The sequence below is a fragment of the Xiphophorus couchianus genome, chromosome 3 (assembly GCF_001444195.1).
Source record: "Xiphophorus couchianus chromosome 3, X_couchianus-1.0, whole genome shotgun sequence".
NCBI lineage: Eukaryota > Metazoa > Chordata > Actinopteri > Cyprinodontiformes > Poeciliidae > Xiphophorus > Xiphophorus couchianus.
The window spans coordinates 3,643,072-3,768,536 of NC_040230.1; the positions used below are offsets into that span (position 1 = coordinate 3,643,072).

The window sequence follows — 125,465 nt, forward strand, 5'->3', positions numbered from 1 at the left end:
TGTATGAAATGTTTTATGACACAAACAGACAGTATGACAGCTGAAATTACATGTTCTATCTAATATTTATGATTATGAGTTTTGCTTTCTATCTCTTGTGGTATATTGTGAGTTCAATTCCTTAGTTAGATAATCCTGTCTCCGTAGATCTCATTTTTTACTAAATGTGTCACTTGTCTTTCAGTTAACAACATGAACTAATGCAGCTAAAGTACATTCAGGACCAGCACACTGCAGGGATGTGTTCTCACCCCACTTCTCTTCTCCCTGGTCACAATGACTGCCCCCCTTGTGGACTGTTTTGTAAAACTCTTAAAGTTTACTGGTAGAATATTTTGTTCAGTATTTGCAACAATAAACTTAAACTTGCATGAGTGGGGGGGATACTAATACCCTACAATAAGACAAAATGGTGGCAGCATCATGCTGTGTGGATGTTTTCCTTCATCTGGCTCTTTAAAGTTGCTCAGAGGCAACTGGAAGGTGAGTGGAGCTAAAACAAGAAGAATCTGGAAAAAATGTCGTTTGTGGCTGTAGAATGTTTGAGACTGCGATGCATTTTAACTTTCCACCATGAAATAAACCCTGCAGCCTAACCCATAAAGAAAAGCTTCAACATAAAGCATATTCACATGTTGAAATGGCCCACAAACACAACCAAATGAAAATTTGTGAACATTGATGTTCACATTTTCTTCCTATCCAATCTAACTGGTAACAAACACACCCCAAAAGATTTGCTGCTGTAATTTCAGCAAAAGGTAGTTTCACATTGACTCAGGAAAGGAAATAAACATTTCAGTTTTATTCTCTTTATTTGTTTGTCTATCAAACAAAATCCCATTAGGATGTGAATTTCATGATTCTGTTGTGACAAAACATGATAAACCGTCTATATGTCATGGTATATAACGAATCTTTTAAGATTAAAAAGACCTGCTGTTAATCACTGGAGATCATTTTAGAAGATGGATTTAAAAGTCTTGGTGATGATCTTTGAAAGAAAGAGTGTGTGGACACAGTTGAATATCTAAAAGACTCTGATTCTGCACAGAGACTCTGTCATATGTCCGTCTGTTCTTTAAGAACAAAGATACCAAGGTTACGAGTTCCCCGGAGTCTACACTGAGAAGTTTCTGAAGCGGTGTTAAATGTAGTAATGAGACGACCGCAGCTGACTAGATGCGAAACTGTAAAACTAATTGGAGCACAAGTTGTGAGCATCACGAAGCTGTTTCACTTTTTTTTCCCTTTGATTGAGATTTTTCTATCCGTCATGTGGAAATGTGGTCATTTATTTTTCTCACTTCGTTATAAAACCTGGAGCAATCTGTTCCAGAAACAAAGCCAACGAACACAATCAGCTGCTGCATGTTGCTTCGCAGCTGTTCCTGTCCTCCTGTTTCTGTTTTGATGTTTGACCTCCTCACCGTGTCTGAGCTCCTTCAGATACAAACTGCCACATCTCAAAACAATGAGATGTGCCACATCTCAAGACATATCTCAGTGAGCAGTAGCCAAAGCCTGTTGGGTTCGAACCTCCGCGCTCAGGCTCCTCCTGGGCCTCCCTGACTACATGACTCTTCCGTCCTGATTTGCACACTTTAGCCCTAATTAAGGGTCGCAGGCAGAGGAGGTGCGGGGGTGTTTGTTGGATCTGTTGCCATGGACACTGAGCGTTGCTAAGCAGCCAGTGGGATGCTGAGGAAGTGGAGCAATGGGTCACTGTGGAGAGAGTGATGTTCACCCACACACAAAAGAGAAGGGAAACAATCTGCAAGAAAGGACAAATCAGAAGGGATGAGATAAGCTCCACGAACGCTGTCTTAAAACTGAACGAGTGCCTGCTGTGAATTTGAATAATCTCAAAGCAGCACCTCAATAAATTCAATAAAGGCTGAGCTGGAAGGGATACTTTAGAGGCGTGCATGAAATAGTTGCACCCAGCTGCTAACCAAAATGAAGCTGTCATTAATGTTGTAATTGAGATGAACCCCTCAACTCAAACTGGAGCCAATGAAAAATCCAGAAATGCTGAGAAAGCTTTATGTCTATACTGCCTAGACTGTTCATAGAAATAAATCCCTGTCCTCAGATGAACCCTCCTCACAGAAGGTTTCTGTACAAATCTCATATTTTTAGAGAAAAAAATAATTTATCCTTTGCTTAGGGTGTCATGGTGGCACGGTTGATGGGACTGCATAGCTTCACAGAATTACAGTCCTATGTGTGAATTCTTGCAAAGTTTTTATTTTTTCTATGTGGCATTTGCATGTTCTTCCTGTACATCTGTGTGTTATTTCTGGGTACTGTTGCTTTCTCCCATTGTCCAAATTGGTCTGGCAATATGTCGCCAGACCAATTTGACACAAGGTTTTCCAGAGGAACATTGCAAAAAAGCATCACACTTTCAATGCAAATCAGCCTTCTTCCCTCAGTGGGTCCTGAGGGAAGAAGGCTATTGTGCCCATCATTGGTGCTTTCAGGAGTGGACAGAGATCAGCGACTTGGTCAGCAGTCCTCATTGGGTTGCATTGTGTATTTTGACATCTTTTTAGTAGATGATATTTTTTCAGTTGTCTAAAACTGAAGGTTGGCTGTTCTTGCAGTCCCTGATAAGGTCATTTGGAAAATACTTAATGCAGAAAGAAAAGGCGATAATTTGGTAAGTAAGAAACTTCTGAAGATGCTGGATTTTCTTGAGAGGCATCAGACTAAATAGGGCTCAGTGTAAATGAATGCCACAATTTTCAGATTTTTAGTTGTAAATCAACATTAAACACTAAGTTTTCCTCAAGCTCACACTTCTGCAATATGCTGTGTTGGTTTGTCACAAAATCTTCATAAAACACATTGAGGTTTGTAACTATGTAATGTGTAACATAGGAAAAATAAAAAAAAGCTATTAATATTTATGCAAAGCACTGTAAAGATAAGAAATATTAAAATATGTCAAACGTTATGATCTGAAAAAGACCCACTGCAAATAAAAACTTGATCATCTGGCAAACGAGACAAAAGGGAGAGAATAAGGAGGAAAATAAACAAAGAAGGTAGAAGATTAGGTGCAGACAAATGGGAGGAAGACCAGAACAGGAAACAGAAAGAATGTGAGAGGTGAAACTAGTTAAAGATAAAGAGAGGAATGACAGAGCGGGGAAAGAAGATAAGAGCTAAAAACAGACAGAAGGGATGTGAAGGTGGAGCTTCAGACTGAGAGCAGGTTACGCAAATAAGACAGGCGCCTCTGTTGTTGTTTTTACATCTACGCTAAGTTTATTCTTCTGCATTTGCAAAATCTTTCTAAACTAAACAGTCTTTGGTTTTCTGTGACAGCAGCGGAGATGATACTGTGAATAAACAACAGTGCCAGTTCAGGGGTCTGCAGAGTTAGACATCAGCTCAGTGGAGATTAAAATGTTCCCAAACAGAAATTCTTTAACTGAATCCCTTCAAACTAATCAAAAATTACTTTATGACACCGTTATCAGAACAAATGCCTTAGCTAATTAATTGGGATCAAATACAGTCAAAGTTTTGTTTTTTTATTTTCTTCAAGCAAGTTTCTTTTTGTGCCACTAATATGTTGACCTTATTTTAAGACTGTAAACTCATTTTATTGTTCTTCTCACTTTGCATAAAAAGTTCAAACAAATAGCAATAAAATAGTAAGGAAAGCATTAGCTGTGGTTCACAACCTCAGTGCAAAAATAGAACGAACATTTAGAACTGAAGTTCATTAATAGAGGCAGTTAGTTAAGCCACAATGTTAAATGAGTTCTCATTAGCTAAAATAACAGCATGATGCACTCTGCAGTCTGAACACTCAGTCAGTATGCTTTCAGAGACCGGTTTGCTCTGTGTTTTAATGTGAAGAAGCTAACACCAAACCCAGATGAAGCAATCCACCTTTTCTGGTTGAGAATCATGCTCCAGGTCCTGACCTCACGAAGCCAACAGATTCACATTCACAACTGTTCTTGCAACACTGACTATCACTCACTGTGGCCTAACTGACCTGCTAGTTTACTATTTACTTTCATCTGCATTATAATTTTGCTGTGATGTGATATTTGGAACTGTGGGCCCAATATGCAGCAGCTCTCAGAAGTATTCATATTAGTAACTGATGTAATATGAATGAGTCTTTTTTTTCACTTTTAAACCATTAACAGTGAGTTGCTTGTATGTTGAATAATCAGGATGATGCACTATAAAGTCGCTGAGTTTCTGGCTTTCCACATTTACTGCAAGATGTATGGTAATTTATGGCACAATTTAAACTTCTTACACATCTTACAGCATGTTGAAATACTAGATAGATATGATCTACCTGGGCAGTTTTCATATTTTTTCATCCAAGAAGAGCTGGAAAAGTATTCACGCCCCGTAATCTAATTCACATTTTGCAATGTTAAAACCATAGACAACAACATACTTAGTTGGAATTTTATATGATAGACCAACAAAAAGGGACAATTGTAAGGTAGGAAGAAAATGATACACAATTTTCAGATTTCAGAGTTTATGCAGTTTCACAAATGCACGTATTGAGCCCCCTTTATTCTGAAACCCCAAAATACCTTACAATGCGATGTAACCAATCATCACCCTAATTGACACAACGCCGGTTCAGCCCCCATGCGGAAGTAGAGCGAACTTCTGACAAACAAAAAATGCTATAATGACAGAGGTAGTGGACCACAAAGTCTGTAAACTGCCATAAAATGCAACAGAAGAAGAAGAAGAGGTAGTGGAAATCAATGCGTTGCCTGAGACATTTTTGCCTTATCAGCAAAGACGAAAGGCAAGAAAATTGTCCAACGAGTCGTACATCAGATCTGTGAGGCTATTTTTATTATTTGCAGGAAGTAACGGAGAAATCAACTAAAGCCCACGTCTTTCGCAGCCAGAGGAAGAATGAGGGGCACAATGTCTCATTGAATGTGAGGATGAAAGCTGTCTGACGCATTTTGCAAACTAGGTGAGAAATTATTTAAATAATACCGTCTTGTGAAAAATTGTCTTCAAGAAAATGCTTAGCATAAAAAGATGCTTAAATGTAAATACCACAATTACTACATCATATGTGTTCATGCTGCCATAGACCTACCTTTGCAATTATCATAACTACCTTCACTTATTGATCTTTGATTTGACTGTCAATAGGTGTCTTTATGACAAAAAACAAAAACAACAACAAAAAAGGAATGCTTACTAGCTGTTTCCTTTGTGGTAGTTGCCAATGATCACAATTTCATTGAACTGGACATGAGGTTGGCTGCAGGCCTTGATCACTTTTTTGCGTTACTCCAGACTGTTTGGGTTTTGGAAATATAATAAATTGCATATCGCCCTCTGAGGAGCAGCTGTCTGAATTGCATGTTCCCCATTGGCAACGCTGGACCATGATTTCCTATTATTTTCCTCCAATTCTTTATGACCACATTGTGGTAGAGATGATGAATCCAGTAATGTTGACGGAGGTTCAGGTCCTCCAGATAGGGGACGTGAACTTCTGGACAAATAGTGACCACTGATTGGTTGGTTGCTGACAAAACCCCTAAAATGACTGACAGCTGCAAAAGATGGTTCTACAAATACAAATCCATACTTTTCAGATTTTATTTCTAACAACGTGATTGATGACTGTAAGTTGTTTTTATGAAGCATCTTGAACTGTGTTGCCGCTGAAATGTGGTATACAAATAAACTTGACTACTTTCTGTCCATCTGCCACAGAAATGAGTTTAAACAGCATGAATACTTTTTGAGAGTACTCTATTTTTCATTTTTATGCTGTTTGACAGTTTTTCTTCTTTCGTATAAATTTATTGTTTTATTGATGTGAATGCAGACCTGTATATAAAAATAAGCATTAGCGATACAACTTTCATATCTGAGCAGTATATTAATGTATACTTTTCTTTAATGGATACAACAGAAACTCTATTACATGAAAAGTCTGAAAGCTAAATGTTGTACTTCCTATATAAACTGCTGTGCATCAGTTTTATATATAGACCCTGACCAAAGGAGAGTATGGAGAGGTATCAGTGTGAACATTATGACAGGTTATACTGAAGCAGTGTGCTCTTTATTAATCCCCCAACATCCAATCTTTCTGAAAGGCCAAATTAATCAACCCTCTGGGTCTAGCTCTGACTTTAACACTTCATCGTATCAAAACGCATAGCACATAATAAAAAATAATATTTTCTCAGCAATCCAATTAAGTAGGCTTGTTTCTGCGTAATCAGCTTGGAGATTTAATTAAGACCTGAAGTAACAATATATATCATTAACTGCTGTTCACTGAGCCATAGGAGGCTTTAGTTTCAACAGGGGGCAGCAAACTGTTATTGATTGTAGTGAGTGAAACCTCTGCGGTGTGTACTATTTTGAGGGTAAAGGTGAATCAACTTATCCCCTTACAATAATAAAGGTAGACTATATAATTTCCTTTTAATTAATTGCAATTAGGATTTCCTTATGTTTGCTCCCGTGAGTTTGTGTTACCGCTGCATTCTCCATCTTCCCTCCAGTTTGTGATGTGTCTGAGATTGTTTGCTGTCATTTTTCCCGTGGCATTTCCCTGACCCCTGGCTGAGCGGCTGACCCCTTGACAACCCAGCTGTAGGAGAGAAGAACAGCAGGGCGCCCATCTGACTGCTGCAATTCTCTACAGAAAAACCCAACGGTATAAGCTTCTTATGTAAAGCAGAAAACACGGTGTAATCTCTCGCCGTCACTCCCCCCTGTGTCTGAGCTTTTGTCACCATTATTACTAGTACTACCAGTTAATTCACTACTTTGGTTTGGCTGCTGCTTGATCAGCAAATCAGATAAGACAGACCACGTTGTGTTCGCAGACACAATAATCAGATTAAAAGTAGAGTTGATTCTCAAACTGAGGAAACATATCAGTTCTCTTCTCAGTTTTTATAGTAGACAGAGTTACTGAGATGATAACAAATGAGAGGGCTGATTTCCACAGACCCTCTGAACAGAAAAAGCTTCACATTGCAGACTGTGAATGGAGTTAGCTGTCTGCTCCCTGCTGTGTCCTACTGTTATCTCATGTTTTAATTCTGGAGAACATTCTTTTTTGAACCTTCTCTTTTAGTCTTCTGTAACAAACTCCTGCATAAGTATTCACACCCCATGAGTTTTATTTTTAATGTCACGTTAAAATCACTTACTAGAATTTATTTAAATGAGATTTTATGTGATGAGCCTATGCAATGTAGTGTATAATTGTGAAGTGGAAGGAAAGTGATTGATGGTTTCAAATAAAAATCTGAAAACTGTAGTGCACAAATGTATTGTGCCCCCACCACCTTCTTTAGGAACAACTTTTATTGTAGTTACAACCGTGGGCCTTTTGGGGTATTTCTATGTATTTGTGCACATTGAGAAAGTGAAAGCCAAGAATTCTTGCATAATTAAAAGTTACATTAGTTAGAAAGCATATTGGAATGGCAATTTTCAAGGCTTGCCACAGATTCTCTGGACTTTGACTGAGCTATTTAAACTCATGAATATGCTTTCACCTAAACCATTTCATTGTATCATGACTGTATGTTTAGGGTCATTGTCCTCTTGGAAGGTGAAGGTGGTTTTCTTAAAGTATTGATGGTTATCAATACAACATGCAGAAGTCCTGTTTTGGTCTAATTTGTTAGTATTCTTCCACTTGCTTGCTGTGTTCCCTGCCTGAGTGAGTCAAGACAAACTCATATGGCTTTCTTTCAGCAATAGCTGTTTGTTTGCTATTCTTCCAAAAAGGTCAGATTTGTGGAGCATCAATAGTTTTCCTTTTGACACAATCTTCAATCTGAGTGGTAGATTGAAGACTGAACTTTCAGATGATGGATTGAACAGCTCTGTGACGGGTTCAAAGCTTGACATATTGTGTTACAACCTAACCTTGATTAAGCTTCTCCAAAGTCTGCATGTGGTGTTCCCTGGTCTTTGCGATGCTATTTTTCACCAATGCTCTTTAAGAAACATCTAAAGCCATCATTGTCCCCACTTAACTTAAAACAGATCACAGTAAGCAATAAAAATCAGATGTGGGCCCAACTGAGACAACTTTTTTCCTCCTTGTGATTATGGCATTGCCAGAAATAATGGCGCTCTGGGCTGTGAGCAATGTTGTCCATTAAAAACCATGACTGGGACTTGATGCAAATGCAGGCCACACAGTTCAGATTTCTATGAGATTTTGACAACTATGTATTGTTTAAAATCTCAATGAAACATATTGTTTTTTTATTTGTAGAAAAGGTTTGAGAAAGCAGCTGTGCATCTATTGGCTCACCATGAGCAAGCAGATCACAAATGTTATATGCAATATTTTGGTGCATTTTATAGTTTTTCCACACAGTGTATTTAGAGGGCATTCTTGTACAAACTGTACATGTCTTTAGTAGGACTGATAAAAAATTGGACATGCTCTGTGCTTTTACAATATTGCCCCAGAGCCACTTGAGTTGAATTTGACTTCCTTTTTAGATTTGACCTCGGATCAGTTTTTGTACAAATCTCCAAAACAGCTGCGACTGGCACACCACTGCACTATAGAAACATGCTTTTATGGCAAGAACAATTGTTATGTTGGAAGAACATTTCAGATTAATTTAGCTCTGTGAAAGAAGTTTTCAAAGTTTACACAAAATACAGTCAAACTAAGTAAATTAAAATAGTATTAAAATATAATTAATATTTTTTTTCTCCATTAATATTAAATTGTAAAAGATTAAGTAAAACTTATACTGTCTTCCTTTTTTTTTAATTAATTTTATTTTCAGAGGATTATTTTTTATTTTCATAAATAAAGAAAAAATATTTAATTGCTCTTTGAAGTGTAGGAGAGAATCAATCTTTTTTTAATTTCTTATAATTTTCCTATTAATATTTTACTATATATTTACATTTTTTTATTTCTTTGATTATTTTTGGACTTTAGTCTTACATGTATTCTTGTTAACATCTGTGCTTTTCATTGTTTATTATAGTTAAAATGTACAATATTATTAGCTAGATTTTATCTTTGAATATTATTTTAATCCTCTGATGCATAAGTGGGTCCTTTTTGACCCGGTGATTTCATCTTTTTGCAATATCTTTGTAATCAAAAGTTTTCACCACTTCATATTCCAGGTATTCCTCAAAAAATATGTTACTCATATCATGCAATTCAAGTTTTTAATTTGCCTTTTATACATTTTAAGAACTATCATGTTTTATATCACTACCCCTTTCTTCCGTGACTGGGACAAAACTGATCCGCATTCATTTCTATGAATTTGATGGGAATCTTTGTTTCTTACCAACTGACTGTCAGGGACACATTTTTTGTGAACCATACACACAGAGCCCTAAGTGTTACCCCTGAATAATAATATTTTACACAGCAAGAACTCTTACATATAAGTATTATCTTTATGTTTTACCTCACAAATGTGCATGTGCGTGTGTCAATCATGAGTACTGTGACAGTGCTATTGTCACAAATCAACATATTAGCCTTCTTCAAAGTTAGCTAACACTAGCTATCTTGGTTAGCCACGTTTCAAGAAACGTACTCTTTTGCACAAACCTTCATGCCCACCCACCCCCACACGCGCACCCCCCCACACACACACATAAAGGATGTTGACATTGTCCATTATTGACATTTCATCATTGCTGTTGTAAAATTGCTGTTGTTATTTTGTTTCAAAAATGTTCTACAAATTGTTCTGAAAATGCTTAAAAAAGTCCATCCATCCATCTTCTTCCGCTTATCCGGGGTCGGGTCGCGGGGGTAGCAGCTTCAGAAGGGAGGCCCAGACTTCCCTCTACCCGGCCACTTCTTCCAGCTCTTAAAAAAGTGAAAAATTAACATATTTCAAACATGAAATAATTCTTGTGTGAAATAAAACACAGTAGAAAATATTATACAAAACATTATTTTGAATCAAAATGACAAAAGTTGCAAAAAAACACATTGATTGTAACCCGGGTCAAAAAAGACCCACTCACGGAAGACTGGATAGTCAGTCACTCATGCATCAGTAGTTTAAAAACATTGTTTTCCACAGAGTATTTATTTTATTTTTTTTATTTTTAATCATGTTAGTACCTTTACATTTTCAATATAAGTGTTTTTTAATATATGTTTATTGTGTTCATGAATAAAAAAACAAAACTTCTTAAATGCTGTTTAGCTCTGTGAGGAACTTAAGGTTTATTTTAAGATTACTTTTAAAGCTAGTTTTTAATTTTTTCCCCTTATTCCTACATTTATCTTCCCTATTTAAAAAAAAAAAATAAAACACTGAGTGATTTATTTTGATGCTTTAACTGCTTAAGTATCTGCACTGTTTTTCACATTTTCATTTTTAAAGCTGATCTATATCAAGCCTTATTACTTTAACTCTCAAAGCCAAAACATTACTGCGCTGACGTATCGTGGCGCAGCCAAATAACGCACATCCCGTTTAAAGTAGATACACTAAACCGGTTAAAAGGAGATATCAGCTGAGGTTTTCTGAAAACTCTGGGTCTCCAGTAACAGCCACTTTTGTCCAGGTGTTGCTACTCTCACGATGTCACACGCGCCTGTCACAATGACGTCCCTCTTACTCCTCACTGTAAACACGGTGTTCTTCCGCCGCGAGCAGCGAAAAATAGGACAGCGGACTCTCGCCCGTTCTCACTTCGGATAACAGTGGCCACTTTGGCAATTAGACGTTAACATTGTATCACTTATTTACAGCATGTGGGATATAAAAGTAACAATGGCAAAGGCACATAATAATGGCAGAAATTTTCGAAACAAAATCCAGTGTTAGTGATTTTTATCACTCAGTCTGCTTTATTTGGCAAACATACCAGTAAAGCGACCTATATACAGTGGGCAAATATGTAGGTACACTGCAGCCCACAGTGGTTTGTATAAATCAAGTGGGCTTTATTGATTCTGGCTTCCTGTGAATTTCTGAAGAAGTAGTGAAAGTGAAGTCCTTGCTCTCAAAACATGACAAGCGGATGGATATAAACTGCGAACACATGATGTCGCAGCAGCTCTTCCTACTTCTCGGCTCACCTTCCACTGACTCCACGCTCATAACGCGATTGGTCGAAGCGGCTCAGCCAGCTGGCGCTCATTGGCTGCGCCTCCCTGTCAGTCATGCGAGCAATGCCACTCAGGACAGATTAGGCACCATTTGCCATAACTAAATAGTTACATTGTACATCAAGTAGGAAGAAATATTTTGATTGGTGGCCACCGCAGTCGGCGGAGAGTTACTGTTCGTCTTCATTAAAAATCATCTCCAGGCTTTGAATGCAGCAAAGTGTGAGCTCCGAACATCCAGTCTCATCAAACAGATGTGGATACGCTGCTAGGGTAAGTCTCAACAGCTTGTGTCTGCATTTCACATTTGCCTCTTCCTGTGCTTTGCTCGGGCAGTTCTGACAACTGCGTACCCAGGCGCTGAGCTGGTTCTGGTGTTGTTTCTGTGGAGCTATTTGCATGTTTGTCCCGGAGTTTGTAAACCATCCAGAACTGAGGTTGTAGATCCTCTTTACGCCTCAAACCTCAGTGTTGCTTTGAGTAACCGCCAGATTTCTCCCCACTGCTTCCCCCGGACCTTTCACTTCTGCAGACCGCTCGTAAAGCGCTGTGTCTCCGGCTACAGCCGGTGGGGTTGCGCGCTGTGCGTGACAGCAATAACACTCCATTAAGAGCTGTCAGAAACGATTTACGACGAGTGTCAGCCTGGTTCTGATGCGATTCCTCTTCATTTCTACAAATGGATTTCATCTTGGAGAAAAGCACATTCAGGCTACCTTATTGGGAACTTTTTTTTTTTTTTTTTTTATCGCGCCATGAATTCCGTTTACGCGTTAAATGACAGGTTTACTCTGTGGAGAAAGTGAGCAGACAAAACGCGAAGAAAACATTTTTTTTTTTACCTTGAGGGGGGAGGTAGTAACTGTTGAAATTGTGTTTATTTACTGTCAAAACCCACAATAAATGCCCTTTGTCATGTTTTAAACTGCTGAACTATTTTGTGTCTCTTTCATGAGCCCATTTCCGATAATTGTGCTCTCTTTGCTGTGCGTAATTGCTTCTCTCCCGGGAGAGTGCCATCAAACTTCCAATTTCCTTCTTACACCCGGAAACCATTTTACTTGTGGAATTTGCTTGTATTGATGGCATCAATAAAGCCAAACCCTCTCACCACCTAAGCCCAACGCCTCCCTCCACCCACAGCAAGTCAGCATGAGTTTTTTTTCCGCTGTGAGAAAAGCACATCCTGTCCGTTTTTCCTTCCTCCAGCATCTCGGAGAGACAGGTGACTGGGATTAGAGGCAGAGAGACAATGAGGAAAATGCCTCCAGAGTCTTGCATGTCAGCAGGCAGGCAGGACGGAGGGACAGTTATCTATTACATCACTATCTGGTGCAGCACAAGGATGAGATGAGTTTTTCATCTACACCTGCGGGTGAAGTTCAGGTTGCTAAAACGTGTTTTATGCATAATAGAAAACAACAAATGGCTCCAGAATTAAAAAGCTGCTCACAAGATAATACCCAATTTCTGATGAGCTCAATTTTTGTCTTTTTTGTCTGACCTACATTTCAGATTGGTATTTCCAAATGGTGAAATCTGTTTGACCAGAAGAGTTTTTGATTATTTTGCTGTGGTTAAAGCTTTTGGCATTGAAACATATAAAGTATGGGTTCATGTTTGCTGTGAGTTCCTTAAATAAACAATAAAACATTTCCTGTTTGATGTCCTAGACTTGTTCTACAAACCTGACACACATCGTAGGAGTTCAAAAATCATACTGGTCTTGAATATATCACACTGTGCAAGCTCAATGTGATAAAGTCCTTCTAGGAACTCATGTTACACTGTATAATGGAAGTTGCATGAATGGATGACTCGATGCTGAAACAGAATCATGTCAGACAGATCCAACAGATAAGTTTTTAATATACTTTAAGTTTTGGTCCTTCATGTACTTATTATTAGAATTGGCGGTTGAGAAGATATAGTGAGCAATGAGCAAAAGGAGGCAGCTGTGGAATTGCTCATGGCTGAGCAAAATTGACTAAATTCAGAGCAGATAGTGCAGGATTTTCCCAGGAAATGTCTGACGTTGCTTGTTGTAAGAGCTCAACCACAGATTTAGGGTCTTTTCACATCTGATTCTCTGGTGACTTGGTTAGAATTGGGTCCAAAATTGTTGCATTCTCAGTTGGTGCAGTGCACTTTCTCACTGCACTGTTTCAAACAAATCAAACCCTTTAGTTAAACCTGCACCCTGCTTCGGCTGTGGTGGCACTACACCAGTAAACACTGGAGGGAACAACATAAAAACCTCTGAAGAAGACGCTGCACTCAACTTCCTCTTCACAAATGTAAACAAAAAGTGCTTGGTTTGGCTGCATTTACTCAGAATATCCTGAGCTTTAGTTTGTTTCCTGCTTTTGGAGCAGTTTCCGGATCAGATGCATTCACATGCATTCAAACCATTCCAGAATTCACTTCAACCAAACCGAGACTTAGGCTGTTAGGTGGAGCAATTTGCTTTTTTGGTCTGCATTAGAGTTTGATTGCGAATTCACACCTCGCCAAAACAAACCAATCTAACAAACTCAAGCTTGATTGTAGCAGACTAAATAGGACTGGTGTGAATGCACCATTACACTGCCAGGAAAAACCTGCAGTCATTGAAACAAATTCATAATTTCCTATTCCTATGCTTGACGATAGGCCCACATTTCTTTTGCAACAACATATTTACTCTAAAACAACCAATAATTTCTTAGCATGAACTTTTCTTTAGATGAGGTATTTGAGATCAGATAATTGTGTGGAATGACTGATCAGTTATGTTGTATAATCTGTAATGTGGACATGCAAACGTTGCACTGTTATTTTAAAAGTGGTACACTCCAAGAACGACCAATCAGAAAGCACTCTTGTGGATAATAGGTGTTTAGCTTTGAGTTCAGGCATTTTCCTTATTTGGAGTAAGATTTATATGGGAAGAATGATATTGAAAAAATGAAGGAAGGCTTGAGGGAAAGTTGGCAACTTTGAATAAAGTCTTTAAAAATATATATACCATGATGTCATGTGCCAACTTGCATATTGGTTACATCATGCATAGTACTTGTAACCTGGAATTTGGCAGCTTATGTACATCTGTTTATTTCTCACGTCTTATTTGCACACACAAACAGTGCCTTAATTTGGCCAAATATTCCATAAAGCTCCTTTCTTTTACATAGTTTCCTGCTTCAGTTGAACTAAAGCAAAAATAAATTAGAATTTCTGGTATAAATATGGTCACTATGACTTAAAATTAAAACTGGTGATCTTCTAAGATAAAACTTTTACTATTTTTAAACATGTCAGCTGACCAAATCATAAATTGAGCCGTACAATAAAGAAGTATGTGCTGTATTTTTGTCTGTGCTGACCTGTGCGATGACCTGAGATACAAACCCACAACCCATACCTGATACAACTTTTCAAAATGTATAGGTTTTGATGGTTGGGATACAGGGAAGCGAATCAGTAAGTTTACATTCAATAACAGGTTGCTACAGATTTGGCTGCAGGAAGAAGTTCTGCACAAAGAAGTCGAAGTTTTCCCTAAAACTCTCTGAATTTACAACAATTTTTACTGCTGGAGAGAGCGTGAAGTTCAAGTTTGTCATGTAAAAAAAACCCCAGCATTGTTTAATTTTAAAGTTCTCCACAAAAAACACAGGTGAAGTGACAGCTAGTCCAAATACTAAAGAGAGAGATGAGAGATGGGTCATAACTTTCTCACGTTAAATCACTGCACTCCAGAAAGGCAAATAAGGTAAACCTGTTTAATATTTACACAAGAATTACAGATTCAGACTTTCATATGAAGATAAACCCGTTCTATCCAAACAGTTTGAAGCAAAGAGAAGGCTTCAGTCCGGGGAGTAACAGATCAGAGCTTCTGAAGTGAGATCTTCAAGACGGTGTCAGAACTTAATCCATATATCTGAACTTGCTGATGTCAAATCATCTGTCCTCTCTCGTGTTTTCCTTTCATTTTGGGTTCAAATTAAAACAAACTGAAACCTGCTGGGCCCTTTGACCCATTTTTGAAGCTGTCAGCATTTTAACACTCATCCTCATAAACATCCAAACAACCACCATGAGTGTAGCACCTAGTTCCACACAATAGTTGCACAAGAAAATCCTCAATACCTTCTACAGTAATTGTATCAGTAAAGGCATAAAATGACAAATAATTAACTAAGAAAGTCTGGAGTAGTAGGATTATCACACCCACCCATGGACCCCTTTTGTCAGACGTATGAGGACAATCTTGATTATGTCTGATAAACCAGAGTTCTCTCCGCTGTTTCTGACAAGATGCCAAAGCTAATGGGAGTGCTGACCCCCTGCTGCTCTTTTTTCTCCTCTTTTCTTTCCATGTGAAACTGGGCAAAGAGTCCTCTGATGCTCATTTATACTGACCCACTTCTCAAGTTTTAGAAATCCTACACGACCGTCATGTTCTTCTTCGGATTAAACCGGGGATATCTTGTGCGTCTTGGAGAAATGGACGGAAAGCTGGTGGTGCACTTAGGTGTGCAGTCTGATACCTCTTTTTACATCGTGTTCCTGCAGTAGTGAGGATCTAAATCTGTTTAGGGCTCTTCCCCTTAAAGCATTTACTGACACAGTGCCACCAAAAACATATTGAACTAAATATTGTAGCTGGACTTGTTCAGTGAAAGAGGACTTAAGCTCAAGATAATTTATAGGCTCAGCTTGAGTAATGGACTTTTGTGTCTCTGAGAAGCGTGACTGAAGGAAAGCTGTACTCTGCTTTTTATTGATGGAGTAAAACTCCATAGAGGGCAACTCATAAGGAGACTATTTTCTCTTGAAAATAATCTTGAAATTAAATTCTGAAAATCAAGGTTTTATGGAGAAATCAAGCTGGGTTTGTAGCTGCCAGGTGACTTCAGTCAAAACACTAATTTAAATAAGTGTAATCACTCCCTTCCGGCGCTGCTTCCTGTTGAATTTCAAAGACAGGCAGTCAGCCGTTGCGCTCTGAATGCATTAGAAATGGTCAGGGTCTGTCATGGGCAAGTCCAAGTGAGAGAGCGTATCTGAACACACACCTGTGTGGTCCCCAGCAATCTCGGTGTAATGCAGTTGGAATCAGGTGTTTGAGACTGCAGATAAAGATAGATTATTGTTCTGCCGATTAATTCTTATTTAATAACTGTCATTTCCTGCAAAATCTCAGGATATTCTGATCGTCAGTTTGCTTTCTTGTTCTTTACTGGAGAGCAAAAGCCCATTTTTTGTTTATTTATTTTTTTACTTCAAATCTTTAATGTATTTTAATTTATAACAGCAAAATGGAGCTGCTTAGACATTTCGGGTCATTCACCCCAACCCTGTTTGATCTGCTTTAATCAAGCTGTATTTTGTTTGACTAGGAGGTCTGGTTCATTTGGTGAGGTATGAATGTGCAATCATACTCTGCTGAGCACCAAAAAGTGAACTATGGTCTGCCTAATAGCAAGGTTTTAGATTGGTGTGAACTATGGTGCGGTTTGAATGCATATGTGAATGCAAGCGCTCTGGAGACCACTTCAAAAGAAGGTAGTGGACTATAGTGCAGGGTATTCTGGGTAAATACAACCAAAACAAACACAAAGTCTGGCGCTATATGGAGAAATGTCTTTTTCCAAAGAGAAATCCTACAACCGGTAAAATCTGACACCACCCGATTTTTATTTACACTTTGTGACACAGTAAGTTGCACTCAGTATCTTCTTCAGAGGTTTTCATGATGTTTCATTCAAATGTTACAATTTCACTTCAAAACTTCACCGGTTAGTGTTTCCGCCAAATGTTTGGTTACAAGGAAACTACAACCTAAAATCTACACCATTCCCGACTGTACAATCTTTTTTAGCTTTTGCACTTTAAGCTGAATTGAGTCGATTATTGCCTTCTCACAGCAGAGTTCCCTCAGAGCTGGCAGATGTAATCCTCATCAGAAACTCTGGTCCATAATTTCCCAGGAGGGTCTGAAAAATGACCCAATAGCTCAAAGGGGAAAGGTCATTTAAATCTCAAAAGTAGAGTTGGAATGAGCATAGTTGTTGCTTAAAACATATCAAATCCCACCACTTTGTAATGTCGTCAGTGTTCAGACAGTCCTCCATTAATCAGAGCTGAACTCATGAGCAAATAAAGCTTCATAAATTTGGTCCTTGGCACATATTCCAGAGCTCTCCGTTAGTCATAAAGACTGTTAAGCTCATATAATGTGGAGCTCTGAGTACTAATTGAGGTCTCATATATACTAATTAATGTGTTTGTTGGTCATTCTGGATGTTGAAGGGGTTTTATAATTGCTGCGGTCTGTGCATGTAAAACGTTTTATGTTTCTGTACCCCCAAATAAAAACAAGACGAAAATTAAAAGGGAAGATGAAGAGTGTCTGCTCTGAATAGAGGTGAGTTCTTAATGTAGTAACCATGTTGCAAAGGGTGAGTCACCTGCCACCTCATTGATTTACCTGTTTACCTTTTCAGCTCAACCTTAGCCATGTCCAATACCACAGCATCAGTGTCGGAGATGTGTTTCTCTGCGCGTTCCCTTGCAGCTGAACCGTGCACTCATCCCACAACAGCGCAGAAACCTTTCTTGTATGTCGGGTTAGACAAGCATGCCCCCTTGTCTGCTGTCAAACTGAAAGTCTCGCACCACAAGCCACGCTTAAATGAATGGAAAGGAGAAGCAGCAGAAAGGAGCAATTACTACCTGCTCTGCTTGTGTTGCTTTCATGGCCTCTTTTTGTGTGCTGATTCCAGGGCAGATTTTGTCCGTGGCTGTACCCACGCTGAGCGAGGAGAACAGGAAGAACTCAGCAACACAGCAGGCCTCTACCTTCTGCTATTATGGCTATGATTCAATCATTGCAGGGTAACGCTTTACCCTGACACAGTGAAACAGGGAAGAAATGTCCTCACTCCCTCTCTGCTAATGGAACTCAAAGCTAAAGGTGTTTCTGTACAAAAAGGGGGACATCAGTTTTTTAATGCGAGAAGTAGCTGCAGAAAGCCTCACCTCACAGTCCTCACTCCCCCTGCTGTGATTTCCAAATGGCCTCGCTTCTGTGTTCGTAGCCAGACCAGCATGCTGTGTGCCGGGAGCCACACCTGGCAAGACTTTCACCTCTACTGGTGAAAAGTTCACTGTTTTACATTCCTGGATTTGACTTTTTCTTTACTTTCATTGGCCCAAATTAGAAGCAAACAAAGCAAAGCTTGTTGACTAAAGACACATGACTCACTGTTTGCTGTCATCAGTGGTCAAAACTCCAAAACGCAGTCAGACATAACGTGGGTAGGAGTAGTACCAGCAGTAGTAGCTTAACTGGAAAATGTTCCTGCTAGAGTAAAAAGAAAAAAAATACAGAATTTCTGGTAAGTGACTCTTTTTAACTGGTGTTTAAACGAGTGACCAGATTTGACAAATGTCAGTTTTATTGGCCCTGATCAGTGACCAACTTCTTGGAAATTATCCCACCAGTAAACATTGTAAATTCACACCATACCACTGCAATTCAAAACGTTGTTTGTCCTGGGGCATTGTGTGGTGCAGTGGGTGGAGCCGTCACCCCGTATGCAGAGGCTAGAGTCCTGATCGTGGTTGTCCATGGTTTGATTCCCAACCTCTGTACCTTTGCTGCATGTCTTTCACCGTTCCCTCTACTTCCTCCTGTCTACCTAGTGTCAGAAAAATGGAAAAAGGGCATTAGCATCTAACAAAAACAGATAATGGGGGAAAAAAAAGAAGTTTTTTATCCGAAAGGGAAATTAAATATTATGACTCGTATCTTCAATATGTTGATGTGGATGGTGATTCTGTGGGCAGGAAGGATATCTGGTAGCAGCACTGCTAATCCACCTCATTTGATTTTGCTGCTACCATTTAAATCACTGGGAAAAATTGGGCAGAGAGACTTTGGAGTTGGGTTAATGATCCTTGACCATTATGATCAATGGTAGAGATGGACTGAACTTCCTCCTTGTCTCGTTGGTCCTGCTATGCATCCATGAAGCCTCCTTTTCAACTTGTCTGAGATTTGAGGCCATCGTTCACATATGACTTGATATTTTGAGATGTTAATCAGCTTCTCTTTGTTCTAAAATAACTTTGTTGCCATGGTTACACATAATAACAACCCCTCCCCCCAAAATACTCAAGTCTTGTGGTGTGTTTTTAAATTTTTTAATCCTGTTCTGAGAAATGCACCAAAGCGATGGAGAAAAACTGTAAAATAGACAGTTTTTGGAGACAGTCTCAGCTTTTCACAGATTTTAGCCTTTTGCTGTTCCCTAATTCTCTAACTCCATGTACTTTTAGCAACGTAAGCTAGTTATTACATACCTCTATTATATTCATTCAGACTGAGCCATCTCACAAATAGAGTGTAAAGCACTACATGTGCTTTTGGTTTAATGAACAGTCTTATTGGATGTTAAACCTCTGTGTTTCTAAGTCAAAATTACTACTTAGGTGGGCGTTCAATCTCATTTTCCAAATTAGAAATCAGAACTTCCTACTTCAATGTAAAAACCGTCTTTATTTTTTTCTTTTGTTAACATATTGTCTCTTCAGGCCAGAGCATCTGTCAGAGTTTCTCTTTAGTTTGAGCGTGAACCTATCTCACATCAACCTTTAATGTACCTTCACTACAACTATGCTGAAAATGGATCCAAACATGCATTTGGACAGACCTTTTACCCATTTTCTTTTTCTTGGCTTCCACATCATCACAGGCAACACTGCCAGATGTTTTCATCCACCTGTTGAAGCAAATCCTGGGCATCTTCCTGATTAATAGCCTTTTATTGACCTTTTTAATGCTGTCTGGGAAAACAGTAAATTATTGATAATGGAAACAGTTATCAGTCATACCCAGCTGTGATAGCCAGCTGTAAATGTGGCTTATTTTTTGTGCTCACTTAGCTGGGTCAACAGGATTTGGCAGTGCAACTTTGTTGGTTAGTAACTTGAAGACAGAAATAGTGTTTAGAGAACTTACGGCTATAAAGCACAAAAACAAAACCTATTCTCTTATCCAGAACTGATTCCCGTAATTCAAGAAGCTCCTAATTCAGCACTCATAAGGTGCTGATCAACAGGTTAAACATCAATTAGGCTAATGAGCAAGTGATGAGAAGAGAAGAAGATATGGAGGGGGATCCTCCGTTCAAAACTTGAGGAGGTGATGTACACCCACTTTTAGGAAGACAGGGGCTTGTTTGTGTTTTTGTGAAGTGGTAGCTTGAGTGTTTTTTTTTCTACTATGAAGAGGGATGTTGATTATGTTTGTGCAGGATGAAGACTGCCTCCAACAGCTTGATGGTGGGTTTTTTCTTGGTTTATCTGTGTTTGTGTTAGACATCCTGTGGTTTGGATGAACTCATCAGCTGCTGCTTTGCAGTCAGGAGGACAGTTTGCCAATTTGTAAAAAAAAAAAAAAATATATATATATATATATATATATAATAATAAAGCTGACCTATAGTAAAAGTTGATGTGTGTTTTTATTCCTTTCAACTGTAGAAATTGTTTACATTGGTGTCAACTTAATTTTTTATCTGGACAATGTAATTTATGACCAGATAGTCACTGCACAACACAACAAAGTTCCACATATGCAAAAAGAATCCAAAATAAAGAATAGTAGAAGGAATAAAGATGAACTCGAAACCAGATGTTTTTTCTGTAATCAGTCTAACACTTGCATCCCAGTATGAAATGTACAGTAGTTGAAAATACAAAACATTGTAAAAAGATTGTTTTTAAGTATCATGTATGTTTGTTGTCAGCAGCTTGGCAACCAACATCAGGATCTGTGAAAGTGACCACACAGAACATCATGAGAACTTTACTGTATCCTTCAGCATCCATGTTTACCTGGAAACGAGACGGTGTTTCCCGTTGCTGGTCAACACTGTCCATTATTGAAGTTAGCCTGGTCATTTGCTTAATCTCTTGAATTAGAGCTTCTGTGACAAATGCAAATCAAGACCCGAATGTCATCCAAATCAAATGACGTCTTATGTCTGGATTGGTAGTACATGAATATAGTGGCATTATTGTGAAACACAGAAAGTATTATTACACTACCAAGTTACCTTTTCATAATTTGCTATTTTTTTTATCATTTTGAGTGGTGCAGTAAGTAATTAAAGTTTCCTAACTTTAAAATTTGATCAAATCGGAAAAACAGGACAATTGTAAGTGCAAATATTTTTAGTTTATTGTATAATTTCTCCATCAATGCTTCTTTGTTTCCTTAATTTTGCCACCAAATCATTCGTTTGGACCTGACTTTAATATTTCTGCTTTTCTTTTGTGTAAAATATGCTCGGCTTTTAATAAATATTCTATGCATCTAATTCTGATAGGATTTTGAACTAAATTGGTTTGAGAAAATATTTTTGGGCATTTGAAGAAATTCTGCAGTAACTAGTATTTGAAGTATTCAACAGGTATTTATTTCACCATAACTATCACTATCAGTTATCAAAAACACAAACATAGATATGCAAATCTGTCCCTTTTGTGACATGTTGATATAAAGGTAGATTTTCTTATGTTTGAAATGTCTGTGCATCTATCGTTGTGCTTTTCTGCAAATACAAATTGAGAAGAGAACCTTAGCTGCTTTATGGATGCTTTATGGCTATGGAGCTAATATTCAATATTAACATGAGACCTGGATATATTTATCAAATCTAAAAGTTCTAAATTAAGAAAAACAATTTTTCCTTCTTTATTCATGTGTGTAGGTCATATAACATGCATGATGCCTCACACAGAACAACCTTGGTATGTACTGTAGTTCCATCTCATTTTAACCATCGGGCAGACTTGGCCTGTTTACCTTTCTCTCATTGTACCGGGCTCCAAAAATGACAATAGTTCACCAGAAAGCAGAATTTTTAGTTTAATTAAATGGAAAATCCAGACTGCAGCAGCTTTTCTTTCCACCCACTCTGCTTGTCTGACAGGTGATCTGTTGATGTGCAGAGTCAGTCACATCGAGGGCTCAGAAATAAAACTGGTCACAAAATTAAGAAGAAATGCCACAAATTACTTCTTAGAATGTCATTTGAAAATATCTTCCTCTTAGCCAAAAGCCTTCAGGGGAACTGATTAAAACATTGTGTTGCTTTATTTGCATAAAATGCTTTCTTCTATATAAAAGAATGTGTTTAAGAGTAATGTCTGTCTCCGGAGAGAGTCACTAAGTTTGTTTCTTTAAATAAACCGTAATCATTAGAAAGGGAGCCATCAAAAATCTTCTGTTATGCCTTTGTTAATGTGGCAGAAATTACCATCTGACAAATTTAAACCTTATGAGAGCCTTTCTGGGTATTGATGGTGCAATAAATCCCAACTTGTCTTCTTTCTTCTCTTAATTTGATTGACTTCTAAGATTTTGGTGGAGGGTCAATAATAGGTGAAACATCAGCAAGTGTTAATTCAGAAATTATAAATATTAAACAAACATATGATTCAGTAATTACACATAACTATTAGAGCTTTTAGGCTGATTCAGTGACTCAGAATAATTTTTTTACAGAAAATGGTAAAAACACCATTAGCAATTAGCAGTTATTGCAAATTGCAATAACTAAACATACTCAAAATAAAGATAGGTTTTGACAAGAAGCTCTTTATTCTGAGAATATTCTGTAACAGACGTCAAGTTTGTTAAAGTGTATACTTGTGTCCAAAATGGCACCAAGGTTTCCCGCGTTCTCTGTGGCCCGGTTGAGTCTAGAGGAGTTCTGATCTCTATTGCATTTCTTCAACCAAAAACAATCATTCCTGTCTTACCTGTGTTAAGCAGGAAAAAAATAAAATAGAATATACTTTATTGTTCCCCAAAGAAAATTTGCTTATTTGAAATTAAATATAAAAAAAAAAATCTAACTTAATTACTCATTAATATAGAATGTAGTCGGCTGTAGTAAAGTAGTAACACAGAAATAAAGCTGTGTGTTGAAATCTGACCTAGGGGGATCATATATACTGTATATGTAAAATTAAAGTGGCCCGAGAACAGAGCCTTGAGAAACCTCACAATTAATTTTTGTTCATCTAGATTCATGATTACCACATAAAGTAGCCCGAGTTAGTCAAATAGGACCCACAATTATGCTATGACATGCATTAGGCTATGACTATGCTCTGAAAAAACATGTTATTCATTGGAAGTGAATACAAAATAACCTGGTAGCTGGTATAAAAATATCAATTTAGTACCAAAAGACTTGTGATTGTCATTTTCTTTTTGCACACTAAAATATCAGGCTTAAAACGACTGCAAATGTTCATATAATGTATTGAGTTGTTAATGGGAATAATAGCGTTACCCATAATGCAGCAGAGTCATCAGAAATATAAAGATTTCAAGAACCTCCTTAAATAAGACAGACAGTAAAACCTGTGACCAATCAACTGTGAAGACAGTATATGTAGAACAAGCTACTTTACGTAAATGTGAATTTCGTTTGAAACAAGCAGGCCGTGCTTTTAATGCTAAATAACCAGTATTCTGCCGGCAGCTATATGCCCTTTTCTCATTTGCAAAGCTGTGCTGAAACATTCAGATTCAGTCGGTTCATTGGTCAGACGCATCTCTTCTAACACCTTCCAGACATGGGTCAGTTGCGTGGGCAACACCATAAGCTCTGTGTCGATCTGCTGAAGAACCTTAAACCAGGCTTTGAATGGAATGTTGTCCATACGTAATTAACCTCAAAGTTTTATTTCATTAAGTGGCTCACAAATGGCCAAAAAATAAAACTATGAAAACAAGGAACTTTACGAATGCACTTGTACATTCGGTGCCAACTTTCGGTACAAGATCTGCTTTGATGATCTGCTGCTGTAGACACGCATGCAGTTTGTACCAACTGCAGAATGCAAATCTCAAGAGCTAAGAGGAAAATTTTATGGAAAGATTGACATTTGTTTTAAAACATGATTTATGAATCAGGTGCCTTGTTAGGATTTAAAAGACTCATATTTCATATCTCAGTTTAATTTCAAGTTGTGCTTTTAGATTGTAGACTTTTTTTATTGGATGTTTCTAATGAAATGTGATTTGAAACCTTGGAAGGTTATGTTGAAAAGAAAATGCTTGTTTTGTTGTGGCTGCCTGGTCGAGTGGCAATTGTTGGTCTCCGTTTACACCACAAAAGCAGCTCACAGCCGGCAAGTTCAAGCAGAACGTTTGATCCCAAATTCTTGTTTGCCAAAATTTGCTCCTTCTGCTGACTGTCAGTCCAGCTTCAATTTGAATCCATCCCTCTGTGGTTTACCACAGACTTTCCATTCACGTGGCACATAAACAGACAGCTGCAGAAAAGTCCTCCTTTGTGTTCTTTAATGATGGATTCTGGGCAGGGTGGCCTGAACTTTAAAGAGACTGTGCTGTACTTTGAAAGGTCACAGGACTCTGTGGCAGGCCGTTGTGAATGCTCACCTTCCCATCTGAACAAAAAATTACAGATTTCAGTGATGACTTAAATGTGGAATAAATAGCAGCTGCTAAAAATTGAGCTAAACCCAGGTTTTTCCTCTTTGTCTGTGTCTAGCATACTCCAAAAATGTGTTACATTAAATCAGAACTAAATAAAGTCAAACAAATCAGAGTGGTAAATCCCTCTGTTGATTTGTTTTATCCTAAAAATATCTTATTCAACACTAAATATATCCAGTTGCCTAAGAAGAATTTAGTGGAAAGACCAGCTTTGGAGCTGAGATGGAAATCTGACCCCATTTTCTCTGCAATATCGGAAGAGATGAGCAAATAAAACACAGATGGCATGTAAAATGTATTTTGATGATAGATTCTAAAATCTTCTTGAATCTGCAGTTCCTGATACATTCATCTCAGAGTTTTTATGGTGTTGTTTCCCTGATGGATCTTACTTTGTTTGTGTCATTGGAACTCTTTTACTGCTACACTCTATCCAGATTAAATCGTTTAGAATAATCTTTACCAACCAAAGATCACCTTACGAAAAGCCAACTAAATGGACATTGCAGTGGAGTGGGATCAAAGACCTTTGCTTCTAGATCAAGACCCATTGCATCCATCTAGGTAAAATGCAACTTACACCCAAAACATTTTGGAGGACTAATCTTTCTCAATTTATGATTTTTTTTCTACATTTTTACCAGGGATGCCAATGAATGATCATTGTAGTATCATCTGCTTCTGCTGGCTTGATATAACTGTGTGACAATAACATCTTGTATTATTGTTTTCCTGATGAGCAATACATAGAAACACTACTTTTCAGCTTAGCCACTGATTGCAGAATCTAATGGTTAAGACCTTCCACACCGCTGTATCTTCTTGAGGTTTATTAGAAATGCATAACCTGGCCTACTTTCGTTATGTGTAATAGCAATGGACACTGCATCACATGTATGTGAAACATTTCATAACCACAAATTCTGTATTTTGTAACCCAGCTGGACTACAAGGTTACTGACATCACTGGAAATCCAGTAAGAGCTGCAGATACCAGGAGGATTACTGAGAATCTGAATTGACAGCATTATATTCAGCTTAGATTAAGGTTCCAGTTTTCAATGACTAAAACTCCAGTCTACACTCTCCACTCTGTAGGTTTCATAGGAGGTCTGGCTTGTGGTGTTGCCATAGGGCTCTGAAAACACTGCCCTGTGATGGCAAAAAAGAGGGAAGTGAGAAGAATATAGCAGTTAGGAGTTGGGTCAAGAAGTGTTGCTCACCTACAACACACCAAAAAAAAAAAAAAAATCTTCAAGAGGAAGTTTTATATAAGTTTCCTTGCCTTAAAATTTGGGAGTACTCTACCTCTAACACATTATTGTTATTCATAAAACACCACCTCAATAAGTGGAAAGTCTTTTGCTGACTTACAGTATACCTGTACTTTAACTTTCACTATGTCTCACTTATGCCATGTCACAGCAAATACCGGATTGTTAAATTCTTGTTATTATCTAGAAAGAGAGGATAGAAAAGAAGAGAACTTACGCACACTCTCACTGCTGGCTTTGATGTCTGTGGTTATAATGACTTGATTTATTATACATTGTAACTCTTTATTTCTTCTTGCATGCTGAAAGACATCAAGAAGCATGCATAAGTAATGAACGTCACTGCTGGAACCTTTTCCCTTGTTGGAATTCCAACACATTTCAGCAGCAGCGGCACCACATTCCTTCAGATGTCGTCGTCCTTGACGCAGCTCAGTAATTACTGACTTACTTTTTTGGCTTCCATGCTTGCCTAGTTTCTCCCATTGTAATGCCTCCTCAGCTACATCGCTGTGGGGCCAAAATTTATGATGATCATTGCTGATAAATGACGTGGGATTGACTCGGTGACCACAGTGATTTTTGAAAACAAAAGTCTTGTAAAATAGCCATGTGGTGTAGATTAGATATGGACAGAAACTGTGATTTATCTCAGCATTTTGTGTTTATTTTTTGCCAATCACATTGTAGGGTATATTTGTGCACATTTTGAGGGGGTGTGTGTGATCAAAATTGGGTGATTTTCAGTTGTCACTTTTGTGGTCAGAACATGTCATAGCCACCGTGCTTACAGGGTTATGATGGCGTGAGAGCAGGGGCTTCTGGACAGTGTTTTGGCACAGCTGACATAGCAAGCAGCAGAGCCAGGAGCTGAAACGCTATACCCGAGCCTCTTGCATCTCACTAACTTCTTCTCCTGTCTTTTCTACACTCCAACTCTTCCTTGCTTTTCTCTAATCTGAAATCCCTACATTCGTCCTTATCGTGCCCATCTCTACTCATCATTCTGGCCTTCCCCCATAAAATTCCTCCTACACCTTTTATCAACTTTTAGTAAGTCTCAGAGGTTACAGCCTCATTTGAATATTTTAATGCACATGAACCTCTTCCTACTGGGGCGTGGCATCATTTTACAGTTGCACAGCTGTGGCGTTGTTATGGGACCATCTGCTGCAGGGCTCATTAAGATAGCCACAAGCTAATGTGAAGAAAGACTATTTGGAAATGAAGGGACAGGCCCATAAGAGGGAGGCTGCTTATTCATCCTCGTTCCTCTTCTGTTGTACAATAGCAATTACTCAGAGTTGGGAAAGCTTCCAGGGAGAAAAGAAGAAGCAGTGGTAGGAGGAGGTGGAAGAATCTCAATCCTTTTCAACCTCTTGGAAGTTGCACAATGTCTTATGCTTTTGTATTGAGGTGTTATGCAGCTCTGACTCCATGTATGTGTGTTTGGAAATTAATAGAACAACTCGCACTCCATCTGTTCTTGCATTAGAGTATTATTCAGGCACAGAATTTTAGCATTCATATTTTCCTACTATTGATTAGCTTTTCTTTTTTCCAATAATTTGAAAGAACATTTTCTGTAATTGGTTCTCATGCTGTTTCTTATCTTTCATTCATGTTGGCGTATCAAAAAGTTGATGTGGGTCTAAGCATGAGGAAATGGTGTTAGTTCTGTGAACACTCATATTACAGAAAACTAGGCCAAAAATTATTCATACCCCTAGCTGATTTAAGTTTAATCTTTGAATTTGACCAAATTGTGTATATAACATAACATTTTGGAGTGATTCAGTCAAAGTCTCAACTTGAATGTAATTGAGAGCATTGGGAGGGTGGTAAAGATTAGTGTGATGGCAGAGAGGCTCTCCAACCTCAAAGACTTGTAATTCATCACCGATGATTCATCATCAGAATACTAGATATGGTTTGGTTTTTTTTCTAAAATGGCACCCATTTGCCTTAGTTTGCTTCTGCAGATGTCTCTCTTTCCAATTAGAGACAAACTTCTTCATTAGAAAATACATTTAAAGTGAAATCTGCTAGTGGTATGACTAATTTTGGGCATAATTGTGTAATGTGTGTGTTTTGGGATCAGGAGTATACATATACAGTGTGAAGACTTAGAAGTTACTTTTTTATGTTTTGCAAGTCATGAACATTGACCATCTTGGGCTGATGGTTCAGTGCCTGGCAGTCAATTGTTGCCACCATGTGGTCAAGTAATTAGAGACTTTATTCATCAGAAGCTAAGGGCAGACATTGTCTCATATTGGTGACTCAAACCAGTTGACATGCCGTGGTTAGTAAATCTTCATTAGTGCTGGTTAAGTGTCTGCATAATGTAGAATTAGATGATAGCAATGGTGCATAAGTGCAGAATAAATTATGTTTACGTGTCGGATTTTCAGGCTAGAGCTGTACAATATTGGAAAACCCTATAATGGCAAAAATATTGATAAGATTTTCAATGGCAAAATGGGTTTCACTAAATGCCGATTTTCTTTTTTCCTTTTCTTTCTGTCTTTGCTATCATCACCTTCAGAATTTCAAGCAACGTAATTTGTGTACAGTGTGATAATCTGCTGCTGGGAGACTCTGTCCTACTGGCTAAGTAAGTTTATAACACTTGGAACATATTAGCCAACAACTGTTGTAGTCTAGTCCTTTGTGACATGAAGCTTTAAGTGTAGCTATTAAATGTTTCAACATGTCCAGAAATTTTGACAGTCTGGCTTAGCTGGAGATCCAGTTACATATGCCAGAGTTTCATATGTGTAGAAAGGTGATGGTTTGCAGAATTTAGATCCTTATCTTCTTAGGTCATAGAAACACATTTCACAAAGGCAATAGTGTAAGAGGTCTGTTAATGTTCCAATGATGATCCCTCTATTTTCTTACACATTCCTTTAAAATGCAGACCAAAACCTCCTGCTCTGATTGATCAGTTCTCAGAGTAAGTATGTCCACTTTGGAAACAAAAAATTAAATACTAACCTTGTTGGAAATGTAACAAATTTGTTCCCGCAGCAGTATGCAAATGCGTACGACATGTTTTTCTCTGTAGAGACTGATGGTGGCAGGATGCAGCGTTGTATTTTTAGGTGCCATGACTTCAGGCTCACTGTGCTGTTAACGTGTCTGACTAGTTGGATGGAGTTTCACAGCCACTGATGCCCATGCCTGATAGTGACTGAGTCTATCACTCTGGGCGACTGGTTGTGACAACACAATGATGGACAAGAAAGAAGGTGGAAAGAATTGTGAGTTACTCTTATTAATATTTAACGACATTGCAGCTGCAGAGTTTCCAAATAATAAGTTCAACATCAAGTTTGTCTTTGGTGATTTAAGTCAGAAAAAAACACTCCAGAAGCCAACCAGATTATAGATCCGAGATCTGAAATCCTCTCCAAGCTAAATATCTTTAGTTTAGCAAATGGCTAAGATTCAGATTTATCTGCCAGTCGGTGGAGTCGGTGATGTTTGAAAGGCTTTCAGAATCACTTGACAGGTGTTTTCATAGTTCCGGTTGATTTCTATCTGTGGTTTAGTTGAAGAAAACAAATGACACATTACCAGGCTTGTTTCAGTTACTTGCTTTGCTCTAGGAAGAAGTAGGACAAGATGATTGACTACTAAAAGCTTGGCTGTAACTGGACTTAAATTTTAGAGTGTTTACTTTGTCTGTGATAAAAACCCTTTAGTCTAAGAAACTTTAAAGGCCTATTTCTTTTCTTTTGGAATTATGAAAAGGTCTTCAGACGGACTAAATTTGAGCTCAGAGAGCATTTAGATGCCCTCATGCCTCTTTAAAGTGCATCTGAAAAGCATTTCTCTGCTCTGATGTAGAAACTCGGCTCACGGCATCAGCAAGAAGTGTTTCTTTAGCGAGCAAAAACACAGCAGAGCTTTCAGTCGATAGCGAGTGCACTTATTTTCTGGCGGGCCGTGTCAGTGCATGCATTAGATAACGTTTTATTTGATGGTGTTCAATGGCTGACTCGTCCTCACCTCTCGCCCAGGCCTCTCCTGCTCTTCAGCCCACATGCGCTCCCATGTAAAAACCGAACCGTACAGACATCCACCCACTGACTCTCTCAGAAGCACACACTCCCCGCTCTCTGCATCCTTCCTCTGGAGAATTCTGGCAGTTGTTTATGTTATTGAACTGGTTATCACATTACAGCTGGAACATCACCAGGCTTGGAGAGAAAGACTCCTGCCGCTTTCTCAAGAAAGGAAGAGAAAGCAGCAAAAGTGCAAAGGAGAGGCAAGAGCAGAGGGAAGATAAGACAAGCATATGCTGAAATGTTACAGCTCTACATTCAGATCATCAGACCACGCTTCTAACTTTTCTTTTGGGAAACAAATATTTACTTCTTAGACACGGCGTACAGATATTTTTTAATCAACACTATATTTATTTTAAAAATCTGCATTTACAACAGTGTATGGGTTTCCATTGAAAAGTACTATCCTTATAGCAATGACAGCACCAGTGAGTGGTGACAATGTTGACTTTAACAACATTAAACTTCTAAAGAAGATCTGGAGGATGGCTGAAGCAGTACTAGGCTTCCCCAAAACAATTATAGCTCATACTTTTACAAGTTATTGAGCTAAAAAAAATTCTATTTCAGGACAAAGAGTGGAAAAAAATAAATGGACCTTTGACTCATTGAAAAATGTTTGTGTGTGAGGACCTATAGTTTAAAGTGACATTGACATTTTTATGAGAACAGTGTTAAATTAGACTAACATGCCCCTCTGTCACATCTCCTGGAGTTACAAGCACTTTCTTCAACCATCTGCAGCAGTGTTGCAGTTGGTAGAAATTGCAGCTGTTCCTGGTAGAATCCAGACAAACACAGCCCCCATGAAAGTAATACAAGCAAAAAAAAAAAAGAAATAAAAATGACGTGGGGATGAATTATTCCTGCGACGTTAAGTAGCAGAATAACAGTACCTTTTGCTTCAATCAAAAAAGAGGAAATAGGAGAAAAAAATGGTTTGGTGGTTTTAAACTCCTCACTAGAAGTTCAGAAAACTTCTTGCTGTTTTGCACACCCAGCAAGAAAACATAATCCTGAGATGATTTTTCCCCTCCTTTTCACCCCATGGTTTTGTCAAAAGAAGTGCTGCGCTTTCAAATCCCCTCTCTTCTTCTCAGCTCTGCTCCCTTTTTACAAACAGATACTGCTCGTCCTAAATATCCTGAGTTTCACCACAATTCACTTTGCACAGAACTTCGTCTGACAAAAGCATTTGGAGAATGTTCATGAGGGCTACTGGTATCTCCAAATTCCTGAATAAGACTTCTGTGATACTCTGCTTGCATCAAAGCAGGAATCTAATAACGCCTGAGATTAGCTGCTCGTGTCTCAGTGGAAGGAAAAAAGTTTCCTCTCCAAACAATGAGACTGTAAGGGTGAAAAGAAGTCGATTCAGAGGTGGGTTGACTCAACTGTGACCTTTAGGATTAGAAGATCTGGATCTGGTCAAGCTGTGATTATGATTCCACACAGTGGTGATTGAATTGAAAACCTGCGTATTGTAGGTTAAAATGATTATGGATTAAAAAGACGGCATGGTTTCCTGCTCAATGCCTCCACCAGCTCCACTGAAATTAAACAAAGGAGCTTAGTGCTTTTAGCTGGTAGTTCTGGTCCATAGTAGCATCTGTTATATTCGGACCCAGCATACACAAGCTCCGACCACTCAGAACACATGCAAGAGGATCATGAAGCCATGTTCTAATGCACTGAGGGGGAAGACAAGAGTGTATGTGCGAGTAGGTGGGTGACTCAGTATAAAGGAAGGCTTTTCACAGAGGACAATTCCTCTGGAGTCACAACAGGTGTGTGTGTGAATTGCAGAGAGGTATTATGAGCTGGGCTGGAGGGCTTATGAAGGGTCCCCTCTGCCCCACCTGTAGCCTGTCAGCTGCTGTAAGCCCGTTAAAACGTCAGCTGTTTCTGAGGAGAAGTATCTGTGCATGTCTGTTAGTCAAAGTCGGGGAGTTTGCAGAAATTAGGCGGGGAGGGCTGGCTCAGCGTGGCCCTCGCCGCCCAGTTGCACATCAAACGCCTTGTTGCCTCTGGGGGATTTGAGCTCCTCTTGCCTGAGCGGAGCTTTGTCACAGCCTGGTTTTGCTTTGCCTCTTTCCTGCTCATCGTAGCCCAAGTCAACAACTTGGTCATGAGAAGCAGGAAACTAAGAGGTATAAAAATAAGAACGGAGATAAGGGATGCTGTTACCTTCCACACATTACAGCCTTTCTCACCAGACTTCCTAGAAAGCCTTTTGGCTTGAATTAAACTGTAAACTTTTCATTTTAAACGATTTCCATAATCTAGCTTTTATCCTCCATACAGGATGCTTGGTCACAGTATGTTGCACAGTTTATTATCATAGGTTTAGTTGTCCCTTGAAACAAAACTGACCTGTTAATGCACCACAAAAAACAACAAACACAAAAAACAAAACAAAAATCCAACACAAAAACAACAGTGACTTTGTTTTGAGCTTAGAAGGAATGCAGCATGTTTTAAGACACAAAATCCAGCGACATGCAAAGTTATTGTTTATTGCACGTTACTGTGCAAAATCATTTCACCTTAGAGTTTGATTAATGTTTAATTTGTTTAATGTAGTCTCAAATCTTTCCCATTTTGGGTCTTTCTCTCATTATCTGCTGCCTCCCATCAAACTTACTGTAAACAGTAACACATGCTATTGCTGTAACTGCCTTCACTTTCCATCCCAATATTTGGGATGGAAAGTGGACCTCCTTTCAGTTCAGTTTCAGGTTCAGTATTCATGGATTCATCTATTAGCCGATTTTTCTATGGAACGTAACTAAATTATTCACTGAAAATTTGACTTGACATACTGTTGCCTGGCATTTGAACAAGAGCCAATCCAGGAGCACTGTTCATTTTCTTGTTGCTGACTGACTGTACCCCCAAGAGTGGAAATAATATAAAATGAGGAATGTTGATGTTTGCTCCTGTGGTACTGCCAAGACAGTTTCCACTGTGCATTTAATACATATCAAGGTATTTTGTGTTTGAGCTGATAAAATAGGCAGGTATAAAGTTTTTAGAAAGAGTTTTCTTTTCAATACATTGATGGACAGACCGTCAATGTACTATTCAGTAAATTAGAAAATTAGAAAGTCAATTTATTTCAGGAACTTTGACTAAGTGAAACACATAGATTAACTACACACAGATAGATGTTTGATTCTGTTAATTATGATGATTTCTGAAAACATGACATTTAAAATTAGAATATTACATCAGAGCAAAAAAACAAAATACAGAAATATAGCCTTATATATATATATATATATATATATATATATATATATATAGCTGCTTAGTTTGTCAATTTTCAAAAGGTTTTTTTAATCTGGCAAATGAGCCTCATCAGAATACATATTCTAATTTATTGAAAATGACTGTGTGTTTGTCAGGAGCCTATGTCTTTATTCATTCCAAGTCATATCATTGCATCATTATTATCATATTGCATTGCTTCCTAATATCGTCTCTTAGTATGCAGTCTTGTGAATTAAAGAAAATGTCAAATCAGAGATTTTACCTCAGGGATTCTTTTAATAACCGAGTCAGGTGACTCATGTCAAAATAAGAAAACCATTCCCAATAAAGCGATATTGAGTCCATGAAATAAGTTTTTCTAAACTGATTAAAACAAACCTGTTCACTCAGCTGGTGGTTAGATATTAATTTATGCATTAATTTACACTGATTGCTCTACTATAATGAAATTCCCAAATCAGCATTACTAGCAACCAATAAGATTCATCACTAGAGGTTTGAGGAAGGCAGCTCTGAGAACAGAGTTAATAATAAAGATGTCTTGTTGAATAGACTGGTCATTTAAGAGACAATGTTCCTCCTCCAGATCTTTCCATCTTAACAGCTCTTTGAAACTGACATTGATGTAAACTTGATTTCACACGTCGGCTCTTATTTTCCCTAGTGTAAGCTCATCTTTCTACACCCCAGACGGTCAGGTTGGCGTGGGAGTCACAGGTGTTGAGTGATTTACAGCTTTAATTTAGTTGATAGATTAAAATATGGCAAAGAAACTATCGCAGAGCTTTAATTAGCAGAACACAGCAAGCTTCTGTTTTACTTAAACTCGCTTGGCAGGAAGAGAGAAGGGCTTACAACTACATTAACACATCTGAAAAGTATACAGTGTACAAGAATGTATATATTGTGTTTGTAGAAACTGGGTTTTTGTCTGACATTGGAAGTTGTTTATTGATCTTACTGTTATTAGATGTTTGTGATAAATGAAAGAAGGGACAGATGGAATTCAGTGTTTGCAGGCCACGGCTGCAGCCTTTGTGGCGGCGTCTGATTGAAGGAGACAGTTGAAGGGAACAGGTTGCTGCGTCTGTTATGGCTCGTCTTGCTGCTCTTGACCTTTAGCCTTTAGCTGTGACAGCTCCAGGGATTGGAAGATGCCAAACCTCCACTGACTCGGAGTGAGGACTTATTTCATGCAGTTAGAAACAAGTTTTATATTGACCTTTCTAAAGACTTTGACTTTGTCAAATATTACAATTGAAACTTGCCTCTACTTGATTTTTTCAAATGGTTTAACAATTTATGAAAGGAAATATTTTCTGTTACATGTGGAGCCAGAGCTTGTGCATTTAATGAACAAGGGATTTATTGTCATCTTCCATCTATCAAAAATACACAATAACGCAAAACTGTTCCTCTCTTGTGTGGAGGATGTTGGTAATTGGCGTCCTTTTCACATATTAGGAGATCAAACAGTATTTGGGAGGGAAGCCCACCTGTCATGTCCAACCAGCAGGGGCTGTCTGTCTAAAAAGTGAATATAACTCCTTTATCAGCATTGCTAGTGTGCCAACCTGGATTCAGAGACACTTCCAGTCAAAAACAGATTCTCGGGAGTCTTTAATTGTACTTGAATCAACAAATTATCAATCCTCTTGTTCAATTTGCAAAATTTAGCAGAAAAAAAGAAGTGATCTCGTTTTCAACAGATCTTTTTTTTAGCTGGATCTTGCTAGTAGCTTTACTGCTGAACCTCCATCTCCAAACACTACATTCTGTGCATCCTCTCTCAGTTAACTCAGAAAACTTGCTGCAGCCTTAGCAGCCAATCATATAGCTTCTCCCCTCCACCCTAATCTATCTATTACCTTATGTCATTAAAGGTCATTGAAAACATTGCATTGTGGTGGATGAAACCAAATCTAAATTTATGAGAGACCATTGTAAAAATACAAGTAATTATTCTCAAATCATGTTCACAATACACACCCACTGGCCAAGTTATGAGACCCACATCTTCAAATGCTTAATAACACAAATAGTGAATCAGTTAATCACATGGCAGAAACTCAATGCATTTACCTTTTACTAGATGTGGTAAAGATCACTTGCTTGGTTCTAAATGAGCTTCAGAAGAGGGTAAAAGTAGGGATTTCATTGATTTCTAATGTGAATATTTCAGTATTAAAGGGATTTGATGTGGGATTTTTCCATTGCACCTTCTCTGAGTTCTCCAGAAAATGACAAAATACCCATTGGACAGAGGAGAATGGTCAGATTGTTTGAGATGTAAAAAAGGAAACAGCAACTCTAACAAAAACTCATAGGATGCAGAATTACACCGCTCATCACACAACATGTCAAATCTTTGAGAAGATGAGCATTAGATGATAACACTGGGTGTCACTCAAAAAAAGCAAACTGAGGCTACAATTGAAAAATGGTGTGGGGTACATTTTCTTGGCACGGTTCAAGTCCATTAGTAACTGAGCATCATTTAACAACACAGCCTACCTGAGTGTTATTGCTGGCCATGTCCATCTGTTTATTCATTGTCCTTCCATCAGGATAATGCACCATGTCACAAAGCTCAAATTATACCAAGCTGTTTTCTAGAGCATGATGATGATTTTACTGTACTCCAGTGTCCTCCATAGTCACCAGATATTATTTTAATTGAGCACCATTTGAGATGGGGCTGAATGGAAGATTAGCATCACACATTTCCAGCTAAAAATCTGCAGTAACTGCATGAATGCCAACTTTTTGAAATAAACCAAAATGTCTGTGAAATGTTTCCAACAACTTGTTGAACCTATACACACTAAAACCTTGTTTTTTTGTGTGCAGTGTTTTTAGAAACAAAAGAAGAATTGATTTGAGAAAATGGTTTACAGCTAATGATTTGCTATGACCAACTCACAGCTGTATATTTAGACTACAATGCGAACATTCTGGGAGTTAAGTTCAAGACCATGTTTGTTATCAACTAAATCTCAAAACTGTGGCTGCAGCAAACAAAAGGACCCCGTCTTCACTAATGGGCCCCGAGGACATGATGATGAATGGAAACTCAAAGCGTGACCCAAACGGCCGGGTGGAACCAACTATGGTCTTGTCAAGTTTGTTCCTTCCATACAACAGATCTTTTAAAGATGTTGACCTTTTTAAAAGCTGCCAGTGACTTAGGCCATCTATTATCTTTTCTTCATGGCTTTTAGTGAAGTCAAAGATTTCACAATTAGGAAACAATGTTGGAAAAATGTAATCTCATTGCCTTTCCTTCATGTTTTTGTCTCAAATTTATTACAATAAAAAAATCACATCTTTTTAAAAGATATTTAACGGTTATGATGCTGTGTATTCACTGTCTGCCACAGTGCTGTTCAGTTAAATAAACTGGATAAAAATGGGCTGCCAATCTGTTGATTTGCTAAGACTTTTTGAACACTAAGTAAATCAATGAAATGTTTTTTTAAGCTGCTGTTGGATAACTAAGCACCCCTGCCATGTTAGAAGTGTATTTTTTCTTTGAAATATTCATCTATTTAGCTTTGTTATGCTGTGAGATTTGTCAAGAGGGTGACTAAAACGTGGAGAATTCCTCAACAATGTAGGTCACACACAAGAGGAACACTCTCTGTGGTGCCACACCAGAGAAAAGCTTTGTCATTTTTTTTAATTTACCCCATCCTCTGGAGGGAAATAGATTTGCATAATCAGGGTATTCACTGTCAGACTTTTGAAAGCATATCATGTTTATTCTCTAACCTATTAGTCATTAAGCACAAAGACAAACTACCAAATAAGCTTGTCTTTAACAAGCACTCTTGAGTTTGCTTGGCATGGCTCATCACTTAGGTGGAACACCTTCGATGTGAAACTGTTGGAAAAATATAATCTCATTGCCTTTTTTCCACAACTGTTGTCGAGGATTTACACCAACACGAATGGATGTTTATCATCGCAAGAGCTGAAGCTTATGCACTCTTCTGATTCCTTTCAACATAAATACACTTGCCTGTGGGCAAAGGAGCAGCTTCTCCTCACTGCTCTGTAGAAGAAAAGATATTCCTTGCTCAGTGTTTGTGCCTCCCCCACCTCTCCTCTGAGCCGGATCCCCACCACACGTAGCCAGCACCACACAGTCTTGGCGAATGCTTTTGTTTCTGCCAAGATGAGCGGAGGTAGCCTCATAGATCCCCATTTCAGGCTTTGGGCCAAGACCGTGTGTTGAACACGGTGGGCCCCCGGCAGTCGTGCACGGTGATGACAAATGTGGATGGCAAGCAGGGGGGAAAACCTTGAGAACGGGCAGAGAGATAAGGCCATGTGAGAGCTCTTGTTTATTGTGGGAGCAATTTTGTCTTGAGAGTTCTGACATTCTGATTGATGAGTTTTGACGAAATGTATATTTTTTCCCATTTGTTGGCAGGTTTTAAACACCCGCATCTTTCGCGTGCATTTCATCATATTAGTTTCTGCTTCCAGATGATGTTTGTCTCTGGAATTTTCATCCCCTACATTTGGGTTGGCAATTACGTGCCTGCGTCCCTACGTTCATTTGCTGTGTTGAGTGGAAACTCTGAGGCACAACTGTTTAGCAGACTCCTGGCCTTCCATTTCCCACACCCTTCAGGCCCCCTTGGAGACTTCAAGGTCAGGAAAGGGCTCGGACTGAGATTCATTGCTTGGGAAGTTCCTTCTCTGTCGCAAGTGGTTGCAGAGAGCCACTCTCTCCTTTTACAGTCCTGCTTGTAGTCATCTGCCGGTATCGATTCGAGTTCCAATCCGTCATGGGGACTCTTGATTTCCGCAGCTTTGGACTGTTCATCAGATGACAAATGCCTCCAGTGGATTAAGTAAGTGGAGTAGTTTTGAAATTCGGATGTTGAAAGTTCTGGCTGAGCAGCACAAGACCTCACCAGCATGTTGAACTGCCCGACAGCTGAGCATGCAAGCCTTGTGTGTGTGTGTGTGTGTGGTTGTTTGTGTGTAAATTTTAGGGGGTCAGGTTAAAGCGAAGGGGTGGCTGGCCTTTAAAGGTCCAGTGGAACAAAAGTTATGTAGGCAGCTGCCATCCTGCTGCCAGCAGCTCATGATCCAAATGGAAGATGTACTCTCACACATGTGTGTAAGGGATAGATTGGCGTGCAGACGAGGATCTGACACACTGAGCTGGATGCCTGTAGTTGCTCCCGTCACTCTCAGGCCACACACATGCTCATGTGTACACAGAAAGTTCCTGTTTCTATCCAGTCATCTTCCAAAAACACAAAGAAATGGAAAAAAAATTGTAACATTTTTTTTTGCTCTAGAACTTAAAAATGCATAAACTCTTTAAGCAAGTTACTGTGTCATAGCTCTACTAATTTGAAACTTCTGAAATGAAATATGACTTAAGTGTCTTAATGATATTTAATATATTTTGACCAATTGTTAAATGCAGAACTAATAAATACAAGTTTCTAAGTAAATTGGCTTAATAATGTTTTAAGAGTTTATCAACTGGTTCCCTGTTTGCCTTCATGGACACTGATGAATTGGTGGCAGTTGCTGAAGGCATATTAGGACAGAGGGCGGCCTGGGAGGGGTTTACCGGTGAGACGGGAGGAGATTAATGTGCTGTGTGACTGTGATGGATGGTGGCCAAGAAGAGGGGGGCTAACAAGAAGCAGGAACGGCAGAGGATGGGGTTTTGCTGGTGGCGTGGGGTGTCCGGTAAGAGGAGTAATTTGGGCCGTCCAGAGTGAGGCGTTTCACCAGCAGTTGTCACCTCAGCAGTTGGTGGGAGAGTAGCACATGTGCTGCTCTGACTTGGACCGTTTTTTTATTTATCTTTTTCTATTTGGGACGGTGTTTCTGTGATCTTTGATTTTTAATATTTTATATTTGGACCATTAGAAAAAAAACTATCCTCTATCCTGGAACTGGACAACCCGTATTTCTGTTTTGTCCCAGCTGGTCCATTCTTTGTCGGTAAGACAGACTCTTATGTGGGTTTCACCTCATTGTTTTGAACTGAGATAAACCGGGCCTCACCTAAATCCATGTAAACAAAACTGTTCTCTAAAATAAAAGTTTACAGTCCATGGCAGGGATGATACACTCTCTGCTCCTTTTCAGTTGTTTTGAAGTTCTTAGAGACTCTTAGAAATATGTTAAGTTCTGCCTTTGCTTATCAGTCCCTCGGGGGTGTCAGTGGTGTGGTGGGCTGCTGGCGCCCTTGAGGACTTTATGAGGCAGATAGTATGGAGTTTGAGGTGACTAACTGTGTGGCCTGTTGAACATCGTCAGCCACCGAGCTGACACCGACCCTGGCCTCAAATCCACTGAGGAGCAGAGATCACAAGCTCTTGTTGTGATTTATCGGTGAATGCTTGAGTTTCTGTGTGGCTTGTAATGTCTCGCATGTTCCTTTTTTGATCAATATTGTTATGTACCAGCAATGTCTTTGGTACTTGTTTAGCTTTGACTGTTCTTTGAATGTTTTCACATATAAGAGAGCTGAAATAGACATATGTGTTTTCTGTGGTTGAATGCTAATGCCACTTGAATAGATGAAGCTGTTTATACTTTGACACTATCAAAGAAATATGTCTTCAGAACTCTGTTGGTTGTTATTGATCTTTGCATGCCAGGTTAACAATTTATTAAACTGTACGGGGCTGTTAAATATTTCCATTAAATGTTTCACTTTATTAGACAAATTTAAATATTAGACAAAGATGACCTGACTAAATACAAAATGACATTTTAAAAATATTATTCACTGTACAAGGATCAATAGGCTAAACCAACCTGACCTACATAAAGGATTAGTCACACCCTACACCTAATAACCGGTTGTGCCACCCTTGGTGGCAACAGTCATTAAGCATTTAGAATAACTGGCAAGGAGTTTTTCCTTTAGCTGTGGAAGGAGCACATGAGCACATTTGAGTCTTTTCAAGCATGAGCTGCCTGTTTAAGATCATGATAGCATCTCAGTTTGATTTAAGGCAAATTTGAAACCTTAGTTTATGTTTTTCCTGGAGCCATTTAGAGATTGGACTTGTTGGTGTTTTCCAATCATGGTGCCAAATAGTCCAAGTGAGCTAGTGCTTAAGGTCACAAATGTTCTTCTCCAGGTTTGACAACTAGAAATGCTGAGGTGGTTTTACACTCTGTGTGACAGGCCACACCTTCCAAATATTCTACTTGGAAGGTAGATCACATTATTTTTGGGAATGTGAGGGAAGCCTTTGGGTTCTTATGGATCACTAGTAGCTTTGACCTTCACTGCAGCAAGTGAGACATGCAGTTTCTTAGATGTTCTGGATTCTTTTGTGACCTGCAGGATGGGTCATCAATGTGCTCTTGGATCAATCTTGGTGGACTTGGCACCACTCACTGTGCCAAGTCACTGTGGATCCATGGAGTTTTGAAGACACAGACATGGCTTTATGGGGCTCTCCACACTGTTTTTCTTCCAAATTCTATTCAGATCAGGCTAGGATGTGTTCCTTTTGTAGGTCTTTTGCCATACTTTCTGTTTTAGTAATCACTGTTGGGAAAGGTTGGTGAAATTGAACTCAACTTTTCAATCTTGTTAATCTTTAATAAAATATTTAACATGAATGAGTGGAGGTGTGGGCAGGGATAATTAACAAATAAAATCACACCTTGCAATTGTAATGTTTTACTTATTTTTCTTTATTAACGTTAGTTTGAAGATCTGAAGTATTTCAGTGTGAAAAAGAAGCAAAAGCTGAAGAAATCACAGGATTGTGTTCTCCATTTATCTTTTGAAAGGTGAAATTTGAATTAATGCTGGCATAATATAAGGGAATAGCTTTTCTTTTATATTATGTGTTCTTGAGCTGCCTTATTTCCTGTGTGTTTTTTAAACTACTCTGTGTGGACAGACTTGTGGGTCTCCAAGCAGCTGCTAGACAGTTGTTTTGAAGTGTGTCTTGACAACAAAGCCACCCTGGATGGTTCTCTTGTGGCCAGATTAAAGGATTCCTCTTTGCTGAAAGATGTCATACCTGAAAATTCAAAAAGCACATATCATGATTAAGATCTTTTTTTGTTTCCGTCTTTAAAACCCCCAAAAAACAGAAAATGTTCTCATCAGAGAACGTTAGTATGTCAGAAGATGTTTGTGTATGCACCAGAGCGGCTCCCAACATACTTGCACAGTCTGCATTTCACAACTAATGACGGATAAAGTTCAGGAAACATTTGTGATAAACATGACAAATATGCAGGTACTGCTGTTCTGGCCAAAACGTCAACATTCCTCCTCCCACTCACCTGCATACATGAAAATAAACCCGATAGTACTCTAGATAAAAAGCTATTTTTAAAGACGTCATTGGGTAGTCCTCATCTTGCCTGTCTGGCTTTTGTAGAAGGCGTCCAACATGAGAGCACGTTCAGCCGGTAATGGCATACCTTTGTGCGGGTGTTCCCTTTTTCATAAAGTGTCACCATTGATGTCATTGATCTTTTGTATTGACTGCATTTCTGTTCGTCACTAGACTGTTTTTGTGCTGCTTGAGATTCATAGGTAATGGAAAAAGTTGTAGTTGAGAAAAACTGAGAAGGTGTTTGTCCTTAAGAGACAGATCACAGGGAGCAACAATGACCCAAATATTAAGTTTCACATATGACTTCCATTATATTTTCATGTCAGAAGCATTTTTTGATTTATAGTTCAAAGTAAATATAATTTTTTTTTTACCTTTGATTTATTATGCATTTAGTTAGGATTCTCAGACACATGCATGTATGATGTGCATCCAGAACATATGGCTATGAAGCATTAGTTAGGAAATGTTTGTGTCGTTAAAATATGATTTGGGCTGTTGAAAAAAGGAAGTTAAAATACAAACTGTAGGTGTAAAGTAATATTTCTATTGCTTGAAAGTTCTTTGCAAATTTAAGAAAATGGATTTAAACCGCACTTGTCCCAGACATTTGGTCTTGGAACTTTGACACAGTCCATCAAAATGTGAGAACTTCATCCTAAATAATATTTTAAAAATTAACCCTAATTCTCAGTTTGGACATCTTTATATGATTCTGCTGGCGCGTAAGACCACAACTGACCAATTGATGAATTCCCCAAGTGCAATCAACTACAGGTGCAATTCAAACATTTCATTTCGGAGGTACTTCAGGCATTTGTATTGTTTTTAGAATTTTGTATTGCCAGTACTTAAATATATTTTGGCTTTCGATGAGGTCATTTTAAGCAATAAATCTACATACTTTACCTCTGTTTACTCCAAATTACAGCATGTTTGCTTGTACTGCTCTTTGTTATCCCCCTCTATTGTTCCACTTTCTCCTCAAATCAGCTCATGTTTCAGGGAAAGGTGTGTGGTTGAGTATGTTTTGTTGTGTTCACCTTTACCTGTGTTGACTATGCGGTTTGACCTGTCAGGTTACACCACGACTGGAGAAGTGACAAAGTCTCTGAGGCCAAAAAATAAAAACATAAATAATCACAGGTAACGACTGAGGAAGTATGATCTGGCCTGTGAACCAATGTCTTCTGCATGTTTTTTTCAGTCTCTGGACAAAATAAACCTTTGTGTGCACTAAAATGCATGAGGTATTATCAGGTGTTTCTGTTGCATAATTGCCAGAGGCTGTGAAAACAAACAACAGATCGGTGACAGTAAGCGCACCCTGTGTTTTCAGTGTGTGAGGGTAGGTTTGTAGGTTTTTCTTGCCTTTACTTGCAGATGTTTGTGTATGTGCTGGGGGTTGGGAGCACTGAAGTATTGATATTGGGCCCAGCAGCGCGGGTGTAATTCACCAGCCGAGAGGCACAGATCTCCTTACTGCCCCTCCCATCCCATCCCATCTCAACCCTTCACCCAAACCACCATCACCGCCACCTCTGAAGTGCTGCCCTTGCAGTGCACCAGCCCACCTCTCCAAAGTCCTACCCATGATTGGTTAGAAGGAAGAGAGGGAATGAGAGATCATATTCCACTGCCAGGATTGGCAGCATAAATGTACGAGCATAATCACAATCCTTAGCCAGGCCTCAGATGTCAGGCCAGCAGCTTCTCTCCCTCCGTGGTTTTTCCACAATGCCGTGCCTTCGCTCCACCTGCTGGAGCTCCTACCACCGACTCAACCATAGAGTTTTGTTGTTATTGCAAACATGCCTACTTGGTGACCTGAAGCTCAAGTGTGGTGTGAACTGTGTCCAACGGCCGTCCGGGAACATGAGGCAACAGGCTGTAAATATCATACAGCTGGCGCTGGCAGAACACCCTCAAGGTTGGGCCACAAACTGAGCCTCACTGGGTCAAATGAGGGTTTTCAGCATGCTTGCAACATAGTATAGTATATGCACTTTAAGCTCAACCTCATGGACTGTGACTCAGTCAGCATCAAATCCATTAACGTGTCTTTTTGTTTCTTCATCTTTTGAAAAGATAATTACTCAATATGCTTTTGCAGGATTTTAAAGAAAAAGGATCTATTCATCATAACTAGTAAAACCATAACCTTGTATTCCTGCTCATTTCATTTCATGTGAAGTCGCTGGGAGCTTGTGGTTGCATTATTTGTCTTATGTTTTCTCCATCCTGTCAGACCTGTTTGATTGAAAACTGAGTTATGAATTATTATTGGTGAAGTATTGATTCTCCCAACCCCAGACTAGGCTGAGGTAGAGATCAGTCATTTTCACTCTCTGCTGCAGAGGTCATGGCTTCAGCTGCTTCATCCAGACGATATGCCCTCTTCTTGAAATATGAATCCCTGAACTAGTTGCATATTGCTTCTGTAATATTTTTTCCAGCAAGGCCTGACATTTGATATGGACATTTAGCTTACATAATTTCTTCATATCTAATTCTGTGCAATGCAATCAATTATTCCAAAGTTCATTAATTGGACACTTTTCTACGCTTGGCTTAAATGCTATATGAAGTGTATTGCACTTTAGATTGATGTTGTTTCTCTTACAGAAACAGTTGGCCTTTAGGAAAATACACTACATTAAATTTTGCAAGTTGATTGAACATTATCTTGGAAATAACTGGTACTATTCAATAAATGCATTGATTGGAAACATTTTATTACTTTGACTTGAAATTAGGCTTCAAAATATTCTCTAGACATGTCCACTTCAATAAACGGTTTCAAATGACACAATAAGCAGCTTTGTGAAGAAGGGGTTTTTAACTAATTTCAGACATATGGCAGGTGTGTCTCAGTTTACATTCTGTGTGATGTCTAGATGAGAGGTTTTAAGACACTAAAGTTGTTGCATTTTGTAAGTGAAACTTAAGCAATTTGATTTTGGATCAACATAAGAGTGATGCACCAATCAAGTGACCATTTTACCCTTCATTGTCTCGGACTGGTTAATTTTGCAGTGCATTAAATTCATTAAATGTGAATATCCCACTCATTTCAATCTACAAACATATTAACTGAGAGTTTAACTTTGAGTTTTTTAAGCCTAAATTAGCTCTTTATTTATCTTGTGATCTCTAGATTGATTTTATTTACTGATTATTTTTTGAAACCTTGTTTCTCAGCTCAGTTGGTGGAACAGAAATGCACGAGGAATGAATTTCAGATTGTTTCCATTAAGCAGTAAAGAACCAGATTTATAAGTGTGGTTATAAACTGAGATCGGGTGCCATGCAGCGTGCATTAAAGGTGGTGCCAGTTGTGGTTTGCTTGGGCAGATGTTGGTTATCACTGCTGAGCTAAAAAAAAACATGAGATTTCCTTCTCACTGGTTCCCTGTTGTGGCAGCGCTGCCTTCACCAGCACCTTTCTTCCCCTCAAATACCAGGCCGCTGTTATCTCTGTGCTCCAGGCTGCTCCAATAACACTTAACACAGTCTGGGTAGCCAAGGATGGACATTCAGGAAGCTCCACATACACCTAAACACACACACACACACACATAACAGGACAGATAGCAGGGTCAGGATTAACCACATTACTGAGCAATCCAATTTTAACCAGTTATTAAATGGAACCACCAATAACACAACTTTTTAATAGAGTAGTCTGACTTTTATCAGTCTATAACAATTTCTGTTTTTTCTCAAGGCAGACCAATTCTAAATGTAGCTCTTAAGGACTTTGGCACATTCAAACTACTTTGGGTAAACTTTTTTTGATTCAGTCGAAGAAGCACTGAGCATAAAAGAAGTCGATGTGTTGTGGCTCCTTGATAGAGCTGGTAGTTTTAAATCCACTAGAAAATTAAGAGATTACAAGATTATTAGAGCTTTCCTAAACTTGTGCATCAAAGTGCTTTCAAAAATGTGATATGTTGATGCACTTTTGGCCAAAAAAGAGAGTTATTTTAGTTATTGATGTATTTATTGATTATCAATCACTATTCAGAAGGGTTGCGATAGGCGTGGTAGGTGCATCACACATGATGACATTACCAAATTGACAAAAAAAATAAAATAAAATAGTCTCTTTTTCTAAAAAGCAGTTCAGAGAACATTATTCAGAGAACAGTTTTGGTAAAGTTACTTTGATATACTTATAAAAATACAAAGTAACTATTAGGTGTTTCCAGTGGTAGACTGAGAAAATCCTTCACAAAGCAAAACCAAAGTGAGTTAAAAACATTTTTAGTTAAAAATGTTACTCTTCTCAAGGTATCCCTCATTACTTTCTTCAGTATGTTACCATTTCATGTCCTTGAGGGCTTACATACAGAGCTTCATCGTCAGCTGATTACATCACATCTTGCCCTTCTGTGCAGGCCAGCAGAATGCTGCACTGACGCAGAGCGCGTCTAGCCCAAACACCCTGTTCTCCCCTGCTGTATTTAGTGGTTTTGTTTATGTGTGTGTTTGTGTGTGTGTCATGACTCAATCACAGCTCTGTGCTCCTTCTCTGCAGCTCCTGACACATTCAGCCCTCAGCAGAAACATCTGAGGCGATGTATCGGTAATATTGAGGGCAGCTTCAGCCTGCAGGACATCCAGGCAGGTTGTCAAAGGGAAGGTCACTAGTTCACAAACTGTGACTGGTTGGGAAAAATCTGGCTGACGTGCCCTTTGGCAAATCACTTAACCCCTGATCGGCCTATCGCCACAACAGATTTTCTTTATCAGTTGAAAAGACTGGTTGAACTGGGAACCTTTCAGATGCAGAACTGCATGGATTGAAGCACGTTGTTGCATCGTATATAAACATTTAAAATTAGACTATTTCCCTTTATTTCACTTTTTGATAGAATGTTATATAACAACATTGTCTTAACTCAGAGGCTTCTGTAGAGCCGCTGTAATACAGTCCGCTACAGGAGATTCTTTGTCCCCACAGCATCATCATCTACAGACCCATTCAATGAATTAGAATATTAGTGAAAAATCTATTTATTTCAGGAACTTTGTCAGTAAATAAAACACATTATATAGATTAAATACATACATATATGTTTGAAAGCCTTTATTTCTGTTAGTTATGATCATTTTCCACTTATAGCTTATGAAATCAATAGAAAACATTTCTAATACAAAAATATAGCTTTAGTTAAAAGTATGTTTAATGTCTACTTAGAGGTTGTCAAATTTCAAAAGGTACTTTTAATCTGATAAATGAGCTTAATCGGAACACATAGTCTAATTTTATCAATATGACTGTGCAAACACTGAATACATTTAAATTACAGTTAATGTCCCTCTGGGATTAATATTTTTTTATTTTTAATTGAATTGCAATTTTAATAGTATTTATGCAATTAGACCAAGCGCAGGTTGTCTTTGACGTTTTGTCCACATCAAATTTTTATTCTCAAAATTAAATGGCAGACCGGAAATTGTTCAAGTTACATCTCAGTTCTCTGTCTCCAACAAGAGTTTGTCTCTTGAATTTTTCCCCACTTATTTCCCTTTTCAGTGGCAATAAAAAAAAGAACAGTTTTCTGTAACTTCTCATTGTTTGACTGCATGGACTGATTACCTTTACAGAATATCTAATCTACTTCATATCTACTTCATACCTCGTAAGTAGCTGATACCAAAACATCATGTGAGAATTAAGCTAAATACCTCCAGTGCCTCCAGTGTTTGAGAAACAAAGCTGTAACGCATTTGGGTGTTCCCCAGGGTTCTAATCTAGGCCCATTGTAGGCTCCTAATTATCAGCATTTATCTTTTCCCTGTCCAAAGCCTTTCTGCTGTTCCTGCAGCGAGGCAGCAGAGACACTCCAGGCTCTCTGCTTCCCAGGCGAGAGCAAAGACTCTGCCTGACATCAGACATGGGAAGCGAAAAGCAGCAGCAGCGTGAAGGGTAAAAGGTCGAAACTTGACCACCCCAGGCAGATAAAGCAGCCTTTTCATGTGTGATCGGACCGCCGCCTGAAGACAAATCCCTCAGTTCGCTGCCTTTGAACTTCACGGCAAACGGAGCGAGTCCCTCACCCGCACGGCCGTTAACAAGCGCCGCGAGAGACTCTGAACTCACCTTGTTATTATTTTGCTCAAATATGTGTCCATTTTTACCCCTCTTTCATTTGATGCTGAATGAAATAAAATGGATGACCCACATGTTAGGAACGTTTGTTCTTTCTGGAGGGACACTAACGAGGAGATCCAGATAGAATTCATTAACCTTAGCTGAACTCTACCGAGCCTGAGCCAATCAAACGGCACAAGATGAACAGAAAGGTAAAATATTCATCTCCTGCAGCTCACTGTAGATGTTCCTTCGGTTCTCCTTCGAAGTTTGCCTGATACAGCAATCATAACACTCATAACACCTTCTTCCTGCCTCCCTCCACTCTTTACCATCAGTGCATAATTCATAAACATCTTATCTAAGCCTAGCCAATTGCCTTCTCTCTGAATGAGCATGCAGCGCGGCGCCCACAGCTTCACAAAAGGAATGTCAGTCTCATGACAGACAGTTTCGAGTTCTTTGTTTCAGGAGAATGGATGTAAATAGAGGGCGTTCTTCTGCTGCAGCTCCCCCAGGTAGAGGCAGAGCAAACAACGCCGAGGAGCCGCTGTTGTGTCTGTGCTCGCTGCTTTCCAGAGGCTTCAGCTGTGCCATGCTGCCGCTTGGCTGTGTGTGTGTTTGCGTGTGTGTGTGTGATAGAGAGTGTATAAACAGTCTGTATGCATATATAGATTGCTATATTTAAATCTGAACTACAAATAGTAGTAACAGGGCCTGAAACAGTCTATGCCTCTGTTGCCGTTTGTGGGTCTCTGCTGTCTCATTCATTCAAGAGCGGGTATGAATCTCATGAACACTTTGGGCTTCTTCAATGCTTTATGCTTCTGATAATTAGAATTTATAATGTGTTCTGTTTTCAATCTGCCATCATGGAACATCTCAGAACAGCCATAATTCATGGTTATTTAGATGGTTGCATAGATTAGACAAATATTTTTCTCTGTTGTTTTTATTTCTGGAATTAGGTCAGTGTTCATTTTAGTTAATAAAGCATAATGCTGTTTCATTGGTCGACATATTTATGAATTGTCAAACGCATGGTTGGAGAAATGCCCTTTCATTTTATTTTGCAGACTTACAATTTCTTCGCTCTGAGGTCTTATTTATTTTTTAAACAATGTGGCAGAGATGGTTGTATATTGAACACACTGGATCAGTTTTAGAAAAGTTTTCTTTCACACAAACCCGCTGAAAATGCTCCTGACATTTATTTTAAACATGCCAAACCCGTAGGGGGCAGCGTAGCGCAAAGTTAAAACCAATCACATTGCTTCAAAACAACCACGACTTCCCGTTAGGACTTAAACGCGGGAACAGAAGGTTGATTTGAGTGGACAGATATATCGGTAGTTTGAACTACTTTTAAATAGCGTATGAAATATTTAAAACAAGACATTATCCATTGGGAATCATGTTAAAGCAAGTATATTTATATATTGGAGCATTATTTGTCGCAGACTATAATGCGAGGGACTTTAAATCTTTGTTTTCCAATGTACACACACAAATACTGAGGTTTTTTTTTTTTTTTATTCCACTTTGGTTGGAGTTTTTAGAAATAATTTTTAGTGATTCAAAATTTGTTTTTGTGTGGATTAAAGGCCAAAACATATAAAAATGTTTCAGTTTTCTCAAATATTTGGCTACGCGTCAGGGTAATTTTTCAGAAAAAAAGTCTGTATCGGAGAGAAGAACTTCCATCCATTCAGGATTTGCAGCCATCCTGATGCAGAGAGTTAAACAGTTTTCTGTAGAGAAATTATGATCCAAAAAGACTGTTTAGAAAACGGGAAATGTGCAGCATCCATAGACTCTTTTGTTGTGGCTCTGATTGGGGAATCACATTTGGCGTGTCAGGCGACCCAGGCTGGGCAGCCGGTAGCCGTGGGCGACCAGCAGATCAGTGATGTGGCGGTGATGCCTCTAATGAAGCTGACACAGCACAGCCTCCCTCCTCGCAGACCCCCAAGCGCTTCGTGCTCTGCATGAAGCACCACAACAGATCCACCCCAGTCTACCCTCCAATTCAACCAAATCTTCCTCTGATCTGATGTTTTCTCAAATGTGTTGTTATGTCATTTATTATATGTTGCGTTAAGGCAAAGTGAGGGCTTGTAGTAGCCGAATTGGGTCACTATATACAAACACAGCCTCTATCTGCCCTTTTGCGTCTCCCTCCCTCAGTCTGATGAATGCCTTTATGTTGTTTTCCAGGAGCTGCCCAGCTGAGGTGAAGGGGAGGGCAGAAGATCCCAGCGGAGTGTTCATGACCTGCCCGCAAAAACAGGACCATGATCTGAGGATGGTGTTGGATGCATAGAACCCCATCTTCCTCTCCTCCTTGTCCCTCTTTTTTTTGTTTTTCAGTTTTTTTCAGTCTGAACTGAAAAGCCTCTCTGCTCAGGTGCTTTAGACAGAGTCAGGGTTAACAGGTCAAACTGAAAGCAAGTAAGCATCTACAGAGGAGGAACTACATCCACAGCCATCTGTGACCTCACTCATTTCCATATCCTCCCTCCTCCTCCCATCGCAACGCCAGAACCATGGGGAGGAAAAAGATCCAGATTCAGAGGATCACTGATGAACGCAACAGACAGGTTTGTGATGATGAAATGAGCCGGTGTTCAAATTCTAACCAAACTGCTTGCTAATATCTTAAACTGATGCAGTCAAGAAAAGATGCAATGCAGTTTGTCTTTCAGTCCAGTAATCCAGCCTTTAGAGAAACCACTAACACCAAATTGCTCTTTATGGGTGTTTATGGACGGGGAAAAGAAAATCAAGCCTTGCTGGAGAAAAGTCATCTGGCAGATGGATGCATGTATTGCTTACTGCAGCTAAACACACACAGCTGAGGTTCCTTTTCTTTATTTAAGAAAATGTAGTTGATGTAATTATCTTGCTCCCTTTAATCTTATTCCCATTAATCTGTTTGCAATTTTAAAAGTTTGAAACGGCTCCTAAATTAACACATATGGTACCTTGTAAATTTATTCACACCCTTTAATTTTTTTTGTCATTTGATATGGCCAGAAACATTTACTGACACCTTACATGTCAGAACAACACAAAGTAGTGCCTAGCTGTAAAGTAGATGGAAAATCTGCAAATCCTGAACCGGAAAATGGTTGGGCTCCACTGTACTTAGATTCAGAAGAAATAAGTTGGTAAAACATAAAGGTTGAGCCCAAATCTGCCAGGATTATGAATAGTCTGGGGTTTAATTGTGGCTACATTTCTGGAAGTCGGTGTGTAATAATATGTTTCAATGGTTTTTCAAGACTACCCAATGTAGGGCATAAAAACACACAAGTTTCCGGACTAAAAGTCACTCCAGAGTATATCTCATTTGATTTTAATACTGCAGACGGTGAAGTGTGCAGCAGGGTAATAGAGAAGTGATTATGCCAAAAAAGCCCCCATGTGAAGTCGTATGTTCGCCTCTTTGGCAACAACCAGGTTGTGGAAACCTACCTGCACCACACATAAGCCTTGCAGCACATTATTAAGCAGCTAGGTTGCATTCAACTTTTCTCACATCTCCAGACAGTAATATTTGCATCCTTGATTCATGTGTGTCAGTATGAATTAATATTTAATGTGTCAGTTAAAAAATACATCATAAAGTCATAAGTCGCTGGACCAGCCAGATGGTGAGAAAAACAGACTTCTAGTCCAGAAATTACAGAACTGTAATTGCAGTGGTTTCACAGCTTATGGCATGATTTACTATAGATGTTGTAATCTACAGGCTGATGCCTGGAAACTGGTTGGTGTTCATATCGATCGGCTGCATCCAGTAACCAGCGGATCACTTTCAGATAAATCTAACACAGAGCAGATCACATTACCTCCTCTGACCCTCAGTCATATGACTCTGCAGACATGTTTTGTAGGACTCTTTGAATACACCTTTTGATGCAGCAGCTTACCTCTTCACCTCATCTTGCACCCACCTAAAACAACAGAAATTATCAAAAAGCATAAAATTGCCCCAGTGCCTCGTTACATCAGTGGCATTGTCAGAGAAGATGAAAGGGTAAATGATCCATCTAAAATGAGTCAACTGGTAAATGGGCTTTGCTCCATTGAACAGATTGAGTAATGGATTTGACGTGCCCACCTTCGAAACCAGAGAGAGAGGGGAAGGGAATGAATAAAAAATGGAGAGAGAAGAGAGAGAGTGGAAGCATTTAGATTTTAAAGTCAATGTAAGGTTTAGAATATGAATCAAGTTAATATTTCTAAAAAAGAGGGAAAAGAGCTTCTGTAACCAATTTCTCTTGAAGGATGTTGGTTTGTTTCTCGTCTATGAAAGAGATGGGTAATAAAGTTTGCATTTGTATCACATAGTGACTTGTTTGTCAGTAATTGCATACCCTGTGTGGTAATGTATGATCATGGCAATAAAGAGCAGAAAATAAGGCTGAACAGAGCCAAAACCATACTTGCATTTCACAGCTTTATTTCTGTTTATCTGATGTTTTTCACCCACAGTGACCTAAACAGCTGAACAGGATTTTATTCTGTCGTTGACATTTAGTTGGTGAAGTGAAACATAGTGTAGAGCTGCTAAAGAAAGGAGTATTTTTATATCCTGTCTCCCTGTTGCTTCATCTAATGAACAGCGCAGCTTCTGAAAGGAAATCAAATGAATTTTTTGGAGAACATGCAGCCCGTCACCCTCCTACATGTTGATTCGGAGATGCTGCCATAAGCTCCACAAAATAAACAGCATTCAGAGTGTGGGCCCCAGCTGGAAACATGACAGCATCTCAAATACCACGTTTCTTATTATGACAAAGACAGAAGCGAGAACAGAGAACAGAACTGGTAACGTTCAAATCCCCTGATGGATTTTTATTTTTCAGATTTTTGGATGTAATTTTGGATCAAATAGTGGACTTTTAGTTTTCATTGTGACACATTTTAACAAGAAAACCTAAGAGAAATAATCTGCTACAATGTTTATCCATGAGACTGATAAAGAACAGCAAAATGTACATTAAATCTGTGCGCAATGAGATATTTAATGTGGAAAAAAAAACGATGATCTTTTGGACAAATTAGAACAGATTTACTAAAGAACAAATTAGAATGCATCTTCAATCCAGAGAAATGGGATTGATTAGCTCTGGCACCAACTTAATATCATGTGAATGTATACACAAATGTAGCAAGATCATCTCAGTAACAACCAAAGCAATCTTGCAAGAACAGTGCCAATTAGTATGGGGTTACAGAACAGCTAGACCTCATGGTAATCATGTGTGGGTAATTTAAGGATAAGAGATGCTTTTTTGTTGTAATATGACAACTATAATAGGCTGTAGGTCCAAAGGTTACCGTCTATTCTACTTATTAAGTTGCTTGAAAATGGTGCAGACTTGAATGTCTGCTTGTTCTGTCTTGATGGCAGATAAGTTTATTTGACCATCTAACCTTTCTAGCTCGTAAATAAGATGGTGGATTTCAATTTAGAAGCCTAATAGTCAGGAAAAGCAAAAAAACAAAAATAAAAGCAGTCCTAACATGTCTTCTGTGTTAGGATTCCCAAAAGTATTCACACTCCTTAAGCCTTCTTACCATTTGTCATCTTAGAAACCACAAGCCTTAATGTATTAAGGATGTAAGTATTGCATAAGTTTTAAGTGAAATGTGAGAAGTAAATGGTTTGACTCTTTCCTTCACACAACATAGGTGATCTGGTCGTGATCCATGTAGCCTGGAAGAATTGCAGGGGATTTGATTGACATTCACGTTCCAAGATCACAAGAACCCTGGGCTATATTAGAATAGTTTAGTTCAAAGGATACTCATGTGTTGGAGTGGCTCAGTCAAAGTCCAGACCTAAATCCAACACAGAAATTCTCCTTCCTGTCTAACAATGGACAAAGTTGTCAATCCTTATATGTCCAAAGATAACAACAAACCCCAAATTATTGATTCAAATAGACTCTATTTTTTGTTTTCCATTATCTTTCCACTTGTTCTGATTTAGTGTCCAAGGTTTTGGTTCAATTATGATAAAATGTATATTTGTGCATATTTGTAAAATTTTAATTTTTAAGTATATGAATTCATATACAAGTTACTGTGCATTCAGGCAATCATTTAAAGGCAATCTTAAAATGTAATCTAAAATGCAAAAAGAAAATGACTTACTAGAACTTTGCTGTGAAAAGGTCAATATCTTAATATTTTGTGAACCTCTAGTGAAATTTATTAGGAAAATGAAACAATCTGTGGTCAAACGCATAAGGTTATTTAAACTGTTAAGACCAAATGTGTAGTCTGTGAACTGTGAGTGAGCAAACAAAAAAACGGGGTTTTGGCTGCCGGAAAGAGCGAGGAGAGGTTGCGGTTGTCTGTGGTGGTTTTCTCATCCATCTGCCACACAGCCACAAACCTCGCCAAGACACACAAACTCCAACGTGCGCGCACACACACACACACACAAATCAAACCTCTAGCTCCCTTTCTCTCCTTTCTTTTCTCACTATTGATGTCTTATTCTTCAGTTGCTATTGGTTACCTCGCTATTCTGCTCTTAATGTCAATTACCTCCAGCTTGTTTAGTCTTTGTGGTGAACATCAGGACTGAAGATTAGGGCCAAAGTCACTACCATCCTGTCCACTTTCTTCTAGAAGAAGAAGAAGTGAACAGAGAAACGAGGACTTTTGCTGGGATGTTTTGACTAATTTTGTTTGTTTTCCATGCTGGTGGGTGACCTTATAATTTGTTAGGGGAGCAGTTGTTGTTTGCGGCGGCTTGTCTCTTCATCACCAACCATTCTTGTCATCCTGCAGAGCCGTAATTTCCTTCGTTTCCAGCCTCGCCACATAATTTATCTACTCCTTCTGTGTGCGAGCAAGAGAGAGAGAAAGGAAGAGGAAAAGGGGGGCATATGTAGATGGGTAGAAAGATAAAGATGACACAGTGGGGGGGCGAGAGAGGTAAGATGATGGTAGCAATGTGTGATGAGGTGGGAAATGAGTGGGGCAGATGGGAGGAGGGAGTCGGTTGCCCATGGATACGACCCCGATATAATTTGATTTGTGGCAGCAGGAAGCAATGAGTGAGCTAACACGAAAAGGAGTGTGGTTGGGGGTGGGGGGTGCAGAGGATGTGGAAAATACTGACAGAGGAGAGGAAGAGAAAACGAGGGCGAGGAAATAAGAGGAGCAAAAGAGACGAGCGGCTTAAACATGTCAGGTGCTGAGGCAGGAAGGAGCACGAGACGAAAGGGATGGAGGGATCACAGGGGGAGGAAGATGGAGACACTGAAGGTCTCGCATGGCTTCGTCTCTCATCCTCAGTGATCATATCTTGTTTGCACTTTTCATTTCTTCTTTCTCTCCATACTCAATTAATTTCAATTACAGTTTCAGTTCAGAACTATTGTTCCAGGATAGCAGTGTGGAGTGTGTGTCAGTGCAGGCAGACTGATATCACCATAGTGTGTTCAGTTAGTGCTGTAACTGTGGTGCAATGGAAGAAAGGACCTCACTGGCCTTGGAGTCTATTGGTGATTGCAAATGTCAGAATAACTATTTAATAGCTGTTTCTCTCATTGTTAAAGCTGCTACACAAACAGTGATACGTCATGCATTGATGCTTCTTGAATAAGTACTTTGGCTTCAGACTCTCAAAGATCTGTTGTTGAAGCCTTCTTTAAGAGTAGGAGGAACTTTCACTGTAAGAAACTAAAAAAACACAAAACAATTGCAAATGGAAGTGCAATAGTTTTATCTTGTTAAAACTATTGCAAAAAACATGAGAACACTTTCTACTAAAAGCCACAAGAACATCCATCCAAGGCCAAGATTCAAACTACAACCTTCTTGTTGTAATTCAACGGTGCTCCACAGAAATATGCATTTTCATAATGAATCTAACGATATTGTTACCTAACTGAAAACCTTAGTTTATCTAGAGCCATTTATTTATTAACCATCTCCTCCCATGTTTTTGTACTTGGGTAATAGTTAACTTACTACAAATGAAGGAATTGTTATTAATCACTAATAATGAGGCTTTTAAACAGAAAAGGAAAAGAATATCAAGAGACAGGAATTAACTGATGATGAAAAGGATTTCCTAACAAGGTTTATTTGCTCATACGTAATTAATAGTTAACCTAACATGAACCAACTAACCCTTTACTATTATCTAAAATGCTATTTAATTCTGAAATTATGTTTTCTGGTAATATGTTCACCTGGAAAAAAATAGATGAAACCTTGTAAATTGCAGATTTTTCTGTTGAATATGACACTAAAAAATTTCTGAAAAATTGACACATGTTCAGTCTTTTTTTTTTTAGAGCAACTTATAAAATATTTGAAAGAAAATACAGGTATGCTATTGGCTGGCTTTTTGTAAAGAAGCCAAACCAGGAGCACCATTCTTTTTCTATGGCACGGATAATGAACCCAAAGGGTGGAGAGGATGGATGTTAGTATTTTTTAACGATGAAACATCAAAAGGTTCACTTCTTTATCAGTAAGTAACGAGTATGTAACTGTAAAGTTGGATACTGCTTGAAAGAGAAGATTATAATAATTATATTTTTACCCCAAATTATTCAGAATGAACGGCCACTGTGTCATGGCTAGATTTTTTGAAGAATTAATCTAAAATCGAAGGTTTTATAAAAAGAATTTCAGGAAATGGCTTTCCTGGTACAAAAACTAGAGATTTATGTTAAATTTGGTTTCCAGAAAACAAATGTTTCAAGTCCAACTTGTTAACCTCCTGCTTTTCAGGTTGTAACCTCAGACGGAGACGTCACAACTTGTTTTTGACTTTTATGTCTGACGGAAAATATTATGTCACCTGTGGGCGTGGCCTGAACACGCTGCGTCTTTGAAAACTTCCCTGTCCTGTTTTACTCCATCTGTGGACAGATTTTACTTTCGCTCTGATTTCCCTCACATCAAACAGCATAAAACTGTAGCTGTACCTGAAGCCTTTTTCCCTCTTGCTAATCTTTTTTACTCAGTGTGTTTGTTTTTGTGCAATCCTGCGTGTTTAATCCAAACAAAGCCAAATCTCCCCGGATTGTAAATACCAGTTGGTTAAAGCAGAGAAGCACTTCCAAAGCCAATCAGCAGACAACAAGGGACCCTGTGCTTCAGCAACACTTCCAGTTCTGTTCGGCATGTTCACAACTGAGGGGGCTTGTGGAAGGGAAAGTCTGTGTGTGTGTCTGCTTGAAAGAGAGGAATAATGTGTGACAGAAGGAGAGTGTGGAAAAGAAGGCATGAGAGCATGTGTGACATAGAAAGAGAGCATGGAAAAGAGCATAACAGAGTGTGAAAATGACGGGGAGGGCGAATGTGACGGGAAGTGAAAGCCACTGTGGGTGCAAGTAAAAACTGAGGACATGAAAAAAGGAGCCTGTCTTTCCCATTAATTAAATGTCTCAATCTTGTACATTTCCGACATTGTGTGCCTGCATAGTGATGAAACGATTGGAGTCTTGATTCTTGTTTTAGTGAAGATGTACTCTTTTGAGCAGCTCTGGTTTAAGATGATATGGATATCAGCCTCAGGGTAAAAACTCTGCATTTTGGATAAATAGTATTTTTTTAAAATGTTTTATTTTTGTATTTTGGCCAAAACAGAGGGATGCTTTGAGGTCATACAACTGAAACCTATTACTGCACACAGATCTGTGATAAGGCCTAAAACTGCCTTAGATAGATAGCAGCCATTGCTGGTATTATGTCTGTCTGCTACTTGTTTGACCACCTTTTTCATCAGGTTTTCAGTTTTTCTCATTACATGTCAATGTTGATGTGATAAGGTGACCTAATTGTATTTTAATATGTCCCTTATTGTTTTAGTGTAAAAAAATAATGTAAAATCAATTTGTTTTGTCCTCACACCTAAAACTTTCCCCCTGGAGAAGAAGAGCAATAAACCACCAGGATGACTTATTAATATGTCACAATCGGATCCTTCAAAATATTTCCCCACACATTCAGTTTTAATCCTTTTTAGACTATTGTTGTGAGTTTTCCTCAAGCTGTCAAAATGCAGCCAATGTGGTATGTGTTTCCCACCAAAGAAGGTTAATGTTAAATTTACACATACAAAGGAAGGAAACATTTTACAAAGGAAACATTTTACTATTATCTAACTCAATTATGCTTAATTCCCCTCATTTGGACACTCAATACCAAAATCTGTCTATTCCATGTGTTATATTCACATGAACAAATTCTAGCTAATTTAGCATCTTTTTGTCTACAAAAACAAATTTTTTTATTTTACTGCAAAGAAAACCTAGCCACTTAAGGGTTCAAATATTTCATATCCTTCACACTTATTGCCACCCTTATCCGTCCTCAAAATATATTTGTCACATATTTAAAGACTAAATATTTTTAAAGAAAATTCAACCTTATTTGGTAACATTTATTTTACAATGAAAATAAGCCCGTGTTAAGAATTTCTTTAAAGAATGTGAGATCTTGACAACTTTTCAAAATGGGAAAGCCATGAAAAGGGTAATTGACATGCAAGAAGAGCAGTTGTGTGGGTTGATATAAAAACGGTAAGTCAGGAAATGCATAAAAAAGTGTCTCACTGAAACATCCTCAGTAAGAGTAGTAATTTATTTATTAATTTTTTAAACATCTGAAACTGTAAAAAGCAGACTGGATGAGATTCAGTGTTTATTTTGCCACCCTGCAGAGTGAAGATGATGGTGGGGGAGGTAAAATAATAAATATTCCTCAAGCTCACTGCTGGAAATCTACAGCAAAAAGAAACATCTTATGCTGATTATTAGGTATAGAGGAGAATCTCTGATTTTATGGGCCAGTTGTGGCTTTTTTCACAAAGGCCCTAAACACTTTTTGGAGTATATCATCTATTCTTTAAAATTTTATTAAAAATAACAATCTGGTATCTTCTTCCAGAAAATTAAAACAAGTTTTACTATTAGGTCTTAATGAGGTACTGATCCATGAACATATGATCAAATCAACTCAGAGATGGCTCCACAGAAGACAGATTTAACTTTCTTCCAGTATCACCTCAGTCCTCTGAGGTAGTAAAAACAGTTAATGTGGAGAGTTCTGGCAGTTACTGGCCAACAACAACAAGAAACCGAACCAGAAGGTTCTGAGCTACAGCTTAATTTTCCTTTGCAACAATGAGCCAGTATAGGAACAGTTTAAGATCTTACTGCACTGACCGTTCTTCTGTAACTGCACCAAGAGCTTTTAGGTATAATTCAGTGATTTCACTGATTAATTGGGCCAAGTGGACCTTTTAGAGAAAACAAGAAAGAAATAAAATGTTTGATTTAGAGTTGTTATATTTGATTTGGTTTTAAAAAGAAAATGGCTGCAGCTAAAATCGCCTTTTATGAACATGAAACTTTATGTTGTATTAAATAGTTTAATTTTCACTTCCTTTTCCTTTTTTTTCCCTCCGCTAGGTGACATTCACCAAACGGAAGTTCGGTTTGATGAAGAAGGCGTACGAGCTGAGTGTCCTGTGTGACTGCGAGATCGCTCTCATTATCTTCAACCACTCAAACAAGCTGTTTCAATATGCCAGCACCGACATGGACAAGGTCCTGCTCAAGTACACAGAGTACAACGAGCCACACGAGAGCCGGACCAATGCCGACATTATCGAGGTAAAACGTGGGAACACAAGAGAGCGGGTGGTGGGTTTAATAACTGTACACGCTTTGTTTCTGAATCTTCCTTTTACTAGACCACTTTCACATTTACTACTCACATTTTCCCTTGAACCAAACAGATTTCTGTGCAATGTATCCATGTGGTTTACTGTTTATTTACTTGGAGAGAAATTAGTCTTATTGTTTTATCCTGCTGGTATCCTGTTTTTTCTTCAGGTAGTTGTTAAATCCTCTGTTCAAACATAACAGTCTCTCATCATGCTTATTTAGCTTTCTGTCCTCATTCATGTTTTAAAAAGCCTGAAATTGAGCTTTATTTCAATTTTGTTGGTCGTATGAACAGGAATTTTCACCCTTGTTTTAATTTTTTGTTTTACTTATTTGTTAGAAACTAACTTTATACTTTTAAAACTTTTAAGACCTTTTTACCAAGTCAGCGAGCCGCTGAGAAGCAGCTTTTCCGTCACAAATATTTGTAATGTCAAAAGGCCTGACTTGTTTTGCTCCTTGTTGATGTTTGAATCGAGGCTCTTATTTATTGATTCACAGTCTTATTTGTATATGAATGCTGGAAAATTATTTTTTGCTTATGTGTTTTACCAGTATTTTCCTCTGTGTTTATTCTCAAGTGGGATCATTAAGGTTTAATCTTAACTAATCTAATTCAGCACTCTCCAGGCCAACATTTAGACATAATTAAGCCGTGAACAGTTCATTAAGGCTGGATGGGTTCATGTTTACCTATTTTTTATTTTTTTATTTTACTATTATTATTTCCTTTGGACCAGGATAGTATTAAACTCACCTTTTAATCCAGAGCTTTAAAACAACCCTCCCAAAAAAACAAAAAACAGAAACAGAAAAAGGATAGACAACTTCTTCTCTTTTTTCACAGAAACTTATATTTAAGCCAAGAGCTCCTTTGGAAGATTTGAATCACTCTTTGGGCTGGAGCCAGAGGGTACAAACACTATCTCAACATCAACAAGCAGGGGGAATTGTTAGACTTACTCTGCTCAAAGTTCAGCAACTCCACTGAGAAACCCATCTAAAGCCAAAATGTAAAACAACTAGGTTTCTGTTTTGTTTTATTACTACTACGTTTATCCAATTGAAAATACTTTATTTGTCCCAAAGGGATTTTAAATGTTACTGTAACTCTTAACATCCAAGTGTCTTCAAAGACTTGTTCTGTGGGCAGAAAAGGTCTCTGATAGCAGTCAGGCTTGCAACGAATCTGAATAGGCCTTCTGCCTGAATAGACAGAAGATACAGTTGCTCAAACATTGTGCAGCAGAGACAATATTACTTGTACTTGATGACACCATCAGTGCAGTTGTTTAAAGGTTCCCACATGCTTCATGCCAAAATCGGCCCCCATTGATGTTGAAATGCTATGAAAATTGTGTCTTTTTTGACAGAAATCTGCGCAAAGCATCATGTGATTGGTCAGAAGTTGGTTGCTGAGTTTTATGCAGAAATGCACTTGGCCAGTGTTGATATTTCTCTTCAACTAGTCCGCTGGAGGGACGGGGAGCTGTTCAGCTTCAGATGAAGTATGTGAGAGTCTTAAATCTTTGTCTGGCTGCATGGTCAGAGAGACGTTGGAGTCGGGGAAATAATCCTTTCTCATTGTGATCGATGGAAGAGATGGTTTGAACTTCCTCATTCTCTCTCTGATCTTTGATTCGGCTATGCATCCATGGAGCCTTATTTTACACTTTTCTGGGATTTAAGGTCATAGTTCAGGTATTGTTTGAGCTTTTAAAATGATAATCAGCTATTCCTGGTTGCAAAAACAATACCTTGATGCCATACCTTATTCCAAAAGTAAAAAAATAACAGCAAACATCCTTCCAGTTGCACAACATCCAAAACCAGAGGGAATAATTGTTCAAAAAGGTGATGGCTCAACCAAGATAATTATGAATAAAAGTCTACAAAAAGAACAAATCAGAACTAATATAACAGATCTATTCCAACATCCAGCCACCATGAGTGGCACGATTGTAGAATAAATGTTAGTGTTCATCTGATGCTTTTCCTGATTCTTTAGTTAAATTTATGTCTGACTTGTTGACCTCTATCTTTCACGGTGAGGTTAAAGGCTGTTTTGGTTCTCATCACTTTCTGTGGTTTTAGTTGCATTGCTAGCCTGAAATCTCTCAGGGAGCAACTTGGGCAAAACGCCAAAGAAGGAAAATATCTGGAAGCAATTGAAAACCACCTCAGCACAAAATGGCCACCACATAAACAAGAATCTGTCAGTGATGGCTGAAAAATAGTTTTTCATTTACAGAAGAGAGATGACAGATTAGGTCAGAGCAGACGGTGTTGAGGTCAATCACTGAACTAAATTTTTTTTTTTTACTTCGCTGTGCTTTGCTGGAGCTCATCGAGGGAACACGGAGCACATTCACATGCTTAGCTGACCCTTTTTATACATAATGACCCTTTCATGAATTCAACACGAGACGGTTAGGTATGATTCAGTGGGCCGTGTGCATTGCTGTGCTGCACTCATGCTTCCTATGGAGCCATGACTTAAAGCTGCATCCGGGTCGCCTTTGAATATTTTCTCACTTGCTTTTTACGCACATTGCCGCAGGACTTTCAGTCATCCGCAAACAGTATCAGCAGCAAGTAACAAAGGCTGCTCCAGTTAAAGTCACATTCCGCAAAAAATCCACACAAGCAGACCAGCAAACTTACCCGCTCATAAACAGATTTTATTTGGCTTTTTTAGTGGTGTGCTAACATGACCTGAGATGGTTTGGCTTCACATTCCCAGTCTTTAATTTATTCAAACTGGTCTCACAGTTTTGGAATGAAAGTTTGTGCTGGCAATGATGGAAAGTGAGAATAGGAATATTGGAGTAGGAATGGTTCCCTGCTGCTTTCATCCACTGTAACCTGCCAAATTACAATCTGCACAAACATTCCAGATAATCTAACATAAAGTAAATTCAGTTTTAACCTTTCACTGCCCACACATGTTTAATTTCATGTATCAATAGAGTCCATTTAGGTGTTAAACTAAGCCAATTATCTTACTGCTGTTTAAAGGCATTGTGTGTAGTTGTGTGGTGAAAGTGTTTCATTAACCACTGATAGCCAGGTTCTACTGCTGAGAATGTTTTAAAGTAGTTATTGCCCCTTAAGATGTTACAACTTTTAATGGAACTCCTCCAGCTTTGAAATGGATTTCTCAGCACTTCAGCACATTATTTCTTCTTTTATTGACTAAAGTTTGGAAATCAAAGTAGACATTGGTCCATTACCAGCGTCAAGGTATATTGAGGGTGTGAAAACATTTGATAATTTCTCTGACACTTTATTAAAAAGAAATAAAACAGAGAAACCCCAGTTTTCTCTGGATTTATGAAGTACATTTTTGTTTTAATGACTCTTTAGTACTATGTACCAGTTCCAAACTTTCTTCACAGATCACATCATTTCAGACCACATGAAGTACCAAAGCATAAAATTAATAAAGTGAAAAGCAGTGAATCTGTCATTTGATGGCTTGGTGTGAGAAAGTTTGTGTTGTCAGGAATGAAAGCGTTTTTTGGGTAGGCTGGCATCTGCCAATCAGATATGAAGGCTACACATCCATCATCCATTTACTGCTGGAGAGATTGACCAACAAATCTCTTTTGTGCACATCGTGATGTGATTCAGACTATAAGATCTAAAAAGACTATCCTTATTTTTTTAAAGACTTTTTTCTTGTTCGAAGACAAACACCTGAAATATTTCAGATTCTTTGATTAATGCTGAGAAATGATGAGCTCTTCATCTGCTTATCTATACAGTTTAGTTGTTTTTTTCCCCCATTGTTAAAATGGACGTGTTGTTGGACAGTTTTAAGGGTGAAACGAAATGCATCCAAGGGGAAAGTCATCCAATGAGAGCTTCCCTGCAAAAACTGCTGAAACCTCATGTAAAGTGTTAGCGAAGCACTTTTACCTTTGAGTGGATTGAAGGTAAAACTTAGGTGCCATAGTTTGGGGCAACATTTTTTCCTTCTACATCTCTGTCTGTCACTTCCTGTCTTTCTTCCTCCCTTCTTCCTGCCCTCCTCCTTCCCTCCCTTCCTAATCTCCTGATTCACTCGGTCACGACAATTTCTCCCTTTTTCCTGTCCTTCTCTTTCTGCCTGTCTCAGAGTGTCAGCAGTAAAGCCTTTCTGTAGGCAGTATCTCCAACTGCAGATGGCTCTTAAGTGTATGCATGTGTGTGTATGTGTGTGTTTGTATCGTGGCAGGGCGTTGGGCAGCTCTGGGCCACATCAGCTCAAGCTCCACTGGTTTTGTTTGTGTGCGTACATGTGTTGGTGTTTCCAAGTGTGTCGCCCCGTCTCTTTACGTGTGTGTTTTCATTAATGTGTGTGTGACCGCAAATACGTCCACCTCTCCATCTCTGCTCGCATGCTCTGCAGTGGCCCATGAGAACGCCTCATACAATATTCAGTCTTGGTGAGGCTCTCTGTTGTGTACGCGTGTGCGTCCCTCATGGATGTTTCTCTCCCGTCCCGGCTTTTATTCTCCCCGCCCCACTACCTCACCCTTTCTCTCTGTAGCCCAGGAGGCATTTAAAATCATTCCTCAGTATTTGTCCTCAATTGTCTCCTTCACCAGATGTGCGCTGGCTTCCACCTTTTTTTCATCCAGGTGTCCCTTTTGTCCCCTCTGCTTTTTTTTCTTTCCACCTAAAGTCTAGGATTTTTATTTCTTTTATATAAAGGAGTAAATAATGACTTTTATTATTAATCAGTGGGTTTCTGCTTCAATACCACTAAAGATGTAAGAAATACTGCTTAAAATATATAAAATATTTATAAAAATAGATGCTTTATGACAAATTATTTCATATTTATACCGACAGAGGACTGTGTTTCAAATAAGAGTTAGAAAACCCTGCAGTCAGTCGGGTCATTGTAAGGAGCAAACATTTCACCCACTGGTTCACTGACGTGTTATTAATATTTTTGAAACAACAATGGTGCTCTAAGGCACAGAGGAGGAAGATATATTAATTTTTTGATGCCTACGTAATAATAATGTTGGTAGCATATGTTGGGTCTTGACAAAGGATGGCTCTGTTTTCTTTTTTTCATTTGTTTTTTTTTCCAGACAGAAAACTATGTTGCATTAACAAATTTACCAAAAGTATTGATGAGTAGTTTTATCATTTACATCACATTTAATAACTGAAGAGTCTACTTACTTTTGAGTTTCATTATCTTGATCAGAAATTCTTAGTAATGGTGAAATTAAAAAAACATCTACCGTTGGAAAAAAAGTAAGTTTACCTTTACAGCACTCCTGTAAAGGAGGGAAAGTATCATCCAAGTTCTGCAGCTCAAATTCGGTTGATTATCTAGTCAAGTTTGTTCAGGACGAAGGAAAACACTGTTGCCAACTCAACGACTTTGATGCTATATTTAGACCCATCTAAAACAATTTCTTCTTTTGTTCAGAGAAACAACTGGTGACAAATCTAGCTACATTTGTGTATGAAATGGTTTTATACTTAAATGTGGCGTTGCATTGTAGATATCAACAATGTTTGTAACCAACAGAAAAATTCAACTGCAGTAGTCACCTTTCAGCCCAAAGAGAGCAGGACTAAGAGCTATTTTAGGCCAAATATTCAAGACTTAAACAAGCGTACACAAAAATGTCACAATTTGCACAGTCACAAAAGATAGCTTCTTTAAGGTCTAATTTATCCAGATTATATGCAAAGATGTTTTGGAGGTTATTTACCTTTTAGGGATACAGTTATGATAAAAATCATAATAAAAAAGACTTGTTGGCTTTATGGTTTTAGTTTGTAAATGATCTGGCTTTCATGATTTTACCATGACTTGGCAAAAAAGATTCAGATAACAATCTAAGTAGTGATTTTCCCTGTCGTTCCTATGTCTTTTATCCATTGACCACCGGAGATAGCACCGTTTGCACTGCTGCATATTCTAAACAGATTAAAATGATGGATGGAACTGTAGAGGGCCAGATAAATTTTTCTGAAACTAAGCACATCACACAATCATAGATATATACAAACTATGGAAAACTCTAGTTTAAAAAGTGCATTTAGTTGCATTTCTTCTTTTTACTGCAGCAGTGTTACCAAATAGTTTGAAATCATTTTACAGAAATATTATTAACAAATTGCAAACATTTAAGACAAATGCCACTGCAGGAGTTGATTTAATAAATTCACCTTAAGATATTTCAGACTCCATATATTTCAGTTACCACTTTAAAACATAAAGCTCATGATTGTGCAATTTGAAAGAAATGAAAAAACTATGCCAGGTTGGGAAGATTGAATATTCAATTAACCTTAACTCTAGCACAATTACCTTCATACTGACTAGGCCAAAGTAGAGCAGTTCAGTCATAATGAAAAAAAAAAAAAAAGAATACTGGATGTTAGAAGCAACGTCTCATTCCAGCTTCCAAGCATGATGGTGGAGGGTTGGTGAGCTGAGCTTGTTTTGCTACCAGGGCAACAGGGACCCTGCAGTCATCCATGAAATCCTCTGTGTACTAAAGTAGTGCAGAGTCAACAAGTGATTCCAGTACTTTGTCTTCCTTCCTACAGCTGTGAATATTGATAATGATCATTATTCTCATTCTTCTCCAAAGGAAGCCTATTTTGCATCAGGCTGCTGTGACCATAATTGCATTTATTCAGTGTTAGGGCTGTCAGGAAAACTTATTAGACCAGAACAGCCAATGTGAAAGAATGGCTGAATTATACAATAATCATTAAAGATTATCTCCACTTGCACTTGGTTTAACATCGGCGGTCGAAGAGCAAGCTGAGACATACCAAGTGACAGAGAAAAGAGGAAGAAGAAGAAGGAGAAGAGAGAGGGGATAATTGGGTAGTCACAAAGTATGCCCATTTGCTGCTCTGCCTCTGTGAATCTCTTTGAGCAAGTGCTTTTGAGTATAAATTATGAAGTGTGGATGTAGTCATGCAGGAACAGGCACTCACTCTTATGTGCACACAGTTACACACTTGTGGGCACTGGCTGCACGTCACACTGCTTGTCCCTGAATTATTAGGAGCACTTTATTTTACACTGATGTTTTGTGTGTGTGTGTGCAAGTATGGTCTCAGTATACATCGTATCGGTAGACATCCCTTCACTATGATGCAAGCTTAAGAGACAATACATATGCACACAGAGCCTCTCTAAAACGCACGTGCTGCTTGTACTGTGTGTGTGTGTGTGGGCAGCCTGCCGCTACTGTCAGAACGTATTAATCCGTCTGACTGCAGATCCCAATCAGGGCAAAGAAAGGAAGAGAGCTCGAGACAGAGGAAACACGAGCGGACGAAAGGCTGAAAGAGTGGCGATGAATAGCCAAGTGGAGAAAGCAAAGTTGCGCGTCGGAGAAGGAGGATGGATGCCCTTTTTTTTCCTTTAAGCAGCTCAAGCGAGGCATATCTCACCAATGAGATTTGCTGCAGGACCTAAAGACTTTGGTTAGCCCAAGAGCCTCAGTCATATCAAAATACCACGTTTCTCACTTCCCTAAGTATCAGTATATTCTTCTTTGTACCACAATAAATTTACCACCTCAAACCTAGTAAATGGGTTTTTGGTTTTGGACCATGTTATCACTTGTCTCCTCAACAGATCACAGGTTAAGACTTTGTTGACCTGGAAGTGCTCCTCAGATTATCCTCCTTTGTCCCTCAGTCTTGGAGGTCTTCCAGCTTCTATCATATCCTGACTTCCTATTCAGGAAACGTTGAGCTCATTGAATAACCTGAAGGTCCTCACAAGTCAGGGGTCGCTTCCAACGGGCACATTGAATCAATTCTTTTCATAATCAATCTTCTAAATTATTTAATTATAATTTCAATCAAAATAATAAAAAAAGATAGTTATTCAGAGCTCTGAACCTTATAACAAGAAGTAAGACTGATATCTAAAAATAAATGTTATGTTGTACATTTACTAGTCATTTTATCAGGAATACTATAAAGTGTATCCAATTGCATTTGACATAAATATCAAATCAGTATATTAAATGGCTGTGGAATGAGATTTTCTGAAGTCTAAACAGAGCATCAGAATAGATGGGAACATAAATGTATCTGACTTGGAGTGTGGCATGAGCAGCTATGTTATGCAAATTTTGGACAAGCTTTTAAAAGTGTCGGGGGGGGGGGGGGGGGGGAACATGAAAAAAAGAACGTGAATCTTGTGTTTGCATCTTCTGGTTAGGAGTCAATCAGTCAATCTACACAAAGTGTAATTTCATCAAATGTTGACTTTATGCATGGCCACACATTTCATTAAACTGGAGACGTTTTCAGGAATATGTTGCTATCAAGCAAGTTATAATAGTTCTGTTCTGTCAGCTACTATTGGAGATGTTACATGGTGTCAGGACACGTAGAGAAATAAATGTAATTCTAATGCACGTCTATAATGGAAACAACTGATTGGTCATGTGAGGTAAATGTTTGCTACCTGAGAACTTATTCAGCAAATGTGTTTCCATCTCCATTTAGTACATTAACTCTTATTGATCAAACCCAAAAATCAGTTCCTTTATTTCCACAGTGACCTGATCTCAATAGAGTAATGCACCTTTGGCTTGTGGTGAAGGAGATTCACATCATTAATGTGAAGCGCACAAATCTGCAGCAACTTTGTGATATAATATGGACCAAAATGAGATCATTAGAAGATATTTTCTGTTGTTGCTATTTTGTTTTTCAGTTTTATGTGACGTTTGAGGAAGACACAGAGATTGCTAACGGTGTATATGCCCTTTTACTCAATATGCAGAATAGTCTAAGCCAGTGGTTCTCAAACTTTTTTCAGTGATGTACCCTCTTAAAAATATATTTTTAGTCAAGTACCCCCTGACACGGGCAAAACATTTTTGGAATTAAAAAGAGGTACAGTGCTGTAAAATCACTGTCTGATTTATTAAAGCCAAACAACTTATATCAGTGAACCTGACAAATACATCCATATTGTAAACATTGCATGGTTAAACAAAAAAGAAAAACAGAAAATGGTGACCACCAGGAAGGTATAAAACCAGTCAAACCATTTTATTTTAAAGGATATTGAAACTAAATACTGAATATAAAATTCAGTGCATGAACACACATTTATATTTTATCGAACTTTTTACAAAATAATTTTTCCCAAGACTTATTATGAGGAGCCTACTGATTTTTTTTAAAGATATTTTGAAAAGCTTCACGTACCCCCTGCAGTACCTCCACGTACCCCCAGGGGTACACGTACCCCCATTTGAGAACCACTGGTCTACGCGATGGAGTATTTCTGAAGAGTAACTAGCATAACTATAATGAACTAAGACTCCATACTGTGGAGCTTAATGTAAAGTTTCTGACTGATTAACACATTCTCTCTAAAGGAAATAAATGTTTCGCACCATTTTGTCTTCCAAAATCACTCCCTCTCTCCCTTTTTGTTCTAGCTTCACTGTTATAGGCCAGCATACACCAATCAGCCCAGAGATGTTTAGGGCTTTGGTTGAGTGACCTTTTGTTGCTGAGCAGGACGTCACGCATGGTCTACTTCCTCTGTTACCAAGCGAGTTGTTTGAGGCCTCCTGGGGGTCAGTGAAAGCAGAGACACAAATATGTCCCACCTAAATTATTCCAGTTAGCATAAATAAAGTAGAGGCTGTTACAGAAGAGGTGAAGTATGGAGGTGTTGAAACAGATAAATACTAATAAATCCTATTTTATGCCCAATTATTGTTGTGGTCAAATATATACAATTACTTCAGAAAACCTCAGAATTTTTTTATTCAGCTGCAAGCTAATTTGTAACAAGTTACTACTTTTTTGTACCTTGTTTTCATTTAAGAAAAAAAGTAAAATGTCATCAATTATATAGATAAATAGTCATTAGATGCTCAAATCTCACATAATATATTGCAAATCACTGCAGTAGAAATGTGAGGATTAGTGATACTGCAAAGGAATCTTTTTAATATTTTTGACAAATTTAAGACAGGCTTGAGAAAAGTGAGGATAGATTGAAACTGATCATTTTACCACTGTATTCACCAATAAAGTTGCCACTGATATCGTTGATAATCGGTCACTATTGTTTATATGGAAGGCAATATTGCATTTAATGTGTTTTCAACTATTTTTCTCTGGATGAAAAGTCCTGGCGTCTCTCTTGATAAACCAGTAGTTTTATCTATTCTAAATGCTTATTTGATGATTGAAGTAAAAAAAACAAACAAAAGACTCCACTTTGCTCATTTATTTTACTGTTTCATGCAGCAGAAAGAACGCTACAATAACATATAGGCTGTGTGTTCGGTCACCACTTATTATTTTTTGACAGTATTTTATGTGCTCATCCCAAATCAAAACAAGCAAATCAAACAACTTCCTTTCTTCATGAACTTGTGTGTTTTGTGAAGTAATAACTTTGTGCTTTTCCTTCTTTAAATGTTATTAGGGTTTATTTTCTTGTCTAAGCTTGGCAGGTTAGTGCCTTGAAAAATAACAGCAGCAACATAACACAACATCTAAATATCCTAGCAGACATTCCATTGCTGAGACTTTGGACATGATGTCCCAAATGAGTGACTGGAGGGGACTCTGTGAGAGTGTGGGTGACTTGTTTCTGTCATTACATGACATCCCTGACCTGAAAAAGACAGCAGGAACTTTACTTGCTATCCTGCTCTTAAAATCTGTAGAAACACAGAAAGGTAAATCTCAGATTCTGAAGTAAAACATGGCTTAAAACTCTAATAAGGTCTTTATTTTTTAGCATTTTCTGTTGCATGCCTCTCTGAAGCATGCAACAAGCTGATGGCACCTTTCGAGTATGAGTAAGTGTGCAGTCCTTGATTGTATGCCAAAGAGCATTTAGTTGACGAAGCAAAAGAAGAGAAGATGAAGCAATATAATTTTCATTTCAGGGTGCCAACTCCTGCCGAGCATTGAATTCAAATCAAGTGGAAACCACTTCTGCCGTAATTTGACAGTTCTTTTTAGACCTATGGGCAACATTTTTTAAATATTGTAAGTTGAATTATTAATTTTCTCTAACCTTAAAGAAGTTATCCTAAAACACTACAAGGTTATCCTTTGTGGAAAAAAAAGTCCACATCTGAAGACCTGAGCGCTCTCATGATGACCATCAGAAACTGAGCGGAAACCCTTTGCAGAGATATGTTACAGACAGAAAATATGAAAGCACAAGTGGGAGACTTTGCACTTTTTTTCTGAGTTGCATTAAACGTGCTGAGAGAGCCATGAAAAGGAGAAACACAAAAAAGGAAGACATCAGCAACAATGTTTCATAGCAAGCAAGCAACAGAGGGTGGGCAGGCGGGCGGGCGGGCGGGTGGACGCATGGGTGGGCGAGACAGCGAACCAGAGGAAAAGGAAGATGGGGAGGGAGGGCGACAGTGCGGGAGATGGGGGCGGGGCTTGTGTGCAGCCGCAGCCATTCAGAGAGCGGCTTGGTGCCCTGCAGGCTGAATCTTACCCTGGCAACACAATAGAGAAGGGCAGAAGGGGAAACGGGGGACAGGTGAACAGATGGCTGACTGACTGAGACTCAAGCTGATCAGTGCATGAGGGAGTGTGCTTGCATGTGTGTGAGCCAGAAGATACGCATGTACTGTAATGTAGCACACAAACACACATACTGCTAACTGTGAGAAAGAGTGGGAAGAAAAACACAGAAACTGAGAAAGGGAAAGTTGCCCATGTTTGCACTGTAATTTTCACAAAATATCAGTTGAGTTTGCAATAAACTAGGACAGACGAGCATTTCATGTTCAGGAAGAAAAAAAAATCTACTGTGTGAGCAAGTAACACGACATAATGGGACATAATGGGAGGGAAACACACTATGAATCTGGGTGCCTGCATAAGTGCATGACAACCAATTAATTTTAAATTTGTTATAAATATTCAGGATTTTACACAAATTTAAATCATGATTAAGCATGGACATTACAATAGTAATGCTACCATGTATTTACAGAATATTTGTCCAAATTGAATGATTTCTCTCACACTTTTATCTTATCCTTCCACAATTTCTCAGTAATCACTTTTTCCTGTCATAATTTATCCCGAAATACAATTTCCACCAATAAAACACATTCTTAGCTGTGAATTGCAGAACTCAGGTTCAGGACTCTTTGCTCACACACACTGATGGCCACTAAAAGACTTTAACTCTTCTCATTTATATACTTTGTAACTAATTTGCCTGTATGGCAAAGGTCATTGTCCATTTGGAAGACATATTTATGCCCAGGATCCTAATTCCTGGCTGATGGCTTGAAATGTTGCTTTGATTTTATTTTTTCACATCACGTTCTTTCATCAGGAGGCCATCTGTTTTCTGAAGTTCACCAATCCCGCCTGCGGCAAAACACCCACACTACCTAATATTGCCAGCTCTGTACTGCACAATTAAGAGATTGTTCTCAGGCTTTTTCACTACAATGTAATAATAGTTATAGTATGACCAAACATGTCAACTTTGGTTTCATTACACCTTAGAACATGTCTTCAAAAAATGCATCTGAAAGCTGAAAGTTACTGGCTTCTTCTTTGCTGAATGGTCAGAATATGTTGGTGTCTGAGACAAGGGGCCCCTCTTCTTCCTGAATGGTACAATGACTAGATATTCCTATAGGTTTTGAATAGAGAAAAGTGGAATCTACTGGTGATTGGAAATTGTACCCAGGGATGAACCAGACTTTTGGAGGTCCACAACTCTTTTCCTAATATCTTGGCTGATTTCTTTAGATTTTTCCGTTACATCACACAAGCAAGTCATGTTTTAGAGATATTGCCTTAAAACACATCCACTGGTGTACCTTGAATAACTGTTGTCATACATCAGAAGCCATGACATCATATAAATGTTCATCTTAATGAAGGCTGTAATAAACTGACATCAATAAATACCAAAAAATCTAAAAATAGGATTAAGTGCAGTCAGTGTGAGCAGTTTAAATCACACTTTTTATGTGACTGGTGTCTAAAATCATATTACAAATTGGTATGTTTTCCAAGAGCACTGTTGCTGTTTGTGGAGCTATGTTTGTTCTGACATGCAGTTACTGCATTTAGAGCTATCTAAAAAAGAAGGAATACATGGTTATTTTCTTCTTCTTTTATTGTTATCACAATAGTACTACAGAATATCACGATAAAAACCTCTAACTTGTTGGTCATCGCAAGAAAGTAATATAGAAATGTCATGACAATTTGTCTTTCTGCACTTTGACCCTGTGCAAAAATTCCTAATATACCAAAGGGAAGATTAAACATTTTATAAGAAATATTTTTAGTCAATATGTTGGTTCTCTTAGGCTGTTTTAAACATAACAATTTCTGTTAATCTATTATTAAACAGAAAAGCGATCTAGTACCACCCGTACTGTAGCATTGAAACCGTCTTGATTCATTGTTTCTCTTATTGAATTGCTTTCTTTAACTTATTTTGTAAAGTTAAGACTGAAACCTTTTGGAGATCAGTGTTGCTTGGTCAGCATTAGAAACACCAAGCATCCGCCAACATGGCTAATATTATTCCTTCTAGTTTTGTGAACATTATTTGCCTCTTTGTATTGCCACAGTCAAAGCGGCTGGTCCACACCTCGATCATGTCCCCCGCACCATCTCCATCACATGTCCTTATCGACATTTCAGAAGCTGTTCCATTTACTGTATTCTTTCAATGGCTTATTTGTTCCCCCGATTTCTAGGTCAGATCACACACACTCACACACATCTGTGCAGAAACCACCACTGAGTATGCTTTTAACAAGCTACGGACAACAAAGCCTGCTCTCTAAATTTGCATTAAGCAGTAGATGAGAGCGCTCACTCGTGCTGCTGAGACTCAACAGCTGACTCAGGAGACTGTCTCTAGGTTGGAACAAATCTTTCTAATAACCTGTTTCAGTGGGTAGATAAAACGGAGCCTTGACACTGTGATAATAATAATGGCTTTGAGTTTTAATGAGACTCGTATCAAAGAGCACCATTGTTATTAACACCGAAAGTCTCCTTACCCTTACATCCAAATGGCATCATTACCCTCTTGCCCCTACCTGTTTTGAGAGTTTTAAGGCTAATTCATCCAAAATGAAACAAATCTTTACTGCCGGAGGGGTTTCAGTCTGCAGCTCTTAAAGGCACAAGTTTCTCGCAGCTCTGCTTTTGAGGCAGAATTTCGTGCGGTTGAGTCATTCTCGTTTAGCGTTGATTGTGCATGTCGAACATATGCTGTTATTTTAATCAGATGCCACTTGACGTCAGCCACACTTGACATGCAGCGGTTTTTAAACTGAAAAATAAATTGTTTTAATGAAATGTTAAAATGGTTTGTTTTTACTAGTCATTATTTGATCAATGTATAATTTGTAACTGAGTCTCTAAGGACAATTTGGTGGTTTCACATTTTTTTTTACTTTTCTCTAAAAATGATTAAAAACATTTCATCCCCACTTGCTCCTATTCTCACTATACATATTAACAATTATTTGTCCCAAACAACCCTGTCATAAGATTTTTTTAACTTTTATAAAATAGGTTCCTTAATATTTATTTAGAGACCTTTTTTTTAATAGGCTGTTATATTCCGGTGAAGGTTGTTTTCAACAGATATGTAGAACTGAATGGTAGAATAACCTGAACTTTGATTCAGCTTTAAGCTTCTCCTAACTACTAAGGTTTGCTTTGTTCGTTCTCAAGGTCAAAAAATTTGAAGGTAGAACACTCATAAGTCATTTTCAATACTGGTGAACTGTGTTTAATGTATTCCAAAAAGCTCGCAGGTAATTTTTGTGTAAACCAAGCCTAATTTTTACAACATCTGTTTTTTAAATACCATAGTTCCTCTTTTAGGCAGATACTTATCCCACACTGGGAACAGCTGTCATAAACAGACCACCTGATCACCAAAATCCAAACTTTGAAGAAGATTTATTAAAAAGTTCTTTGCTTTAATTTTGTTACTGAATATAACAATTTTCCAGCTGCGTTGCATCTAAGAGACGTTGACATAATGATCCATGTAACAAGTCATGTTACAAATATGGTTTTTAGAGTTGGAAAGTATGTGAGGGATTTGCATGAACTCATTTGCTCAGTTTTGCACCATATAATTTCAACCAACTGAAGAAAAAACATGTCTGAGTTTTTTTCACCTACCATTATTAGTTTTTTCATGGAGGACACAGATGTGCAGAAAAGCACAATGAAGAAGTATATAACAGAAGAAATTTTCTCTTTGTACAAACAGAAATATCGAAAGAAGAAGTTATTAGATCAACACTATTTTTAGTTTATTTGACAAAACCTAAAATAAAACAAACCGGAATCTAATAAAATGGAATCTTGTAGACCTCAAACATTTTGCGATTCTGAGATTTTTGTTCCTCATTTTATGCCTTTTTTAACACACCCCTGCGTCCTGACTATGAACTGGTTTGTCTGTGGTGGTGGATTTATTTATCCAGCTCCTTGAGAAAATTATTGAAATATAGAAATGACTGCTGAGTCTTCTAATCCCAATATCATGATGGGATTTTCACATAGCTTGGAACTTGACACCGAACTTTCCCAAAGAGTAAATTTACTTTTCTTGACTTGAGAACATCTACACTGAAATGTTTAGTTTTACTCATTGATAGTGATAGGATATTGTTTTTACCATTTTCCAGATTTTGTATTTTTTCTTGTTTCGTATCAGCATTGTAGGCTGCTCTTATTGTACAACATTTTACTGGGACCACAGTAGATGTTCTCTGTCCAGTTAACAATCCAGTTTGTTGTGAGGATTTATCTGCTTGGCTCTCTGGTCAAGGGTCCACCAAGTAAAGCTACTTAACAGCAAATCTTGTTTAGCAGAATCCTCTCAAAATAAGAGCCTCACTATCTGGTGCTCTTCTCTCCCCTCCTCCTCTTTTCCTGCCAATTACCTGTCATGCTAGCTGAGATGCTAACAGCACCTTACAGCTTTAACTGGCTTACCCATTCCATTATTGCAAAATGTCAATAAGTATGAAAAACATTTTTTGGGGGGGGATTTATTTCTACAGGGCTGCACAGTGGCGCAGTTGGTAGCACTGTTGCCTTGCAGCAAGAAGGTCCTGGGTTCGATTCCCGGCCTGAGGTCTTTCTGCATGGAGTTTGCATGTTCTCCCTGTGCATGCGTGGATTCTCTCCGGGTACTCCAGCTTCTTCCCACAGTCCAAAAACATGACTGTTAGGTTAATTGGTCTCTCTAAATTCTCCCTAGATGTGAGTGTGTGTGCATTGTTGTTTGTCCCGTCTGTCTCTGTGTTGCCCTGCGACAGACTGGCGACCTGTCCAGGGTGAACCCAGCCTCTCGCCCGGAACGTTAGCTGGAGATAGGCACCAGCACCCCTCCCGACCCCAGTAGGGACAAGGGTATTAGAAAATGGATGGATGGATGGATGGATGGATTTATTTCTATAACATTTGTTTAAAATTTATCTCATTAATTTTTTTACCATTGTGCTTCCTTTTCTTCCTCTCATGTCCTTTTTTATCTTTTTTTCTGTACTTTCCCTCTTTCCTAGTTTTATTCCTATATTTCATTTGATCTGTTTTCTCTGTCTTCATTCACTTGTCCTGTCTTTCCTTGTCTTTACTTCCATTCCTTATCTCCCTTCTTTACAGTCTGTGTTTTTCAAGACTTTTATATTTAATGTTTGCCAATTTGTACAAAACCTGTCAGGAGTTCAAATAAAGTTTTTTTTATATTTTGTGCATCAAAACAATCTTAAACAACTGAGAACTCAGGCAATTAGGCTTTGGAAAAGTGTGGAATTTTAAATGAGAACACGTTGGAACTCTTCATGACTTAATACCTGTTTACTAGCCCATGCCTTCTCCTGATTTGGAGAGCATGGTTGAAAACAAGCAATTTTCCAATGTACCTACCACATTATGTTCACATTGCTAAGGATGGGTGATTAATTTTGATGTCTTTGATTTCAAAGCCATCATAGTTTACAAGTGGAATCTTTAATTTCCTCACCTTTTTAAGCCAAGACCTCCACGGAGGACTGCCAGGGTGAGCGAGGGCAGTTTGGCTGGTAATAACTTGCTTTCACGTGGGAGGCTGATGTTACAAATGTTGACCTGAGAAATCAATTATGGGTTATCAGAGGTCACTTTTTTTCCACTCGTAGAAAATGCCTCCAGAAATATCTGTTTGATGTCATCATTTGGGTCAAATTGTTCATCTAACCTTAACGGCTTCCTTTTTAATTCAATGAACAGTGTAGGAGTCCGCACATATGGTGCAGTCAAGATGTTCTTTTGTGTTTGATCACTGAAAATGGCCTGAAAAGTGGTGTTGGAAAGTAAAAAGCGGTGATGAGAAATGTGCATGATAATGAAATGTAAATGTGCCTCCTCCTTCTCCACCTCTACCCTTTTCTGACCGCTTCAGACGTTGCGAAAGAAAGGCTTTAATGGCTGCAACAGCCCCGAGCCCGACGGCGACGACTCCATCGACCAAAGTCCGCTAAACGATCGCAAGACCGAAGACCTGGACAGCCTCTTCAAACGCTATGGCGTGAGTACCGTCACACCTTTGTCACCTTTTCTAACCTACTCTTTCTGTTCTCCTTCTCTTTCTCTATCTGCCATCTCCTCTGTCTCTATTTTTCTCTCTCTCTGTCTTTGTGGCCTCTACTTCTGTTGTACGGGGAACGAAGGCTCTGAACAAGAAAGAGCACCGGGACTCTGAGAGCCCAGACCCCGAGGAGCCCTTCTCCCTCACCCCCCGCACTGAGGAGAAATACAAAAAAATTGACGAGGAGTTTGATAAAATGATGCAGAACTATAGGCTGTCAGTGAGTACCTCCCACCATTCTGTGCAACCCAGCCCCCCCTCCTCATGTTGCTGTTGCTGCTGACCGGAAATAAAGTCTCCGGGTGCTAAAGGCGGTCTGAATACTCACAGAGCACTTGCCTTTCCTATTTCCCCTCAACTCCTTTTACCCTCTCCACCTCACTTCTTACCAACAATCACCTCTCTCCACCCCTAAAAAAATGCCCTTAAGCCATTATCCATCATGGTATTGTTATAAAAGAAACCCAATGCAGAGAGGTCAAATCTAACCAACAACTGTTGTTTTTAGCTGAGAAGTCTTCATTTAAATATTTCTTTCTTTAGGTTCAAGCTTTTTTAGTCTCTACTAATATTACTTTTACAGGGTGTCTATGATCCCTAAAAAAATTTTTGGAATAAAATCTATGCAGGCCCTAAATTCATAATCACAGATCTTAAATTTTGTCGTTGCAAGATTATTTAATCTGATATATTCTATGTTGTTTTTCTTCTCTCATGGTGCATTTCTATCAGGCAAATGTTTGAGTTGCACGCTGATATCTTCATGTGGCTCGAGGCGGCTGATGCTACCAGTAACTCGCTGCTAATACACCCTTGCTAGCTAGCTTTATAGATAGCTACATAACTAGCTAGATAACTAGTGTTTCGGTGCCTATCATGTTTTGTCTATCTGAAACTAGATACATTCTGTGCAAAAATAATTTTAAGATTGGTTATAGAGAGTCATATGAAAAATGCAAAGCTGCTAGGAAGAGCCACAAACGGACACCAGAAGTTTTTTTTTTTTGTTTCAATCAGTTTGTTTTGTCTTAAATTTCATTCAAGGTGGCATTAAGAAAGTCTTAAAAAGTCTTAAATTTGACTTGTTGACCCCTTGAACATACCTCGTGTTACCTCAAGACCATTTCCAATAAAAAAAATAAATGATGGTTTATATTGAAAATATAATCTTTAACAAACCAATTTTTTTCCGTGGTAATAAAATGCAGCCCATTTGTAGTGCTGTAAATGTAACAATAAGGCATAAAAAGGTCGTAAAACAAGTAATCTGAACACCAAATGCTGTAATGGGATTATTCATGTCTAGTCACCACCGTGAAGAGCGTCCTTAGAAGTATTATTGCTGTAAAACAGTTTTAATGTCTCTGCAAGTTCACTTAACTATGAGAAACTGCAACAGAGGGCGAGAAGCGTTAACTAGGTCTCTGGTTTTCATAAAAGCTGGCATAGCGACTGGAAATTGCAGGGGGAAATAATCTTTTATGGGAATAATCAACATGTTGAGAGCATGCCTTTAAGCAGTCCGATTTCTCGCCCGAAAATGGGACTCGTGTAATAATCCGCAATATTAAAGAAAGAATTGTGTGACTTCAGACACAAAGCACACACCACAGTTTAAAAAGCCAGAGAGGTTGCAGTTATTATCTGCCGGATGTTAACAGTATTAGTGAGGTCAGTTAAGACTGTGTGTAGTTCTGCTTCTCTGCCTGGATGTGCTCCTGACATTTTCCAGGTTCTGCCTCCTGACTGGCACGCCGCCAAACCCCTTTTACCGCTCCGCTCCTCTGCCAACTTCCCTGTGATTCATTTTTTTCCCCCTGTGCTCAATAATGCAATTAATGTCATTTTAATGAGGAGTATTTAATTTACAGCCCCTCTTACTGTCTGCCTGCCTGTCTGATTGGTCACTTGGGAGCAGACTCAGTCACGTTTAGGTGTTGCAGAAGAGTTGGACCAGTTTGATCCGGGTAGAAAAGTCCTCCTTAACATTCTCTGCTCCATAAATAACACAGAATGTTAATTATACATTTATATGAGAATAACAAAGTTGCTCAAAGTAACAGTTGCTTTGCTGAATTTTTGAACAGTGGCCTTCAAAAGTATTTTACACTTTGAACATTCTCTTACGTCAAACACATAATCCGTATGCTTTATGTTATGTGAAGACCAAGACAAAACTAATGCATTATTTGGAAGTGGAAGTAAATGTACTGGTTTGAATTTTGATTCGGCGCCCCAGAATTAGAACTTTATAGAACCAGGTTTTTTTGGTGGAATCTGTCTCCTACCTCTATATCTGGAAACGCTCATGTTTGCCTGTACTCCTTTGCAAACATAATTCCAGCTCAGCCAGGTTGGATGGAGAGCATTTGTGAAGAGCAGTTTATAAGCCTTGTCACAGATTCTTAATTTGCTTTAATTCTGGACTTTGACTGGACCATTTGTAACCATGTCCAAATAACTCTGTAGAACGACTGTATTTTTAGGGGTATTGTCTTGCAAGGAGGTAAACCTTCAACCCACTTAGTATACTAACCTCCAGATAGTATTGTTAGACCTCCAACAAGTTTTCTTCAACTGCTCCACCCATTTTTTCATCAACTCTAGTCAGCAGGAAATACATATCCCCACAACATGATACTGCCACCACCATGTTGTTACCTGTAAGGATATGTTAAGGGTGATAGGCCATGTTAGTTTTGTCAAAGAGTTTAATTTTGGTCTCCTCTGACCAGATTACTTTGTTCCACATGTTTGATGTGTTTCCAACATGAAGCTCCAACAACTTGGAATATTGTCTGCATCCAAACTCTACCTTAATCTACATTAATATCCCATCTAAAAACACTTATAACTGCCTTTTTTAATAGTTCAGAGGTCAAATTTATGCATTAATACACACATTGGAAGCCAATGTGTGTATTAATGCAGGAGCTAACATTCACAACCTCCCTTATCTCTTTTCTTCGGAGTACAACCAATTAGTGTGAAGGACAATGAATGGTGCTTTTTGATTGGCTGCTTTGCAAATGCCAGCCAATAGCATGTCTAGTAACATTGTGTTTAGATATTTCATCTTACCAAGCTGCATTTTCTTCCAAATATTTTAGAAATGCATTGTACGAAAAAATCTGACTAGGCAAATTTTGTGAAAGTTATTTGGAGTTCCAGTACGTTCCACCAACACTGAACCACATATAGGTGGAGGTGCTCTGCATCAAAGAAAAGAATATTGAATATAGATACACAACACACTTGTTAGATTGTTTTAAGGTAAGAAATATAAATTCAAATCATCTGCACAACCTTTGGAAATCTTTAACATTTACTATATTTTTTCTTTAAGTCAATTCAAGTTTATTTGTATGGCACATTTCAACCTAAGGCAGTTCAAAGTGCTTTACATAATAAAAACATCATACAGTTATCAATTACACATTTCCTTTTACATCAAGAAATGTAAAAAAAAAGCATCAGAGAACATTAATAGTTTTGAAAGGCACCATATAAGTCATGCATTGACAATTATGTCTCAATGTTGAGGGTAAATTAAAAAAAGTAAGAAAAGCCTGTTGAGAAGACTTTTCATTGGTTGAGCTCATCCCTGATTAGAGCACCTCTCAGTTTAATCAGTTCAATGAATTTTTGTCCTCCTGACTTTGACTCAGCCTCTCTGTGCTGCCTGAGCCGAAACGGCTCTTAAAGGCTTTTCTCTGAAGAGAGAGGCATGGCAGGAGAAGAATAGCATTCAATCTACCACCCTTAGAGATGTGCAGCTCTCCGTGAGCATTGATTGGCTTCTAGTCAAGCGTCGCCGGACTGGCCACGGCCAGCCTTTCTGCGTACCTGTTTCACCCAGCTCACCTTTTAGTGGCAGCAAACAAACTGGAGAATTCAGTCTCACCCGCCATTCCTCCCATCTTCAACATAATCCCCTGCATGACAGCTAGGGGCCGGGATATACATGCTTAATCCCACTTGTACTAAAATGCCTCCCGAGGCGGCGAGAGAGTGGTGAGGCAAAACAGGCGGGACACTTGGCTCTAGGAGCCCGGAGCTCACGTATCTGTTCCTGTTAGTTTGGCAATGTGGTAGGCGAAATCAAAAATAAATAAATAAATAAAGGGAGGCTTTTTTTGTCCGGCGGCTCTCTGATTTGAGCCTTTTTCTGGTTCTGTGATTCAGAGTTTCTAAATTGAATAAAAAATGGATTTGTTCCTTTTTACAACCGCCTCCATAGTGCCCTTGAGCAAGGAGCTGAATATCTTGACTCACTACAGGCTCTGTATGGATGCAAAGTGAAACACAATAAAACTGACACTCCTGCATATTAAATCGCATGAAATTTCATATTCAGATGTTTAACAGAACATAATCTTTTACATAAAGTAGCAGTGGTAAATCTAAGAGATTATATTTTAATTATTCAATGTAAATTTATGATTTTTTTTTCTCTCTATAAAAGTCAAAATCCCCTATAAGTGATTAATTTTGAAAGAGCCAGATAAAACCTTTAAGTTTTGTAAAAGCTAGCTTAATATTAGTGAGTAAAATCAAAGCTGACCTCTCTCTCACACATTAATTTGCAAAAAGAAAAGAACAAATGCATTCATATATATTTTCATAATAAATTCTCAAAAAGCTTTGAGGACAGAAGAGAAGCGGGAAAACTAGGCCATGAGTTTAATTCATTCTGATTTAACCTTGCATCCTGTAAACACACCCTTGTTGAGAGAACTCCTACGAGGCAGAACAGGTTAGATTTTTCTCCCTTGTTTTTGTTCATTTCTCACAGACGAGGCCTTGAGCTTTTTCACAGGAGCCTCCAGAAAATCTCCTGGTCAATTATTTACCCAGCAGGTTTATTTTTTCCTCCTCAGTTCCCATCCTTCGCCCTAAATCTGTAAGAGGATGAACGTCATTCCAGCTAACCCTCCTGTCTGCATTCGGGAGCATTGATTGTAAATGTGTTGGAGTGAGAAAAGGTTAATTAATTGGTTTGGTTTAGTTGGTTTCCGTGTAATAAAGTGCCTAAAAAGTCAGAAGATAAGTTAAAATAAACATTTACAAGACGTGTGTAGAGATGTTGAAGTAATGTCATCAGTCAGATCATTCAGCATGTGGTTGAAAGGAAAGATCACCTGATGGGAATAGTTGGGATTTGATGAAAATGGGGCATTATTCACATGCATTTTAATTATTTTTAATTTTCCAAGCTCAAATCAGGCACAAAATGGTGAGCAGCCATTATTAAAGCTTCCAAATAAGTTTGAAAAACAGAAGGAATTTTATAGATAAAATAAGTTTTAATCTTTACTAGTCAATTCATTTTCCATTCAGAAATGGCTCCTATTGTGCTTTTTTTCTTAACATGATCCATCTCTTACTTGATGAATAAAATAAATTCTTGAAAATCCAGCTTATTTGTGAGGTAAATAATATATTTCATTGTCTATTAAAAATAAGAGAACGTTTTAAATCAAAATGCTTTCTACTGATTCCATCATGTGCTTAAAAAAACAATAGAAATAAAAGAAAAACACCCCCTCGCCCACTACTCCTGAGGATAAATCACTTCCAGTCCTGCCTCTGTGTTTACTCATCTCCACCCTATTTGCATTGACCCCACCTCCCCCACCCACCCACGTCATTAATCCATCCTCACCTTCGGCTTGGCCAGTGTGCAGTGCTGCAGTGCTCTCAGCTGCTTTCTTCACTATCCCAGGTCACCACCTACGGTTCTGTTTGCACATTCCCTTTGCAGATCTCCACTTTGCAGCCTAATTGGTACATTCAAAGCTATCTATTGGGGGTTTACTGGTATATGGCAACCTTTGGATTAGATCTGCAGCCCCAAGGCTTAGACGTAGGAAAAAGAGTGATTCTTGGTTTTACAGGCCTAAAATGTTCCAATAATGTTAGTGGAAATTACCTTTATTGGATTGTAGTTTTAGGAAGAAAAGAGTAAAAGCAATATTTTTTTTCTCTTTTTTAAAACTTGCAGACAGAACAGAGGTGGAGATCAAGGGCAGGAAGGTCCCCCTGCCCTTCTTTCCATTAAACTGGGTCTCAGGCAGTACGAGTACAGTACAGAGCAGCAGTGGCCCATATTCCAAATATAGAAGTCCTTCTTTCAGATTGAGTTGAAACCGGGTGAAATGGCTTGTGTGGCTGGACAACCTTAGGTCCTTGGCCTTATTTTTTTTTCTTTTTAACACCCTGTGCAGTCAGGTTTCATCAACTCAATTTACAGTGTAGAGTTTAAAAAGAGACAAGTTTCAGTAAAGTTGATCATATCTCTGAAGTTTGTGCCGTTTGAGATGAGATCCAGTAAATTTGGGGTAGATCTTAAGAAGTGAGCTCCTGCAGGATCATTTCTGACCTTCTCTAGAGAAGGACACATCAACTGGGGTGGGAGGCTCCTGGGGGTTGGGATTGCAGGAATTTGACACGCATGCGAGGAGATGTCACCAATAACTTGAAGCAACAACTTGCTGCTGCGACAAGAGTTTTAACTTGGCATGAGACGTGAAAGGCAACACAGCTTCTCGGCCTTTTCACCAAGTCACCTTGCATGCTACTCCTCAGCAAGTGTGTGTGTCAGTGGGAGTGTGTGTGGAAAGTATTTGAAGAGTTGATTTTCAAAACCATTTACTTAAAGAGACAGTTCAGAGATTTTGACTATTTGGATCCTGGAACAAAAATTCTTGCATGAGATGCTTTTAGCTTTCCAACATAAAACCCTTAAACATGTTTAGTAGAATTTTTGATTCCCAATTTTAGATTTTTTTTTTATATCTATATCAGAATATTTAGCAATCGCAATTAAATTTGGTCGTCTGCATTTTGAAAATAAATCTTAAGAGTCAATCTTGACTCTTAAAATAAACAAAAATATAATAATAGATAAAAGATCCCAATCTCCATGGGAATATGCTTTTCTTATTTATCTAATAGCATTAGCTAACAGAATGTTGCATTTTTGAAGATCAAATTTGACTTGAAGACAATTTTTGTAATTTACTTCATTTCAGTTTGCACAAAGCTCTTCTTGCTGTGATTGGTTGGGTGTGTTGTGTGGATGTCACCTGCAGGCTCGTTGACACTGCTGCTGATCACTAACTGATCACCACTCTGTTTCTATATGTGATGTGGGGTTAAACTTGGCCGCCTTTAAACTCCACCCTCTTCCTGTCTCTCCACCAGTCCACTGTCCCACAGCCCACCTTCCCGATGCCAGTCACCGTGCCAGTGACCAATCAGAATGCAGCGGCGGCCCTCCAGTTCAGCAACAATCCCGCCGGCGCGCTGGTCACCACCACTTCCTTCGTCACCTCCACCCTCACAGATCCCCGCCTCTTGTCACCACAGCAACAGTCTCTGCAGAGGAACACCGTGTCGCCAGGGTTACCACAACGACCAGCCAGCGCAGGTAAGAAAACATGTGGAACACAGCTGGAGTGCTTTGGTTCTTCTGTCTCCTCACAGTTCAACTGTGGTTGTATCGATCAATAGCCTGTGGCCTTTTCAGATAGGGAGACTTCCTGTTTCAATAACAGCTGTTGATTGATCAGCTTGAGGATTAGTAGCTCTTTATTTACAGTTCCTCTTCCAGGGAGACTATTTTTCTTTCTTGGAGCACTGTTTCTGAGGAATCGTCTGTAACATTAGCTTATGAGACACAGGAAGAGATTAGAAGATTGCAAAACTTCCTCTAAATGAGAAGAGAAAAAAGCAGCAAAGCTGGTTTCAACATAAGAGGACAAGATCCTCAAAATTAATGGAATTTAATGCATCAGATACCTCACTTTGTATGTCATGAATTTCTATAATTCTATCATTTTTTTCATGAAATAATTCAACTTTTTGCTGATTCCCTAATTTATATGGATGCATATTTTTATGTTCAAGCTACACTTTCTCTCTGTCGGTTGTCATGATTTTCATATTTGTTCCCTTTAACATTTTGCCCAAAGAAATCAGTTTGCAGATCGGTCTTCCACACATGTCAAAGTCCTGATCCCTTAATGACTCTGTTAATTGAAGTGATTTGATCCACCTCAAGCAGATACCGTAGTCATGGAGATTTTGTGACTTAAAGTCTTTTTCATTTAGCAGACCTTTTATGGAGACACAGTTTATGCAGCAACCAGTGAATTTTCAGAGTAGACAGGAACCATGTCTGCGTGCAGATGTTGCGTTCAGCTGTCTGTGTATTTTTCTCTCAAACAAGAACACGCTTCTCATAACAGCATAAATCCAGAATTTCTTTGACTGACGTTGGTGCACCGCTGCATGCACGCACTTCGTCTGTGGAGGGAACCAATCCTTCAACCCCTCTGACTAAAAGGATTTGTGTCCCATTTTTGCGTCTCAGACAGGGTTACCTACCAAGCTTTGTTCCGACCAGCGTAATCTCATTGTAAGTCAGAATTAGGTGATGTAACGTGCAACAAATGCATTACAGCATCTTTCATAACATGGCATTCTGTGAAGAGAGTGAGTTTCATGTAATACTCCCGGATGCCCCGCTGCACTCCCGCTCCTCCATTTCTTTACACTTCAGAAGTTGAAGACTCCTAAACACTTCTAAAGACATGCTGTCTTTTTACAAAATGAGAAAATAATGTTTTTATGACGTCTTTGAATATTGCAAAGACAATTTCAGTTGCAGTGAAGGCATGTTTCTTCTTGTTTTCCTGTTATCATGATCCCATCACTATCCATGAGCATCTGGGTCACTGAAGTTATCATCAGGAGCAATGAACGACCATCCAGCTGGCTGAACGTATTTCTGACATAGAGAGCAGAAATTACTTACCCGATAACTTTGGTAGATAATTTCTGCATCCAAACTGTCCTTTGGGACTACAGTTTTACACATATTTATATTACAGTATCAAATGAAATTTTATATATATTGTGTGGCTCAAAATAATCTGCAGACTGGTATTTTCTATCATGATAGAAATAATTTTAGTCTGAAATTTAAAATTCTCTGGGAATAAAGAGCTGTTCAGAATAATCAGATTACCTGAATAATAGTAAAAATGATGTAATGGTAAATAGAACACGATGAAATACCTCTTAACGAATCTATGTAGCAGTAATGTTTTTGTTGATGTTTGTTTATTGTATTATAAAAATGTTTTAGGTGATTATGAAATTGAAAGTTGTTGAAGCAGATTTAACCAGCTGCAACGTTTTATTGAAGCCACGTTGTTGGGATGGAAATGCATGAATCAAAAGTCAGTCTGAACAAATCACACAACCATATAAACTACATACATTGCAGTTGATCCTAGTAGTCAAAGAATCCATCAAGTTCAGTTTATTTAAATTGGCTAAAACATTTTCAAACTAAAGAAACTCAGCAGATTGAACTCAAGTCATTCACTTGCAGCATTCATTGATACTGGATGAGTGTCTTGCAACAGTAGACAGTGGCTTGCCTTAATTCATTCAATTTCTTCATACTGAGCATGGATGTAGTGAAAGAATGAAAGAAAACTCCCCTTTAACAGGAAGAAACCTGGAGCAGAACCAATACCTGGCACAGTATTAATGGACAGAGCAGATGCATATCATCCAGCTCTAGTTAAAATGTTATCTCTTTTGCATTTGAGTTATTATTCATAAATGAGAATAAATCTGTCCTTGGCAAAACAATAACATAAAACCTATAAGAACCTTCTATTTTGAATTTTACAAGAACATTTGATGCATTCAATATTTCAGACTGACATTTAGGTCTTTGCTTAAAACATAAAGTTTTTTCCCTGCAGGTTAAACATGTCATTGGAGTTTCAAGGCTATTTCTATAGAAATATATTGTTCTGATATCTGTTCAAGTTGGGATTAATTAGTGTCATTTTAAATGTGTTGTTCAAATAGAAAAGTCAAATTTTTATGACTTTAGGTACTGTGTGATTTTAAGGGTATATGTCATGCAGTTACATTTCACACTAATTGATTCTAGTAATGAAAAGGGTCTTTTGAAGGTCTCTTATTATTAAACCAATGACAGTTTTGCCACTGAAAGTGTAACATAAGTATCATTGAGAACTGATGAAACCAGCACTTTAACTAGAAATGCAGCATTGAGGCCAATTAAGGTGCTTTAGAGAGGAAACGGTCGTCGCCAGCAGAAGCACTTTTTTAATGACATACTTGATTTAATATTTTTTTAAAGTGGATGTTCATCAGTTTTTAGATTAGCGCTGTTCAGATATGCTGCTTCATATGAGATCATTTTCATGTTTTTTTTGTGGGTTTTTTTCTGTGCTAGGTGCGATGTTAGGAGGAGATTTGGGGAACTCAAACGGAGCGTGCCCGAGTCCAGTTCGTAAGTAAATCTATTCCTTTCTCAAAAATCATACACATCACTATTTCACACTGCAACAAACACACAGCTGAACACCAGACACTATTGTTTCTTTTTATCTTTTGAACTTTTAAAAAGATATATATTTTTTGTTGGGTCTGTGAGGAGAACAGTGCAGATCGTTTCTGTGTGGCAACAGCCTCACAGTCGCCTTCGCAGGCTTTTGCACAGGCATGTAAGCACCTGTTGACTGGCGACAGCTGGGGGTCACAGCACAAGCTGCTTGTAAACAGTCCAAAGAACAGAGAGGGTTTCAGGTTATAAGACAATCCATGACTAAGAGAAAAAAGAGGAAAAGAAACCAATAAAATTCCAGCGAAGCTAGTGTAGGTTTCCTCAGCTGGCCTTCTGTTGTTCCTCTATTCACAGTTGGAAGCCTCAACATTTTTTAGTATATTCTGAAAGTGTTTAAATCACTAAACTAGTCGGGAGGCGGACACCTGCTGCAGATCAAATCCACCATGAATGTGAGATCAACATTTCATTCCTGGCAGTGGTTTTCTGTTCAACACGTCAGCCTCCTTTAGACAGCTCCGCCCAGATAAATCAAGTATTGCTAATTAGTGGAAATATTTCTGCAATTTAGATTTTTTACGAAAGCTAAAACTGCATTTGAATTGTGATTTTGTGAAATTGATCTGTCAGCTGAACATCAACATAAACTGGTTCATTTCACATTGTTTGTACATTTAATATGTGACTTTATATTATCTCAAGCAGCCATATAAATTAGTTTTTTTCATATTTTTTTCTACTTTTAGTTCCTTTTAGAGGTACTCTTAAACACTGAGCAGTGAGTCTGGGTTTTTCCCTGTATGTAAATTTTGTGAAACTGACCATTAGAAAATAAATGGAAATGCAGAAGTGAAATATGTAATTTAAATTTTCCACCCATTAGGGAAAGACTGAGAAAGGAAAAAGTTAATTTTTTTTGAGGGAATGAAAGTATCTAAAATATTCACCAGCAGTGCTGTAAAAATGATTCGCTCCACACAGATTGTGTTTGTTTTTTCTTTTTATTGTAAAACAAAAATATTCATTGAAAAACCAAACACCTCAAATGGTTAATTGGGAGTTAACCATATTGTTTGGAAAACTGACTTCAATTTCTCTCAACATAACAAGGTTTGATTGCTGCCAAACCTGCAGGATATCACTTAAATAGAGCCTGTCTGACAACACGAAGAAGGATCTCAAAAAGCAACATGACATAGAAATTCAAAACCAGATGACAAAGAAAGTCAATAAACATACATCAGCCCTGAAATGCATAAAGCCACTTCAAGTGGACATACTTTCAAAATATTTCCAGGTGAATATTGATGACTCAACTAGATCTCAAAACATTGCACACAACTGAATGACGGAAAAAGTCTGAAAGTCTTTCATACTCGTATAAACAGCAATTTGGTGGAATTAAAACAGACCGGTAAGAAGAGTTGGTCAGAATAAACTGGTCTAATAAATCAACTTGGAAAAAAAAACAGTTTTAAATGAGAATGCTGCCAAATTCATAAACTACTAGCTGCGTTGGCCATGCTTGGCTCAAAGTTTCCTGTGACTGATGAATAAACTTTCTAATGTTTACTTTTTGACACTCAGAGTTAACAATCTGCGTAACCATTTACACGTCTGCTGCTTTCCCTCTTGATTTATCTGCTCTTCTCCTCCCTCTCACTACACCTCCCCCTTTCATCCTGTCTCTCTCAGCTGTTCCCCTTCGTCTTCATTCTGGAATAATCTCCCACCCGTCCCCGCCCCACTCCCCGCCCCCCACCATCTAGCAGTCCCTTGTCTTGGCACAAGACTCTCCTCAGAGGTGACTTTGACACTGGCCAGAGCTCTCCCCTTAAATCCCATTAGTTTGGACAGATACTGCCAGCTACATCCCACAGTAATAGATATGGGGCGAGGGTGCTCTTTTTTTCTGGATTCACTTGACAGTATTATTTCTCTCATGTTACAGTGAGCCAAAAATAAATCAATACATTCAAATTAACGTCACTTATCTTTCCTTTGGGGTAACACTGCTTCATCAGGATGAGATGATTCATGATGGCGGCAAAACGTAGTTTTATCAAACATTTTCAGATAAACTAATTTTCTTTGCATAAACAAAGTAAAGATTACAAAAATTGCAGTGAAGCTCCAGTATTAGTACTCTGATTTTTTTTTTAAACTGATCTTTTTCTTTTCTATGTTTTTGGGGGGAAAAGCTTCCAATCAAAAAACAATAATACTTCTGTTGTACCAGTAGATGGTGAAAATCAGAATTCGATTATAGAATATGCTAATCATGACTCAAGCTATTGCAGGGCTAGCAATTCTGCCAAAAGAAAATTAATGAACATTTTCAACATTTATTATAAATAGAGGCAGGAACAAGAGAGGTAGGTATGAAATATCTAATAGAAAAACTACTCAGTTGTTCTTTCTGGCACAGAAAGCAAGAATTGACATTCATGCGCAAAGTGGATCTCATTGTTTTTAAAATATTTGGTTATCCAGCGTGGATGTGTGTACACTAGGAAAGTTTATTTTTTCTTTTTAAATCTTGGTTCTGTTTTTTTCCACAACTAAAACAGTCTTGGCAAATATTCAGGAAGTACAATGGAACAGGAAGTCTTTATTTTGCATAACACTCATCTTTTTTGTGTCTAGAACCTTAAAGAATCTGTAATCGGTATCAAATGGTCCAGCCATTATGTTTTCTATGGTTGTCAAATGATATTGTGTAAAAGAAGTCTTGAAAACACTTCTTGGTGACATATTTGAGTTAAAAATTTCTTAAATCTCAAAAAGTGTTTTGAAAATCTTTTTTTGTGTAAAATGATCCATTTCAGTTTTTGATCTTGAACTATTTGAGATTTTGAAAATCAAATTGAAATTTCTGAAATAACCCATAATTTGGTGACATTATGATGCAGAAGGAAACTTTGATATTGTAACAGCAAACAGCTATCAGTTTTGCTGGCTGTTGGATAGATGAATGTTCATCCATTCCTGCTTGTCCTTGCAGGGTTGCAGGAAGTTGCTGAATTGGTGAGAGTTGGGGTGCCCCCCAGTGGAGGCCCCCCAGTCCATCAGAGAGACACAACCAGCCACACATACTTACACTTAAGGACAATTAGATAGACCAATTAATCAAAACATGATGTTTTCAGACTGTTGGAGAAACCCGGAGTACCCAGAGAGAATCTTGCATACAAAGGGAGAGGATTCAAACTCCATCCAGAAAGACTCTGGATTTGAACCCAGGACCTTGTTATTGCAAATCATCACTGCAGACTGTTCCAGCCTATCTTGAACCAAGTCCCAAAAATAGACTCAAGAATTTCATCGTTTATTTGATATTTGGGGTAGATTTAACAGTCTGCTTCTGCTGCTGATGGCTGTGTTAGTCTAAATGTTCTCCCCGTGATCTCTCCAGGTTGCTATAATTATGTCATAACATTGTTGTGTATCAACATCTCAGAAGTTATCTGAGGTAACCTGATCTTCCCAAATGGCCGACCACTCTCCTTTTGCACTCATCCACTCTCCATTTTTATCGCAGTTTTCATCAACCTCTTCTTGCATCATAACTTTTTTCCTCCCCTTTTCGATTCCTTCTTTTTAGCCTTTTTGCACAATGTATTTTCGTCCTCTCTGATGTTTTTTCCTTCATTATTTATGCCTCTATGCCCTATGTCTTATTCTCACCCCTTTTAGTCTTACTTTTGCCTTTTTTTACTATTCTTAATCCCGTCTTCACCCTGCTCCTGTCATCCCTTCTTACCTCCTCTTTCTCCTGTTCTCTTGGATGTGTCGGTCTCAGCTGTTGTCCGGGGAGTAAGAGCTTAGGGAATGTCACCATTGACGTCATGCAGCATTCCACACATTCCCACGCCCGGCCTCGCGTAATAGGAGACTCGACACACATGCTCGCACACACAGAGGGTACCAACACATGTACACTCATATTCTAAGAAGAACACATGTTAGGGCTACAAGGAAATGTATCAACACGAGCAATTTAGATGAATAAAAGCCACAAACATTTTAAAGTCTTTCAGGGACTCACTCAGCAGGACGCAGCTGCATGCATAAAGACACACACAGCATAAATCAGCTCATAATGCAGCATGGACCTCCATGTATAATCAAGCAAGAAACTGCAATTATCTTCTCTTTTTTTTGACAGAGTCTGCTCTCATTTTATATAAAAGATTTAAAGTCTGATAATTTTGGTTTTCTGCAGGAAAATTAAAAAAAGGAGGAGACATACAACATGGGTCATTAGTTCAGTTTAAATCAGGAATATTGCAGTAATGTGGCATGTGCTGGAACCATTGGGTACCACAGGCACCACTAGTGCCATCTGTTAGTGCAGATGCTCGTCTATATTGTCCCATCGGTCCTCAGAGTTCTGCTATAATGTCAGCATTGAAATAAAGTCAATTAAATTGCAGCAGCAAGGTTCTTAAAACTAATAAATGAAACTGCATTGAACATGTACAGTATGCAAACTGCTAACAGATTAATTATAATCAGGCTTTGGCCACATCTACATCTCATCCACATGTACTGTTATGGGATCCGGAAGAAAAATCAAACAGTCAGCTTTTGCTATGAAATGACTTCATATTTGCAATGAACTTTTCTGTACAGAAAATAACCATATATTTACACTTATTTTTCTAGTACATTTCCCTTTCCATCCATCCATTGTCTGTACCCGCTTAGGGTGAGAGGCGAGTGCATCACAGGGCAACACAGAGACACACAGGACAAAAAACCATGCTTACACACTCATACTTTAGGGCAGTTTAGAGGCCAGTCAACCTAATTGTCTGGATTAGGCAAGAGTACTCAGAGAGAACCCACACATGTTCATGGAGACCATGCAAACTCCATGCAGAAAGACTCTAGCAAGGGATTTGAACCACAAAAGAGAAAAAATGGAGGACATTTATGTCATTTATGCATGGTGGCAGCAGTTCAAACTGTGCCACTATGCAACTCTTCTCTTTATCAAACTTCAAAATCTCAAACAAGATAGAATTTATAAATGTCTTTTTGTATAAAACCTGCAAACCTAGTCTTTGAAAATAACTGGTTAGGTACCATTGGTTGTGCAACCAATTTTTCATAAAAATCTGACACATTTTAAAAACATGCCAGGCTGAATCTCAGTTGTTTTCTTTGCAGCTGTGTTCAGGCTTTTTGTGGAAGGGTGCAGAATTAAAATGAGCAAATCAAAAGCTGGGTGCCATCTTCACTTACACAGCTTCTGTTAGTCAGTATAGCCTTAATTGAGGTACAGGTGGAAATTTTCTTTACCCGTCTCTGATTTTTGCACTTGTTTTATTTTGTTGCTAAAACTTGTAAATATGAGAAATATAGCATTTTCTTAGCATTCATAGCTGTTTATGAGCAGCAATTATGGCACTTTGTGAGTAATTTTGTCTATCTCACCATCATGATAATAAAAAGGTTAATGAAAAGAAGGAATTTGCAAATGACCTTGAAAAAGCCTCTGTTGAAAGCCATCAATCTGCAAGAACTTGAGATCTTTTTCAAATTATTTAAGTCCCTTTTTTCTAAAGGGATAAAAATGGAGATCAAAATTAACCTGACTTAAATTGTGTGATTCAGAAACAAGTGTCTGCAAACCCCAACAAATAGTCAATGTTGTCTTTCGGTCAGCTAAGCTTCATGGTTATAGTAAAGCACATCAAAACTCTTAAGAACTGAACTCCAGCTGTACATAGTAATACAGTATAAACACACAAAGAAAGACACCAGTTCTACAGGCTGTTTTCTGTAAGGGAACTCTGTTTGAGTCTGGGTTCAGCTGTAAAACATATGTTTACTTCACATTCACAAAGCCACCGCTTCTCCCACAGACATGAACATAAGCCGACTGCAGATTTCAATCAGTTATTGACGTTGACATGCATGTATATGGGGGGAACCCTGCACTGATGGGACACAGGTGAATAGTTTGCCCAGGTGGCTGCTGGGATATGCAGTCCTCATCTTACCACATTCAGTGATTCCATACGTTTGCAGCATCCTCCGTTTCTTTCTTCCAGATGCTTTTTTTCTTTGATTCCCTGCATTTTTTTGTTTAGCACATCATGTCTGCTCCAGTTTCCCACACTCCTCTCTCATTCCTTTTCTTTCTCCATCTCTCTTTTTTCCCCAATTTCTCATCATTGAAACCCGCTGATCTGATTTTCCTGTATTCTCATACTTCTTTAATCATCCACATTCTGTGCATGTTTTCCATTCATGGGCCTTTTTTTTTCCTTCCTCCTCCCTCAAATGTGTAGACTTATTCTTTTTCCCAGTCTTTCTTTGTGCTTATCTTACTGTCTGTTTGCCTATCATTTAACTCCTGCTCTGTCATATCCTGCTTCACTTGTTCCCTCAGTTTCATTCTTTTCTTCCATAATGTTTCTCCCAGTCCAATCTGGTCATTTTCTCTGCTATCTTACTTTTTGTTCGTTTTGTGGTGTAGGTAATTTCTCTGTTTAGTTGTTGTTCTTTTACTTTTTGTTTAACCCCATAAATTAAATAATTTGAGGCTAAAATGCTGATCCAATCTTCTGCATCCTCCATCCACCTCTAAAGTCTTTAGGAGGACAGGTTTACATAATGTCCCATCAAAAATACATTTGGTATACATTTGGTCTATTGATTTTTAAACTCCACTAACTCATATGACAGGATATGTGATATATTTCAAAGCAATGCTGGCCACTTTTTTAGGTACTTCTGGTTAGTCCTGGGCTGAACTCCCTTTTGCCCTCTGAACTGCCTCAGAGGGCAAAACCTCTTATGGTTTTGAAAACCATAAACTGGACTGGGACATCAAACTTGACTTATTCGCTTTTAGTAGATATATTTTGAATAATTTGATTAAATTACGATGATATCCTTAAAATGTTGCAGACATAAACAATTGATCACAAATATGTTAAACTGATACTTGAATACACTCTACTTTTATGTTAAACACCCATACTTTTTCATTATTTTATGTATTTATTTCTCTGTAACTACTTAACCACTAAAGCCTTCTTGGTTCATATCGCCACATGTTTAAGCTTCTTCCTCCTTTGCCTTCCTCTTTACCTCATTCTTTCTCTCCTTTTGTGTCCTTCCCCCCTCACTCGCCTCCCCTCCTCCTCTGCCATGCTTCCCTCTCTCTTACTTGATATCAGAGATAGCATTGGCTTGTTGTTGTTGTCAGGTTGCGTTTATGGGCTCTGTGTGTGTAAGTGAGATGAAGCAGAGTCACATGCCACTGTCGTCTGGAGCCAGCATCATGGAGAAGTGCTATCTGCTATCACACACACACCCTCTCTCCACCCATCAGACGGGAGTACTGCATCTGTTGGCGTGTATGTGTGTGTGTCACGGTGTGGGAAAGTCCCTGCTGTCCTCTTATACACTGTGATTCAGTCTTCATTTCAATAGACTTGTCTTTTAACCTCAGAACCAAAGACAGGCTGGAGACTGCTGGAGGCTTGTTGTCATGACGCTCAGCCAACCTCTCTTCCTTCAGCCTTCACTTCCCAACATCTTATTTTACATTTAACAAGTTACTTGTAGTAGCGTTCTAAATCAGCACATAATGACATGTACCATAATAAAAACATGTGTTAGGTGGAGAATTTTCAGAATTGTGGAAACAGAGTCAAAACAAAGTAAGCAGAAAAGGCGTACAAACAGAGTTGTTTTGCTGCAGCTTCAGCATGGCATGTCAGGTATTATTTATCCTAAGAGCAATGGTTGTGTTACTGTGAAAGGGAGAGGAATGTGACAGTTGTGCCTTTTCAAAGGCAGGTGTGTTCACCGGTATAATCTGCAGTTGGGCCTGTCATGTTGCTGGGATTTTTAAAAAGAAAGCAATGAGATGCTGTGCTTACAGAAATGTAGGCTGATTTATATTAATATTTCAAGTCAGATCTTATGCTTTTTTTCATGACCAGAGCCAATGCAGACACTTCAACAAGACACTCTACACATACTATAACTAATTAGATATTTATTCAGCAACAGGGAGGCAAATTATCTCAGCTGCACATTGTGCTCTGCTATATATGCCAAACTTGTGTTAATCTCACATTTGAATAAGGTTTTTATATATCTGACCAAATGGCAAAATTCAGAGGCTGGACTTTCCAGTGTCCAGATTCTGGATACATCATCTGCTGGAAAATCTTAACTTCAAAACTAAGGAAAGGTCATGTAAAGGAAAGTGTGCTAACCTGGTAATGTGGAAAATTTTGCTTTGGAACATTGTCAGCAAACTTGTGCTGGTTTCCTGGATCTACATATACCAGGGTTTTAAAAGTTTCAGTTTCAAAGCTGTAGTTTATCAAAGGAAGTTTTCTCTGGAACATAGAGTAACACTGTGATGCCTGCCCCCCACCTGTTGCTGTGCACTGCCAATCTGCCTGCTTCTTTTCCTGTTGCAGTACACTCATTGTAACAAATCTAAGGAGTTCCAGCCATCAATATTCAGAAGTTAACACTGTTTTAACAATACACTGTCCTAAACGATCAATTTCATCTATTAGTTTTAAGAGTTTTTCTTTATTCAGATTAAAACAAAGAAAAGATCCTTATAGTCAAATTAATTCAACCAGAGAGGCAAACGTTACCAATAACTGTTCACCTCAAGACTGCCCTTGTGTGCAGTTGCCAAGCTTTCTCTGTGGAGAGAGAATGTTGTGGCTCTTAATTGTATAAATAACCAACAATTTGCCTTTTTTATCTAGTGGACTTCTGCTCATTAGTAGGTTATTGTCAGCTGCAGACAGCAACATCTTCCCTTTCTGTTACAAGTAATTATATGTTATATGTCTACTTATGTTGTAAATATGTTTGTAAATTGTTATCCAAGTACTATGACATAGTGTCTGTTATTTTCAAGGTTAGGATACAGTGAGGATCTCTACTGGCCTACTCTTAGCTAAAAGTAATTATATAAATTGTGGCTTTTATTAAAAATGTTTGCTTAAAACTGTATTATCTTACCAAAACCATGAAAGTTAAGCATAAAATGCTCTGGATTATTCAATCATTTGCTGAATTGTAAAGGATTTTTACATTTCAAATCATTGATTTCAATTGGCACACTTTGCAATTCTAGTTCATAAATATGCAGTTAAACAATAAACTTTCATAAATGATTGTGTTTTGCTTTTTCAGAGGCAATATTTCTTTGAGGGTTTAATGACCATGAAACTGACTTGTTAGAAAAGATATTTTCTTACCATGCAAGATGGAAAGAGCCTAGAGACAATTATGTGTTTTTGTTTACACCGAGCTGAGATGAGTGTAACAAGACAGGAGAGAGAGACAAATACTGAGAGCAGAAATAAAATAGTTCTGGAGAGAGCATGGCATGATTTTGTGAAGGAGCTGTAGAAAATCAGAGAGCCACCAGAAAAAAAAACAAAGTTTGAGGTGCAGAAATGATGAGAAGCATGTGGTGCGACAAAAGGGTTCCAATGTGTTAATGAGACAGGCAAACACACCAACGACGACAGACAAGTCACACTTCACAGGTAGAGACAGACACTGAAAACATCACAGCAGACTAAAACAAAACTTCCTCCCACCCTTTCCCTTCACTAAACCTCGCTGTTATTTTCCTCTGTGTGTCTGTGTCTCTGCAGCTAATGGCTACATCAGCGCCAGGGCCTCCCCGGGCCTCCTGTCCGTATCCAATGGCAACAGCCTGGGAAAAGTAGTCCCGGCAAAGTCCCCACCTCCACCCAGCCCTCAGTTGGTCAACAGCCGGAAGCCGGACCTGAGGGTCATCACTTCACAGAGTGGAAAGAGCCTCCTGCAGCTGGTGAGGAGAAAAAGACTCAGACTGACCATTTAAATCTGAACTACTAGTTTTAATCGTTTTATGTGGAGGTTGACCAGATGTCTAGATTGGGATTCTTTATTGTGATACAAATTACTTTATTAAAGAACAGTTTGATAGATGATTGAAAACCAAAAAATATAAGTCATGTGTGAGTGAGAAGACAGTTGCTTCTCAGTACATCAAAATAATGACTTTAACTTGTATTACTCTTAACTAGAGCTGCAGCTAACAATTATGTTAGTAATTGAGTATTCTGTCGAATATTCAGAAGTTTAATTAAATAATTTGATTAAAAAATTACACATTCTGCAGAGTTTTTATTGTATCGCTTCTGCTTACAATATAAAAAATACTATAAAAATGCTATTTTTAAGAGAATAAAATAAACATTTTATTTCCCAACATTTAATAACTTAGCATTTTTTTTAGTGTTCACTTCATTAGTACCAAAGGATTCATCTGCATATAAAAAATGCTTCTAAGATCAACATGTGAAAAAGTCGGGTCAATGCATCAATACAGTGTAGGGCTAATGTGTTTACTTTTTTTTGATTAAGCAATTAATAATTAGACAGAATCATGTGCTCAGTAGGAGATTTTTTAACATAGTTTAAACCAGGTAATGCTAAAAATATTCCACTTAAAGGTTTCTACGTGTAGAGCATACAGAAAAAAAGAGGTTCTCAACTTAAATTTAAAATACTGTACATACATTTTTGTACAGTTTTGGGCTAATTACTGCTCTGACTATTGTCCTTACAAAAAATTGCATATTTTAAAGTCAGCATATTGCAGTTAACTATTATTTGATTACTCAACTCTTCATGATTAATTCGATTAATTGTTTCAGCCCCACTCTTGACAAACTCACCAGTGATGTTTGATGCAGTCTTTCCTATTTTTTTAAAGTGTGTTTTACTGCTAGGAAAGCTGTAATGCTTATTTACCTCTAAGAATACATCTGATTTGACTCATACAGCTATGCTGTTCAATAAAGTCATGCCTTGCTCAAGCTGTGTTCTCGCAGCTTTGTGTTGAGGACTAGAGCCAAAAAGCAGGTGCATTCTTAGTCATACAAGATGCACAGAAATCTTATGATTCTATGGAAGTAAATGTTTCATAGCCAATGGCTGTTGAGGAGGAACCACTTTGCTGCCCAAAACAGACAGAGAAAGTAAAAGGTATCTATTTATGTCCTTTCTGAAAACATCTGGAGAAGAGTTAAAAAGTCATATTGGACTTTTCCAGTTACAATAACTGAGGAGAAGACTCTGTGCTGTAACACTCTGTGCTTTACAGGAGAGTCAGTAGGAACAGGAAGGCTACCTGGATTACAGAACATTTCTAACTATATATTTAGCCTTTTAAGCTTTCAACATCTTCTTTGCCATCCAGCATTTTAGATTTGGAATTGTTGGAAATCTGTTGGTAGAAAATAAAGATCAATGCTAAGTGTGGGATTGGTAATGCTAAAAACTGTTTTAGATAATATTAATGTCATATGTTTGTGTCTTTGTTTGTTCGAAGTAGTCAGGCCGTCTTAGCTCATGAATAATTAATGAGCACTCACTGTTGAAATGCTTGTTTAATTTCAGTGTTTATGACTTAGCTGCTGAATGTTGTGGCTTTTTAAAACACTTTGCAAATGTTTTACATCCCAAACAGCAGAATGCTTTTTGAAAAATTATCCTTACATTCTGAAGTACATACTGATCCCACTCTCAGCCTCTTTAGCTCAGGGTTGATAACATGTAAACATTGGGACAGTGTGTTTGTTTAGGAAAATATATTAGAGTTGCAGCTAATAATTATTTATTAACCTACTATACTTTCAATTTTTCTGATGATTAATTAATCTGATTAAAAAAGTGCGTATTCTGCAGATTTTTCATTTAGTCAATTAAAAGTCAGTAACATAGCATTCCTTTAGGATACACCTGATGTATGATGTTAGTGCGTCATTGTAGCGAAAGAAAAGACTCAGGAAAATGAGGTTTAATTGTATCAATATTTTCAGCTTAAGATACAGAAAAAATGGAAGCCATTAACATATACAACTCCTGGACCAAAACCACATATTGGTTATTAAAAAGCTTTATGGCTCCAGAGGGATTGGAGCTGCTTAAATTCAGATATTTGAATCAGACCTTGTAACATCTCTAATGATTAGTGTGTGCAGCTGTTGTATTTTTTATGTGCAGAAGGCTGAAAAGCTCACCTGATACAGAAAGATAGGAACCCTCAGCACTCTGTCTCTCATGCTTACTGTGAACGTCTAGGTGACATTTTCAGCATAAAGAGCAAAAAAGAAAAACAAAAGTTCCACAGGTTAAAAATAATTTTTACCAGCTAACTGCACGATAAACCATCATACTGCTCTTCTTTTTATCCAGCTAGAATACATTTTGTTGCTATTCCAATTTAATAAGTTGCACACATGCTTTTGTGGCAGTGTTTGAGCATTTTTGTGCAGATAACGTCCACACCTACTATCAGTCAGTTTACATTCATATGGCTAAAATAGGTTGAGCAGATTTTAGAACTTGCATTTGAAAACAGGGAAGATGTTTTTCTTTTTCAATTTTTTCTGATTATAGGAATTATTTCATGCTGTGAAAATAATCGTTAATACATTAAAGTAAAATAAAATGTTTATGATTAGCCTGGGTTTAAAGAATCAAAGCTTCTTATCAGTTTCTGTAGATGTCTTTTAGTTTACAGGATGTTGTGCATTAGAGATTTCTTCACACAGATTCCTCTGAACACAAATTAATTTTTATTGGATTTCCTGAAAGTACAGAGTGTACAAGTCAACCTGGCATGAGAAGTGAAACTCGTTGTTTACAGACTTACTTATGCTGACTGCTTAGGATGTTTAAAAATATTTAATGTTTCTGCAGTCCAGAATACGGATCTCATCATCATTCCTCCTCAGATTTCCAGCATCGTTTTGCAGAGCCGCAGAGCTTGGAAAAACAGAGGCCCTGTTTTCATGCAGAGTTGTTTATATCACGAATAGTTCACAGGAACTTAATGTCCTCTGTTTCTTTTACTCCTCCCTCCCCGCCCTTCGTCTTCCACCTGCCGCACAGACAGAGGAAGAGCTGGAGTTGGTGAGTGAGGTGAATAGACTTTAAGAGTTTCAGCCTCGTGGATGTGGTGTCAAACTCTGTGTGATCTCACTGAGCATGAGTGTGACACTGTCAGCAGATGCATCCCATCAGGGTTGGCCAGGCCGCAAAGGCGGATGAAAGAAAAGGCACTGGAGCATCAGAGCAACACCCAAACAGAGAGACAATCACCTGGTTGCTTCGGTTCATTTCTGACATTTTAGGGGGCCAAAAGCTTCTGCAGGTTCATCCTGCTGATAGCAGTAGCTACACAAATCAGGATGCTAAAATATGTCCAGGGTATTTGATTTCAAAATGTTATCTTCAACTATAAATGGACAAATTTCTAGGAAAAGGCAAAAAAGTGTTTCCACCTCTGATAAAGATGTATAAAAAGCCTTAAAAAAAATATTTTTGCAGATATTCTCTAGATTTCTGGGTCCTCCAATAGCCTTTGTTCTTTTTAGCTAATGCCAAAAGTTTTTTGAGTTTTATTAGGTATTGGGACTCTGATAGTCAAGCAAGAAACTGGATCCAATGACTGGGAAATTACATCTATGTTGATTTGACCAAATAATTTGGAAAATGTTTCTAATGAAAGATTTAATGCGCTGCAAAAACACCAAATCTTAATAGGTAATTTCTCATGTAACTATAAAGAGTAACTTTTCAGTAAGATCGAGGAGGCTGTTTTAAGTCAATAATTCCTGAATATTGATAAAAAGTATCAGTTCTGCTGGCAGATTTTTTTCACTTGAAACAAGAAGTGAAAAGAATATTCAAGAATATATTCAAGAATCATTAAGTTAGTTTTTTTCTTACTTCAAGTGCACTAAGGTGGTTGCCCTAGAAACTAGACAAAAACACTTGGTAAGATTTGAGTTTTTGCAGTCTAGGGACCTGTTTTCTGACACACCACCTCATCTTTATTTAAAAATAATTATGATCCCTTGAAGTCTAATAAAGTTCCAAGGGGCCAAATATTGTTACTATGTGGAAACAGGAAAGAGTATCTGCTAAAACTGCTAAAACAAAAGCTAAATACCAACTTTAACTCCAAACAACTGCTGCGAAAATATTGTTTTTGTTCAAATGAACAAATGGTCTCTTCAGGCAGTATCCTTAATTTGAAAACAATCCTCCATTTTATTGATTCTTCTGTTTTAGAAGTGATAACAACTCATTTATATTTTCCAGCAAATTTGATCAGAAATCCCAAATGAATATTTATGTTGCGGCAAAGCTCCCGGCACATTTGTGCATGACTACACGGGAGGAAACGTTGGGGGAAGTGGAGCAACCAGCTGACTCTGTGCTGTGTGTGAAAGCTGCTCAGCATGTGCATGTTTGGTTTCATCCGAGCGTCTCCGCTCTGAGGATCAGAGAGAGGAAAGCTCCCAAAGTCTCCAACCTGGAGCGCAGATGGACATGTTAGCCTCAGATTCTCTGACCCCATTCAGTCTGACGCACACACACGCGTGCGCGCATGCATGCCATTTCTCTGCATAAAAATACACACCTCAGGACAAAAACTCACCTCACATTGTGCATTTATTCCTGCCGTACCTGCCTGCTCACATTTTATTATAGAAAACTCTCATCCTCTCACACACATCTACACACACACTCATCCCCACTCATGTCCTACTCCCGTCAGCCTTGGCAGTGCATGCTTTCCGAACAGCATGACGCTCCAGCACGCCCCTACCTCTCATAACACCTTCCACCCTGGCTCTACATAACGCTAGCGCCGGGTCCTGGCGACAGGCGTTGCCGTGCCAACGCCACCTCAAGATGCGAGAATTTTCTCATCTCGCACCACAATGTTAAATTGTCGCTGGAAAGTTGAACACCTCAGGGAGAAGGGAAGTGGCAGGATTCTCTTGCAGAGAGTGAGATGTCTCAGGATGTGGCGAGATGTTGAGCACATCTGCCCAGCAAATGCATGAAGTGATTTGTTAATTAGAATAACTCGGATATCAGGATTTTTCTTAGTCTGCTAAGGAAAACTTTGAAAAATGTAAAGAAAAGCGAGTGCATAACAACAGAGTTCCTGCATTTCTGTTTGTCCAAGCAGGGGGTGTAATGTCTTTATTATTTCAGCTCAAAGTAAAGCAGGCTGTGTTTACAGTGAAATATTTCAGTGGTAACTAAATTGTTCTCGGTCACATTGCAAGGTTTCTGCATCGCCTGCGCCGCACAGTGGAAGCCACATGCTAACCATTACCATTATTGTTGTTGAAAATGGATGAAGTCATGTGCTCTGAACTTCTACAGTCCGTCCATATAAGGACAAAAGGCCTGATTTCTTGTGGAAACAGATCAGATTGTCCACAGCACAGAGCCAGAGTTCTCAGCCTACAGAGCTTTGCAATGCATTCACACAGCTAGAACTTTTTCACAAACTTTCCGTGCATGTGTTGGGATTTTGTGGGATAGACCAACACAAAGTAGAGAATAGTTACAAAATTGAAGATATAACTTTAAATTTGAAAGATTTAAAAATGTTCTGTGCAAAAAAAAGGTCTCAGTAACTTGTTAGAGGATACAAAAATATCAAGACTGAGGCAGAAGTTCATATTCCAAAAGGGCAAAAACCCTAAACATACAACCAGATTTATAAAAAAAACATATTTTCTGACACTTCACACAATCTGATTGAGTTTGAGTTATAGAGCAACAAACAGTGGGCAAAAACATCAGTTTCTTGTGATCGAAAGACTGGAACCTGCAAATGTATGATAGACTTTACTCCTATGCATTAGATAAATATGAATAACATATTTCATTTAGTTCCACATCACAATTACACCACTTTTTGCTGGTTTGTCACATAAAATCCACATAAACCTATTAAAGTTTGACAAAATGTGAAAAAGTTTAAGGGGTATGAATATATTTGCCAGGCAGTATAGATCCACAGGAAAAAAAGTTGTTGATAATCTCAGTCGGGGGGTTTTAGATTCTTTGTATGTTGAATTCTCTCTCAGATGAAGTTACATCAGAGCAAAACTGCCACAGGAAATAATAATTTAGCATAAATTAGCTGCTCTGCACATAGAGGACACAGAAATTCTCATCGAAACTAGTTGGAGCAGTGAGGCTCTTTATAAAAGCCGTAAACTTTTCCTGCAGTCTTTATTAACTGATGTTCACTTTTTCTGTTTTCCCAGAATGCTCAGCGGCTAGGTAGCTCGCAGGTGACTCAGCCACTCACAACTCCAGTGGTTTCTGTGGCAACACCCAGTCTCCTTGCTCCCTTCCCTGGCATGCAGACGGCCTACAACACCGGTGAGTCCCTGAACGCAGCGCAGCCCCTCCACACAGCAAGCCTGGGCTGAAGCTGTCGGTTTGCATCAGAGCGGGGAAGACTTTCCTGCCAACAGGGCTGAATTTAAAGTCACGGAAAAGATGCAGATTTAAGAAAAAAAAAACAATACCCTCTGTTATTGCATGAAAACCTATTAAGTGCCATGACGGAAAATATTGCAGTGTGGTGCCACAAACCACTATGAATATTCACTTTGTTCATTGTGTGAGAGCTTCTGGAGTGATTCCACTTCAAAGGTTCACATTAATATGGATTAGCCATGATTAATATTGATGCAGCAGAAAGTTGTATGATGTAAAACAATCCCCCTCCTCTTCATTTCTCCTCTTTCTCTCTCTCTAAATGTCTTTTCTTGCATCCTTTAATCCCAGAGTACCAGCTGACGAGCGCAGATCTCACAGCCCTTCAGACTTTCACACCACCAGGGCTGGTGCCTGGCAACATGGCCGCCTGGCAGCAGCAACCAGTTGTCTCCCAGCAACAACAACATCATCAACAGCAGCAACAGCAGCTGACACTGGCGTCACTCAATAACTTGGTGTAAGTCCCGTTTTTATACCTGTGACGTACTTGGTAAAGTGATTTGGTAATTTCCTGGTGATTAACCCTTTCCCCCCCTGAAACAACTGATCCACAAACCTTTTACTGAAGAAAACACTCCAGCTGATTCAGTAAACCAACTGAATTACACCATACATAGAAAAGCTGTGGCATCACCCCAGCTGCAGTTCATTTATCTTGTGGTGACCTAGATACCCCACCTCCTTTCTCCATGAGCCGTCTCCCTCTGCGGTCCTGGTCTGATTTAGCTCCTGATGCTACAAGCTGCGCTACCCAGTACAAGATTTCACAGTCCAAAGAATGGACCATACTCCTGCTTAAGCAGTGTGTTGTAACTAAGGGAGACTGATGTTGTCCTGGAGAAAAGGATGATATGATGATGATGACCTCAGTTCACTGTAGTTTTGATTTACCTGGTTTTAAATTACTACAAGCATACATACTCTTTCTGAACCTTGTGATCATGAATCACCGAATCTACTTGGACTGCTGTAAACAATTATTTTAGTAATCAAGTAAGCTATTGATTATTGATGATTAATTGAGTAATCACATAAAAAATTGCCCAGTTCTGTAGGAGCTTCTTCAGGTAGTTAAAGAAATATGAGAGAAAATATTGGTAAAAAACAGTTTAGTTCCTTTATGTAACAATAAAACATTATGTTACTTTAAGTACAATATGGTTCAAAAATCACTTTTAGACTCAAGTTTCAAGTATAAAATAACTTTTCTAAGTGCGAAAAGAGATGAAACATCAAACATTTCACATTAACTTTTAAAATTTATAAAGCAAACTCAAATTGAGGGATTGGATAACACACCCTTTTAAATTACACGTCACTTTCAGTCCTAAGTTTGAAGTATGAAAAAGTAATTTTTTTTCACATCATTACTCTTCTTGATCAGCAAGTAAATGCAATGTTAGCCAAAATGTGTCCGATGGCAGATTTTATACTCACAATCAGATAAAAGTTAATCTTTGCAGAGGAAACAAAAATGCTACCTGCTTGCAAAAACAAACAAGTTTGATGCATATAGTGGATGTTTCCTGTGGAGGTGTTTGAGGATGCACTGATCTGTTCCAGGTCCATTTAGTATAAAGTGGTTACACACTTGGGATTTTTTTTGTCTTTTTCTTTATTGGCAACATTTCTTTCTCTCTCCCACTTTCTCCCTATTATAGCTGCTAATAGCACTTAGCATTTATAAACAACTCATTGGTGGAAGTGAGAGAATTGTGCAACACAAATAATCATTCAGCTGGCGATGTTATTGAATTATTTCATGACTTGTTACAGTTATTTCAGATAATAGTAAAAGTAATCAAAGGTTTGACCTACATTTTAAATATTGCGTTATAAAAGTAGAAGAAGCTCAAGGACAACTACAGTTTTAGACCATAAAAAACTATTTTCTCATATAAACAGCAAAAAAAAGTTTAAAGGTTAGATTGAGTATATTATATTGATTGATGGAGTGTCCACTCTGTCACAACATCACTTGCAGCCACTGGTTTACGTTTTACTTCTTCCTGTTTGTCCTCCCTTGATTTCTTCCTCCTCATGTTGGGAACAGTGACAGTTGACTGCTTCTCTAGTTATACAGCCAAAGTCAGGTGAATGACTTACGAGCAAATAGAGCAAAGCAGCTCAGTGTTGCTGTTTATCTCACAAGTTAATACACTCCTCACACACATGGAGTGTATAACAGCCTGACAGACGAAAATAACCTAAACAATTTCCAAAACAGATGCAAATGCATCACAAACCCAGTATCAAAGTGTCTTTTCCTTGCATTTGTGTGTTGGATGCGATGCCTGTTGCTCCACCGCGTCTGTTCTCTTTTAGTTCAGTTGAAAGCGAAAGCTCGTTTCCCCCCTCAGAGATTATGGGATAATTAGATTTGTTCCAAGAGGTTTTTTTTTTTTTTCTTTTTCTGCCACCTAAAGCTAAGATCTGAAGCTCTTTGGAAGTGTCACCAAGAAAGAGGGAGCTGCTTCATTATGACAGAAACAGCACCTAGCTCGGCGGTTCAATGAAAGGCGTCTCTCTGTGCTGCTTTCAGTCCTCAAAACTGAACCTGGGCGCAGCTGTGCCCAGCGACACGCACGCCGCATCAATTTTTTATTTTTATGCCATTTAGCTGTCACTCTCAGCTGACAGACATGAGATCCAACTGCTGGGATACATGTGGGCCTCACATTCCTACGGTGGCACAACTACAGGAAGTCTGTAGATGTAGCTTAGCTGTCAAAGTCAGTTAAGGAGATAAAAAGAGGATTTGATCTGCTGTATAGAATTTAATGTTTGATATTTCAGGATGGTCTCAGCGCTGGTGTTCACATAAAAAGACACTTTAATGTGAACAGATTTAAGTGCGTTTTAAGTCTTTTTGGAGAAATATTCCAGCTTTTTGTTCACTTTAGAGATAGCATCCAGGCAACAATATGGATAAAAAAAAGTGGAAAAAAATGTGTTTAAAAAAGACACAAGGCTGTCAGCTGGAAGATGAATTTATTGTTCTGTCTGACTGCGAACAAAAGTAGTCCATGAATATATGCTAATTGTTGTTTGTTATAGTCTACAGCTGTGACTTCAGGGGGGTTGCATCTTATAAAACAACAATATTATAGTTAACAATCTCCCCCAGCTCATTCACATGTCATATTGTCATGTGAATGTTAACAAATGACCAGCCAGACTTAATGAAATCCGTCTGCAACCAGATCAGCCCAGTCATTTCAGCATCCTCACCTGATCATCCAACAACTGCCAGACTCAAAGCAAACTGTGTAAAAAAATCTATTTCAGCTTGAACCATTACCATTCCCTCCTCACTTAACGGTTTGATAATTATTTGTTAAAAAAGAAACTTCTGAAAAGGTCTGTTATTGCAGAAACATATTACATTGAAATCCATCAAGATCCAACCTTTCATGTCTCTACATTTATGAGGTAATGGAAAAAATCTAACATAAATAAATGCTATTTTGTTAATCAATTCTTCCACATTTAGTGGCTCGCTTAACAATTCCTAACAGTAGCTTGATCTGGAGCACTTTCAAATGTTTGTTTCTTTATTCGGTTGATTAAATCATCTAGGAATGTTTTGGGGATTTCTCTCATCCACTTTTCAAAATTTAATAGAAAAGACAAAATGTTAGATTAGTTTTTTATTCAGGGAAAGGTTACAAGTTAATAGCTGCTGGTCTGAACTTGCTGTCATGTACAGTCAGGGCAATAATTACTAGTTTTAAAATGACATTTATAAGTTAATACACAGAATCATCCTTCATTAAATATTAAAGAAGCTTAGAGTAAGGGCTAAAAAATAAATATTGACTGAGGTCAAGAACTTTTGGGGATTCTTTTTTATCATTTTAATGTAAACTGGTTCCTGGTTGCAGTGATGTTGCCCCCTGCTGGCTAATAGATATCGTTTGTTTTAAGTCTTTTGGGAAGTCTGATATCTGCCTTTGCAGTTGGACATATAAGGCTGCCTCTGAAGCAAAAAACAAGTTCAGCATCCAAGATGGCTGCTGCACATGAAAGCACTCAGAAAGTTGCAGACATAAACTGTTTATAAGCACCTCGAACATTTGTTTCTCATTAAACATTAAACCGTTGGTGCAAGATTACAATCTTTTCGTCCAGTTCTTTTTGTCTTTAACACAAAATGTAACAGAATATTTTTTATTGCATCACTAATGGTATTTAGTGCCTCAATAATCTGACTTGCTTTTCTGATTTTCATTCAGAATGCACTTTAAATGGGAATGATGTCATTCCCAGGTCTGACCTCCAATGCATCAAATCCAACTCACCGTTATGCACATTTATGGCATGTCACTTTTCAAAAGAGTGTCAATCTCTTATATTGTATTTGCACAAAAATACAAGTTGATATAAAATTCTTTTTTAAGGAGTTAATATGCAAACCTTCAACAAAGTTCTGATTGCATTGAAATTCAAGGATGGATTTACATCTGACTTTATATTTTGGAATGTTTACCACATTAGCTCATACTTTCCTGTGCAAATGAAGAAAAAATAAATGTGTATATGTATTATAATTGAAGACAACGTAGGAGCCCCACTTCTTTATAAGATTTCTTCTGGAAATCTAACTGAAACATATGAGCAATGAAAACAGCCACAGTTTCACTGAGTAAACAGGATTTAAATTTTAGCCATGATCATGCAGCCCAGATGCTGATTGTGGCAACGTTTCAGCTCCTGCAGGTTTGACTCTAGAATCAGCACCAGGCAGGATCACTGAGCCATGTGTGTGTGTGAGTGTGTGAGCAGGATAACAGAATTGCTGTCACTGAAAACAAGGGAGCACCACAGAAATGTGGGAATCTTTCCCAGCACACCAAACTGTTCTCACAGCACCGCGGAAAATTGTGCTGTCCTAGGACAGCATGGGCAGACGTGGGCACCAGTACAGCCCAGACTGCTTCTGCTTTGCTTCTGATTTCCTCACAGTGTGGCCTCGCAGCGAGCAAACAAGCTCTCCCTATCAAATGGTGATTGACGGCTTGGCTGCCATTCCTTGCGTTTGCTGTCGTCTACACTTCTCCTCGCTGCAGGCGCCACAAGGAAATTATTTCTGTCATCTTATTTTCTCCCGTCCTTCCCCCTTTTAATCATCCACTACTTCCGTTTTTTTTCCCCTCTCATTTCCGTCCCCTTTATCCAGGCTTAGTTAATTCGATGTACACCTGTTGACTCTCAGCTTCCTCTTGACTCCTCAATCTAAATGTTAATGGATGAACTGCTGCCCTGCAGAGCAGCATTCACAGCCAGTTTGTACATTTATGTAGAAATGCCTGCTGGTTACTAGTTGTTCCAGCTCAGTTTATGTGTGTTTCATATTATTAAGTCCACCATCAGGTGAAAAAGACCAGGACAGCCCATTAAATAGTCAGCTTTTAATCAGAAATATTTACATATTGATTAGTAAAGCATGTTGTTTAATTATACTTCTACAAATTGTGACATTTCAAGCCCCATGCTTCACAATCATTATTAGTTTACTTTTGCTGAAATGATGTATTCAGTTTGTGCCATGTTCTCTGTTCTTCTGTCCAAATTATTAACATTCTTTTGACAGAATATTTTGTCAAAAGAATGTCATCCATGTGGCAAACATTTATGGACTTTTCTTTTGGAGAACAAAGATTTAATGTTTGCAAAATTCTCATAAAGGTTACAGTTGTGCTGTCTCTCTCTAATTTTATAGGCAGCTCTTTCATCTCAACATTAGATAAAGTCCACAGTAATTGTATCCATTTTAAGTTGGAACAAATGTGGGAGTGTCATATTTATTCCCTACTAGCATTTTTATTAGTTAGATTTTTTTTCATCCATTTTTATTGTAATGTTTTTTATAATTTTGATTTTTTTTTAGTTTCTTTAAACTAAAAAAATGTCATAAAAAGCAGGTTGTCATATGGCGTCTTATTTTTTTCACTTGGCTGTATCATATTAAGATATAGGGGTGAACATTTATTACATTCCGTCATACAAAATCATAAATATGTGTTTCATTTGGATTATATGTGGTGAACCGACACAAATTAGTTCATATTTGGGAAGTATCATAAAATTTAAACATTCATTTAGTTTTTATTGCAGATACAGCTGTAAATTGTTTTGGACATGTCTTTTATAATGAAATATTCATCCATTTTCGTTTGCAAAATAGTTCAGTCAGGTATTACAGAGAGGTTCTGTGAACAGCATATTTTCACATCCTGCCACAGAGCCTCAAAGAGACTTTGGTCAGAACTTTTACCAGCTCTGGATGTGTTTTAAGTCAAAGCATTTCATTCTAACTCCAAGCTTCGGATACAACTTTCGAATCTCATCCTGCTTTAAACTTCCTCCCTGACTGAACTGCTGTGTTCTTCATGATGGGTTTTTATTCACAGTTTTTTTAACAAACCTCTGAGGCCAAAAACAGAACAGCTGCATTTATATTGAGATTAGTTTACACATAAAAGGCCTGTGTTTATTCTTGATCCAGAATTGACTTACATGTACTAAAATAAAAAGTCGGATTATAAAACCAGATTTTTTGGACTTCTAATCAGAATAAAAAAGAAAAACATATTAATCATTAAATTCTTCAACTTCACAGTTTTGAACTGCTCTGTATGGTTTATCACATAAAATCCCAAAAGCGTACATTCATTGTAATCTGACATGGTGTGAAAATTTTGAAGGTTGTGAATACTTTTGCGATGCAATGTGTGGATGTATTATGGGTGTTTTGTGCAAGTGTAGCTTGTTGGGGGCGGGGGAATGGTTTACTAGAAAGGAAATTTGTATTAATTTGTGACTCATGATTCCCTTTAACCGAAGAAATGCGTTCTTTATGCATCTCTTATTCTCCCTTTTTATTCCTCCTTTCTGTTTCTTTTCTAAGTGACCTAAATGAAGAACATTTGCAGAGTTATAATAGCTGTCGGCCATCCAAAGCTGATGGGCAGAAAGCTCTTAGAAACCTCTGCTTGCCAGAGCTGAGAAGGTCTTTGTCCAGAGATTAATGATTTTTTTTTCATAGAGCATTTAGGTTTTTAAAGGCTAAGCAAACTGCAGGATCAAGGAGAGTTCAACCATAAAATTATTCCATCGGAAATATGGACCAACAACAAGTTTCTGTAAATTAATGAGGACCTTCATTCAGTGATCCTTTAAGACTCATCACACTTCAGGAAAAAAAATATGTGTTTTGTTACTGGAAGAGGAAGTAAATAGGCACTGCATGTGAATAACTATCCAGCTTTCACACTTCCTACTGTACGCCACTCTGCCTCTAACATCTCAGCTTGACTAAAGCAGCTGTTTAAGCGTTTTTGTTGTCTAGTTTCTGTGTGAGGACTGACCAGGAGCGGCCTCTGATCCGTTTCACTGTTTCCCTGCTGTTACAGCTTTCTGAAAACTGCTTGTCTTCTGTGTTTTTTCCCACCTCCCTCCACAGCTTGGCTTCTCAGTCCAACTTTCTCTTGGGCAGAGAGGAGGGCCTCTGCTGGTACTGTACTCTCTACTCTCAAGACATACAGCTTACAGCATGTCTCTTTCCTAAAATATCTGCTGCATGATGGATCCTTTGCTAAAGATTTGATATATTTAATGGTAAAACTGCATTAAAAATTAGATGATTTGGAAGGTTATGAGGAAAAATCTGATTAATTCTAAACAAAAAATATTTCCATCATTCTTCTGATGATCTTTTTGTTCACCCAACTGATAGTGTAGGTGCTAAGTTAATATGGCAAAGATTGAGTGATTGATCTCAGTATTTCATACTTTGATTGTCTTTTAGAATTAGTTATTGTACAAGAAACCATACCAATATGTAAAAAAAAAAATAGCAACTCTCATAGGTAGAGCAAAGAAAAAGGAAATAAGTAGTTAAAAATGTAGTAAAAACAAATAGAAAAACATGTGATGTTATGTTCAAGACACATATTGATATTGCAATGATTGTTCAGGGTTTAAGATGAATTCAGGGCAACGACATCTTGCTGGTAGAAACTGTTTTTGTTGTTAGATGGTCAACACCAGCAGAAATGTAATCATTTTGTCAAATCTTAAGAGCCCACAGTGCCTCTTTGTCGGTGAAAGTATGCAGTTGACCTTAAGCATTGAAAACATACAAATGATGCTCAATGCTTGAACACATAACAGTTTGATGCAATCCACAAAAAAGCAGTTTTTCTTTTCCTGTTATTGTGAAATGTCTGTTTTCATTCCTTACGTTCTTTTTAGATTGAATCTTTTATGTGTCACATGCAGTAGAAAGTACATTCTGTTTCTGTAATAGAAAAGTGCATCAAAATTTATATTAGTCTGCTGAGGCCAAAATGAAAGTGATTTGCTTGTTTTAACAGAATGAGAGGAACTTCTCATGATTAGTAAAGTGATGTAGATGTGTAGAATAGAATTTCTCTAATTGTCTAAAAGTATGGAAAAGAGCTAAAAAAATGGCACTTATGGTAAATATAAGCAAAAACATCTTAGAAATGAAATTGTTAAATGGTTGTTATGGTGACTTTCTGTTGCCACGGTTACTTTCTTTACTCCACATCTCCTAACCGTGGGATTTAAAAATTAATTGTTTCCTGTATTACCATTCTCCTGTCATAAATGGGGTTAAATGCCCAAAGTTGCTCATCATAATTCTGGTTCTTAACTTTGAAAACTGTTCTAACAATGGATATGGGCAAGTTGAGGCAAATGCATATTTTTGTAGCAATTTGTGAGAAAAGAACATTCACAAACATCAAGTTTCTATTATTGAGAAATTACTAAATTTCCTCTATTCGCATTTTGAAGAATAGCCCAAAGAAATGACACAGAAAATCATGGTTTACCAATAAAGCTGCTCAAAGTTCTGATTATTTAAAAAATATTTTAATTTCTTTTTAAAGTTCTTAAACTTTTAAAATATAAAAAGTAAAATGATTTAAAGAAATTATTTAGAAAGCCTTTAATTAATTTTGCAAAAATCAATGATTTCTTCTCATATGCTATTTTTTTTCTTTCCCTGCTGAACAAATTATGGTTTTCTTATTGTTACACAAATAAAAGACACATTATTTTATACAAGAATGTAACTGTAGAAGAATCTGATTATAGCTAAATTTCGTAAAAGAAAAATAATTTCTCAGCAAAGCAGAGTATTTTGGGAAACCACGGCTGCAAGTGCAACTCAACACGCCTCACTGTAACTAAATGTCTGCTTCTGGCTGTGCTCACTGTGTTGTTAATGTTCGTAGAGGTGGGTGGAGGGGGGGTTAGCCTGCCGTTCTCACCTTCATCACTGTCACTGGCCTGCTGACTCGGCCATTTTCACTCGCCTCAGCATCGGCACCCCAGTGGCACCCCCATCTATCTACCTGCACACGCTGAAGCCGCGGTGCACAGGTTGATGAAGTGGGCACAGGAAGAGACAGAGTGAGCCTCGCTGCCACACAGCTGTGTGTGTGTTTGCGTGCTCAGGAAAGAAGAGGCATTTATATGTAGGACAGCAAGAGTGCACAACTTTCAGGGTGTGTGTGTGTGTGTGTGTCAGTTAGAGGAAGAGGGTGAGCGCAGACCCAGATTGCCTGGAGGAGTGCTGTCTTAAAGTCCCCTCTCAGAGTGCCAGTAATTGTGCAAGATATATTGCTGCAGATGGCTCCTGATATGACATATTAGAACACACCCGAAGGGGCGAAATGCGGTAATTGGGAGCTTCGAATTGAGATCTACTGTGTCACGCTGTGGGAAAGAAGGAGATAGAATGAGCTCAATCCCAAAAAAATATATAAAAAAATCCTGTTTTCACCGTCAAAGGCAGCGAACCCCAGTGCAGCGTCAACAGCCGGTGTCAGATTCTGTGACAGCTTTGACTTAGCCTCCAGCCAGTGGAGGAGGTGAAGGCTGAGTGTGAGAGTGGAGGGGCTGATCAAAGAGCCGTGGCAGGTAGACAGGAGGTGGGTGACACCTTGGAAAGCTTTTTGGCACGCCGTTTTTATCCTGAGCATCTTAGCAAAACGTGTGCTGAAATTATCATTAGAGCAGTTTAATCAAAAGCAGAATGGTTCCTCTTCAGGCTGCGATCAAACCGTTCATGTTAGATGTGACTCTTTTCTTTGTCCGGAAACACTTGTGGGGAAAAGTCTAACTTCTGACTGACGCTGCTGGTTTTAGCTTCTGTTAATTTAAAGGTTCTTTATTAAGTTTACAGAAGGTCCAAAGTCAGAGATGGAAGTGAAACCCTGAAGGCTTGACGCTGCTGATGGGCACAAGAAGTGCTGTTTTATGTGGGAAAACTTTTTGGCTCCTTAATTTAAGTCTCTGTGTTCAGCTTAACAATCCATCAACTGGAAGATTGAACTTTTTCACCTTTTGTCAAACTTTCATATAGTTTATTGGAATTTGGTGTGATAGACTACCACAAGAAACTTTGTATATGTGTGAAGTGGATATCAGAATTGATTAATTGAGGCCATTTTCAACCTATCTGACTGAGCTTGAATTGAATTGGCAGACATTTACCTCTAGGGGCTCAAAGCTGGTACAGACATTTTTCCTTTGCAGTTGTGTTCAGAAGATGTGAATACATTTGCCTGTATTACTTTTGTAACTTGTATTTCTGCAACATTTTGAAAACCATCTATCCTTTTGATATTAAGTCACAGTAATGCATTGTTCTGTGTTGTCTTCTACATCGAATCCTTGTAAAATGCATCAAGGATTGTGTTTGTAGAGCAGCAGTAAAATATGTTCAAGCAGCATTAAAACTTCTGAGAAAGAATAGACAAGAAGTTCAGTAAAAAATCAGAAACTTTTATAACAACTTCTAAAATATTTAAAATCTAAAGTAAATTGAAGCTTAACATGTAAATTATATTCTAGAAGAAACTCTTGATCTTGTATACAGATTAATAAGCAAAGATTAGAGAGTATGTAATTGTTTATTACTGCAGTGAAAACTTTTAAGAGTTTTACTACCTACCTTTATACAAAGGAGAAAGAAAACTTGACAGATGAATCCTAAAATGCAAGTGTTCACTTTGCAGCAAGTAGAGAAATGAGGGGAAAACGTGATCGTCAGCAGTTTGTGTTGCTGCGCTGATTGAACAGAATATAAATGCATTCAGCACCGATGCTCATCTTTAGCTGTGGAACCTGACAGTAAATCCAATATGCAAGAATGATCGTGCTGCATGGTGTAATGACTCTGCTTTTATGTTGGTCTCCTGTGTCCTGTACGTCTTTGCTCTCCATGTGCCGCGGTTTGCCCAAGCTTCGTTGGCCAAGTTCACAGCTTTGCTCGGGTGTCTGGGGTGTTTCGTGTTTGACAAAATGCTCAGCTTTTGCTAGCTGCACATTTCGGTGTATGTCTATTTGACCGTTGATGTAAATTCATTCAGTCACTCTGTGGAGTTTTAAAGATGTTGGCTGGACTGTGTGTTTCTTCCATGTGATTTGTTTAGTGTCCAGTAAGTAACTTTTACAAAAAAATGTTTTTTCCATATTTGTTAAAATTGTCACCAAGTCGTGACAGTATAGTATGTTAGAGATAATCTGTGAAAAAAGAAAAACAATGCACCATTCCTGGTCAGAAACAACTAATCAGAGCCAGAAGGAGGATCTTATTGCTGTCAGTCAACCTCCTGTACACTAGTCAATGTGCTAAAGGGGAAAAAACAACTCACCTTTCCAGAAAAACCTTATTCTGCTGTCATCTATGGCTATGCTAACTAGCATTAGCATTCGTGGTAGGCTATGTTGTGGTGAGTCAGCTTTAGCTTAGCAAAGATCAAATGGGAGGGGGTGAGCATGAGAGTGACTGACTGCACTAAAACCCTCCTCCTGACTCTGACTGGTTGTTTCTGACTGACTTTCTGATGGTGCTCAATATTTTTTATTATTATTTTTCCCCACAGATTATCTGTCTTATACTGTCATAAAATAATGATACTTTTAACAAGTATGTGAAAAAAAAAGTATTTTTTTTATTTTTTATAAAAGTTGCATACTCCAGTTTTAAAGCCTGACCTTAACCCTAGTATGCAGTCACTTACTGTGGCATCTCCACTTTCTCTTGTTTTTGTTTTTCCCTCCAGGTCAGTTGGCCCCGTACCTCAGAGCACCGCACTCACAGTCAACACAAACCCCAATGTCAACATCAAATCAGAACCCGTCTCCCCAAACCGTGACCGCAGCACCCCCAGTTCCACCGGCGGTCCAGCGGTGGGCACAGGGCTTCAGATCCAGGGACAAGGTCTGGTGTCCATCGCCTTCCCTGGCGCCCAGGGCCGCTCGCCCGTCGACAGCCTCAGCAGCAACGGCTCCTCCTATGAGGGCAGCGACAGGGACGATGGTGCCCAGGGTCGAGGCGGGGGGCAAGACTTCCACCACCAGGCGGCAGCCGGAGCACAGCAGTCCACCATGGTCCTGCTGCGGCCCTCGTCAGCTGAGCCTCAGGAACAGGATGGGACAAACGTCAAGAGAGTGAGATTGGATACCTGGGTGACATAAAGAAGAATAGAGGGATGGACACATGGAAGGAGGAGATGTGTACTTGTGGCTTGTGTACATGCCCCCCACCAGCTCTTGATGCCCCCCAGTTTCCCGCTCTGAAAACCCACACAGAATAAAACCACCATTGACCCAGTAACTTACTCTTCGTGCAGGAAAGTCATTCATGCTCAACACAAGCATGCAAACACACTCATGTTGCACATATGAACACTGATGCTCAGTTGTATGGCGATGTGCGTTCATGTTTGTACTTTGATGTACTCAAAAAGTAAAAACCCCCCAGTGGGTTGAGCCAACGATCCAGGGATTACTCATCAAACGAATTACCATGTTGGACTTGATCCAGCTGCATTTTAGTAGGAGTGAGCAAGTACATTTTCAATCAGGCATAAAATTGGACTTTTGAACTACTTGACAGTTGTTGGCAGACCAGACAAACAAACCGGACTTGGTTTCCCAGAATGCCCTGCATTCTGTTTATGAATGGACCCACTCTTGCATCCTCACTCTTTTTCCACAGATGTTGGTCAAACATGACAGATTCGTGCTCTGAAAGTGCCACTGAAAACGTCCACAAATGTCTTTTCTACACACCCGGCCATCCACAGCTGCGTTGCCGTCTATTCAGATTCTTGCTTCTTTGGGCGGTTTTGAACAGAGTCTCGTCCTTCTGTCCTTGACTGTCCAGAGTTTAGATTAATTTCAGTTTTGGATTTGAAGACACTAAAAAGAAAGAAAAAACTTGCTTCTCTCCCCGGCCACGCTGGCAGCTCTGTCAACAATTTGGCGGCTTGGCCCTGAACATGAAAGTGGACCCTCAGGCCTTTGCTGAATCAAAACCACGCAGGCCAGCTATAAAACGAGGAGCATTATTTGTCGCCGAGGTAAAAGACTGCTTTTCTTTGAATCAGGGATGAGCTGCAACAGCTCAGTGACAGTCTCATCGTTCGGCAAACATCGTGTCGACTACAGATGCTGAGAAAGTTACATGTGTTTGGTGTGTGTGTGTGTGTGTGTGTGTGTTTTTTGTGTATACAGGTTTGTTACCTCAACTGATTGTTGTTTCTTTCTTTTTAGGAAGTGATTTGGACAAATGTTCACTCTGAGTTTTATCCTTGAACACAACTGCAATGCACACAGCTGAAATTATTTTTGTGGTAGCTGATGTTTAAAGTCGGGGAGGGATGCGTGGCATCGTGTATATAAGCAATCTGTAACCTTTGTGGCTTTTGTGTGGCAGGGATTAGGTGTTATGAAGGTTGAAATAAATAGGTAATTTACAAGTATATATTTAAACACCTTCAGACGGTTGCATGGGCAACTCCGCATCTGAGGCTATAGACTACAGCAAACGACAGGGATTGTGTATATTTATATATAGGTATATATATAAATATTATATATTCGGCAGGATATCCCTTAACGTAAGATTTAAAAGAAAAACAAACAAAAACAAATGTTGATTCTCAGTGGATCAGTCAGTCTTTTTTAAAAATTATTTATGCGTGTATATAAAGTGTAAAATGTGGATTAGCCGAGAGAGGGCGCTGTAGAGGAAGAAAGTAAAGCAGTGGCGACTCGGACTGTTTATGAGTGAGCAATGGACTCTGTCGCTGATGGAGTGCACTTTACATTAACTCCCACCTCCGACTCCTTCACACACCTGACCTAAGAGCACACACTGATCACACAAGGCTGACACCTGGGTATGTCGCATCAGACATAGATAATAAATTTTAGTTTAGAACATTTTGATTGAACAATGTTTTTAGTTTATTTTTCTAGGATTTTTAGATTGCGAAAGTATTCTATTTAAAATTGATTAATTAAGATAATGAAAAAGATTACATAATTTTAAAAAAAATATCATTACTGCGAATAGTTGCATCTCTTTAAAAATTTGTTAAAAGAGCAAAAGTGAAACTACATAATTTCTCTTTTTCAGTAGGCATGGACCAGTATGGCTTGAGAATGCTTAACAAAAATGTCCCAGTTTCCTGACAGAAATGGATGAAAATGTGGTTTAATTCATTTTATTTAGAAATCAAAATCCGACCTATATATGATGCATTGGACAAGTAAATATATTAATATAATGATTATTTTCACATTTATTTCTGTAGCTTTAATTTTAATCCACAGATAAAAATTAGAGTGACAAAGGAGTTAAAAGATTTGAAAGTACCTGGTTTAAAATTTGTGTAATTTATTGACACATTTAGTAATAATGTTAACATATTTCATTCTGCAGGATTGACAAAGGAAATCTAATATAAATATATAAACACAAAATAAATATTTATATTTCTTTCTAGTGTAATTGAATAGCAGGCTTACTGGGTTTTCGCCGAGCGTTTTATTTTTCAGATAGACATGCTAATTCAAGCTACTTGTAATAAGTAGCTTGTTACAAACATTTGCTTTAAAGTCTCGCTACCTTCTACAGACTGATAAATGGGAGTCGTCTGCTTTCCTATCCAGGTCTGAATGTGCACTCTACAGTCCATCTTATTTCAGGTGCAGTCAGTAAGCGTACACAGCTGACTGGCAGCTATCAGTAACAACTGTATAAATTCAAACTGCAGAAATCGCTGATATAAAATCTCTCCTCTTCAAACAACGATAAACCATAAAATGGAAACTGACCCATGCCTACACATTATCATCAGAACGTATTAATTTAAATTAAATATTTCATCCTTTTCATTCAACTGAAAATTATACTGAATACATATCAAAGTTTCAATTTCAGTATTTATTTTTTTCTGTATCAGCTGGGATGTTTTACGGTTGATTATGAACAAAATTGATCATTATGTAGTGTTGGTTATGCAATTATCACCCAACCTTCAAGAAAAAGACACACACACACACACACACACACACACACACACACACACGCGCGCCCGCAGGCATACAGATTGAAAAGATAAGGATGCCGAGGAAGTCCCTTAGATCTTTATTTAAGTTTGAGGTTTGTCTTTCTCTCTTACTAAAAGCCATGTATCTACATTTAGAGGACCACTCCTTCGCCTGTCACTGGTTGGCTGTAGTTTTATACTCTGGAGAGTTTTTTTTATAATCACTTTGAAGGTAAAAGGATGTGAAGGAGGTCATTTTTGTATTCTATAAAAATGTCAAAAGGTGATTTTCGGGTTTAGTGGGTAGATTTTTAAAGCCGTGATGGTCAAAAGTGGAAGTTTGCATATTTATTTTTCCTAAAAAGCATCCATTTGCTTGTGAAAAGCCCTGGGAGCGGAATTCGGGTATCATTTGATTTTAAGCCGGAGGTTTCAGAACGGCTCCTGATCTTTTAATGACTACCTCCCAAATCCTACGCAGACTTGTCGACTTTGGGCTTTACCACATCCAGGCCCTCGTCACCTCCCTTTCACCCCTGTCACTCACTCACCCAATTGGGGTTTATGTCCTCTCTGGAGGCTTAATCTTGAAATTGCACAAACACACACAAATACACCAATGGTCCATTGCACACACACACGCTCATCCTCTAGTTCGCTTCATCCAGATAGCAGGTCATGGCGCTGAAATGAAGTTGAATCGTTTTCGGGGTCAGCTCGATGCCTCGGCTTCATCACGTTCCGCTCAGTTCAGAAGTAGGTTCTCATTTTCTTATCTCTGTCTGTCACTCTCTCGCAGCCGCTGATCCTCTGTTTGACAAGTGTCAGTGTCAATAATGCTTGTCAGAGTGCGTGGCGGAGTGAACATGCAGTAAATCCCCAGAGTGTAAACACTTTGACTGTTAAGACTGTTGTGCCCAGAGCTTCGAACAAAATGAAAAAGAAAAGGCAATTTAAGTCTGAAAGTACCAGGTTTTTTCCAAAAAGGTAACAAAGAGGCAGCTTTGTGACACACCCATAGACCAACACTAGGGGTCGCTGTTATCGTAGAAAGACAATCGTGCTGATAAATGGTTCTTTCTCCCTTCCCTTGCCCCTGACAAAGCGATACACACCTCTGTATAATGATGTCTAGAAGTCTCACTGACTTTCCAGTGTTAACTTGTGCTGGTGACAGTCTGTTTTCTTGTTCTCTACAGATCGATATTATTATTACTATTATCATCATTACCGCAGAATTCACTGCTGGTAGATGTCATGATGATATGGAACTCTTGAGTTTCTTTGTGTAGGTTAGACATTTTGTTTTATTTTTGAAATTTGATTTTATTCTATGAAAATATCTTATAAATATGTATTTCTGTTTTCTCTTCTTGGGTTTATTTTTATTTTGTTTGTTTAAAAAGGGTGTTACTAATGTTGCACGATTTTTATGACCTGACACAACACAAGCGTGGTGATGATTTCTTTTTTTTTTTCATTAGTACAAAAGCGAGTGGACTGCGACAAACCGCTTCTATGCTGCAGCTTTTGAGTTCAAGATACGAACTTGTCGGTCCACACAGAGGTGGTGGGGTGGGGGGGCTTTAGGAGGGGCAGCGTGACACGTCTAATTTATTTCTGACCAGACACGATGATGTCAATGCATGGCCATTTTAAAAACAAGAGAAAGTGAATCATGTCGTAGGAAACAAAGTGTAATATTGACACAAACACACGTCACACAAGATGACATTTAAGAAAAGAAAAAAAAGAAATTGAAGTAAAAGTTTTAAGTAAATTATAGCTAATATATTGTGTTTGGCTAGTCGGCTTTTTTGTTGTAAAAATATTTTTTGTTGTTTTTTTGGAGAATGATATACAATTTGTGTATATTTTCATAAATAAAGTATGCACTGATATGTTATTACAAATTCTATACTGCTTTTACAAAAAAAAAGTGTTTGTTATTGTACCAAAGTATCCATTGGTCCCAGCTTACCCTCCTCCCCTTTTTGCGTATGTTTTACCGTATTTTATATATTAAATAGACAAGTTGACCTAAAGTCTGAGTTTGTCATTTGTTTTTAGAGTCAGAAGACATTTCTATAATTTGACCACTAGAGGGCCCTAAAGTGTTTGGTGTCGGTGATCATACATTGAAAGAAAAGTGTTAACCACAGTTAAATGAAATAACAAACTGACAAAATGTTAATTAATGCCGTGTTAAAGTTGACAAAAATGTTCTCTACAACACACAGATCATTTTAAATAAATGTTTTTGGATAAAGTTTTGCTGTTAAAGGTGGTTTCAGAGCACAATTATGGTGACATTTCAGATGTCAGTTCTGGTACTTTATCTGACATTTTGACTTTTTAAAGGTGACTTAAGTTTTCAATATTATACATAAAACTTGCAGATTTTATTGGATTAAATGTAGATGGTCGCTAATTTGTCTCTGAAACATCAGTTTTTATAGTACATGCTTTTCATAGGCTAAAAACGTGAAAATTACTTTTTAAAAACACGACTGATTGGGTTAAATTTAGAGGAGAAAAAAATCCTTAAATGACTAAGACATTTGATTCTTTGAATTTGTCACATAAGAACTATTCTTTTGATGGTGATAAAATAGCAAGGAGTCTATTAAATGATAAAATGTTATAAATTGGAATGAAATCTGCTGTCAAGTTTTTCTCTCACATGTGGAAGCAAAGGAAAAAGTTCACAGGAACACATTTAACTGTTTAAATTAAAATAAAACATGCGTCTTTAATTCGTACTGATATTGATAGCATTTTGACCCTTTAATTTACTGTTACCTTAATAGTTGTGGTTACTGAGTACTTTGTAAACAACATTTTAAATATAAATTGAAAAGATGTATTTAAATTTGGTTTTCAACATGCTGGGAGTAAGACATGTTTGTCATGTTGTTGTTTCACAGAGACAGATTCTTGATGGAGAATATGCCGCAAACGTGACCACTTCTTTAAAACTGCTTGTCCTGACCAAATGCTGACATAATCAGGTGGTTTTGCAACAGTTGTTCAACTCTTGTTTTAGAGAAACACACACACTCTTGTGACTCAGTAGACTACTAATAGCAATACACACACACACACACTCACACAGCTGAGTCAAAAGTCACACTGGACAAGTTGGCCATTGTCTGATGGACAGCTGACTCTATTTCCTGCTGCTGGGTGTGGATAGCAGAACTTGCCAGGGGTGATACACTTTTCAGGTCAAAGAGTTATCGCTTCGACATCAGTGAGATCAGCCTTATCAGGTGTGTTTCTGTTGTGATCCTCTGTGGTTGCTATGAGACAAAGCAGTGGAGAGTTGGATGTGACTGAATGTCTTTCCCAGCAACGTCCTGCTGTCTGGGCGTGGCATGTCTGCATCAAATTAGATTCTCTGGGCCCTGATTGAATTACTGAGAGGGCATCTGCTGACAGACGCACACAGATACCAACCGGTGGAGGAACCAGGCCTTGCTGATCTCTAAAGTTTGAAGACAACATAAAAACATATTAAATGAAACGGCATGTGGTAAAGCATTAACCAACATGCATTTTAAGTGTTTTTTTTTTTTTATCCATGTCTCATTTGTTGCTGTTGTATTGGAGGTAATCACAACCAAGAAGCTAGGAACATCATGTTGGAGGGAACATTTAGGGTTACATTTACAAAGAGAGAAACGCAACAAGGAACTAACCTGTGAGCCATTTGGCAAGAGCAGAATCTGACAAAGCAATGTGCAAACTAGAGGCTGATAATGATCCTAACTCTGAAAATGACATTGCTCCTGCTGTTGACTCTGGGGAAAACAAAACTGTTGTCTGGTGATGATGGGGCTGCTGAAGATGATTTAGGAGGATATAATATAATAAAGTGCAGGATTAAGAGATGCTCTGGAGATGTAGAAAATGGTGGTAATTCAGACTCTGGCATCCATGATGCCAGTCTTGGAAAGTATGCCATTGCTGCTGCTTCTTTTGAGGACTATGATACTGAAGAAAATGTTGTTTAAAAACCTCTGAACATGGCAACAATTGTCACTAGAGTTAATAGTGGAGACGATTCGGGGAAACCTCAACTTGGGGAAAGATAGCCTAAAATTAATAACCAGACAAATAAAAAAATAAAAAATTAATCTCTGACTGACCTATATCAGTCCAATATTTGTAACTATAATTGAATGTGAAATTTTAGATTTTACATGAACATTTTCTGCATGGACAATTTTATGTCTCACTCACTAACAAGTGTCTGACCTTTAGTATGGACACAAATATTCAGGTCACAGGTGTCCTCATGAAGAATCAGTCAATATTTCCTACCCATGGATCATTACTTCAGTCTCACTCATCCCTGATTTCTAAAAACAACTTGCAGCTGTCATTAGCTGATTGCACTCTGCAATGCAACTCCTGTTCTATTTTAATACAACTCTGTGTCTGATAACTTCATTGTGTTGAATTAAAGTCAGATGCTTCAATCCTCACACGGGACAGACAAGTTTACCAATGGCAGGAATCCATAGACATGACCAATCAGGATGTTTTTGATTTTATTATTTTTACTCATTGTTATCTTGGAGACAAAGGCTTTCTTCTGGTAAAGAACTTGTTTTGCTAAAGAACTCAGGTTTTACTCATCTGATGAATCATCTATGGCTGTAAACTTCAGTTCACAACTGACCAAAAAAGTCAGCAAAACTAGAGATTGAAAAAAGACCCAAGAGATGATTGTCCACCGCACTGAAATCAGTCTGTTGTTAGAGTATCCTTAGTGCCGCATAGAAAATGTCCTGATGACCTGTGAGTTAAATTCTGTATTGCACAGTCAGCTGGTCAGAGGTCACTGTGTGACGAACTGGGCAGATTTCATCTCCCAACTGGAGCAGCTGTAGATTTTTTGAAGGAGTCTGAAAAAGATTCTGGACATGCCTTTGGTCTCCTTTAAGACATGCAACCTTAATCATTCATCCTAATTATGAATTAACAACGTTTATGCAAGGACCCTATTCATTAGTTGACTTCTTCACCTGTTTTGTAAACCTTGCTGTTTCTTTTTCATCCAAGTTTTAATATCTTTATTAGAAAAAAGCTTAACCGATGATACTATTATTCAATACCTTACGGGAAAGTAGTTTTAGTAGAATGGCCCAGTTAAGTTTGTGAATTGTTCTACATTGACATAATATGTCTGCTATATAAAAAGTAAAAAAAATTCACTTTAGTTTGTTGCTGCAACATGCATGATTGAGATTCACTGCTCATTAATAAAGACAGTTTAATGTAGAGAGTCTGGGCCTTTTCCATTGGAGCCTTTTAGAAAAACATTTCCAACACCGGCAGTGTGTGAGAACCAGGCGTAGGAACACACTGCAAAGCCACCTTCACATTATCCCCTCCTGTAAATGTTCTCCTCTTGTCATAAAAATCTAAAGAGTAATTGAATGAAACATATGAGATGAATATTTATTTATTATTTATTCTGTTTTATGTTCTCCTCTATGTTCCCCTTAAATTTTCAGAGCTGATCAGCTATAAAGATTGGAAAGTCTACCTCTCTGGCAGTTCCATCAATCAGCAATGACATCAGAAATAAATCAATGGGGATGGATGATGGATGGCAGATGGCCTTCAGAGAACGCACTACAACAATGAGATAAAACAGGCTCACGTCTTTCTTAATGGACACCCTCCCCCTATTCTCCACAGACCAACATCCATTGGTCATGGCTAAACTAATGGATGCTGACCTTGGAGACCAAATGTTTTCTTTATTTGCTGACCTTTTATATTTCAGTAGTTTAGATGCTTTTAGAATTGATATATTGTGACAAAGGGCCTGGGGAGATGATTATGAAGCCAGAAGTTATAATACAGGATCAATCGATACCACACGACTGGAATCCATGTAAAGACCAATAATATATTTAAAAAAAATGTTTTAGATGTTCATAGACGTGAGTAAAATTCCCCCAGAACATGTCCTGATTGTGTACATGTCTCAAACACAATAATCCGTAATTAGCAGCTACGCCAGGTTTTGCTGTAACTTGGGAGCTTGTTAGTGAAATCTTGGCATGTGGCAAATACATGTTATTGACGATCAGATAAACACTCGGAAACAAAGTTTTATGTTAAGTTGCCAAGAAATATGATTACTGTGGCCATGAAATCAAACACCCATGTAGATTTATACA

At 38.3% G+C, this 125,465-nt stretch overlaps 1 protein-coding gene across 12 annotated transcripts; it reads left to right on the plus strand.

Moving 5' to 3' along the window:
• The first annotated feature begins 4,961 nt into the window (after positions 1-4,961).
• On the plus strand, positions 4,962-121,310 carry mef2d (myocyte enhancer factor 2d). 12 transcript variants are annotated; one of them, XM_028011033.1, is made up of 12 exons: positions 4,962-4,984; positions 49,954-50,336; positions 59,196-59,399; positions 77,180-77,317; positions 84,304-84,529; positions 87,386-87,442; positions 97,159-97,337; positions 100,451-100,480; positions 103,642-103,759; positions 104,171-104,339; positions 111,348-111,398; positions 115,987-121,310. In XM_028011033.1, the coding sequence occupies exons 2-12, from the start codon at positions 50,283-50,285 to the stop codon at positions 116,399-116,401; spliced, it is 1,641 nt and encodes a 546-aa protein (XP_027866834.1). In that variant the 5' UTR covers positions 4,962-4,984; positions 49,954-50,282; the 3' UTR covers positions 116,402-121,310. The 12 variants fall into 12 exon arrangements, with proteins under 12 accessions (XP_027866834.1, XP_027866818.1, XP_027866840.1 ...); XM_028011017.1 differs by lacking the exon at positions 4,962-4,984 and adding an exon at positions 11,187-11,398; XM_028011039.1 differs by lacking the exon at positions 4,962-4,984 and adding an exon at positions 11,187-11,398 and having other exon boundaries at positions 100,451-100,471.
• Positions 121,311-125,465: the final 4,155 nt, after the last annotated feature.

Bases quoted from the DNA above. Each gene is read 5' to 3' on its own strand.
- mef2d (XM_028011033.1), top strand. From the start codon at position 50,283: ATGGGGAGGAAAAAGATCCAGATTCAGAGGATCACTGATGAACGCAAC. The intron at 84,530-87,385 runs GTAAGAAAACAT...TTTCTGTGCTAG, and splicing joins ACAACGACCAGCCAGCGCAG to GTGCGATGTTAGGAGGAGAT. The intron at 104,340-111,347 runs GTAAGTCCCGTT...CTCCCTCCACAG, and splicing joins GCGTCACTCAATAACTTGGT to CTTGGCTTCTCAGTCCAACT.